Source organism: Heptranchias perlo, chromosome 7 (assembly GCF_035084215.1).
Source record: "Heptranchias perlo isolate sHepPer1 chromosome 7, sHepPer1.hap1, whole genome shotgun sequence".
Classification (NCBI taxonomy): domain Eukaryota; kingdom Metazoa; phylum Chordata; class Chondrichthyes; order Hexanchiformes; family Hexanchidae; genus Heptranchias; species Heptranchias perlo.
The window spans coordinates 8,988,682-9,115,823 of NC_090331.1; the positions used below are offsets into that span (position 1 = coordinate 8,988,682).

Genomic DNA, 127,142 nt, shown 5'->3' on the forward strand with positions numbered 1-127,142 from the left:
AGGGAGGGGGAGGGGCAGGGGCCAGGAACAGCCTAATGGGGAGGGGCCAGGAATAGCCTGAGGGGAGGGGCCAGGAACAGCCAAAGGGGGAGGGGGTAGTGGAGGAGGTGAAGGAGGAAGGAGGGGGGGAGGAAACAGCCAACTGTGGGAGGTGATAAGAACCACTGGGGGAATAGCCAACTGAGGGCAGGAGAGAGGAACAGCTAACCATGATTAGAGGAGAGGAGCATCCAGCTGGGGGGAAGCAGCAAAATAATTAGTGGAGGAAGGAAGAGTTCGAGAGCAGAATAGTTAAGCAGAGGCCATGAGCCAGTGGATGGATGGATGGCGCACAGAGACAGCAGGAAGAGAGAGGGAGGAGGAACAGTCAATGGGTGGAGACGGCAGTGGGAAAGGGAGAAAGAGCCAGAAGGGAACCGGAAAGGGACAGCCATTGCTGATCAAATGTAATCATGCAGAAGCTTAGCGTCAAACTTTGGGTTGTTGGGAAGTTGTCTCTGACATTAATGCATTACCTTCTACTTTGCTGATACTTGGAAGGGGTAATTTCATGCTGGCAGCATTGCCTTGCTGTTGGTGAGCGTGTGTTGGAGGACTGGGCCTATAGTCTTCTTGCTGTATCTCCAGCTTACGCTCTTTTCTAGCGAGGCTCTGTGGGGCACAATAGCCTTGTGCCATTACCCTTTATATTTTTATTGAACCTATATCAACTTAATTCACAAAAAGTTGCACAGTTGTGAAATTATTATTTATATGGTTTCTTCCTAGAAGTAAAGGGAATTATGGGTTATGGGGAGCGGGCAGGAAATTGGACATGAAGCTGAGCTCGGATCGGTCAATGCCCTGTGGGTGGCAGAGAGGGCCCAGGGGCTGAGTGGCCGGGTCCTGCTCCTACTTCTTGTGTTCTTTAGATTTGTGGTTGGGATCAGATCAGCCATGATCTTATTGAATGGCGGAGCAGGCTGGAGGGGCCGATTGGCCTACTCCTATTTCTTATGTTCTTATGTTCCTTCATGGAAAGGTGTTTCTTCAAAAAAAATCCAAGGGTTTTGCCTCCATTATCCTACCCAGAAGTGCAAAACATTTATTAATCACTCTTTGTGTGAAGAAGACTTCAGTCCTAGATCGACTTTTGACATTTTGATCCTGTGTTCCCTTATTTAACTGTCATGGTTTAGTTCGCGGTAGTGTTCTGGATTTGCCTTTTTCATACTGTTTACTATCATGTGCTTCTATGACATCCCCTCATAGTTGTCTTCTTTCAGGCTTGAAAATTCCAAGTTTCTCCAGTCTTTCCTCATAACTCAGTCCTCTCGCGCTAGCAGTCAGCATCATGGCTTTACCCAGCCGTCTGAGGGTGCAGGAATACCCAGCCGTCTGAGGGTGCAGGAATACCCAGCCGTCTGAGGGTGCAGGAATACCCAGCCGTCTGAGGGGGCAGGAATACCCAGCCGTCTGACTGAGGGTGTAGCTTTAGTGAAGCAGAGCTTTTGGTCAGTTCTACTGGTCACCTTGCAAGTAGCTGGGAACACAGTGAACTGTTTAAAATAAATACATCAGGAGTGGGGCTGGGAATTCATTCCCTTGTGCAGATGGCCACACGCGAGCTGCACATCGAGTGCTACCTCTTCTAGCTCATGTATGGCTGTGTCGGCTATCAGCCTAAAGGTCATGAGTTCAAATCCAAGCAGGGCAAGTTATGAATTGAATTCAATACATCATAGAATCGTACAATAATACACTACAGAAAGAAGCCATTTGGCCCATCATGCCTGTTCTGGATCTTTGTGAATGTTCTCCAATTAGTCCTTCCCCTCGCTCTTTCCCCATAGCCCTGCAAATTTTTCCTTTTCAAGTATTTATCCAATTCCCTTTCAGGCAGCGCATTCCAGATCATAACAACTCACTGCGTTAAAAAAATTCTCCTCATCTCCCCCCTGGTTTTTTTTGCCAATTATCTTAAATCTGTGTCCTCTGAACCTCTGCCACTGGAAACAGTTCCTCCTTATTTACTCTATCAAAACCCTTCATGTTTTTGAACACCTCTAACAAATCTCCCCTTAACCTTCACTGCTGTAAGGAGAACAATCCCAGCTTCTCCAGTCTCTGAATCCCTTCATCCCTGGTACTATTCTCGTAAATATGTGGCCTGCCACCAGAAAAAGATGACCACAGTAGGTTGTGGGAGTGGACTTCAGATCAGTCAGCATTCGTAAAGAAAAAAAGACAGACTTAGCGACTCAAGTACGTATACTTCATCGGAACTGAAGACTAAAAGATAGGCAAGCTTGTTAGTAAGGTTGGAACAACAGACATAGAGAAGATGTTTCCATTTGTGGGCGAGTCCAAAACTAGGGGCCATAAATATAAGATAGTCACCAATAAATCCAATAGGGAATTCAGGAGAAACTTCCTTACCCAGAGAGTGGTGAGAATGTGGAACTCGCTAGCACAAGGAGTGGTTGAGGCGAATAGCATGGATGCATTTAAGGTGAAGCTAGATAAACACATGAGGGAGAAAGGAATAGAAGGGTTTGCTGATAGGTTGAGATGAAGAGGGGTGGGAGGAGGCTCGTGTGGAGCATAGACCAGTTGGGCCGAATGGCCAGTTTCTGTTCTGTAAATTCTATGTAGTTCTATGTAACAATAGAGAAAAGGGGAGGGGAGAGAATCAACAGATATGCCAGTCACTAAGTGGGAGTAAATGGGTTAAATGATCCGCAAAGTGCGTAGTAGGAAACTGTTAGGTGGCATCAATCGGGTGGGGATCGGGCGGGAAAGTGGAGTTGAGGTCGAAGGTCAGCCATGATCTGATTAAATGGCGGAGCAGGCTCGAGGGGCTGAATGGCCTACTCCTGCTCCTGTTTCTTATGTTCTTATGTTCAATCAGTGAGATATAAAAAGCACAAAGGAATGTCCAAATAGCGGGGCTGAAAATACACAGGTGGGGGCCACATCAACAAAAGTGTGAGAAAATAAGGGAAAATAGAGAAAGGAAAAAAAAAACAAGCTGCAAATTATAGAGGATCTGAAATTAAAACACAAATGCCAGCGAGACATAAGAACATAAGAAACAGGGGCAGGAGTAGGCCATACGGCCCCTCGAGCCTGCTCCGCCATTCAATAAGATCATGGCTGACCTTCGACCTCAACTCCACTTGCCTGCCCAATCCCCATATCCCTTGATTTCTCCTAGAGTCCAAAAATCTATCGATCTCAGCCTTAAAAATATTCAATGACTCAGCATCCATAGCCCCCTGGGGTAGAGAATTCCAAAGATTCACAACCCACTGAGTGAAGGCACGGTGGATCGCTTGTGATGAGTGAGAAAGATCAGGTCGTCACCACAGGCTTTGGGCACCACCTGGTGCTGTGTTCTAACGAAAGGTCTCCACCTCAAATATCAACCTGCTTCCCCTCTCCCGACAGACTCGCACTACTTCACAAGCACCCTCTGTTGTGAAGTTTCTAAATTGGGGGGCCATTTTGACTTTGGACGCTGGTGTAAAAGGGACAATATCGATTCAGTCACCCATTGCACACTTCTCCCCATTTGCCTTTCAATTGACTTCAAAATTTGGCTGAATTGATATCACCCATTTTACACTATCGCCCCAAGTCAAAATGGCCCTCAACGTTCAGACCAAAGGGTAGCTTAATGGGTAGCAATCTTGCCTCTGAACCAGAAGGTTGTGGGTTTATGTCCCACTCCAGAGACTTGAGCACAAAATCCAGGCTGACAATTCCCAGTGCCAGTACTGAAGGAGTGTCGCACTGTTGGAGGTGCCGTCTTTTGGATGAGACGTTAAACCAAGGCTTCGTCTGCCCTCTCAGGTGAATTAAAAGATCCCACGGCACCATTTCAAAGAAGAGCAGGGGAGTTCACCCCAGTGTCCTGGCCAATATTTATCCCTCAACATCACTAAAAATAAAACAGATTATCTGATCATTATCACTTTGCTGCTTGTGTGCAAATTGGCTGCTGTGTTTCCTACAACAGTGACTACACTTCAAAAGTAGTTCATCGGCTGTAAAGCGCTTTGTGATTTCCTGAGGTTGTGAAAGGTGCTATATAAATGCAGGTTCTTTCTTTCTGATGAGTTGTCATCATCATTCCCTAGATGTACTGCAGAGGGCGCTGGCTGCATTCATTAAAAGTCCGATGGATGAGCTAAACCTGGTATTTAAACAGAAAACATGTAAAAAGACAGCACTTGTAATCAGTTCAGAAACCAGGGCAGCTTAAACATGTTTTTTTTTGCTGAATCTTCCCAAATACTATGTACTTTATTACAGCTTCAAACTTGGGTATTATTTCTGGCAAGCAAAAGGGTGTCATTATAAACTTATTTTTTTTAAACTTATTTCTTGATGACTTTTGAATTATAGCTTTCACTAGCTAGTCAGGGAGACAGAGGGTGAGTGTGTGTAAGATAAAAGCAGCTGCTAAGGCAAATACCATCGTTACATGTGGTATGGAAACACTGAATGCAACTGCAATTTAGTTTCTTTTTTTTATTATTATTGAGAATTATTGAGAAACTTAGTGAAGGTCGAAGGCCCACAGTACGGGACATCCCTAGCTTGAAAAGATTTTGAGATAGGTCAGGAGGTAATGATTAAGTGACGCCAAGCTTAGGTTTTAAAAGTTTGTAGATTGTAGGAGGAAGGGAAGACTAAAGAAAGAAAAACTTGCATTTATATAGCGCCTTTCACGACCTCAGGACATCCCAAAGAGCTTAACGGCCAATGAAGTACTTTTGAAGCGTAGTCAGTGTTGTAATGTAGGAAACGCGGCAGCCAATTTGTGCACAGCAAGCTCCCGCAAACAGCAATTTGACAATGACTAGATAATCTGATTTTTGTGATGTTGGTTCAGGGATAAATATTGGCCAGGACACTGAGGAGAACTCCCCTGCTCTTCTTCGAAACACAGCCATGCGATCTTTTACATCCACCTCAGAGGGCAGATGGGGCCTGGGTTTAACGTCTCATCCGAAAGATGGAACCTCCGACAGTGCAGCGCTCCCTCAGTATTGCGCTGGGAGTGTCAGCCTAGATTTTGTGCTCAAGTCTCTGGAGTGGGATTTAAACCCACAACCTCCTGACTCAGAGGCGAGAGTGCTGCCCACTGATCCAGCCATTTAAAGATTCAATTGAGCATGTTTTGCACCATAACTGACTAAAGAAGCCGTATCCATGCAGCAATCTGTCTGTGCAAACGGGGGCGAAGTTGAAACTATATCCTTCCCGCCCCAACTACAGGCTACCAAATTTCAAAAGGTTGCATTCCAGGGTTATTGAATCAATTTTCCCAGGAGGAGTGATGGGGATTGTTTTTAAAAAAGTGCTGAACTATTTTGGGTATTTATTGCACAGGACAAGAGAACCTTCTTTGGAGCAAGGGCTGACCCAGCATTCACTGCATTAGTGAAAGCCCTCTGTTCAAATTATAAGCCTTGTAGTTTTAACAGGGGGCTTTCATTATTGCAAAGGAGGCTGGGATAGCCTCACCTCCATAACTCCTTTGTTTGAAAGGAAGACAAAACAGAAGCACAACAGCCATGGAAACCAAAAGATTGGACTTGTTCAGGTAAGATCACCTGACTCAGTTACAAAAGCCTTAATGGGCTACTAGATTTGATATCATAGAATCATAGAATTGTGCAGCACAGGAGACTATTTGGCTGGTCGTGCCTGTGCCAGCTCTTTGAAAGAGCTGTCCAATTTAGTCCCACAACCCAGCTTTTTCCCCATAACCCTGCAAATTCATCCTCTTCAAGTACATGTCCAATTGCCTTTTGAAAGTACCTATGGAATCTGCTTCCACCTCCCTTACAGATCGTGCGCTCCAGATCTTAACAACTCTCTGTGTGAAAAATTTTCTCCTCATTTCCCCTCTACTGCTTTTGCCAATTATTTTTAATCTATGAACTCTGGTTACCGACCTACTTGCCAAAGGAAATAGTTTCTCCTTACTTACTCTATAAAAACCCCTCATAATTTTGAATACCTCTATTAGGTTTCCCCCTAAACTTCTCTGCTCTAAGGAGAACAGTCCCAGCTTCTCCAATCTCTCCACATAACTGAAGTCCCTCATCCCTGGTATCACCCTGGTAAACCTCCTCTGTACCCTCTCCAGGGCCTTGACATCCTTCCTAAAGTGTGGTGCCCAGAATTGTACACCATATTTCAGCTGAGGCCCATCCAGTGATTTGTAAAGGTCGAGCATGATTTCCTTGTTTTTTATATTCAATGCCCCAATTTACAAAGCTAAGTATCCCATACGCTTTCTTAACCGCCTTATCAACTTGCCCTGTCACCTTCAAATATTTGTGAATATGTACCCCCAGGTCCCTCTGCTCTTGCACCCCTCTCAGAATAGCACCATTTAGATCATACTGCCTCTCCATGTTGTTCCTCCCAAAGTGCATCATTTCACGTTTAATTAAATTGGTCTGCCACGTGTCTGCCCATTTCACAGTCTGTCTACGTCGTCCTGACGTCTGCTACTATCCCCTTCACTATTTACCTCATTGCCAAGTTTTGTACCATCCTCAAACTTCGAAATTGTACTCCCTATACCCAAGTCCAGGTCATGTTGCGAACTTTTCTGTTTTCTTCCGCACCCCCAATTTTTGACTCACACAGGGTACGGTTTCATCAATGCCAGCATCCAGGACCTCATCCAAATGGCCATTCTTGAATGGGGAACATAAATGGTGGCTGTTGGCAGGATGCACTAAAGCTAAGTCCAATTTTCTCCTCAGCCAAAACCCAAGCACGGGCGGTTTTCAACTGGAGGAAGAGGATGATGGGCCTGAGATGAGGGTGGGGAGAATCACAGATCGAAGAACAGGGAGAGGAAAGATCAGGCATGGGTTGGGAAGAAAAGAAAGAAAGGGAGACATGTATTTATATAGCGCCCATCATGACCTCAGGATGTCCCGAAGTGCTTTACAACCAATGAAGTACTTTTGAAATGTAGTCACTGTTGTAATTTAGAAAACGCGGCAGCCAACTTATGAACAGCAAGGTCCCACAAACAGCAATAAAATAAATGACCAGATGATCTGTTTTAGTGATAAATGTTATCCAGGACACCAAGGAGAACTCTCCTTCAAATAGTGCCTTGGGATCTTTTACATCCACCTGAAAGGGAAGACCAGGCCTCGGTTTAACATCTCATCCGAGAGACAGCACCTCCGACAGGGCAGCACTGAAGTGTCAGCCTAGATTATGTGCTGAAATTTCTGGCATGGGACTTGAACCAACAACCTTCTGACTTGGATGTGAGAGTGTTACCATCAAGCCACAACTGGCACTTAAGGGAAAAGAATACTGGGTCAACACCAATGCTTACTATTTGTCCAATTAATTAAATCCTCAGGTTCAGAGGCTGATTCCATCACAGTCAAAGCGTTCTTCATCCCTTCTCAACACAGAGTAAGACTGTTTCCAGTTTTCTGACTTGGGTAAATAGGGTCCATTCCTAACTCTAAACATGCGGAATTCTCTGTACCTTCATTTAAAGACTCTTAAAACATAGCGATGAAGTTTCTTCATGTGTCAGGTAAAAAGAGCACAACTCAGCCTCTTGATGACACTGTAATGTGCTTGGACCCTGGGATTGGGGCCGTTAAGAAAAAAAACAATGTTGGACAACACCAGCCAATCACTAAAACAAAAGCAAAATACTGCGGAGGCTGGAAATCTGAAATAAAAACAGAAAACGCTGGAAAAGCTCCGCAAGTCAGGCAGCATCTGTGGAGGGAGAAACGGAGTTAACGTTTCAGCTCGGTGAGCTTTAATCAGAACTGGAAGACGTTAGAGATTAAACAGTTTATAAGCAAGTACAGAGTCAGGGAATCGGGGGGGGGGGGCGGTGGGGGGAGAACAAAAGTCGAGGTCTGTGATAGGGAGGAGGGCAGGAGTGAATAAATGATAAAAGGGATGATGGTGCAAGGCAAAAGGGGGGGGTGGTGGTGGTAATGGGACAAGAAAAGAAACAAAAGATGGGCCCAGGATCACTAGTCAATCACTATTAATTTAAGCAGGTGAGACAGACATTTGCTGGAGGCTTGGAAAACTTACTGAGGTCTTGTCTCAATGTGCTGGGAAAAAAAGGTTAAAGTTGAGCCTTACATGGAGAGCAACCAGAGTGACTTCATCTGATTCAGAATGTGCAAAAGGATGAAAAAGGAATGACATCAATAACTATTTAATATCAATATTCCTGCTGTTTCCAACCGTACCACAATATTTTTCTTTTATCATACTTACATTCTTTCCTTCTTCTTAGTTATTTTTCCCACTCTTTATGTTACCCCCACCCTCGCCCCCCACCCCCCCCCCCCAGTCTTGCAGCGTCCATCATTCCCTGCTGAGAGTGGGCTTGCAATGTGACCTTCTCACCGGCGTCTGCCAAGGCTGCTCTGTAACCAGCTGTTAGGGGGTGTGTGCAATAGCTCCTGACTTTTCCTCTCTTGCTGCGCTGTCTCTCCACTGGGCATCTATCTACTGCTCAAGGCAAAGCTGTTGACACTGGACAAATCCTAAGCATGAGATTTTCAGTCCGGAACAGTGGGATTCGTCAGTGTTTTGGTTCATTGGAGGTCAAGAAAGTTATGGAGGCTACATAAAATTACATAGAATCTACAGCACAGAAACAGGCCAATCGGCCCAACTGGTCAATGCCGATGTTTATGCTCCACACGAGCCTCCTCCCACCCCTCTTCATCTAACCTTATCAGCATATCCTTCTATTTTTTTCTCCCTCATATGTTTGTCTAGCTTTCACTTAAATGCATCTATGCTATTCGTCTCAACTACTCCTTGTGGTAGCGAGTTCTACATTCTCACCACTCTTTGGGTAAAGACGTTTCTCCTGAATTCCCTATTGGATTTATTGATGGGCATCTTTTATTTATGACCCCTAATTTTGGTCTCCCCCACAAGTGGAAACATCTTCTCAACATCTACCCTATCAAACCCTTTCATAATTTTAAAGACCTCTTTTAGTTCACTCCTCAGCCTTCTCTTTTCTAGAGAAAAGAGTCCCATACTGTTTAGCCTTTCCTGATAAGTATATCCTCTCAGTTCTGGTATCATCAGATGGGGCTATTGTAGCATCTACAATGCTAGTGAAAGCCTTCCATTAAATCTGTAAGGGCTGTACTTTAAATACAGGGCTTCCACTACGGCAGTGAATGTTGGAATAACCCGACATCTGTAGCGTTCTCTTGCCACACCAGTTTGTACTCGTGTGAGATGACCATAGCGAGGCAAAAGTTTGTGACATGCCAACCTGTAGGCCTAGTTGAATCATTGTGTGTGGTGCCCCTGTTCTAACACTCTGACACAGTGTTCCATTACACTGCCCCATCGGGCCACCATGGAGCGCAATACCTCCTTAGTAGAATTATCTCCATAAATGTAACCTCATCCAAAACTCTGCTGCCTGTATCTTAACTCGCACCAAATCCCGTTCCCCCATCACCCCTGTGCTCGCTGACCTACACTGGCTCCCGGTCCGGCAACACCTTGATTTTAAAATTCTCATCCTTACGTTCAAATCCCTCCATGGCCTCTCCCCCCCCCCTCCCCTATCTCTGTGACCTCGTCCAGCCTTACAACCCTCCGAGATCTCTGCGTTCCCCCGACTCTGGCCTCTTGTGCATCCTCCACTTCCTTCACCCCACCATTGGCGGTCATACCTTCAGCTAGCTAGACCTTATGGTCTGGAATTCCATCCCTAAACCTCTCCACCTCTCTCACCTCCTTTAAGATGCTCCTTGCAATCTTTTTCTTTGACCAATCACCTGTCCTAAAGTCTCCTTCTTTGGCTTGGTGTCAATTTTGTGTCTGATTATGCTCCTGTGAGGCACGTTGGGACATTCTACTACATTAAAGGCGCTATATAAATGCAGGTTGTTGAATTACTGTGTGATGGCTCTGTGTCAAGTCAAACAGAACCCCCCAGTTACATTGGAGTAACAAAAATATGGTCTGCTATTGTCTAGCTGTTAGCACAAATACTGCGGAGTTATTGTGAAACTATTAACATGTTGAATTGGGCTGTCTGATGGCTTAGTTGATAAGTGCGGGGGGGTAGAAGCAGTCCAGGTTCTCACACCTCATCACTATCCAGAAACCGCTGCTAGAAAGTGCATGGGGGGTAATTTTGACTTTGAGCCACTGTGTTAAACATGAGATATCTGATCAGCCTCCCGTTATACATTTGTCCCGAAAATCAGGAGAGATGTACAAAGGGCAGTTGATCCGATATCGCCCATTTTACACAATGACACCAAAGTCAAAATTCCCCCCATGCGCTTGGACAACAGGCAAAGTCAGGATCAGTAGTCATGCCTCCCCCATAGTTGAATGACCTGCTGACGCTCAGCGTTTAAACTCGCACATGAAGAACCCACTTGGGCAAGGTATTATTTCCGGCAGTGTTACCTGGCCAGGGCATTGAGAAGGCTCCCTGCTCTTCTTCAAGTAGCCCCATGGAATCCTTGATGATCACGGTACCGGGCAGGCAGACGAAGCCTTTGTTTAACATCATCAAAAGGACAGCACCTCTGGCAATGCAGCCCTCCCTCTGGAATGTCACCTTAGATTATGGGCTGAAGTCTTGGAGGGAGAAAAAAATATATGGTTAGTGTCAGGATTACAGCAATATCTTTACCACATACAGCACAAATGCCACTTGCAAAAGAAATTGAAGAACTTGTATTTATATGGCACCTTTCACGACCTCAGGACATCCCAAGGCGCTTTACAGCCAATGAAGAACTTTTGAAGTGTAGTCACTGTTATAATGTAGGAAATACGGCAGCCAATTTGCGTCACAGCAATGTGATAATAACCAGATAATCTGTTTTAGTGATGTTGGTTGAGGGATAATTATTGGTCAGGACACCAGGGAGAACTCCCTTGCTGTTCTTCGAAATAGTGTCCTGGGAGTGCCAGCCTGGATTATGTGCTCAAGTCTCTGGACTGGAGCTTGAACCCACAAGCCTTTTGACTCCGAGGCAAGACTGCTACCAACTGAGCCATGGCCGACACTTTCAAATAAACAAGCCCCCTTTTCCTTCTCTTGACTGCTTCTCCCTCAGAGTGAGCTGCCCAGCCCCTCCGAGAAAGCCTTCACTGAACACATTCCACTATGGGGTAAGTTTTCTAGCCCTTTTCCACCAACTCAGCTTCTTCCTAACAAAATAAAACGTCATGCTTTTCACCCTCCAGCCAACTACACTTCCCAAGAAAAACCTAACCAGCTCCAACTTAGGTCACATCTGACTTCTCCCTTTATATATTGTAAACAGTGAACTTCTGGCTCCTCCCACTAAGTTCAAAAGGGCACAAGGCCAGAACAATCGGTTGCCATGGTGAATGCAGTAAAACCTGTCCATTTGTCAGAGACTTCTTTTATCCCGAGGATTGTCTTCTATTGAAGAAGCTAACATGACAATCTCTGGTTAACCCCTTCCTATCCAAAGCAGAATTAAAGTGATAAAACAATGGAGTTTGGAGCAAGGAACTTGAATTGTCTAATAAGGGCACACAGACTAATGGCTTAATGTAGGAAGGGTACCAAGTAACAATGCTCTCCAACAAACTCTTGTGGTCTGGAGGAAGCACTATGCTGAGTTGGCATCTGATCCAAGAGAGATCAATTGGCATGAAGGCTGGCAAATAGGGTAGCCAACTTTGGTTGCATGTATTCCTGGAGGTTTCATCATATGACCTCCTGCCTTTAACTGCCCCGCTCCCACGCTCCCACCATTGGTCGCTCAACACATCCACCCTCGTAGCGCGCTGTCTTCCCACGTTAATGGAAAGCCAATTGGATGTCAGTCGAAACAACCTTTCTCTCATCTTCAATATTTTTATAACTACTAAATGATAGTGTCTAAAAGAAAATTAAAATACACTATTTTTTTAAATGTCCCTATGATTTTTCTCCCTCGGTTTTGCTCATAGAAATGTCTTGGAGGTTAATCTTCAATTCCTGGGGACTCCACGACAATCCTGGAGGGCTGGCAATCGTACTGGCAAAGCCAGTGAAGTGAGCTGTGCAGATAGGAGGCTTCAGAGAACTAGTTTGCTTGGACTCACTGCATCGAGGTGGCAGGCGTGGATGGTACTCATGCTGAATTCCTAAGAGTTACTGTAAGGAGTCATTGAATATATTCAAAGCTGAGATGGATAGATTTTTGGACTCTAGGGGAATCAAGGGATATGGGGATCGGGCGGGAAAGTGGAGTTGAGGTCGAAGATCAGCCATGATCTGATTGAACGGCGGAGCAGGCTCGAGGGGCCATATGGCCTGCTCCTATTTCTTATGTTCTTATGGGCGGGTGGGTAGGGATGCACAGCAATGGTCTGAGAGATCAGTGTGAAGAGTCACAGACTCAGTTTGGAACATCATCTTTTCAGGCTTGGGAATAGAATTCAGTTTGACCAGAGTGCATTTGTGCGTATCTGTCTACAAGAGATGGTCATGGGATGTATTTCAGCTCCGTTAGAGGCTTCATTGTGACCAATGCATGGGGCAAGTCTTGGTTTTTTATGGGACTACTGAATGTTGTAGTTCTTACATTGCATTCTGATTTATGTACTTTTACCCTCTACTCTCGCCACCTCATTCCCTGCCTTTCATTATTTTGAACACGTGTCTTGTCTACCCTCAGTCTGCTTTTGTCCATTGGAAATAAGTTCAGCCTTTCTTCACAACTCAGTCCCCTGAGACCTGGAACCATCCTGGTCAGTCTTCTCTGAAGTCTTTCTAATCCACCTATGTCCTGATGAAGGTAGGGTGACCAAAACAGCAGGTAACACAAGTGGCCTCATTATTGACTTGTACAATGCCACAGATGTATAGATATAAGATAGTCATTAATAAATCCAATAGAGAATTCAGGAGAAACATATTTACGCCAAGAGTAATTAGAATGTGGAACTCTCTACCACGTGGAGTAGTTGAGGTGAATAGCATAAGAACATAAGAAATAGGAGCAGGAGTAGGCCATCCGGCCCCTCGAGCCTGCTCCGCCATTCAACAAGATCATGGCTGATCTTCTACCTCAACGCCATTTTCCTGCACTATCCCCATATCTCTTGATGTCTTTAATATCCAGAAATCTATCGATCTCCACAGCCCTCTGGGGTAGAGAATTCCAAAGATTCACCACTCTCTGAGTGAAGAAATTTCTCCTCATCTCATTCCTAAATGGCCTACCCCTTATTCTGAGACTGTGACCCCTGGTTCTAGACTCCCCAGCCAGGGGAAACATCCTCCCTGCATCTACCCTGTCGAGCCCTGTAAGAATTTTATATGTTTCGATGAGATCACCTCTCATTCTTCTAAACTCTAGAGAATACAGGCCTAGTCTGCTCAACCTCTCCTCATACGACAATCCCGCCATCCCAGGAACCAGTCTGGTGAACCTTCATTGCACTCCCTCTATGGCAAGTATATCCTTTCTTAGATAAGGAGACCAAAATTGTACACAATACTCCAGGTGTGGTCTCACCATGGCCCAATATAATTGCAGTGAGACATCTTTACTCCTATGCTCAAATCCTCTTTTAATAAAGGCGAACATACCATTTGCCTTCCTAATTACTTGCTGTACCTGCATGTTAGCTTTCAGTGCCTCATGTACAAGGACACCCAGGTCCCTTTGAACATCAACATTTCCCAATCTCTCACCATTTTAAAAATACTCTGCATTTCTGTTTTTCCTACCAAAGTGGATAACTTCACATTTTTCCACATTATATTCCATCTACCATGCTCTTGCCCACTCACTTAGCCTGTCTATATCCTCTTGAAGCCTCTTTGCATCCTCCTCACAACTCACATTCCCACCTAGTTTTGTGTCATCAACAAACTTGGCGTACATACATTTAAGGGGAAGCTGGATAAGTACGAGGGAGAAGGGAAAAGAAGTGTATCCTGATAGAGAGATGAAGTAGGGTGGGAGGAGGCTCATGTAGAGCATAAACACTGGCACAGACCAGTTGGGCCGAATGGCCTGTTTCTATGCTGTAAATTCGATGTATAACTTGTTCCATGTATTCCATAAGGCTTTGAACTTGGCGCCTCCTGCACCCCTCATGAGCAAGCTGAAAGCTAGGGGGATGCTTGGATGAATCTTTGATTTTATCCGGGACGTGTACTCCAGCTCCTAGATTGGATGGAAGAGTAGATGAGAGACGAGGGGGAAAGAGGAGGGGAGTGGGACTAATTGGATAGCTCTTTCAAAGAAGAACATCTCAGAGTACTTTAGATAATTTGGGGGATAGCGCCAGGCAGAAGATGGGAATGGTTAAAGGGGCGAGCGGAGTGGGGGAGTGGGGTGGGGTGGGGTGGGGTGCGGAATGGGATCTTGAAATGGTCAAAGAGGTAAGAGCAAGCTTTTCTAATATTAGGATACGTCTCAAGGGTATTTGACTATAAGTTGAAAAAAAACTTGCCCTAACCTTGCGTAAATCACCGGTGAGGCCACAACCAGTTCTGGTCACATCATCTTCCAGAGGATACTGACACGTTGGGAATAGTTCAGAGAAGAACAAGAGCTGTGGTACTCAGGGTTGCACGTTTCGATGAGAGAATTGAACGTTCAATGAAGACTAGGAGGGGATAAGATGGCGAGGGGAAAGGATGTAAGCACTCTACTTGTGTAAAGCTTTGCACACAGAATTAGAGGATACCGGTTTAAAATTAGCAAACCGCAGGTGGAGCTAGATATTGGTGATTATGGTGGCCCAGTGATTATGGTACTGGACTAGGGTTGCCATCTCTATTTGGAGATATTCCTGGAGGTTTGATCACATGATGTTGGACCACATGACGGCTGGTCATATGATAGCTGATCACATCAGAGGGGTGCAAAAAAGATTTACTAGAATGGTTCCAGGGATGAAGGACTCCTCTGTAGTCTGTTACATGGATAGACTGGAGAAGCTGGGGTTTTTCTCCTTAGAGCAGAGAAGGTTGAGAGGAAATTTGATCGAGGTGTTCAAAATCATGAGGGGTCCAGACAGAGTAGATAGAGAGAAACTGTTCCCATTGGCGGAAGGGTCGAGAACCAGAGGACACAGATTTAGGGTGACTGGCAAAAGAACCAATGGCGACATGAGGAAAATCTTTTTTAAGCAGCGAGTGGTTATGATCTGGAATGCACTGCCCGAGGGGCATGGTGGAGGCAGATTCAATCGTGGCTTTCGAAAGGGAATTGGATAAGTACTTGAAGGGAAAAAATTTGCAGGGCTATGGGAATAGGGCAGGGGAGTGGGACTAGCTGGACTGCACTTGCAGAGAGCCGGCATGGGCTCGACGGGCTGAATGGCCTCCTTCTGTGCTGTAACCATTCTATGACTTGCTGAGTATTTCCAGCATTTCCTGTTTTTATTTCTCTCTCTACCTCCTTGGACTCTGGGTCTGTGTGAAGGTGAGGACTCTGGACTGGGAAGCTCATTCAGAGCCGATCTGTGCTTGGACTTCACATGTCAAACCCGGCCGGCACAGACCGACCTGAACCAAACCAAGAGATGGCACAAAGGGCAGCAGTCTCAGTGTTTGGAGCTCTTCTCACAGGGCACATCGTCCTAAAACATTTCTAAACCGCTCCCTGGGCTCAGACTAAATAAAGGAGCATTTTCATGGAATGATCAAAATTATAGCACAGGAGGAGGCCATTCACCCCCTTCCACCCCAGTGATAGCCCTCTCTCCTGTAACCCCATTCTCCCCCAGATCCTTTTATATTCCTCCTTTTCAAACATTTATCCCGATCCCTTTTAAATGATGTTCCAGTCCCTATCTCATTAGCGACTTGTGGTAATGCATCCCACGGTCTAATAGCCCTCAGTTCAAGAACCAATGGCTCGCCCAGTGAGAATTCTCGGTCTCCGTCCCCTTGTTCCCCATTCGCCCACCAGTGGAAACAATCTTTCACTGTTTACCCACGGTATGGTCCCCAGGTTTTACTCACCCCTTTAGACTTTTTAAAAGAGTCAAAAAATTCTAGAGCACAAAATAAAGAAATTTGCGAAGGAAACTGGGGCCTATCACCTACATTACAACTTCAAAAAGTAACTCATTGGATGTAAAGCGCTTTGGGACGTCCTGAGGTCATGAAAAGCATGATATAAATGCAAGTTCTTTCTCTTTTTATTTCTTATTTGGTGGGAAGATGATGGGGTTAACTTAAGCATGTTTAGCGATGTGTTCTAGGCAACTACGGTCTCCTCTGGAGTCTGTTTCATTGCCTCGGGGAAGCTGTGGAGCAATTTTCCAGAAACTGGCCACAGGTTTCTTTGTTTCTTTCGCTCTGTTTATCTGCCTCCCCCGGGAGTTACCACGATCAGCGACTGGGGAGGGTACACGAGTTTGCGCCATGTAATAGGGCGCATATACAACGATGGCCTTTCGCTGCTTTGAAGGTTAAAAAAAAACAGGCCTTCTTTAAAGGACGTCTCAGCGAAGAGGAGCAGCTGGGCTGAGAGGCTGTTCAGCACAGGTGAAAGGCAACCTGTATTCTGAATTCTGTAAAAAAAAACTTTTTTTTCTTCTTGAGGCAATCAGGTTCTGCCTGTTTTTTTTTGTGGTCAGAATTTAATTGAAGTTTTAATGAAATTTAGAGCCCATCAGCCTGGGGGAACAATGTCACAATTGGGTCTATTCATGGGCGATAACGACTTTGTCGGTTGTTAATCATTTGCCTTGTTGTGGGACCTGACTGGGCATTTAAAAAAAAATTAAAGTCATTTATTTATTTGCGGTTGCTGTTAACTCGCTCGGTACTTAGACTAAAATCCGAGTCTTTATAACCAGGTAATGTTTAATAAAGTGTGAAAATAAAATATGCGATTAATACCATCTTTTGGACCATCCCACGTTCTAACTGTTGCTATGTATTCTCAGGTACACTCAATGGAAAATTTTAAAAAAGAAACCAATTATCACATGTGTATCTGTACTTTGCCTCACTGAAGTGTGTCTGCTCTATAAAAACAGAGATTCACCTCCAGTACCTGTCTTTATCTGTATCTCTCTCTTTGTCCACTGTAATGTGGAGATGCCGGTGATGGACTGGGGTGTACAAATGTAAAGAATCTTACAACACCAGGTTATAGTCCAACAGTTTTATTTGAAAATCACAAGCTTTCGGAGGCTTTCTCCTTCGTCAGGTGTGTGTGGGATTATATATGTGGTAACTTTCAAGGAATCCCACACACACCTGACGAAGGAGAAAGCCTCCGAAAGCTTGTGATTTTCAAATAAAACTGTTGGACTATAACCTGGTGTCGTAAGATTCTTTACATTTGTCCACTGTATATTGCTGTCTGTAAACCCTTTCTCCCCATTATCATAGAGTCAAACAGCACAGAAAAAGCCCATCGTGCCTGTGCCAGCTCCTTGAAAGAGCTGTCCAATTAGTCCCACTCCCCTGCTCTTTCCCCATAGCCCTGCAATTTTTCCCTTCAAGTATTTATCCAATTCTCTTTTGAAAGTTACTACTTCCACCACCCTTTCAGGCAGTGCATTCCAGATCATAACAACTCGCTGCATTAAAAAAAATTCTCCTCATCTCCCCTCTGGTTCTTTTGCCAATTACCTTAAATCTGTGTCCTCTGGTTACCGACCCTCCTGCCAGTGGAAACAGTTTCTCCTTATTTACTCTATCAAAACCCCTCATAATTTTGAACACCTTTATTAAATCTCTCTTTAACCTTCTCTGTTCCAAGGAGAACAATCCCAGCTTCTCCAGTCTCTCCACATAACTCAAGTCACTTCCCCCACCTGTCCATTCCTCTCCCCTCCCTCAAGTGTTGATTCATGCTGGGTTCCATATGTACCAGCTACATGCTGGCATCTCACCTGAGCGGCCAGGTGTGGGTGCCCAACGCGCATGAGCTTTACCGCAGGATAGTGTTCAGGAGCAGGAACATAGGAACACAGAAACAGGAATAGGCCATTCAGCCCCTCGAGCCTGTTCTGCCATTCAGTGAGATCATGGCTGATCCGTATCCTAACTCCATCTACCCGCCTTGGCTCCATACCCCTTAATACCCCTGGCTAGCAAAAGTCCATAGGTCTCAGATTTAAAGTGATTAATTGAGCTGGCATCTACTGCTTTCTGTGCGAGAGAATTCCACACTTTGACCACACTTTGTGTGAAGATGTGTTTCCTAACTTCTCTCCTGAATGGCCTGGCTCTGATTTTTAAGGTTATTTCCCCTTGTCCTAGACTCCCCCCCAAGTGGAAAAAGTTTCTCTCTCTCTACCCCATCAATTCCTTTCAAAATCCTAAAAACCTCAATCAAATCACCCTTTAACCTTTTATATTCCAGGGAACACAAGCCTAGTTTGTGTAATCTCTCCTCAATAATCTAACCCTTAGAGCCCTGGTAACATTCTGGTGAATCTGCGCTGCACTCCATCCAAGGCCAATATATCCTTTCTAAGGTGCGGTGCCCAGACTGTACACAATATTCCAGATGTGGTCTAACCAGGGCTTTGTATAGCTATAGCAAAACTTCCTCCCCTTTATATTCTAGCCCTCTAGTTATAAAGGCTAACATTCCTTTAGCCTTTCTGATTATTTTTTTGTGCTTGACCACTACATTTTAGTGATCTGTCCACATGGACCCCTAACACTGGCTTATTCATTCCACCCCCCCCCTCCCCTGCCCAGCAGCACTGAGGCCAATTGTAGCATCCTTACTGCCACAGTGCCTGAGAAGAGCTTAAGAGAAGAGAACCATGACAGGATCTTCCCAATGCTGTTTGTAAATCTAATGTTATGTTTCTTCCTACCCTGCTCTTATTCTGTTCCCTCTCCGTCGCACCACAAATGCCATGCATGGTTCTCTGACTGGCCAGGCAGCTGCCCGCAGTGCCACCCTCACTACCCACTAGCAGGTGACTCTCGCTCCCTTGGATGGGCATCTGGTCTTTTTTTTATTCGTTCATGGGATGTGGGCATCGCTGGCGAGGCCAGCATTTTTTGCCCATCCCTAATTGCCCTTGAGCAGGTGGTTGTGAGCCGCCTTCTTGAACCACTGCAGTCCGTGTGGTGTGTTAGGTAGGGAGTTCCAGGATTTTGACCCAGTGACGATGAAGGAACGGCGATATATTTCCAAGTCGGGATGGTGTGTGACTTGGAGGGGAACGTGCAGGTGGTGTTGTTCCCATGTACCTGCTGCTCTTGTCCTTCTAGATGGTAGAGGTCGCGGGTTAGGGAGGTGCTGTCGAAGAAGCCTTGGCGAGTTGCTGCAGTGCATCCTGTGGATGGTACACACTGCAGCCACTGTGCGCCGGTGGTGAAGGAAGTGAATGTTTAGGGTGGTGGATGGGGTGCCAATCAAGCGGGCTGCTTTGTCCTGGATGGTGTCGAGCTTCTTGAGTGTTGTTGGAGCTGCACTCATCCAGGCAAGTGGAGAGTATTCCATCACACTCCTGACTTGAGCCTTGTAGATGGTGGAAAGGCTTTGAGGAGTCAGGAGGTGAGTCACTCGCCGCAGAATACCCAGCCTCTGACCTGCTCTTGTATCTAGACCCTTCCCAAAGGATGGCTGCGATCAAGAATAGACCAAGGAGAATATATAAGGCCTTTCACACCTCAGGATGTCCCAAACGCTTCACAGCCAACAGAGTACTTTTTGAAGTATAGTCACTGTTGTAATGTAGGGAAACGAGGCAGCCAATTTGCATACGGCAAGGTTCCCCCAAACAGCATTGAGATAATGGCCAGATAATCTGTCCTTTAGTGATGTTGGTTGAGGGATGAATATTGCCCAGGGAAGAATTCCTCTGCTTTTCTTCAAAATAGCGGCCGTGGGATCTTTATTGTCCACCTGAGAGGGCGGACGGGACCTCAGTTTAGCATCTCATCTGATCGACGGCAACTCCGACAGTGCAGCACTCCCTCAGTAGAAAATAGAATCATACAGCACAGTTGGAGGCCATTCAGCCATCATGCGTGTGTTGGCTCTTTGAAAGAGCTATCCAATTAGTCCCAATCCCCCTGCTCTTTCCCCATAGCCCTGCAATTTTTTTCCTTTTCAAGTATTTATCCAATTCCATTTTAAAAGGGATCATGGATTTGAATTGGTGCCTTATCACCAGCTCAAGATCTTGCATTTGTATAGTGCCTTTAACACAGAAAAGATCCCAAGGTGCATCTCAGAGGGGAGAATGATGCTGAGGGGTAATGGAAAATTGAAGGTTCAGGGCCAAATATGTGGTCAGAAAGATAGGCTGTAAGGAAGTTATTAACAACGACAACTTGCATTTATACAGTGCCTTTAACATGGTGAAATGTCCCCAAGCCGCTACACAGGAGCGATTATCAGACAAAATTTGACATCGAACCACATAAGGTGATATTAAGACAGGTGACCAAAAGCTTGGTCGAAGAGGTAGATTTTAAGCAGCCTTAAAGGAGGAGGTAGAGAGGTGGAGAGGTTTAGGGAGGGATTTCCAGAGCTTAGGGCCTAGGCAGCTGAAGGCACGGCCGCCAATAGTGGCACGATTAAAATCGGGGATGCGCAAGAGGCCGGAATTGGAGGAGCGCAGAGATCCCGGAGGGTTGCAGGGCTGGAGGAGGTTACAGAGACAGGGAGGGGCGAGGCCATGGAGGAATTTGAAAACAAGGATGAGAATTTTAATATTGCGGCGTTCGTGGACAGGGAGCCAATGTAGGTCAGCGAGCACAGGGGTGATGGGTGAATGGGACTTTTTTTTATTCGTTCATGGGATGTGGGCGAGGCCGGCATTTATTGCCCATCCCTAATTGCCCTTGAGAAGGTGGTGGTGAGCCGCCTTCTTGAACCGCTGCAGTCCGTGTGGTGAAGGTTCTCCCACAGTGCTGTTAGGTAGGGAGTTCCAGGATTTTGACCCAGCGACGATGAAGGAACGGCGATATATTTCCAAGTCGGGATGGTGTGTGACTTGGAGGGGAACGTGCAGGTGGTGTTGTTCCCATGTGCCTGCTGCCCTTGTCTTTCTAGGTGGTAGAGGTCGCGGGTTTGGGAGGTGCTGTTGAAGAAGCCTTGGCGAGTTGCTGCAGTGCATCCTGTGGATGGTACACACTGCAGCCACAGTGCGCCGGTGGTGAAGGGAGTGAATGTTTAGGGTGGTGGATGGGGTGCCAATCAAGCGGGCTGCTTTGTCCTGGATGGTGTCGAGCTTCTTGAGTGTTGTTGCAGCTGCACTCATCCAGGCAAGTGGAGAGTATTCCATCACACTCCTGACTTGTGCCTTGCAGATGGTGGAAAGGCTTTGGGGAGTTAGGAGGTGAGTCACTCGCCGCAGAATACCCAGCCTCTGACCTGCTCTTGTAGCCATAGTATTTATATGGCTGGTCCAGTTAAGTTTCTGGTCAATGGTGACCCCCAGGATATTGATGGTGGGGGATTCAAGGGGAGGTGGTTACTCTCTTGTTGGAGATGGTCATTGCCTGGCACTTGTCTGATGCAAAAGTTACTTGCCACTTATCAGCCCTAGCCTGGATGTTGTCCAGGTCTTGCTGCATGTGGGCACAGACTGCTTCATTATCTGAGGGGTTGCGAATGGAACTGAACACTGTGCAATCATCAGCGAACATCCCCATTTCTGACCTTATAATGGAGGGAAGGTCATTGATGAAGCAGCTGAAGATGGTTGGGCCCAGGACACTGCCCTGAGGAACTCCTGCAAGAATGTCCTGGGGCTGAGATGATTGGCCTCCAACAACCACTACCATCTTCTTTTGTGCTAGGTATGACTCCAGCCACTGGAGAGTTTTCCCCCTGATTCCCATTGACTTCAATTTTACTGGGGCTCCTTGGTGCCACACTCGGTCAAATGCTGCCTTGATGTCAAGGGCAGTCACTCTCACCTCACCTCTGGAATTCAGCTCTTTTGTCCATGTTTGGACCAAGGCTGTAATGAGGTCTGGAGCCGAGTGGTCCTGGTGGAACCCAAACTGAGCATCGGTGAGCAGGTTATTGGTGAGTAAGTGCCGCTTGATAGCACTTTCGACGACACCTTCCATCACTTTGCTGATGATTGAGAGTATACTGATGGGGCGGTAATTGGCCAGATTGGATTTGTCCTGCTTTTTGTGGACAGGACATACCTGAGCAATTTTCCACATTATCGGGTAGATGCCAGTGTTGTAGCTGTACTGGAACAGCTTGGCTAGAGGCGCAGCTAATCTGGAGCACAAGTCTTCAGCACTACAGCCAGGATGTTGTCGGGCCCATAGCCTTTGCTGTATCCAGTGCACTCAGCCGTTTCTTGATATCACGTGGAGTGAATCGAATTGGCTGAAGACTGGCTTCTGTGATGGTGGGGATATCGGGAGGAGGCCGAGATGGATCATCCACTCGGCACTTCTGGCTGAAGATGGTTGCAAACACTTCAGCCTTGTCTTTTGCACTCACGTGCTGGACTCCGCCACAATTGAGGATGGGGGTGTTTACATGGTGCGAGTTAGGATACGGGCAGCAGAGTTTTGGATGAGCTCAGGTTTTTGGAGGGTGAAAGAGGGGAGGCCGGCCAGGAGAGCATTGGAATAGTCGAGTCGAGAGGTAACGAAGGCAAGGATGAGGGTTTCAGCAACAGATGAGCTGAGGCAGGGGTGGAGTTAAGCGATGTTACGGAGGTGGAAGTAGGCATCTTCGTGGTTGGAAACTCATCCCAGGGTCCAATAGGACACCAAGGCTGTGAACGGTCTGGTTCAGCCTCAGACAATGGCCAGGGAGAGGGATGGAGTTGGTGGCTAGGAGTTTGCGTCCGGGACCAAAGACAATGGATTCAGTCTTCCCAATATTCAGTTGGAGGAAATTTTTGCTCATCTAGTACTGGATGTCGGACAAGCAGCGTGACAAATCAGAGGCAGTGAAGGGGTCAAAGCTGGTAATGAGGATTCAATTATCATCCTGGTCAGTGCATATACTAACTGATGGTCTACAAAGAGGTAAAGCTACCATGTTTCTGATAGGAGGTGAATATAGAAGCTACTCAAAGCAGATGAGGAGATAAATGCACTGATAGAATCATAGACTCATTCGGCACAGAAGGAGGCCATTCGGCCTCTCGAGCCCGTGCCGGCTCTTTGTAAGAGCTGTCCTATTGTTAGTCCCATTCCCCTGCTCTTTCCCCGTAGCCCTGCAAATTTTTTCCCTTCAAGTATTTATCCAATTCCTTTTTGAAAGCCATGACTGAATCTGCTTCCACCATCCTTTCAGGCAGCGCATTGCAGATCATAACCACTCGCTGGGTAAAAAAGTTTTTCTTCATGTCACCTTTGGTTCTTTTGCCAATCACCTTAAATCTGGCTCTCGACCCTTCTGCCAATGAGAATAGTTTCTCTTTATTTACTTTATACTGCACTGGATAAGTACTTGAAACGAAAAAATATGCAGGTTTACGGGGATAGGGCGGGGCAGTGGATTGCTCGTGCATCGAGCCGGCACAGACTTGATGGGCCGAATGGCCTCCTTCTGTGCTGTAACCTTTCTATGATCCTATGATTCTATGATCTAAATCTTTCATGATTTTGAACACGTCTATCAAATCCCCTCTTAACCTTCTCTGCTCCAAGGAGAACAATCCCAGCTTCTCCAGTCTATCCACATAACTGAAGTCCCTCATCCCTGGAACCATTCTAGTAAATCTTTTCTTCACCCTCTCCAAGGCCTTCACATCCTTCCTAAAGTGCGATGCCCAGAACTGGATACAATACTCCAGTTGTGGCCGAACCAGTGTTTTATAAAGGTTCATCATAACTTCCTTGCTTTTGTACTCTACGCCTCTATTTATAAAGCCCAGGATCCCGTATGCTTTTTTAACCACTTTCTCAATCTGTCCAATCCTTCAAAGATTTTTGCACATATACCCCCAGGTCTCTCTATTCCTGCACCCCCTTTAAGAATTGTACCATTTAGTTGACATTGCCTCTCCTCATTCTTCCTGCCAAAATGTATCACTTTGCACTTCTCTGCGTTAAATTTCATCTGCCACATGTCCGCCCATGCCACCAGCCTGTCTATATCCTCCTGAAGTCTATTGCTATCTTCCTCACTGTTCATTACCCTTCCAAGTTTCATGTCATCTGCAAATTTTGAAATTGTGACCTGTACACCCAAGTGCAAACCATTAATATATATCAAGAAAAGCACTGGTCCCAGTAGCAACCCCTGGGGAACACCACTGTACACCTCCCTCCAGTCTGAAAAGCAACCATTCACCACTATTCTGTTTCCTGTCACTGAGCCAATTTTGTATCCATGCTGACACTGCCCCTTTTATTCCATGGGCTTCAATTTTGCTAACAAGCCTATTATATGGCACTTCATCAAACGCCTTTTGAAATTCTACATAAATATCAGCTGCATTGCCCTCATCGACCCTCTCTGTTACCTCATCAGAAAACTCAATCAAATTAGTTAAACACGATTTGCCTTTATTAATCCACACTGAAGAAGCTGATGAATCAGTCCTCCTCCATGTTTTACACCACTTGGAGGAAGCACTGAGGGTAGCAAGGGCACAGAATGTACTCTGGGTGGGGGGCTTCAATGTCCATCATCAAGAGTGGCTCGGTAGCACCATTACTGACCTAGCTGGTCGAGTCCTGAAGGACACAGCTGCCAGACTGGGCCTGCGGCAGGTGGTGAGCGAACCAACACAAGGGAAAAACTTACTTGACCTCGTCCTCACCCAATCTACCTGTCGCAAATGCATCTGTCCATGACAGTATTGCTAGGAGTGACCACCGCACAGTCCTCGTGGAGACGAAGTCCCGTCTTCGCACTGAGGACACCATCCAACGTGTTGTGCGGCACTATCACCGTGCTAAATGGGTTAGATTCAGAACAGATCTAGCAGATCAAAACTGGGCATCCATGAGGCGCTGTGGGCCATCAGCTGCAGCAGAATTGTATTCCAGCACAATCTGTAACCTCATGGCCCGGCATATTCCTCACTCTACCATTACCAACAAGCCAGGGGATCAACCCTGGTTCAATGAGGAGTGCAGAAGAGCATACCAGGAGCAGCACCAGGCGTACCAAAATGAGGTGCCAACCTGGTGAAGCTACAACTCAGGACTACATGCATGCTAAACAGCGGAAGCAACATGCTATAGACAGAGCTAAGTGATTCCACAACCAACGGATCAGATCAAAGCTCTGCAGTCCTGCCACATCCAGTCGTGAATGGTGGTGGGCAATTAAACAACTAACGGGAGGAGGAGGCTCTGTTAACATCCCCATCCTCAATGATGGCGGAGTCCAGCACGTGAGTGCAAAAGACAAGGCTGAAGCATTTGCAACCATCTTCAGCCAGAAGTGCTGAGTGGATGATCCGTCTCGGCCTCCTCCCGATATCCCCACCATCACAGAAGCCAGTCTTTGACCAATTCGATTCACTCCACGTGATATCAAGAAACGGCTGAGTGCACTGGATACAGCAAAGGCTATGGGCCCCGACAACATCCCAGCTATGGTGCTGAAGACTTGTGCTCCAGAACCAGCTGTGCCTCTAGCCAAGCTGTTCCAGTACAGCTACAACACTGGCATCTACCCGACAATGTGGAAAATTGCCCAGGGATGTCCTGTCCACAATAAGCAGGACAAATCCAATCCGGCCAATTACCACCCCATCAGTCTACTTTCAATCATCAGCAAAGTGATGGAAGGTGTAGTCGACAGTGCTATCAAGTGGCACTTACTCACCAATAACCTGCTCACCGATGCTCAGTTTGGGTTCCGCCAGGACCACTCGGCTCCAGACCTCATTACAGCCTTGGTCCAAACATGGACAAAAGAGCTGAATTCCAGAGGTGAGGTGAGAGTGACTGCCCTTGACATCAAGGCAGCATTTGACCGAGTGTGGCACCAAGGAGCCCCAGTAAAATTGAAGTCAATGGGAATCAGGGGGAAAACTCTCCAGTGGCTGGACTCATACCTAGCACAAAGGAAGATGGTAGTGGTTGTTGGAGGCCAATCATCTCAGCCCCAGGACATTCTTGCAGGAGTTCCTCAGGGCAGTGTCCTGGGCCCAACCATCTTCAGCTGCTTCATCAATGACCTTCCCTCCATCATAAGGTCAGAAATGGGGATGTTCGCTGATGATTTCACAGTGTTTAATTCCATTCGCAACCCCTCAGATAATGAAGCAGTGCGTGCCCGCATGCAGCAAGACCTGGACAACATCCAAGCTTGGGCTGATAAGTGGCAAGTAACATTTGCGTCAGACAAGTGCCAGGCAATGACTATCTCCAACAAGAGAGAGTCTAACCACCTCCCCTTGACATTCAACGGCATTACCATTGCTGAATCCCCCACCATCAACATCCTGGGGGTCACCATTGACCAGAAACTTAACTGGACCAGCCACATAAATACTGTGGCTACAAGAGCAGGTCAGAGGCTGGGTATTCTGCAGCGAGTGACTCACCTCCTGACTCCCCAAAACTTTTCCACCATCTACAAGGCACAAGTCAGGACTGTGATGGAATACTCTCCACTTGCCTGGATGAGTGCAGCTGCAACAACACTCAAGAAGCTCGACACCATCCAGGATAAAGCAGCCCGCTTGGTTGGCACCCCATCCACTACCCTAAACATTCACTCCCTTCACCACCGGTGCACAGTGGCTGCAGTGTGTCCCATCCACAGGATGCACTGCAGCAACTCGCCAAGGCTTCGTCGACAGCACCTCCCAAACCCGCGACCTCTACCACCTAGAAGGACAAGAGCAGCAGGCACATGGGAACAACACCACCTGCACGTTCCCCTCCAAGTCACACACCATCCCGACTTGGAAATATATCGCCGTTCCTTCATCGTTGCTGGGTCAAAATCCTGGAACTCCCTTCCTAACAGCACTGTGGGAGAACCTTCACCACACGGACTGCAGCGGTTCAAGAAGGCGGCTCACCACCACCTTCTCAAGGGCAATTAGGGATGGGCAATAAATGCTGGCCTTGCCAGCGACGCCCACATCCCATGAACGAATTTAAAAAAACTTGTTCCAGTGACTTAATTTTGTCCTGGATTATCGTTTCTAAAAGCTTCCCCACCACCAAGGTTAAACTGACTGGCCTGTAGTTGCTGGGTTTATCCTTACACCCTTTTTTGAACAAGGGTGTAACAGTCCTCTGGCAGCACCCCCATATCTCAAGATGTTTGGAAGATTATGGCCAGCACCTCTGCAATTTCCACCCTTACTTCCCTCAGCAACCTAGGATGCATCCCATCCGGGTAACTTATCTACTTTAAGTGCAGCTAGCCTTTCAAGTACCTCCTCTTTTTCTATTTTTAGCCCATCCAGTATCTCAACTACCTCCTCTTTTACTGTGACTTTGGCAGCATCTTCTTCCTTGGTAAAGACAGATGCAAAGTGCTCATTTAGTACCTCGGCCATCCCCTCTGTCGCCATGCGTAGGTCTCCTTTTTGGTCCCTAATTGGTCCCACCCCTCCTTTTACTACCTGTTTACTATTTATTAGCCTATAGAAGTCTTTTGGATTCCTTTTTTTGTAGGTGCCAGTCTAGTCTCATAAGAACATAAGAATATACCAAATAGGAGCAGGATTGGCCGTATGGCCCCTCGAGCCTGCACCGCCATTCAATCAGATCTCTTTGCCCCTTTTGTTTCCTTTTTAATTTCCCCTCTTAACTTTCTATATTCAGCCTGGTTCTCACTTGTGTTATCAATCTGACATCTGTCATACACCTCCACCTTTTATCTTCTTCATCTTACTCTCTATCTCTTTTGTTATCAAGGGAGCTCTGGCTTTAGTTGTCCTACCTTTCCCCCTCGTGGGAATGTACCTAGACTGTACCTGAACCATCTCCTCTTTAAAGGCCGCCCATTGTACAATTGCAGTTTAGCCTGCCAATCTTTGATTCCAATTTACCCGGGCCAGATCCGTTCTCAACCCACTGAAATTGGCCCTCCTCCAATTAAGTATTTTTACTCTAGATTGCTCTGTGTCCTTTTCCATAACTAATCTAAACCTAACGATACTATGATCACTGTTCCCTAAATGTTCCCCCACTGACACTTGCTCCATTTGACCCACCTCATTCCCCAGAACCAGAACCAGCAATGCCTCCTTCCTCATTGGGCCAGAAATGCACTGGCCAAGAAAGTTCTCCTGAACACACTTCAGAAATTCCTCCCCCTCTCTGCCCTTTACACTATTACTATCCCAGTCTATATTAGGATGGTTGAAGTCCCCCATTATCACTACTCTATAGTTCTTGCACCTCTCTGTAATTTCCTTGCAAATTTCCTCCTTTATATCCTTCCCACTAGTTGGTGGCCTTTCGAATACACCCAGTAGTGTAATGGCACCTCTATTGCTTCTTAACTCGAACCAAATAGATTCTGTCCTTGACCCCTCCAGGACATCCTCTCTCTCCAGCACTGCAATATTCTCCTTAATCAATACTGCCAACCCCGCCCCCCCCTCCGCCCTTTCTTTCCTTCCCTATCTTTCCTGAACACCTTGTATCCAGGAATATTTAGTACCCAATCCTGCCCTTTTTTGAGCCAGGTCTCCGTTATCGCCACAACATCATATTCCCATGTGGCTATTTGCGCCTGCAGCTCACCAACCTTATTTACCACGCTTCATGCGTTTACACACATGTATTGTAAACCTCTTTTAGACCTTCTCCTTTTCTCTCTTTGTCTGGTCCCACCTAATACTGTACTGTTACTTGCTCTCGTGCTATCTTTCTCTCCCAATCCTTTGTGCCCCTTGTTTCTCCTTTCTAATGCTACACCCCGGTGCCCACCCCCCTGCCAAATTAGTTTAAACTCTCCCCCCGCAGCACTAGTGAGCCTCCCCGCGAGGACATTGGTCCCGGCTCTGTTGAGGTGCAACCCATCCATCTTGAACAGGTCCCTTCTGCCCCAGATCTGGTCCCAAAGCCCCAAGAATCTGAAGCCCGCCCTCTTGCACCATGCCTCTAGCCACGCATTAACCTGCCTTATCTTCCTATTTCTGTACTCACTAGTGCGTGGCGCTGGGAGTAATCCAGAGATTACCACCTTCCTCCCCAACTCCTGAAACTCTGACCGCAGGACCTCATCCCTTTCTTTTCCTATGTCGTTGTTACCCACATGGACCACGACTTCTGGCTGATCCCCTTCCCCCGCGGTATGTTCTGCACCCTCTCCGTGATGTCCTTTACCCTGGTACCAGGGAGGCAACACACCATGTGGGAGTCAGGTCTCGATGATGGTAAGTGAGCACTAAAATTGGCCTCATTGTTCTTGAGCGATGGATAGAGAAAAAAAATCAGCAAAGGTTAAAGACCCTGATTGGGGGGCCGCGCCCCCTGCTGGTAAATGCATTGTGTGTGTGAATGATGGGTAAACAGAGGGCTGGACTGTCCTGTGAACCCCCCTTTATCAAACTCCCCTGCCTCCCCAAATCAGAAAAAAACAACTTTAGTCGGCAAGGACAACTATCACAATGTAGAAATTGTTTCAATAATAATAACTGTTATTATTGTATCACTTGCAGTGAAAACCAGAACTAGTTACAACCCATTCGGCCCATCGTAGTTACAACCCATTCGGCCCATCGTGCCTAGGAGGAAAGAACAAACTTGCATTTATACAGTGACTCAGGACATCCCAAAACCAATGAATTACTTTTGAAGTGTAGTCACTGTTGCATTGTCGGCAAATGTGACAGTCAGCTGGCGCACAGCAAGCTCCCTCAAAGAGCAACGTGATAAATGACCAGATAATCTGTTTCTTTAGTGATGTTGGTTGAGGGATAAATATTGGCCCAGGACACCGGGGAGAACTCCCCCTGCTCTTCTTCGAATAGTGTCATGAGATCATTTATGTCCAATTGAACGGGTAAACAAGGCCTCGGCTTAGTATCTCAACGGAAAGACGCACCTCTGACAGTGCAGCACTCCTTCAGTACTGCACTGGGGTGTCACCAGATCACAAGATACTTACAGATGAGGGAGGCCATTCGGCCCATCTTAATACATATTCCCAGAACAACCCTGTTGCTGCATCTAATTGTTTGTTAAATGATTCCAGGGTTTTTGCCTCCCCCATTCTGCCCAGAGTCTATTCCCAGTGTTGCTCACTCCCTGTGTGAAGGAGAAAGTCTTGATATCAATCCCAATGTTACCTTTTACTAGTTTGAACCAGTGTCCCCTTGCTCTACTCCCACTGTTTATTTTGAAGTAATACTCTGCACTTAGCTTTGCCGCACTGTTTATTATTTTATATCCCTCTGGAAGATAATCTCTCAGGTGCCTCCTTTCCAGGCTGAAAAACCCAATTTTCTCCAGTCTTTCCTCATAACTCAGACCCCTGACACCAGGGATGAGCCTCGTGGCTCTTCTCTGCACTGCCTGCAGCATTTGAATGTCTCTCTCGTTTCTCAGTGACCAGAACTGCATACAGTTAGATCACGCACTGAAATCCTAGCATTTTGTCATTTTAGACTACGTACTCAAATTCTGGATTAGGATTTGAAATAACAACCTTCTCACCTAACAGTGAGAGCCAAGCTGCCACCTCATCTCGGCTGACACTCTAGTGCTGTATCGAGGGAGTGCTGCATTGCCAGAGGTACCATCCTCTGGATGAGACATTAAACTGGGGCCCCGTCCACCTATCCCAGTGGTTGAGGTGTCAGCCTAGGCTCTGAGTCAGAAGGTTGTGGGTTCAAGTCCCACTCCAGAGATTTGAGCACACAATCTAGGCTGACACTCCCAGTGCCAGTACTGAGGGAGTGCTGCACTGTCAGAGGTGCCATTTTTCAGATGAGATGTTAAACCGAGGCCCTGTCTGCCCTCTTAAGTGTATGTAAAGGATCGCAGGGCACTATTCAAAGAACAGCAGATCTCCTGGTGTCCTGGGCCAATATTTATCCCTCAACCAACATCACTAAAACAGATTATCTGGTCACCATCTAATTGTTGATTGTGGGATCTTGCTGTGCACAAATTGGCTGCTGCATTTCCTACATTACAACAGTGACTACACGTCAAAAGTACTTCACTGGCTGTAAAATGCTTTGGGGCGTCCTGAGGTTGTTAGAGACGCTGTATAAGGTGGGTATTTGAAGAAAGGCAGGGGTTTCTCCCAGGCTCCTAGCTCCTCCCTCAACCAACCCCACCAAAAAAACATTTATGATCATTCATCTGGTTGCTATGTGTGGGATCTTGCTGTGTGCAAAACGGCTCCCGGATTTGCCTACAAAACAACAGTGACTGCATTTCGAACGCAATTCAATGCATTTGAAGCACTTTGAGATCTTTCTGAGAGATGGGATAAGGTGCTACATAAATATAAGTCTATCCTTAACTCCTCAAAGGGCCTGGTTAGTTGTCACTTGCTAATGTTGTCTGGTTTCTGCAAAATAAGTAAGAAAGCTTCTGACTGATTTAGGATGTAAATAAGTTTGGTCAGCAATAGAAAAGCCCCTTATAACTAATGAACATGTCCAGATTTCACAAACCATCAGTTTGGAGAGGATTTAAAAAAAATAAGATCTGTTATCGGGTGGGTGAATAAATGTCAGAGAGCTGCTCTGGTTATGGGGTTTGAGGAGGCTGTAAGTCTGCGAGTGGGCACAGTGGGAGTTACAGACCAGAACACCGGATTTTAATCCAGAGTGGAGCTGGGTCAGAAAATACCGCAGCCCTGATTCAGGTATTAACGGGAGAGAGTATTTTGTTTCCCCCCCCCCAACTTCCTCCAGTTTCCGGCTTATTTCTCCCCAAATATTGAACTTTTATTTACCTTTCTGAGAGTTGCGTTGGGCTGTGCGCAGAGTCCACGGGGCGGCGCTGTCGAGCTAACCTTGACCTCCAAAGGTTGCTGCTCACACCTGGGGGACAAAGTGGGACAGAACAAGGGCGCTTGAAAATCAACAAGCATCTTACTAACAAATCCCAATACACCTGTGATGTACACTTAGGCCGACCCCGTAATTACCTCTTGTAAACATCGATTGTACTTTAAATAAATCAGTCTATAAACGCTGCTGTAGCCCCACCAAAGTCTTCAGGGAATTATAAAGAGCCGATTATTTAAGGGGCAGTGAGCTATTGCAATAAAGAAAGGGAGAGCTAGAGAGTTTCCAAATTGCAGGTCACCAGAAGGATTTAACACCAAATGCAAAATGTTCTCAGTATCCATCTGGCAGTTTTACACCTTCCCTGCTCAAAGCCCTGGTAAACAATTTTACAACACCAAGTTATAGTCCAGCAATTTTATTTTAAATTCACAAGCTTTCGGAGGCTTCCTCCTTCCTCAGGTTAATACTCTTTAAATGTCGATTCCCTTAACCCTTTCTGTATGCTGGTAATGTTTGCACTTTGGAGAGATGAATGTCTCGCTCTGGACGGGATGAGAAGGTATAATCTCGCCAGTTCTCTTTGGTGCGAATATTTCTTTCTGTGGATGTTTTTAGAATGTGTTTCTGTTAACTAATAAATCCAATAAGGGAATTCAGGAGAAACTTGTTGACCCAGAGAGTGGTTAGAATGTGGAACTCGCTCCCACAGGGAATAGTTGTGGCAAAGGGGTGGATGCATTTAAGATGGAGCGAGATAAACACGAGAGAAAGGAATAGAAGGTTATGCTGATAGGGTGAGATGAAGGGTGGGAGGAGGCTCGTGAGGAGCATAAACACCGGCACAGACCTGTTGGGCCGAATGGCCTGTTTCCGTGCTGTAAATTCTATGTAATTATGTAGCTTCGCAGTTAGAAATAGCAAGAACAGTCACCATTAGTTATAGAGTTAGCAAGAACAGTCACCATTAGTTATAGTGTTAGCAAGAACAGTCACCATTAGTTATAGAGTTAACAAGAATAGTCACCATTAGTTATACAGTTAGCAAGAACAGTCAGCATTAGTTATAGTGTTAGCAAGAACAGTCACCATTAGTTATAGAGTTAGCAGGAACTGTCACCATTAGTTATAGAGTTAGCAAGAACAGTCACCATTAGTTACAGAGTTAGCAAGAACAGTCACCATTAGTTATAGAGTTAGCAGGAACTGTCACCATTAGTTATAGAGTTAGCAAGAACAGTCACCATTAGTTATAGAGTTAGCAAGAACAGTCACCATCAGTTATAGAGTTAGCAAGAACAGTCACCATTAGTTATAGAGTTAGCAGGAACTGTCACCATTAGTTATAGAGTTAGCAGGAACAGTCACCGTTAGTTATAGAGTTAGCAGGAACTGTCACCATTAGTTATAGAGTTAGCAGGAACTGTCACCATTAGTTATAGAGTTAGCAGGAACAGTCACCGTTAGTTATAGAGTTAGCAGGAACAGTAACCATTAGTTATAGAGTTGTGAGAATTACCAGGTTTTCTGAGAGTCATAGTTATTACAGTACTGAAGGAGGCCATTTGGCCCATTGTACCTGTGCCAATGCTAACTCTTCAACTGGTGCAGTGAACTCTAATCCTATATTATTGCCTTTTCTCCGGATCCTTTTATATTCTTCCTCCTCAAATATTTGCCGAATTCCCTGTCATATGATGTTGAAGTCTGTGCTTGATTAACCCCTTGATTAGCTCCTCTGAGCAAAACAATTCTTCAACGACCCACTTCATGCTATTTCTGATAACCCTCAGTTTACGCCTCCTTGTTACCAATCTGCCAACCAATGGAAAAAATCTTTCCGCTCAAAACATTATTAATAATTTTGAAGACTTCTATTAGATTGCCCAGATTAATGGTCTCCGTTCCAATGAAAAACGTTCCAATTTCTCAAGCTTTCCTTCACAGCTGTGACCTCGTGATTCACATATTCTCGTGAATCTTCACTGCACCCTTTTCATGCCTGTAATTTTAAAATTTGATTTTAAAATTCTCATCCTTGTTTTCAAATCCCTCCATGGCCTCTCCCCTCCCTATCTCTGTAACCTCCTCCAGCCCTACAACCCTCCGGGATCTCTGCGTTCCTCCAATTCTGGCCTCTTGCGCATCCCCGATTTCCTTCACCCCACCATTGGCGGCCGTGCCTTCAGCTGCCTAGGCCCTAAGCTCTGGAATTCCCTCCCTAAACCTCTCCGCCTCTCTCTCCTCCTTTAAGATGCTCCTTAAAACCCACCTCTTTGACCAAACTTTTGGTCACCTGTCCTAATATCTCCTTATGTGGCTCAGTGTCAAATTTTGTTTGATAATCGCTCCTTGGGACGTTTCACTACGTTAAAGATGCTACATAAATGCTAATTGTTGTTGTTGTTGTTGTTGTTGTTGTTGTGTCCTTCTTACATAGAGTGCCTAGAAAAGAACATAAAAAGGGGAAAACAGGATTTCAGGACTGGGAATTTCTCCGGTGCTGTTCCCACTCCACCTTTCTCCAACCTAGATCTAGCCAACCAAGGTCTTGTACCAATTCTACATCACTTACTTGCTTTTATGTTCAACACTCCTGTGTACAGGACCTAGGCTGTTCCCGCTCGGCCGCCATAACTTTGCTGGAAGTGCGTCGTACATTCCCCCTACACGCGTACATTGGATTGTCCGGTGAAGTTACGGCGGCGGAAAGGGAGCAGCTCCGAGGAAATTCCCGGCTCTAGGAACATTAGGAACAGGAGGAGGCCATTCAGCCCCTCGAGCCTGCTCCGCCATTCAATTAGATCATGGCTGATCATATACCTCAACTCCATTTACCCGCCTTTGCTCCCAATCCCTCGATACCCTTACCCAAAAAAAATCTATCGATCTCAGTCTTGAATGCCCCAATCGTCCCCCAGCATCTATAGCATTTTGGGGGACAGAGTTCCAAATTTCTACTGCCCTTTGTGTGAAAGAATCCCATTTTCCCCTTTCTATATCCTATTTTCTATCTGATCTCCCACCTTTAAAGATCTACGTACCTGCACCACAAGATCTTTTTATTCCTCCAGTCCGTTAAGGACTGTAACTTTATATTCCCTCTCACTCTTTTCCTCCTTAAAATTGTGTTTTTTTCTCTGCACTGAACTGCATTTGCTACCTATTTGCCCAGTCTGCCAACCTCCCTATGTTATCTTCTTCCTCACAGTTTAGTATGCCCCTAAGTTTGATATGTGTCATTGGATTAATGGAGCTGGTCTCTGAAATAAACAGGGGCAGAGGGCAGGGGGAGCCCTGTTTGGACTATTACAGAAACTGGATCTCGGTCTGTAACAACAGAGCTCAGAGCAACTGGTATCTAATTGCAGGTAAAAGAGTGAGAAAGATACATGGGAGTCCCACTCCCTAGGGAAGAACGGTGAACAAAGGCATCGTAAAATCACCTTTAGTGATGTTAATAAGGAGCCTGGTACTGTCTGTGAATCCTTACGTATTTGGGTATATTCACCACCTGTTAGTCAGTTACAGGCTGGGAATAAATTTGTGCTATTCTACCAAGATTGGCAGAAATCCAGAAAGAGACCAAGATTGCTCATATTTGGGGAGCTGATCTAACCCTAGAGCAGGAGTAAGTTCACTTTCATCTATTTCTTTTGTAGCTGTCAGCTTGGCTCATTTGGTAGCTCTCTTGGATCAGAAGGTTGTGGGTTCAAGCCCCACTCCAGGATGTGGGCAATATAATGTGGGCTGACGCTCGAGGGAGTGCTGCATTTTTATGAAGGTGCCGTCTTTAGGATGAGACATTGAACCGAGGTTCCATCTGCCCTGTTTAGGTGGATGTAAAAATCCCAAGAGGAAGCAGTGCAGGGAGGTCTCCTGGTGTCTTGGCCAACATTCTTCCCTCGGCCAATAGCACCAAGAGCAACTGGTCATTCCTCTCCTTTACTGTGTGTGGGATCTTGCTGTGCGCATATTGGCTACAAGACAACAATGACCACACTTCAAAAGTAATTTGTTGATTGTGCAATGCTTTGAGACATCCTGAGCACCAATAAGACAGTATATAAATGGAAGTTCATTCTTTCTCTGCCCTCACCTTCATCTTCTCCTGTTTTTCTCTCCTGTTCATCCACTTTCTGTCTCTTATAGTTTCATTATTCTGCTTATTTTGTCTTTCGCTGTCTGACCCACCACCTAGTACTTCCTTCTCTTTCAGTCTTACATTTTCAATCTGCTTCTTCTAAGTCCCTTTCTCATTTCTTTCTTTCTTTCTTTTTCTCTCCATCTCTAGTCTCTAACTCTCTCTGCTCTCAGGTGAACAACCAAAGTCCTTAACCTCTCTCTCTTACAGTTTCTCTCTCTCATGGTTTTTCTCAGTCTCTCTCATACTATCTCTCTCTCTCACGGTTCTCTCTCTTACAGTCTCTCTCAGTCTCTCTTATTATCTCTCGCTCAGTCTCTCTCTCCCACTTACACACTCTCACTCTTACTATCGTTCTCCCTTAGTCTCTCTCAAAATCTCTTACAGTCTCTCCATCTTTCTCTCTTATAGTCTATCTCTCACAGTCTCTCTGTCGTACAGACTCTCTCTTAGTATTCACCTTATTCTGCCTGTCCGTCTCATTCTTTCACTCTCTTTTCCCCCTCTTTCTCTCTTGCCTTTCTCTCATTCCTCTCCCAATCTCTCTGTCTTCTTTCTATACCTCTTTCCCTTTCGCTGCCCACAAGTTTTATGCTTCTGTCAGCCGTGGCTCAGTGGGCAGCACTCTCATCTCTGAGTCAAAAGGTCATGGGTTTGAGTCTCACTTCAGAGACTGAGCACAAAATCAAGGCTGTCACTCCAATGCAGTACTGAGGGAGCGCTGCACTGATGGAGGTGTCATCTTTCGTATGAGATGTTAAACCGAGGACCTGTCTGCCCTCTCAGGTGGACGGTAAAATATCCCATTGCCACTACGGCACTATTTCGAAGAAGAGCAAGGGAGTTCTCCCTGGTGTCCTGGGCCAATATTTATCCCTCAACCAACATCACTAAAACAGATTATCTGGTCATTATCTTGTTGCTGTTTGTGGGATCTTGCTGTGCAAATTGGTTGCCCCGTTTCCTACATTATAATGGTGACTACACTTCAAAAAGTATTTCATTGGCTGTAAAGCGCTTTGGGACGTCCTGAGGTCGTGAAAGGTGCTATATAAATGCAAGTTCTTTCTTTTCCTTTCTGGCTGTGGGGATGAATGCTGTGATTCCATGCTCTTCATGCAGAGCTTCATACAATGGGAGTGTATGAAGCACGGAGTCACAGCATCGAGAATCTGGGCGCAGAGTTTAATGAGCCCAATTTGTGGGCCATCAATCAGATGAACGCACTCCATGGCCAAATATCCTGTCATGCAAAGTTTTGTGTTAGGAGGGCTGCATTGTAAAAAATCATCTCCAAATAACTTTCTTCTTTTCTCTCCCCTTCCCTCGTTCTATTTATTTTATCTATCTATGTTCCTCATTCTTAATTTCTCTTGCTGTGCTTTACTTTGTCTCTCTCTCTCTCACTAGGGTAGAAATCCCAATTGGTGAAGTTTACGTACGACCAGGTAACGCTCACATTACATTCCTGTGGGCGTTCATTTTTTTCAGGCACTAACCCACTTACGGCTTCATACCTGTGTAAAAACACCTCATGCAGGAGTACAGTACGAGGCTCATTAGTGAACTGTGCCAATCGGATTTTCTACCCTTGTATTTCTCCTTTCTTTAATCTCTTGCATTTTTTCTATCTCTGCCCGTGTTTTCCTTTTTTTTTTATAGAATTACACAGCACAGAAGGAGGCCATTCGGCCCATCGTGCCTATGCTGGCTCCTTTCTCCCATTTCACTCTCTGCCTGTCTTTACTTTCAGGGGAATAATCTGAGCCCCTTATGCCTCTCTTGTTGTTTCTCTCTTTTCACACACTCTCTCTTTCTGACTTGTTGCATCCCTGAGAACCTTTGCCTCACTTTCTTTACTGTTTCTTTTTCACACTCTTTCTCTCTCAGTTTCCCCATTGTCAAGCTCTCCATTTCTCTATCTCGATCAGTTTTTTTCTCTCTTTTACAGTTTCTCTCTCTCTATCTTTGCTCCTGGTGAATAACCCAAGTCCTTTACCTTTCACTTACACTTTCTTTCTTTCTCTCTTTCTCTCTCCATCTCAACCTGTCTGTGCTCTCAGGTGAATAACCAAAGCCCTTTACCTCTCTCTCTTAAGGTTTCTCTTTCTCATGATTTTTCTCACAGTCTCTCTCTTACAGTCTCTCTCTCTCTCGCAGTCTCTCTCTTACAGTCTCTCTCTCTCTCGCAGTCTCTCTCTTACAGTCTCTCTCTCTCTCGCAGTCTCTCTCTCACAGTCTCTCTCTCTCTCGCAGTCTCTCTCTTACAGTCCCGCTCTCACGGTCTCTCTTACTATCAATCTCTCCGGCTCTCTCTCTCTTGCTTACACACTCTGGCTCTCTCTATTACAGTCACTCTCTTTCTCTCTCAATCTCTTTCTTACAGTTTCTCTCTCCTGCAGTCTCTCAGTCTCTTTCTCACAGTCTCTCTCTTACAGTCCCTCTCTCTCTCTTAGACTCTCTCTTACAGTTTGGCTCCCAGGTAAATAACCCGAGCCCTTTACCTCTCTCTCTCTTACATTTTCTCTCTCTCTTACAGTCTCTCTCTCTCTCTCTCTTGAACTCTCCCTTACAGTTTTTCTCTCTCTACCTGGGGTAAAGGGCTCTACAGGTGAGCCCTTTACCCCATTCACCCCCCTCCCTCTCTCCCTGCTGGCTGATTCCATCTCCATTCCTCCCGTGCTTACAGTAAACAGATCCGCCAGCGACCCCGGTCCCCGGCATCATCATCACCTCCTCCTCCTCCTCGCAATGATCAAGCCTCCTCACAGTTTTGACTGACACACAACATTTCTGGCCGGGAGCAACGTCAGCTTGGAGCGTAAGATGAGCGAATGTGTGGGAGAAGAGAGTGATTGTTCCCTCGCTGGCAAAATCCCCAACACTTCAAAACACCAGGACACAGCCGAGTGCCGGTCCCAAAGACCTGCCAATGCCGGGGAGCTGGGGGGGTCTCTGACAACAGCTAACTTTAAGGCAAACCATGGGCTTTCCTTAAAGGGAAAGAACCTCCGCTCTGTGTGTTTAAAAAATCCCTGTTGTGTTTATTCTCTCTCTCTCTCTGTTTTTTTCTTCTTCTTTTACTCGGTGGCTGCTTCTGATCTGCTTTTTTTTCTCCTCTCTCTCTCCCTCCCCTTGCCTGTTCCCAGATTGACTCCCAATCCGCTCTGGGACGTTTGGAACCGGGTGGAAAAGAATTAAAGGAGTCCTCCCGGGGAGAGGAGAGACCCGTCTCCTGGTCTGATCCGTTTTGGAGATTAACATTACTGGGTGATTGAAAGGAGGGGCAGACTCCTGGACTCATACCATTGGAAGGAGAAGGTATTCGACACCAGTTGGAAATGACCCTAAATGGGTCAGAATGAGCGAAGTTCCATCTCGTTTCTATACTTTTTATTCCATTAATTTTCTAACTCGATGTGAGCGGTTTCTCTCTGAACTTGCTCTCAGTTTCTATGAGTCTTTAATCTCCTAGTGAAGCTCCAGCTCTCCCCCCACCCTCCGCCGCAAGTTTTCAATCAGGGGTAGGACTTCCAGAGATCAAGATCCAGGTGAGAAGGTCTCCAAGGTAAGAGAGGGGTCTGCTTACATTCATTCCACTCCTCCCCTCTCTCTACACGATCCTCCCTTTCTAAAGTCTGCCATGTAAAGATCTCGCCCCATCGCCTTCTCTGTCCGGCGCCTGGATCTCGAGAACCTCCTTTTTCTCTGTTGACCGCCTCAAGTTCCTCCACACCCAGTTCCATGTTGCCCAGATCTCCCTTCCCTCCAATGAGAACATCCTCCGAACCTCTCTCCAACCCACCGCGCCCGGACCTCAACTCATCCCCGCTGAGAAGACCCTTGAGTCCTCGGAGTTGTCCCCTCGCCGCCGACAAGGTCCTCCCTCTCCTCCGGGCACCAGTCCCACCGCTGCCCTTCAGTTTCCCAGTTTGCCCGGGACCACCACCCATCACCACCCCAACTTCTCCGCCCTCGATCTAACCCGCCCGGGGGGCGGGGTGGTGGTGGGGGGGGGGGGGGGGGGGCCGTGAGAGGACAGCTCCCCCCGCCAGCCCCTCTCCCCAACCGAAGAGCTCCGTTTGTACCCCGGTGTGTGGAGGTCAGTTTCAGCCCCAAGAGGAGCGACGAGTTCCCGCTTGACCAAAGGATGGAGCCGGTGTCCCGGGTGCAACTCGCCCTGTTCTTCTTCCTCCTGTGTCCTGCCAACATCATCAGCCTTTGGTGGTGAGTAAAACAAAAGAGAATTATTCTTCCTCTGTGTCTTTCTCTCTCTGTCTCTTTGTCTTTCTCTCTTGTCTCTCTGCCTCGCTTGTCTCCCTCTGTATTTCTCTTATCTCTCTGCCTCTCTGGTTTCTTTATCTCTCTCTGTCTGTCTCCTTTCTTTTCTCTTTTCTCTCTTTTCTCTTCTCTCTCTTTGTCTTTCTCTCCTCTGTCTCTTTCCTTTTTCCCTCTTTATCTTTTTCTCTTTCTGTCTCTCTGTTTTTTTTCTCTTCTCTCCCGCAGACTCTTTCTCTCTGTCTCTCTATATAAATGCAAGTCTCCCATTTCTCTCTCTCTGTCTCCTTTTCTCTCTGTCTCGCCCTCTGTATCTCTCTCTCTGTCTCTCGCTCTTTATCTTTCGTCTCTCTGTTGCTTCCTCTGTCTCTCTCTCTGCTCTTTCTCTCTTACTCTGCCTCTCCCCCGTCTCTCTCTATCTCTGCTTGTCTCTTTCTCTCTCTCTGTCTCTTTCTCTCTCTCTGTCTATCACTTTCTCTTTCTCTCTCTCTATCTCTTCCTCTGTCTCTTTCTCTTTCTTTGTCTCTCCCTCTATCTCTCTCTCTGTCTTTCCCTCTGTCTCTCTCTCTCTTTGTCTCTCCCTCTGTCTCTCTCTGTCTCTCCCTCTGATTGTTTCTCTCTCGATCTCCCCCTGTCTCTCTCTCTGCGTCTCTCCTTCTGATTCTTTCTCTCTCTCTCTGTCTCTTCCTCTGTCTCTTTCTCTCTCTCTCTATCTGTCTCTCCCTCTTTCTGGCTTCCCCCAAGCAGCCCTGCTTGCCTAAGGTCTTTCCCCCTTCATCTGACTAGACAGAGTAGAGATAGATGGGTCACCCACATATTAAAGGGCACAGTCTTCATAAAAAAAAGGTGTTATTTTCTGTAGACACATAGCAATGTAAATCACCTTAAAACACATCTTTGCATTACTTGCACGTGTCATTATAGTAACAGGTATAACTGATGGCTTTTTACTCTCCCCCCAAAACAGAGAGGGAATAAATGTTTGCCAGGATACTTTTTCATGATGACAGCATCCTTTAATTTTGTCGGGGGGGGGGGATGCAGATCTATCTCTCTCCCAATTCCCTCAGCCTCCCCACCCAAACGAGAAGCAAGTGACAGTGTACAGAGAACCAGGTCGTGTTTTAAAGCAGAGAGAGAGAGAGAGAGAGACACAGAGAGAGCGATGAGTTCACTCGTTGTTCAAATTTCAGTAAGCCTATAATAAATCTCCCCATCGCCACTTAAGTGTTAATTGTATAGTGTGTTACAGCCAAACATTTCCCCATTCATTCTCACAGCAATCTGTTCAGTGTAGAATATGGGACAGATTCCAAGAGGAGTGTGTGCAGCAGTCCACACTCAAACTGCCTCCTTTCGCCAAGTGTGAAACCGGACTGGGCACAGGATGATGGCTTGACCCCTGATCATCTCTTTGCTGGTGAAGAAAACGAATTGAAAACCTTAATAACCAACGTTCCCACGTCCTTTCTAAGGAAGAACTTTCCGGAGAGCCCGGTGAAAAACCAGACCGTCCGGTCCGAAAACTGGATGGATTGGGGGGGGTTGGGCGGAGTCGCCCATTGATTTTTACCATAACTGATCTAGGAACATAGGAACAGGAGGAGGCCATTCAGCCCCTCGAGCCTATTCCACCATTCAATTAGCTCAGGGCTGACCTGTACCTCAATTCTATTTTCCTGCCTTTTCCCGCTCCCTTACCCAGCAAAATCCCTTGATCCCCTTACCCAACAAAAATCTATCGATCTCAGTCTTGAAATTTTCAATTGGCCCCCAGCCTCCCTCCACAGCTTTTGGGGGAGAGAGTTCCAGATTTTTAATACCCTTTGTGTGAAAAGGTGTCTCTTGATTTCACTCCTAAATGGCCTGATTTTAAGATTATGCCCCCTTGTTCTGGATTCCCCCACCAGAGGAAATAGTTTCTCTGTATCTACTTTATCATCGAATCCCTTTATCATTTTAAACACCTCGATCAGGTCACCCCTCAACCTTCTAAACTCAAGGGAATAGAATCCAAGTTTATGCATCCTGTCCTCATAGTTTAACTCTTTAAGTAATTAAAAACAGAAAATGCTGGAGAAGCTCAGCAAGTCAGGCAGCATCTGTGGAGAAAGGGAACATAGTTAATGTTTCAGGTCGAAGACCTTTCGTCCTTTAAGGCCTGGTATCATTGTGGTGAATGTGTAAGTTGTTCATAACTGAACCATAGACTGTGTGACAACATTTCTCAAAGTACTAATCCCACCTCCCTTCTCTCTCCACCAACCATGAAAAAGTACGGATTGCTCATTTCTTCACTTTAAGTGCGTATTACATTTCAGATCAGTGGTACTTTAGCAGGAGTGTAGTGCGCTGTATCTAAACTTTCTTGATGTGAGATTTTACTCAATGTTATTTAATGCTTTCCCCCACCACGGCACAATTTTCCCCTCCTCCTCTCCTGAAGGCACTCACTCTTGAGGGGGTTCAGTTTCAGGGCATGAGAAGCCTCAGAGAGTCGGCCGCTCTTGAGGCATGAGGGGGGAGCGTTGGCGGCCCGTGCAATGGTGGCGGGCACCATAGCCATGCTCTACTCTCCCCTCACCCAAAATCCACACACGTGAGCATTCCAGCAAGAGGGTCATTGGATGGCAATTGGACCAGGGACCCTGGCTGATTCTTCTTCACCTCACCTCAGAGGGAAGGGAGAAGATTAGTCCAAATACAACGTCTCTACTGCTGCTCTGGAGCAATCAGACTAGGGATTGAACTTGGGGCTTTTTGGTCTCGATGACTCAGCACTTCGCCAGCCAGTGCCTTTAGCTTGTGGGCCAGCAGGGAAAGTTGCAAAGTCAAGGCTATTAAGCTGTTATACGCCTTGGACTAACATTGCCACTGGTAAAGTTTGTTACATAGTTGTCGAAGATTCTGGGGCCCTGCTGTGGTAGCACTCTCTCTCACCTCTGGGTCAGAGGTTGTGGGTTCAAGCCCCACTCCGGAGTCTTGAGCACATAATCTGGGCTGGCACTTCATTATAGCGCTGAGGGAGTGCTGCACTGTCAGAGGTGCCGTCTTTCAAATGAGGCCCCGTCTGCCCTCTTAGGTGGATGTGAACGATCCCACAGCACTACTCGAAGAAGATCAGGGGAGATCTCCTGGTATTCTGGCCGATATTTATCCTTCAACCAACGTCTAAAACGGATGATCTGGTTACTTTTCTCATTGCTGCTTGTGGGACCTTGCTGTGCGCACATTGGCTGCCCTGTTTCCTCCATTACAACAGTGGCTACATTTTGAAAAGTACTTAATTGGCTGTGAAGCACTTTGGAACATCCTGAAGTCATAAAAGGCGCTATATAAATGCAAGTCTTTCTTTCTTATAGGACATTAAGAATCTTTCTGCTTGGAAAAGAGGGAGATTCAAGGTGACCTAACAGAAATTCTCAAAGTGACGAAGGGGATTGATAAAATTGACTGCTTGATTGTGGGGCTCCCAGCGAGGAGCCACATTCACAGGGGGCACTAGTTGGGAGACCACGTGCAGGCAGCCCTTGTTATTACTCAGCCCTACAGTTCACACTGAATGAAGGAGTTCAAAGATTAGGGGCCATCATTTAACAATGAGGAGATTAGGAGTCAGCAAGGAGTTCAGGCAGAACAATTTTACGCACAGGTCTTTGGGGCTGTGAAATAAATTCCCAGGGGCAGTCATTGAATTGAATCATATGAACTGGTTTAAAAGTCAACCAGATGTGTTTCTGGAGAGAAAAGGGGTTGAGGGATATATGGTGAGAAGGTGAGGTTAAGCTTGAAGGGGAAGGCTTGTTGGGCCGGATGGCCTGTTCCTAACATTCTCTAGAAAGTATCAAGGAACAAATTGTTACATGCGTAGTACAATGTTTATTTTCTGCTATCATTGCCAAACACAAGGTCATTGTGGAGGCTGTAAATGTATGGTGTTCTTTGATGCTATATTGATAGGGTTAGATGAAGAGGGGATGGGAGGAGGCCGAATGGCCTGTTTCTGCGCTGTAAATCCTGTGTAATTCTATGTAATTCTATGTATCTCAGGGTCCCATGTGGCTATCGTTTTTGGTATCCTTTCACATGCATCCAGCATTAAATGAACATACCTGTTGCGCAGTTGACGTTATTTTGGATTTAAAAAGTTGTTTAAAAAGCTGTGTGCACTGGATGGCAGGGTTGGTTCAGGGCTGGACTGAGAGACAGCAGGTGCTGGGATCCTGGCAGGGTTCATTCAGATTTTTATCTGACTGATGTGTGTAAAATGAGGATGTGAGGAGAGAACAGGACCCTTCAGGGACGGTGCACACTGCTTCCCATACTGCCATAATTACTGTCCTTGGACATTCCTGACCGTCGACTGTAGAAACATTGAGCGTTGCCTCACGCTACCATCTGGTGGTGGCAAGATAAGTCTCTTAAAAAGTTATAGACAATGTAGTTTATTTATAAAAGTTATCAGATGTGTCTGCACATTGCAGACGTCACATTTTGTTTGAAACACCAACAGTTCACAACTGAACAATCTTAAAATAAGTGTATGGAAAGAGTGAGAAAGCCAATCATTGCCTGCTGTTTTCTTTTCTGACCTTGAGATAAGTTTTGTCTCTCTCTCTCTCCCCCAAGAGGGAGGAGATAAGCAGGTGCCAATCTAGAGAAGGTTCCAACAGTGACATTAATTAACCTCAAGATGGGTTCATGGCATGCCCAAAGAGTTAGGAAGGCATTTTGAAGGTGGGGTGAGATTTAACAGAGCCAAGGGGTTTAGTGGGGTGAATTCGAGAGTGGGGGTGAGATGGCAGAAGGCTTAGGTGTCAGCTGTGGCTCAGTGGGTAGCTCTCTCCCCTCTGAGTTAGTGGGTTCAACTCCCACTCCAGAGACTTGAGCACAAGATGTAGACTGACATTTCAGTGCAGTTCTGAGGGAGTGCTGCACTGTCAGAGGTGCTGTCTTTCAGATGAGACATTAAACCGAGGCCCGTCTGCCTTCTCGTAAAAGATCCCATGACATTTTTTAAAGAAGAGCAGGGGAGTTCTCCCTGGTGTCCTGGCCAACAATTATCCCTCAACCAACATCACTAAAACAGATTTTCTGGTCATTATCTAATTGCTGTTTGTGGGACCCTGCTGTGCGCAAATTGGCTGCTACACTTGAAAAAGTATTTCATTTGCTGTAAATTGCTTTGGGACGTCCTGAGGTCGTGAAAGGCGCTATATAAATGCACAATCTTCCCTTTCTTTGTGCGACTGATGGTAAAGTGGGGGAAGAGGGAGGAATGCACAATGGAGGATATTTGGAAGTGTAGAGGAACACAAGGCTGAATGAAATTACAGAGGTAGGATGAGTGAGGCCATGGAGGGGTTTGTAGATGAGGGCGACGATTTTGAACTCGATGCATTGAGGGACAGAGCAGGGCGATAGGTGAAGTGAGACCTAGTGCAGGTCAGGATGCAGAGTTCTGGATGCGTTGGATTTTCTGAGATCAGGAAGAACAAATTGGAGGGGTCAAGTCTGGAGGTGGTGAAAGTGTGGACGGGGCTCTCAGTGGTAGTGGTGATGAGGTATTGATGGAGATATGCAATATTTCAGAGGTTGAAGCAGTTGGGCTTAATGATGGAGTAGATGTGGGGTTTGAAGCTCAGCTCGGGGTATAATAGGATACCAAAGATGTGGGTTGAACCTGATCGAGCATCCAGGTATGGGGATGGATTCAGGGATATGGTATGAGTTTGTGGCAGGATAAATGCCTGAGGTTTTAGGATTGTAATTCAATCTTTAGCAGCTCTGCTCATATACTTGCTTAGAACTACTCCATTTAATTGTGATTCCTACCATCCATCTTATGTGTAATTATAATGTCCTTTTTTTCATTGAGAGAAGGGATGGATGGATAGATAGACTGAAAGAAAGAAAGAAGTCACAGGTTTCTTGATTGATAACTTGCATTTCCTTATGCGAGCACATGACCAGTCACTTTTTTTGTATCTCAAAGGTTGCAAATCAATGTAGAATAGCTTTCATTCAAAGAGCTTAGTGATCAATTTTGAGAGGAAAAATTATTGCATTGTAATATATGTGTGTGTATGGCATGTGACCGTATCTGTGTGTGTGACAATGTGAGCCTAAGGCAGTTAGACAAATCTCTTGTGGATTTATGAGGTCTCTAGAACTTCTCATTGGCCACTTTTAGCCACCTTTTGCTCGTTCGTGCCCCTTTAAGATAGACTGTTGAGTGCCACCAGTTTTATTCTGCAATTCGATCGTTTTTCACCAGTTTTCTCCCCTCCTCTCCAAAGGCATTGACTCATGCTAGTGTACACTCATGGGCGCTGGCTGCCCTCCAGTACCTAGCCCAGTGTCCACTCTTCATGTCTGAGCCTAGTGTTGGCTTGCCAATCAATGGGAGGGAGTGTCATAGCTGAGCCTGATCTTGCCCTCCACCAGTGTCCACTCTTAAGCACTGGATGGTGGTGAGGAGGGAGAACCCTGACTGATTTTGCTTTCTGTAGCCCAAGAGAGATGGGGCCAATTGTAGCGACCCCATCACTGCCCTGGCTGAGATCAACTAAATCAGCAAAGACCAGGGACGGATCTGCGACCTTCAGCACCACACCAGGCAGTGTATTTACCCAATGAGCCACTGGGGGATCTTACCAGCATATTCTAAGTAACACTTTATAATGTTATTAAGTGAACAGTGTCATTGCCACAAACCCGGCACTAGATACTACACGTTCCGGCTCAGTGTTATTTTAATACTGACGATAAACCACCGTGTTACTGTCAGCTGTAAAGAAGAAAAGAACTTACATTTATGTAGAACCTTTCATGTCCTCAGGGTGTCCCAAAGCGCTTCACAGTCAATGAATTACTTTTGAAATTCAGTCACTCTTGTTATGTAGGCAAACATGGCAGCCAAATTGCGTACAGCAAGGCCCCACAATATATATATATATATATATATCCTGTGGCATTGCTCATCATAAGTGAGATGATATGTTCTTTTATTTTGAGAATAGCATTCTAGCATATAATGCACAATGCAGCCCTCGTGCAGCAGTCCTGGTGTGTCCAGACCATGCATGCACCTGTTCCCAAATGAGCTAACCTCGCCAACTCTTTAGTATAATTTTCTGGCACTCCAAGGGCATTGCTCATGACATGCTAGGATTGAAATGTCAGACAGCAGCAGCCAGTAAAGGGCTGCTGGCTACTTGTTGTCTGCTGGGTGATTTTTCCAGCATTGAGTGGGAGGGTGGAAGTCAGGGTGAGTGGTTATGGAGGAGAGGGCACCTGCAAAGGACAGGGGTGCAGGGTATAGGGGTGACAGGGGGCACCAGGTAGGGAATTTTTTTTGTTGTAATGAATTCACTACTTCACCATCCATTCCACAAAAATCTCCAATGTATTATTTCCCTGCTAGATCGGAGTTGTGTTTCAGTGGCCTATCCCTCCAAGGCCACAAAGTCTAATTCGTGTAAATAAACTGCCTGAGGTCAGTCAGAGTTCAATTGCTGCATGGTGAAGGCAGTTTGCAGATTGGCAGGTGCTTGTACTTTCTGGTTCTAGGAATTAGGAGAAAAAAAAACAGCCTGAAATGTCTTTCTTTTCCTCATTTTTAATACTTCTGACACTTTGAAATGCGTTGTGTGAACTATGACGGATGTATATATTATAGATAATAAACCAAACACATATACTAGGAATTTGAGGGCACGATAGACATTAGTGAGAGATTTACTGAGGAATAATGAAGTAAGTGATTGGCTCAGATCACCAGGGAACGAATCAGGATAAGTGGACAGTGATCAAGTGTTTTTTTTTGTTGGCTTAGATTTCAATCAGAAATGTGTTTTTTGTGCTAGGGACACAGTTAGGAAGTGATATGCCGTATACACAGGACAGGAATATATACACGAGGTAGCTGGCAGCTAGTTATAAGGCTGTAATCCAAACAGGCCGTCCTGATGCAATGCTTGAGTGGTTTACGAATGTTAGCAGGAAGATTGAATTACAGCTTTCAGCTCAGTGTCAGCTATTTGATATTTGTGCATAACGTGCTTTAATTTCAAAACAGTTTGTTTTCATTCTTTTATTACTAAGTGTTTGGCACAGCGAATGTGTTTGCAGAGGCAGAGCTGGGATAAAAAAGATAATAAAACTGACACACAACTGAGGGTTTACGTGTCACATGTCTGGTAATGTAGTACGTTTCTGGGAGTGAGTTAAACATTGCAAGCTAATCGAGGGATTATATATAAAATAATGGATACCTGAGAGTGAGTTACAGGCTGGAATCTAATCGAGGGGTTCAGATGGTTTATATATAGAATAATGGATACCTGGGAGTGAGTTACAGGCTGGAATCTAATCGAGGGGTTCAGATGGTTTATATATAGAATAATGGATATGTGGGAGTGAGTTACAGGCTGGAATCTAATCGAGGGGTTCAGATGGTTTATATATAGAATAATGGATATGTGGGAGTGAGTTACAGGCTGGAATCTAATCGAGGGGTTCAGATGGTTTATATATAGAATAATGGATACCCGGGAGTGAGTTACAGGCTGGAATCTAATCGAGGGGTTCAGATGGTTTATATATAGAATAATGGATACCTGGGAGTGAGTTACAGGCTGGAATCTAATCGAGGGGTTCAGATGGTTTATATATAGAATAATGGATACCTGGGAGTGAGTTACAGGCTGGAATCTAATCGAGGGGTTCAGATGGTTTATATATAGAATAATGGATACCCGGGAGCGAGATAACCAATTAGGGAGCAAAAAACATACTGACGTGTAATCAGTGTGAAAGAAGCATATTGCCGACACTACTAACACAAAAAATATAAAGGTTCACTGTGGAGTTCCTGAGTGGTTTTTGTTAATTTCTGGTTGATTCTTTTGCTGGTCGCAGACGTCATTGATGTTCACACTGAAAGGTTAATGATGGCGAAGCAACTACTTCAGGTTTATTGAGTGATGAAATAACACAGGGCAGCATATAGTATAAAATGTTCTGCGGGTATATCAGCAGTAGCTGCCTGATACAGTGAAATAATAAAAATGATCACTTTCTTTGTTATCAGTTTATGATCCAAATCTGGGATGAGTGAGTAGGAGTTGTGATTTATAAAACATAACCTATTGCGTAATGTTATCTCAAGTTTTTTCAGTGTTACTGGCAGAGCTCCTGTGCTGTTACTTCTGGTGAGTTAGGGGTTGCACTGTAGTTGGTTAGATTTCCTCCCTTCTCCCTCCCTCTTCACTAACTAGAACCCAGTGATTTTGAGTGTCCTGGGCCAATATTTATCCCTCAACCAACATCACTAAAAACAGATTATCTGGTCATTATCTCATTGCTGTGTGTGGGATCTTGCTGTGCGCAAATTGGCTGCCGTGTTTCCTACATTACAACAAATGATTACATTTTTTAAAAAGTACTTTGTTGGCTGTGATGTGCTTTGGGACGTCCTGAGGTCATGAAAGGCACTATATAAATGCAAGTTATTACTTTAGAATCTAGTGATTTTGAGGTGTTTGGAGTGGTAAATATTAAAAACAATTTATTATATATTGGGGCCTCTATCAGCCATATCTTGAACAGTGTTGTTAATAATCTGTTCTGACTTGTATTACAGATAGGTTGAATCACGGCGGCCCCATTACTGTGTGAGGGAGAGGGCATGAATGCGAGATAAAAACTTGCATTCCTGGTATGAGCTCAGCTGCCACAACTCAATGGTTGGATCACTATCTATCTACTAATGGCTATAATTAATCTTTTAGCTTGCATTATGCTGGGATTAGAAGTAGAGAGACGATTAAAGTACGAGGCATAGATCTCTCTTCATTATTTTAGTGCAAAAGACACTGAATTGCTCATTATAGCAGTTTTTTTTTGCTTGAAGGTGCAGGGTGGCACAGTGCCTGAAGAACACTGCTGCTTCCAGGGTTCCAATCCGGTCAAGTCTGATAGGGTCTCTGGAGTGAGTTTGGGCCGGTGTCAATCCATTTCCTGTTGGGTGTGGACCCAGAGCACAAAAGTGCCTCCAATTTGACACTAATTGGCACTAAAGTGAGATTCCACAGAGTGGCTAATGCTGATGTAGTTAGGAGGTCCCAGACCAATGGTCTGTATCTAAGTGACATTGCTGGATTGGACACACTGTCCCTATGTCTCCATAAGTGAACATCTTTTATAGACGAGTGCCTAGTGGATTAAGGGCCTGAAGATTCAACAATGCAACTGTGACTAGATTGATGGATTAAGAGAAGTCAACGACAACAACAGCTTGCATTTATATAGCGCCTTTAACATAATAAAACGCCCCAAGGCGACACCGAGCTACATAGGGAGATATTAGGACAGGTGACCACAAGCTTGGTCAAAGAGGTTGGTTTTGAGGAGCGACTTAAAGGAGGAGAGAGAGGCAGCGAGGTGGAGAGGTTGAGGGAGGGAATTCCACAGCTTAGGGCCTAGGCAGCTGAAGGCACGGCCGCCAATGGCGGGGCGAAGGGAATCGGTGATGCGCAAGAGGCCAGATTTGGAGGAGCGCAGAGATGCCGGACTGGGATCCAATACAGGTCAGCAAGCACAGGGGTGAACGGGACTTGATGCGAGTTAGACAGCAAGGTTTTGGATGAGCTCAAGTTTACAGACTTGAGTGTAAGATGTGGTACGTACAATGGAAAAATATGACCAAGACGTGAATGCTGTTCTCTTATAGAAAGACCCCTTTAGTTCCTCTCTCACACTCTTGAGTAGAATACAAGAGAAAGCTTGTCATCTGATCCTTCTGGTCTCTAGTCTCTCTCTTTCTGTTGTAACTTTTCTTGACTCTCTTTTATTGGTACCAGTTTGATCATTGCTTCTCTGAATTTCCTTCTCATGTTCCTCCTAAGCTTCAAATATGCCATCCTCCATGTCCTTCCTCTTCAATGTGTTGAAATCAAGACTTTTGATACTATCCCCATCTCTAACTCCCCTCCCATGAAACTCCTATAATCTGCAGGCTGTTTAAAACCCCAACTTACATTACAACAGTGACTACACTTCAAAATTACTTCACTGGCTGTAAAGCTTGGGATGTCCTGAGGTTGTGAAAGGCGATTTAAAAATGCAAATCTATCTTTCTTTCTTTCTCCCACTCTATTCAACCTTGACATCCTGTGGGTATTGTCCTTTCACTTAGGTTTCTCAATATTTATTTCCCATTACCGGTGTTTGTTTAATGTAGAACAGTGACGACAGTTATTGTACAGGGATTCTGGATTCCAATTCTTGAATGAAAATTTTCACATATTGAGATAAAAAAAAATCTTCTTTAATACAATGAAAATATTGACACTTGTCTCCATTTTTACTGCTTAACTGATATAAGTGCATTATACTGATTTACCATATCTCTTGAACACGTGCAATGGAGTTTTCTTTATTCGTTCATGGGATGTGGGCGTTGCTGGCGAGGCCGGCATTTATTGCCCATCCCTAATTGCCCTTGAGAAGGAGGTGGTGAGCCGCCTTCTTGAACCGCTGCAGTCCATGTGGTGAAGGTTCTCCCACAGTGCTGAATCATAGAATCATAGAAGTTACAACATGGAAACAGGCCCTTCGGCCCAACATGTCCATGTCACCCAGTTTATACCACTAAGCTAGTCCCAATTGCCTGCACTTGGCCCATATCCCTCTATACCCATCTTACCCATGTAACTGTCCAAATGCTTTTTAAAAGACAAAATTGTACCCGCCTCTACTACTGCCTCTGGCAGCTCGTTCCAGACACTCACCACCCTTTGAGTGAAAAAATTGCCCTTCGGAACCCTTTTGTATCTCTCCCCTCTCACCTTAAATCTATGTCCCCTCGTTATAGACTCCCCTACCTTTGGGAAAAGATTTTGACTATCTACCTTATTTATGCCCCTCATTATTTTATAGACTTCTATAAGATCACCCCTTAACCTCCTACTCTCCAGGGAAAAAAGTCCCAGTCTATCCAACCTCTCTCTATAAGTCAAACCATCAAGTCCCGGTAGCATCCTAGTAAATCTTTTCTGCACTCTTTCTAGTTTAATAATATCCTTTCTATAATAGGGTGACCAGAACTGTACACAGTATTCCAAGTGTGGCCTTACTAATGTCCTGTACAACTTCAACAAGACATCCCAACTCCTGTATTCAATGTTCTGACCAATGCTGTTAGGAAGGCAGTTCCAGGATTTTGATCCAGTGACGATGAAGGAACGGCGATATATTTCCAAGTCGGGATGGTGTGTGACTTGTAGGGGAACGTGCAGATGGTGTTGTTCCCATGTGCTTGTCCTTCTAGGTGGTAGAGGTCGTGGGTTTGGGAGGTGCTGTCCAAGAAGCCTAGGCGAGTTGCTGCAGTGCATCCTATGGATGGTACACACTGCATCCACGGTGCGCCAGTGGTGAAGGGAGTGAATGTTTTTTAGGGTGCTGGATGAGGTGCCAATCAAGTGGGCTGCTTTTTCCTGGATGGTGTCGAGCTTCTTGAGTGTTGTTGGAGCTGCACTCATCCAGGCAAGTGGAGAGTATTCCATCACACTCCTGACTTGTGCCTTGCAGATGGTGGAAAGGCTTTGGGGAGTCAGGAGGTGAGTCACTCGCCACAGAATGCACAGCCTCTGACCTGCTCTTGTAGCCACAGTATTTATATGGCTGGTCCAGTTAGGTTTCTGCTCAATGGTGACCCCCAGGATGTTGATGGTGGGGGATTCGGTGATGGTAATGCCGTTGAATGTCAATGGGAGGTGGTTAGACTCTCTCTTGTTGGAGATAGTCATTGTCCGGCACTTGTCTGGGGCGAATGTTACTTGCCACTAATCAGCCCAAGCCTGGATGTTGTCCAGGTCTTGCTGCATGCGGGCACGGACTGCTTCATTATCTGAGGGGCGGCGAATGGAACTGAACACTGTGCAATCATCAGTTGGTTCACTGACTGTAAATATTACATTACACTAGCAGCCAAGGGATACACGTTCCCCCATACCCACTGTAGTCCCAGACCTTCCTAACCCCAAACCCACCAAATCCCAGACTCTCCTAACCTCAAATCACCAAATCCCAGACCTTCCTCTCCCCAAACCCAACAAATCCCAGACCTTCCTAACCCCAAACCCACCAAATCCCAGACCCTCCTCTCCCAAAACCCACTAAATCCCAGACCTTCCTCTCCCCAAACCACCAAATCCCAGACCTTCCTAACCCCAAACCCACCAAATCCCAGACCCTCCTCTCCCCAAACCCACCAAATCCCAGACCTTCCTAACCCCAAACCCACCAAATCCCAGACCTTCCTAACCTCAAATCACCAAATCCCAGACCCCCCTCGCCCAAAACCCACCAAATCCCAGACCTTCCTCTCCCCAAACCCACCAAATCCCAGACCTTCCTCTCCCCAAACCCACCAAATCCCAGACCTTCCTCTCCCCAAACCCACCAAATCCCAGACCCTCCTCTCCCCAAACCCACCAAATCCCAGACCTTCCTAACCCCAAACCCACCAAATCCCAGACCTTCCTAACCACAAATCACCAAATCCCAGACCCCCCTCGCCCAAAACCCACCAAATCCCAGACCTTCCTCTCCCCAAACCCACCAAATCCCAGACCTTCCTCTCCCCAAACCCACCAAATCCCAGACCTTCCTAACCCCAAACCCACCAAATCCCAGACCTCCCTCTCCCCAAACCCACCAAATCCCAGACCTCCCTCTCCCCAAACCCACCAAATCCCAGACCTTTCTAACCCCAAACCCACCAAATCCCAGACCTTCCTCTCCCCAAACCCACCAAATACCAGACCTTCCTAATCCCAAACCCACCAAATCCCAGACCTTCCTCTCCCCAAACCCACCAAATACCAGACCTTCCTAATCCCAAACCCACCAAATCCCAGACCTTCCTCTCCCCAAACCCACTAAATCCCAGACCTTCCTAACCCCAAACCCACCAAATCCCAGACCTTTCCTAATCCCAAACCTACCAAATCCCAGACCTTTCCTAATCCCAAACCTACCAAACCCCAAATCTTCCTAACCCCAAACCCACCAAATCCCAGACCTTCCAAATCCCAAACCCACCAAATCCCAGACCTTCCTCTCCCCAAACCCACCAAATCCCAGACCTTCCTACTCCCAAACCCACCAAATCCCAGACCTTCCTCTCCCCAAACCCACCAAATCCCAGACCTTCCTACTCCCAAACCTACCAAATCCCAGACCTTCCTCTCCCCAAACCCACCAAATCCCAGACCTTCCTAATCCCAAACCCACCAAATCCCAGACCTTCCTCTCCCCAAACCCACCAAATCCCAGACCTTCCTAATCCCAAACCCACCAAATCCCAGACCTTCCTAATCCCAAACCCACCAAATCCCAGACCTTCCTAATCCCAAACCCACCAAATCCCAGACCTTCCTAATCCCAAACCCACCAAATCCCAGACCTTCCTAACCCCAAACCCACCAAACTCCAAATCTTCCTAATCCCAAACCTTCCTCACCCCAATCTTTCCTAATCCCAAATATTTCTAATTCCAAACCGAACAAACCCCAAACCTTCCTAATCCCAAATCGTGTCGACAGTTTTGAAAAGGAGGGCAACAATGCATAAGCGGAGATTCATTTACAATGTCAGCTGGCATGGGAGCTAGGAAGGTAAGTTGGGTGGGCAACAGTTTTTTGGGAATGCAGTCAAGGAAACTGGAGGTGGGCCTCATAGACTGGATGAATTCGGAGACAGCATGACGGAAGATGGGAGAGAAACAAGGGAGAGATGCGGGTTCAGGGCTGGGGAGAGGAGAGGCAGCTGAGAAGTTTAGCTTGGTGGGCAAGGGGAAAGGGGAAGCAGCAGAGGCAACAGAATGGATGGTCGCAATCTTAGTGACAAAGAAGTCCATGAGCTCTTCGCACTTGTTGTTGGAGGTGAGAGTGGAGGGGGCAGGGAAGAGGGGCTTATGGAGATGATTGGAAGTGGAGGAACGAAGCCAGGGGTCACCTTTGCTGTCCGGGATGATCATGGACTTTTTGGCAGAGGGTGACAAAACAGATAGTAAGAGGTACAAAAAGGGAGTATGAAAAGAAACTTGAAAGGCATATCAAAATCAACACAAAATTTTTTTACAATTAAATTAGGAAAAAGAAAGTGGTGAAGAGCAATGTGGGACCTTAAAAACTGATAACGGTGATATTGTAAATGAAAATAAGGAAATGGCGGACATGTTAAATAATTACTTTGCGTGAGTATTTACAGTAGAGGAAGAGGATAGCATGCCAGACATCCCAGGGAAACTAATTTTGAAGCAGGGATGGGGACTCACCATAATTAATGTAAGCAAATTAACAGTAATGAAGAAAATAATGACACTAGAGAGTGACAAATCCCCAGGACCAGATGGTTTCCATCCCAAGATTTTAAAGGAAGTAGGTGAGAACACTGCTGATGCCCTAACTATAATCTTCCAAAGTTCTTTTGATTCAGGAACCGTTCCTTTAGATTGGAAAATTGCGCATGTCACTCCGCTATTTAAGATAACAGAGAGGGAAACGAGGGAATTATAGGCCAGTTAGCCTAACATCTGTTGTTGGGAAATTACTAGAGTCTATAATTAAGGATAGAGTGACTGAACACCATGAAAATTTTCAGCTGATCAGAGAGAGCCAGCATGGATTTGTAAAGGGTAGGTCTTGCCTGACGAACCTGATTGAATTTTTTGAAGAGGTGACTAAATTAATGGATAGGAGAATGTCTATGGATGTTGTTTATATGGACTTCCAGAAGGCATTTGATAAAGTCCCTCTTAAGAGACTGTCAGCTAAAGTTGAAGCTCATGGAATTAAGGGCAAATTATTGACCTGGTTAGGAAATTGGCTGAGCGGCAGGAGACAGAGAGTAGGGATAACGGGCAGGTACTCAAATTAGCAGGATGTGACTAGTGGTATCCCACAGAGATCTGAGTTGGGGCCTCAACTATTCACTGTATTTATCAGATGACGGGATAGAGAGCCACATATCCAAGTTTGCCGATGACACAAAGATAGGCAGCATTGTATGCAGTGTAGATGGAAGCATAAAATTACAGAGAGATATTAATATTAAGTTAATGGGCAAAACTGTGGCAAATGGATTTCAATGTAGGCAAGTGTGAGGTTTTCCACTTTGGACCTATAAAGGATAGATCAGAGTACTTTCTAAATGGCGAACAGTTTGAAACAGTGGAGGTCCAAAGAGACTTAGGGGTCCATGTATATAGATCATTAAAATGTCATGGACAGGTACAGAAAATAATCAAGGTGATTAAAATTTAGATAACCCCCATTGTGTTATATATATATATATAGTCTTTCATCTACTGCAGGTGTTGTCCGTCACACTTCAGTGTCACACAATTAGTGCTTCGCATTCAATATACAAATATCTTTGTCACATTTGCACCTGATGATTAAAACAACAAAAAATCATGGCAGAGCAGATAAGGAATGTACCAATTGAAAAGGGGGAAGTGGGTACGTAAACTTCCAATGGAAAACTGCGAAGGATGTCTGATAACAACCATCAAAAGCTGGCAATGAAAACCGGGGAAAAGGAAACAATAAAATTGTATGTAAATATATTTTGAAAATCGATCTGGCCACCATGTTAGATTAAGTTGAGAAACAGTGCTGCAAATAAGATTTGTAACATAATAAAGAAATAACAAAATTTACAACCCGTATCGTAGTATTTAGAACGTTTAAATTGTTACTAACAATGTTTTCCCTCGGAGTCCTGTGCTTTTCTCAGAAGCCTAGACTTTAGCAGAGCCTTTGATAAGACACTGCAGGAAATTACAAAGTATAAAAGCATGCAATAGGAGGGAAGCTAACTAGTTGGATAAGAGGATGTAAAGAGGAGTTATTAAGGGAGTAATGTCTCTGGAAAGAGGCGACTACCGGGTACTGCAAGAATCAGTTCTGAGGCTAATGTAATTTTTTTTAAAATTCATTGGTGGGATGTGGGCAGTGCTGGCATTTATTGCCCATCCCTAGTTGCCCAGAGAAGATGGTGGTGGGTGTTCTTCTTGAACCTCTGCAAGCAGTTTGATACAACTGAGTGGCTTGCTAGGCCACTTCAGAGAGCAGGTAAGAGTCAATCACGTTGGTGTGGGACTGGAGTCACATATAGGCCAGACTGGGTAAAGACAGCAGGTTTCCTTCCCTAGAGGACATTAGTGAACCAACTGGGTTTTTACGACAATCCTACAGTTTTACGGTCACTTTCATTGATACCAGCTTTTTATTTCCAGCTTTCTTAAACAGGAATCAAATTCTCGAACTGACATGGGTGGGATTTGAACTCGCGTTCTACTGGATTATTGGTCCAGGTCTGTCAATTACAGGTCTAGTAATATAATCAATACCATAGCATGCCCTGATTTCTGTTAATGAGTTGGAAGAAGGGATGCTAACCAAGTTCACTAAGTTTGCTGATGATGCCAAATTGGGACGGGCCGTAGATTGTGGGATCAGGTGGACCGTTTGTGGAAGGATTTGAACAAGTTGGGGGAATTTGCCAAGAACTGGGAGATGTCATTCAACATATAGAAATGCAACCATGAAGCTAGGGAAGGGATATAGGCATGGGAGCACAAAAATAATTGGGAACAGGTGAAGAAAGCACACAGAAGAGGAATCTGGGGGTTTTATCATGGTATCATAGTAGCTACAGCAAGGAGGAGGCCATTCGGCCCATGTGCTTGTGCCGGCTCTTTGAAAGGGCTATCCAATTAGTGCCATTTCCCCTGCTCTTTCCCCATTGCCCTGCACATTTTTTCCCTTCAAGTATATATCTAATTCCCTTTTGAAAGTTACTATTGAATCAGGCAGTGGAACTTGATCACACAATATCCACCAATGGTGAAAATAGGATCTTTAGGGCATTATACAAAGGATATTGAGGCACTGGGAAAGGTGCAAAATAGATTCACTAGGATGATAACAAAACTGGGAGGTTATACCTATCAGGAAAGATTGAACAGGCTGGAGCTCTTTTCTCTAGAAAAGAGAAGGCTGAGGGGCGACCTGATAGAGGTCTTTAAGATTATGGAAGTATTTGATAGGGTATTTGACGTAGAGAAAATGTTTCCACTTGTGGGGGTGTCCAAATTCAGGGGCCATAAATATAAGATAGTCACTAATAAATCCAATAGGGAATTCAGGAGAGACTTCTTTACCCAGAGAGTGGTTAGAATGTGGAACTCGCTACCACAAGGAATAGTTGAGGCGAATAGCATGGATGCATTTAAGGGGAAGCTCGATATACACATGAGGGAGAAAGGAATAGAAGGATAGGCTGATAGGGTGAGATGAAGAGGGGTGGGCGGAGGCTCATGTGAAGCATAAAGACCTGCATGGACCAGTTGGGCCGAATGGCCCGTTTTGTGCTGTACATTCTATATAATATGTAAGGGCCCATGGCTCGAGAGAAAGAATCATAATAACTACAGAACAGAAGGAGGCCATCTATCTCTATCTATCTACTCTCATCCCACTTCCTTGCTCTTTCACTGTAATCCTTTATATTTCAATTAGTCATCGAATCCCCTTTTAAATGATGCTGTAGTCTCAGCCAAAATAGCCACTTGTGGTAAAGTATTTAATGTTCTAATAACTCTCTAGTGTTAATCCTGAGCCTATGCCTCCTTGTGACCGATTCACCAACCAATGGAAACAACCTTTCACTATTCACCCTCTTAAAACCTTTCATAATTTTGTCAACCTCAGTTAAATTCCCCTTAAATTTCTGTCTTCCAGTTTTTAAAAATAAGCTCCAATATTTTTAGTCTTTTTTTTAATAACTGTTATCTCTTAATCCTGATGCCATTCTAGTGAATCTTCACTGTCCCCTTTCCAAAACTCTAATAACCTGCCTAAAATGGGATGCCCAGAACTACGTGCAATACTTGAAGGGTGGCCTAATGGGTGTCAGCCATGGCTCAGTGAGTAACACTCTTGCTTTTTGAGCTGGAAAGTTGTGGGTTCAAGTACCACTTCAGAGATTTGAGTACATAATCCAGGTTGATATTCCCAGTGCAGCACTTTCGGAGGTGCTGTCTTTCAGATGAGACGTTAAACTGAGGCTCTGTCTGCCCTCTCAGATGTACGTAAAAGATCCCATGGCACTATTTGAAGAAGAGCAGGGGAGTTCTTTCTGGTGTCCTGGCTAATATTTATCCCTCAACATCACTGAAACAGATGATCTGGTCATTATTACATTGCTGTTCATGGGAGCTTGCTGTGCGCAAATTGGCTGCTGTGTTTCCTACATTAGTGACTACACTTCAAAAGCACTTCATTGGCTGTAAAGCGCTTTGGGATGTTCGGAGGTCGTAAAAGGCGCTATATAAATGCAAGTTCTTTCTTTTTCTTAATGCTGTGTACAAATTTAACATCACTTCCTTGCTTTTGTATCCAATGTTCCAATGTATAAAATCCAGAATTCCATTTGCCTTTTTGATGGTGTTTTTCTACCTGCACTTCCACCTTTAAAGGTCTCCGTATCTGCACCTCAATCGGGATCCCGACTTAGGGTTACCAACTCTGGCTGGACATATTCCTGGAGGTTTCATCACACAACCTCCTGCCTCCATCTGCCCCACCCAGTAAAACAGCCTTTTACCCTATGTCCAATATTTTTATAACTAATAAATGAAACTGTTCAAAGAAATTGAAAAAAACTCATAGCTCATGATTTTTCTCTGGGGTTTTGCTCGCAGCAGTGTCCTGGAGATTAATTTCCTGGGCAATCCTGGAGGGTTGGCAAACCCTAACCCGACTGTCTATCCCCTGACTGCTGCCAGTAAATCACCACTAGAGCCCATAATACAGGATGGCGTTAGTGAGGGGTGCGATAGTGTAATGGTTATGGTACTGGACTAGTAACCCAGAGATTTGAGTTCCAATTCCGCCATTGATATAGCAATGAAATTGACTTCAATAACCTGGTCAATTGTGGACTCGCCCCAGAAAAAATAATTCACCATGAAAACTGTTGGCTTGTTGTAAAAACCCAAACTGAGTCACTAATGTCTTTCAGGAGGGGGAACCTACCACCCCTGTCTGGTGTGTGACTTTAGCCCCACAATATATGATTGACTCGATGCACTCTAAAGTGGCCCATTGCCCCTGGGACTCCAGAATTCAACAGGAAGAAGGGGTGTAGTGATGACCGAGAAGAGGCGGGACTGGGTGGGGTGACATCATTTGCTGGAAACCCCTCCTCTTTTGCCCCCAATACAAGTGTGCCATGCGTAATGCACACGTACGTTCACTGCTAGGATATAATTCTGGTTGACCTACGGTGGTGGTTTCTCCAATATAAGCAGAATCTTGGGGTTTTTATGAAGGTCAATGTGCATCAGAAACTGGCTTGTAACCCTCAAGGCCGAGTACTGTCAAAACCATCATTTCATTTTTTAGGATTTTTTTTACCCTTTTGTCGGAATGGTTAACCTGTACCTGCCCATCCCCCCAACCTCCAACCCCCACCCTCAACCCCCGATGGGGTAGCAAGGTGCTGTAAGAGTTTTGGTCGCCTGCTCCCTGTGATTGACCTCGTCCCTGGGCATTTGTGATGGAGCCAACACTGGGCCAGAGTGATGGGTGGAGGTCCTAACCTGGAGCACTTCCGATGGTGCAACGGCCCCAAGGAATTCCAGGGCTCTATGCTTGCACGCGTGCACACACTCACACACACACGTATTTTCACATACACACACGTATTCATACACACGCGTATTTATTCACACATATTTATACAAAGATGTATTTATACACACGCATATTTATACACACATATTCATACACACGCGTATTTATACAGGCGTATTTATACACACACATGTATTTATACACACACATTTATACACACACGTATTCATACACACGTATTCATACACACGTATTCATACACATGTATTTATACACACGTATTCATACACACGTATTCATACACATGTATTTATACACACGTATTCATACACATGTATTTATACACACGTATTCATACACATGTATTTATACACACGTATTCATACACATGTATTTATACACACGTATTCATACACATGTATTTATACACACGTATTCATACACACGTATTCATACACACGTAGTCATACACACACATATTTATAAACATGTATTTATACACATGTATTCATACACATGTATTTATACACACGTATTCATACACACGTATTCATACACACGCATATTTATACACACATATTTATATGCACACATATTTATAAACACATTTATACACACATGTATTTATACACACATATTCATACACACACGTATTCATACACACGTATTCATACACACACGTATTCATACACGTATTTATACACACGTATTTATACACACGTATTCATACACATACATATTTATACACACACATATTCATACACATGTATTCATACACACGTATTCATACACACGTATTTATACACACGTGTTCATACACACGTATTTATACACACGTATTCATACACATACATATTTATACACACACATATTCATACACATGTATTCATACACACATATTCATACACACGTATTTATACACACGTGTTCATACACACGTATTTATACACACGTATTCATACACACACATATTCATACACATGTATTTATACACACGTGTTCATACACACGTATTTATACACACGTATTCATACACATACATATTTATACACACACATATTCATACACACGTATTCATACACACATATTTATACACACACGTATTTACACACACACACGTATTCATATACACATATTTACACACAAGTATTTACACACACACACGTATTCATACACGTATTCATACACACACATATTTATACACACGTATTCATACACACATGTATTTACACACATGCGTATTCATACACACACATATTCATACACATGTATTTATACACACGTATTCATACACATACACACACGTAGTCATATACACGTATTTACATACACACGTATTTACACACACATATTTATACACACGTATTCATACACACACGTATTTATACACACGTATTTATACACACGTATTCATACACACACGTATTTATACACACCTATTTACACACACGTATTTACATACACACATATTTACACACACGTATTTACACACACGTATTTACACACACGTATTTATACACACGTATTCATACACACGTATTTATACACACACGTATTTATACACACCTATTTACACACACGTATTTACATACACACATATTTATACACACGTATTTATACACACGTATTCATACACACACGTATTTATACACACGTATTCATACACACATATTTATACACACGTATTTATACACACGTATTTACACACACGTATTTACACACACATATTTATACACACGTATTCATACACACACGTATTTATACACGTATTTATACACACGTATTCATACACACACGTATTTATACACACCTATTTACACACACGTATTTACATACACACATATTTATACACATGTATTTACACACACGTATTTACACACACGTATTCATACACACACGTATTTATACACACGTATTTATACACACGTATTCATACACACGTATTTATACACACACGTATTTATACACACCTATTTACACACACGTATTTACATACACACATATTTACACACACGTATTTACACACACGTATTTACACACACAAGTATTTATACACACGCATATTTATACACACCTATTTATACACACGCATATTTATACACACGTGTTGATACACACGTATTCATACACACACATATTCATACACACGTATTCATACACACACATATTTATACACACCTATTTATACCCACGTATTTACACACACACATTTATACACACGTATTTATACACACACATGTATTTATTCACACTTATTTATACACATGGGGAATTAGGGATGGGCAATAAATGCTGGCCTCGCCAGCGACGCCCACATTGCATGAAAGAATAAAAAGAAACACACGTATTTATACACAGGCACATGTATTTGCATAGAAACACATGCACATGTACATGCACACACATGCACATACGTATTTATACACACACACGTACACATATATTTATACACACACACACACGTAGACGCAAATACTTCCCCTTTGTCCCTTTGTTCTGCAGCTCCCGATGAGGACTTGGGCGAGATAGGGAACTCGCCACTTGGAGGTGTAGACATGTGCCTGACTACTCCTGGGTATCATGCAAATACACCAATGCACCACAGCAACAGGGGCACCCACTTTTGATAAGAAAAAACGAACAGCACCTCTCGCACAGATCTCCGATATGCCTCTCCCTCTCCAGTTTACTTCAACACAAAAGATATTCCCTTCACATTGGTACGGGGAACTTAATTACAGGTCAGAGGATCGGGAGGATCTGGCACAGTTTGCTTATGCCGCTGTCTTTTTGCAGAGCAGTTAAAGACTCCACGGAGGCACAAGCAAAGGGATTAAACTTTGATTTAAGACAGAGCTGCTGATCATGTGGCTGCATGTTTGATGGTTTTTTCCCTTTGTGTGCATGTTGTAAATGAAATGAGGCGAACACCCACCCAGTAAGCAGCACGTTAAAACATTTCTCACCTGGCCGGTATTTTTCTGGTCATAGTCCCCAACACTTCAGGTGCGTTAAAACGCTTAATCGATTTTTTTTTTTGTGTGTGTGTGTGTGGGGCCGCAGGGCGGTGGGCAGCCCCTTGGTGATGGACCCGAACAGCATCTGCCGGAAAACCAAGCGCCTGGCAGGGAAGCAGGCTGAGCTGTGCCAGACCGAGCCGGAGATCGTGAGCGAGGTGGCGAAAGGAGCCAGGCTGGGGGTGCGGGAGTGCCAGTTCCAGTTCCGAAGCCGCAGGTGGAACTGCACCATCCATAATAAATACTTCGGGAAAATCCTGCAGCAAGGTATGAGCTGAATGAGATCATGTATCAGAACTCTCGGGCAAGGTGGGGTGGGGGTGGTCAAAGGACGTGTTCATCCGTCAGTTCGTATTAAGCCTGGAATATTCATTCTAATCCCATTGACTACTCACCCAAAGGGTTATTGATTTAGTGCTGCGTGTCACTGCATCACCTTGAGCTGGTTAATTCCGCACTACTTCAATCTCAAATCTTGTGACGGCAGGTGTGCAGTTTAACCCTTTAAATCCAACCCTTACCCCCTCCCTCCCTCCCCACCACCCCACCGTGAATTAAAACGTCTCGAACCCTCCCAACCTCCCAACGTGGATAATTCCCCTGATCTCCACGTGTTTCTGTTGGAGGAGTTCCAATCCTCAAAGCTTGAAATTCCCAAGGATCCGAAAGACGGTCACGAGTTTCCGCTAGGCCGTCCTGTGGGAATGGTCGCGGGCCTTGAGATTCCGCTTGGGTACAAATTGGGCAATCGTGGGTGACGGAGGATTGAGCTGGAGGGTTTCAGCGCTCCTGGCAGCTCAGTGGGTAAAGGCACCAACTGGTGAGGCACACGGGCGGGTCCCAGGGTTCCACCCCTGGTATCTGCTGCACGAGATCTCAGCCGACAGCCGCGCTATGACTGGGCTCCACGGCCCTCGAGGGAGGGGAGAAGAAATCAGGCAGGGTCCTTCCACCTGATTGCTATCCAGCGACATGGGCATGTGTGCACATCAGTAGGCTATTTGACCATGGGGGTACCCCGCATTACATCGAGTTACTTCGAGTGTGCAGCACAGAAACAGGCCATTTGGCCCAACTGGTCTACGCTCCACACGAGCCTTCTCCCTCCTGACTTTATCTCACCCTATCACCATTTCCCTTCTATTCCTTTCTTCCTCGTGTCCTTATCTAGCTTCCTCTTAAATGTATTGCTTCACCCAAGTGACCCTTCTTCAGACATAAACCTAGACATTGAGTATGGGGAGGCTATTCCACCATGTGTGCGCATCACAGGCAAGCCCGAACTTCTCCTCACTCAAACATCCGAACGTGCTCCCTCCGGAGCAGGATAACGATCAGGAGAGGAGGGGTTGATCAGGATCAGCTGCGATAACACCTTACAGTTCAATATCCTTCAGACGCTCACTGTTGGCTGGGTCACAGATGAAGAATGGACAGTTTGGTTGAAGTGCCGGTCGATGGCCAGGCAGAACTGGACTCCAACAAGAGTCAATTTGGAGAAACCTTGAAGGCTGGGAGGGGAATCAACTGACTACTTTCTCGTTGTGGCTTGTTCATGACGACAGCTTAATGGAGGACATTAATTATCAATAATAAGTCATTCACAGGGAATACCCAAGACAGCCCACCGTTATCTCTCCTTCACGGACACCATAACATATTCAAATTGCTTTCAACTTTCTGACTTATGATTTATTTTTTTTGCTTGCCCGAACTTTGCCCCCCCCGCCCACTTCAAAGCTAACATCTTGGTGCAGTTTTTTGAAATAATTATTTATTAAGACGCCCAGATGAAGGGCCCAAGGCCCAAACTGCAGGAGGCCAACTAGGTTGAAAAGAGCAGGAGAGAAGAAGAGGTAAAATCAGGGAGAGTGGTTCCAAGCATGAGGCAAATGGGGCAGATAGGGGAGGGAGGAGAGTTGGCAGCCATCCATGTTTTGGCTGGGCACTGGGGGCGAAATTGGCCTTGGGACGTTGGTGCAAAATGGGCGATGGCGAATCGACAGCTTGTTTTACACCCTGTAGTGGAAAAGGAAATCGGGCGGGGTGTAAAAGGGGCTGTCGATTCGCTACCGCCCTTTTTGCGCAATACGCCAAGGCCATTTTCACCGCCGGTGATTTTTTCCAGCACAGTCTGATTTTTTAAGTAGTTGATCTTCTGTGGCAATGCCCAGAGGGAGACAAGATTAAGTGTAGCCTTCAGCGGTAGCAGTGTTAGAAGACAGGGAAATGCAGACTTTTCTCTTTTCAAGTCGTACATTCTGTCCTTATTCTTCTAAATCACTTTGATTTTATATTGCTACTTATAGTTAAGCAGCAAAACTTATGGTAATTTGGAAGTCAGATCCGTAGAGTTAGTCAGAGCATTGGAGTTTCCCTGAGCTACAGGCTGAGGAGTTGGGAGATGCAAGAGCTCAGGCACTGCAGTGCCACCATTGGCTGGAGGGTGTAATTACAGTGTGACAGGTTTACATAGCCAGTTCCCATTATAAATCTGGACAAAGGTCATGGGAAAAAAGTTGACACGAAAGTGTGACAAAAAAGTGATAACAGGAAGTAAAGTTTTTGGACAGGAAGTGTGTGCAGACGCAAGATTATTAAATAAATATATAAGCCAGACAACAAAAAGTCTGTTCTTCGAATGTGTGGCCTGGTATTCACCCAGCTACTCTTGGTTCACTTGGCTCCCATTTTTCCCCTCTCAAATCTGGCAATCACACCCTTCAGACACGGTCACATGATGATGCAGGTATCTTTTATAATCCAACAATTTCTTCACTTGACTTAAAGTTTGTAAATTATGTTTTACTCAATTGACAGATGTGTCATCCTTCTCTTTTTGAGTTATACAATGCACTTCAGGAGCTGAGGGTGGGGGGGTGGGGGTGGGGGGGATAATAAACCATCAGGACTTTTTATGATTGACAGCAAGACCGGCCACTGGCAGAACGTGCAGGATTTCCTGCTCATTAACCTCGTTTCTTGTTCTCATTCGAATTTTGCAGAAGGCGGCAGCCGCCTCAGGATGTGGGACTCAAGAGCGGAGAACAATCTTGGCCACTCAAAGCATTTCTATCTTGAGGCCTCCTCACAGAGTATCAATCCCTCTTGGACCCTTCATCTCTTTATTAAGTGACCATCCCCCTAGGACCCTTGGTCTCCTCATTAAGTGACCATTCTTCTAGGACCCTTGGTCTCCTCATTAAGTGACCATCCTTCTAGGACCCTTGGTCTCCTCATTAAGTGACCATTCTTCTAGGACCCTTGGTTGCCTCATTAAGTGACCATCCCTCTTGGACCCTTGGTCTCCTCGTTTAGTGACCATCTCTCTCGGACTTGTGGTCTCTTTATTGAGTTACCAACCCTCTTGGACCCTTGGTCTCCTCATCAAGTGACCATCCCTCTAGCACCCTTAGTCTACTCATCAAGTGACCATCCCTCTTGGACCCTTGGTCTTATTTAGTGACCATCTCTCTCAGACCCTTGGTCTCCTCTGACTGACCATCCCTCTCAGACTCTCGGTCTCCTTTTTCAGTGACCATCCTTCTCAGATTCTTGGCCTCCTGATAGAGCATCTATTCCTCTAGCATCCTTGGCCTTCTCATTGATTGACCATATCTCTCGGACCCCTGTCCTCCCCACAGAGAGACCTTCTGTCTTGTTCAGATGGACGTTGGAGATGCCGTGTCACTATTCGAAGAAGAGGATGGAGCTCTCCTGGCCAACAATTTCTCTTTTGACCATTACCAACAAAATCAGAGGAATTGGCCACTTATTACCTGGCTGTTTGATGAGCTGTTGCTGTGTAAATATTGATTGCTGTGTTTGACAACACTGACTGGACTTCATAGTTATTCATTTGTTGTGAAGCGCCTTGAGACGTATCTGAAACTCGTACTAAGGCATTAAATTAATTCAAGGCCTTTCCTTCGTCATTTCTGTGTTGCATCGCCAAAAAAACTGCTCCCAAAATGACAGATCCCTTGCACACATGCTCGGGAGAAAGTGGCTTGTGGTTGAATTTGTTTTGGCGAATACATGTTGGATTTTGATCAAAATTATTTAGAACGCACGTCATGAGGTACTAATTAAACCCTCGACCAGGCTGAAAGCAATGTTCCAAAAGGAACATATGTAAACTTCACATTGGCATGGAGAAAGAGTGGGAGTGGGGGCAATATTCTCATCCTGCGTATGCAGGTAATTCACCATCCCTTCACCCGCTGTCCCCCCCATTCTACAACTCAGTACCCTTCGTATGAAGAGAGGCCCCTGCGCTGGAGGAGGGAAGCCCGCCTCAGACATAAGGTTCTCCCTCTGTCAGCGGCATTTCAATGTGAATGTAGGGCGCCACACATAAGTGGGCCTACAAACCTGAGGGCCTGCTGTTGTCACAAAGTTAGAGCAGGGAGCCGCCCCTCTTTCTGCATTTCTATATTATGAAGCAGAACCAGAGAGCAAAACAAAGGGAACCACACACAGAGGTCAAACTCCCAAGGTGGGAACAATTTTTAAGATAAATGTAGAAGTACCTTAAATGTTCCTCTTGACCTCCTTCTTTCCTAATCTTGTGTCCACTCGATTCTTCAAATACTCCTCAGAGCCTCCCCTTAGCCGACCTCTACAATCTCCTCCACCCTTCTATCCCCTCCCAGACCCTGCACCCCTTCTGCCTGTGACCTTTTACGCATCCCTTCCTATCCTCGTCCCACTACCCTCTATTGGTGGCAAAGTCTGTGGCCGCCCATCCCCACTCTCTGCACCTCTCGGCCTAAACCCCTTTTCCTCTCCACATCTCCCTCCGCCTTTAAGAACCATCTCAAAAAGCCCCTCCATTCGACCAAGCTTCGGGTCAACCCCCTGCTAACTCTCGCCCGATGCCTCGACACTCGCCCCTTTCATTTTCCAACCCCCCATCCGTCCTTCGCTCCGCAAAGCTCCTTGGGACGTTTTGCATATCGAGGGCGCTATGTAGGAATGTAGGAAAATAGGAACAGGAGTAGGCCATTCAGTCCCTCTAGCCTGTTCCGCCATTCAGTGAGAGCATGGCTGATCTGTATCTTGGCTCCATTTCCCTTAATACCCTTGGCTAGCAAAAATCTATCAATCTCAGATTTGAAATTAACAATTGAGTTAGCACCAACTGTCATTTGTGGGAGGGAGTTCCAAACTTCTACCACCCTTTGTGTGAAGAAGTGTTTCCTAACTTCACTCCTGAATGGCCGGGCTCTGATTTTAAGGTCATGTCCCCCAGTCCTAGACTCCCCCACCAACGGAAAAAAGGTTTCTCTCTCTCTACCCTATCAATTCCTTTCAAAATCTCAAAATCCTTCAATCAAATCACCCCTTAACCTTCTATATTCCAGGGAATACAGGCCTAGTTTACGTAATCTCTCCTCAATAATCTAACCCTTGGAGCCCATGTAAATTGCAAGTCGTTGAACCCTTCATCACGATGAGCAGTTAGCCTGGGTTGGCTTTTGACGACTTCCTTGACAATCCTGAAAACGTCAATTAGGTGACCTTGAAATCGTCGCTTTCCCAAAAAAAAAACCAGGCCTGCTTTGCGGTTACCAGAGATTTTTCACGCGAATGGCGGTGGACCCATCCCGCAGATCAGTTTGGACCTGTACATATTAATAAAGAGATGTTTTGTCAGCTCTGCATGTGCTTCTTATACCTTTCAACATTTTGCAAAGCTTCCTTTCATCGTGCTGTTTCTGATACTCTGTTTAAAATGACATCTCTTTTTATAAAGTGGAGGTGTCGATGAGTCCTTTCTGGATCCTGCTTGTGTGGTTTGCAGTTAGACATGTAAACATACAAGAAATTAAAGCCACAAAAAGGGATATTGTTTCTTTAACCGTGTTCTCCTGGGGCATAGCCCGGCATTAAAGAAACAGGATCCCACTTTACTCAGAAAGACCTGTCAGACTCGCATTTGTTCTGAACCTAGATTTCTGGCTAACAGTTTGCGTATCAGTCTTGGACTAGGATTCCAACTCTAAACCTTTCCGGCGCTCCCATAGCCTGCCTTCCTCGGCCTGTCTAGAGTTGTCACCCGTGGCTCAGTGGGTAGCACTCTCACCTCTTGGGTTAGAAGGTTGTGGGTTTCAAGCCCCACTCCAGAAACTTGAGCACAAAATCCAGGCTGATACTCCAGCGCAGTACTGAGGGAGTGCTGCACTGTCGGAGGTGCTGTCTTTCAGATGAGATGTTAAACTGAGGCCCCTGTCCGCCCTCTCAGGTAGATGTAAAAGATCCCATTGTACCGTTTCGAAGATCAGCAGGGGTGTTGTCCTGGCCAAAAATTTATCCCTCAACCAACATCACTAAAATAGATTATCTGTTCATTATCTTATTGGTGTTTGTGGGATCTTGCTGTGCCCAAATTGGCTGCTGCGTTTCCCTACAATACAACAGTGACTACACTTCAAAAAGTACTTCATTGGCTGTAAAGCGCTTTGGGACGTCTTGAGGTCATAAAAGGCGCGATTGAAATGCAAGTCTTTCGTTCATCCACGCAGCCCGCAAACCATTCAATACTCGTCCGTCATCTCTGCCCATCGGCTCCCCAGCTCTCAAAACATTGGCATCAAAATTCTCACCCTTCTTTACAAATCCCTCCTTGGCCTTGCCCCCCCCCACCCCCTTCCCTCCACGATCTCCTTCAATCCTCCGTTCCAGATCACGCCCTGTTCTCTGCTGACTCTGGTCCTCCTCCCTACTTTCCTCACTGTCAGCGGTAAAGCCTTCAGCCATCATGACCTACATCAGGAATCCTCCTCCCAACTGCTCTGCCTTCCTGCACCTCTCCCCGCATCTATAACGCCTCCTCCAAACCCAGCCTCGGCCTACGCTCCCGGTCACCTCCCCTAACTCTCCTCCGAACTCCTGTTCTGTGTTCATTTTCCCCCTTTGTGAAGCACTGTGGGACATTTGCTACTTTAAAGGTACTAAATAAGTGCAAATTGTTGTTGTTGTATTAGTAATAGTAATAGTACTAAAGAGTTCAGTTATTGATTAGTTTGGTAATTTGGGGGGAGAGAATTAGGAAAATAGGAGGAGGCCATTCAGCCCCTTAAGCCTGTTCTGCTTAGATCATGGCTGATCTGTATCTCAACTCCATTTACCCACCATAGTTCGATAACCTTTAATACCCTTACCTAACAAAAATCTAACAATCTCAGTTTTGAAATTTTCAATTGACCCTCCAGCCTCAACAGCTTTTTGGGGGAGAGAGTTCCAGATTTCCACTCCCCTTTGTGTGAAGAAGTGCTTCCTGACATCACCCCTGAACGGCCTGGCTCTATTGTTAAGTTTTATGCCCCCCTTGTTCTGGACTCCCCCAACCAGAGGAAATAGTTTCCCTCTATCTACCCTATCAAATCCTTTGATCATCTTAAACACCTCAATTAATCTTCTATATTCAAGGGAATACAAGCCTAGTCTATGCAACCTGGCCTCATAATTTAACCCTTTTAGTGCCAGTATCATTCTGGTGAATCTACATCCCTCGAAGGCCAATATTTCTTTCCTGAGGCGCGGTGCCCAGAATTGAACGTAGTCTCCAGATGGGGTCTAACCAGAGCTTTGTACAGCTGTAATATAACTTCCACCCCTTTGTATTCCAGTTCCCTTGAGATAAAGGCCAACATTCCATTGGCCTTCTAAATAATTTTTTGTATCTGTCCACTATATTTTAGTGATTTCTGTACTTGGACCCCTAAATCTCTCCGCTCATCCACAGTTCCCAGCTTCTCACCATTTAGAAAATACCCTGATCTATCTTTCTTAGGTCCAAAGTGGATGACCTCACACTTTCCCACAATGAACTCCATAGAAACATAGAAAAATTTACGGCACAGAAGGAGGCCATTCGGGACCCATCGTGTTTGTGCCGGTCGAAAAAGAACTACCCAGCCTAATCCCACTTTCCAGCACTTGGTCCGTAGCCTTGTAGGTTACGGCACTTCAAGTGCATATCCAAGTACTTTTTAAATGAGTTGAGGGTTTCTGCCTCTCCCACCCTTTCAGACAGTGAGTTCCAAACCTGCACTTGCACAGGGTGAAAAAATTTCTCCTCAGCTCCCCTCTAATCCTTCCACCAATTACTTTAAATCTATGCCCCCTAGTTATTACCTCTCTGCTAAGGGAAATAGGTCCTTCCTATCTACTTTATCTGGGCCTCTCATAATTTTATACACCTCAATTAAATCATCCCTCAGCCACCTTTCTTTTCCAATGTTCTTGAACATGTTGTTGCCTCCCAAATTCGTGCCCATCTTTCCCTCAACTCTATGCATGAATCTCTAGAATTAGGTTTCCAGCCCTGCCCCAGCACTGAAACAGCCCTAATCATAGTCACAGATGATATTCTCAGTGACTGTGACCATGCTGAACAATCCTTCCTTGTCCCCCTAGACCTGCCTGCAGCCTCTGGCTCAGTCGACCACTCCATCCTTCTCCAAAGTCTCTCCTCCGTTGTCCAGCTCAGTGGGACTGCCCCCTGTTTGGTTCCACCCGTACCAATCCGATCTTAGCTAGAGCATCTCCCACATGGCTTCTCTTTCCGCTCCCACACCATTGCCTCAGGAGTCCCCCAAAGATCTATTATTGGCCCCTTCCTCTTCCTCATCTTCATGCTGCTCCTTAGCGACATCATCCGAAGATACGGAGTCAGCTTCCACATGTATGCTGACGACACCCAGCTTTACCTGTCCGCCACCCCTCTCGACATCTCCACCAACTGTGTTGTCAGATGGTTGGTTCAACATCCATCTTGGATGAGCTGCAATTTGCCCCAGTTGAACATTGGGAAGACTGAAGCCATCGTCTTCGGTCCCCGCCACAAACTCCGCTCCCTCGCCACTGATTCCACCCCTCTCCCTGGCAACTGTCTCAGATTGAACCAGGCTGTTCGCAACCTCAGCATCCTATTCAACCTCAAGCGGAGCTTGCAGTCCCATATCTACTCCACCACAAAGACCGCCCACCTTCACCTGACCTCCTCCCTCCGTCCCTGTCTCAGCCCATCTACTGCCTCATCCATGCCTTTGTAACTTCCAGACTCGACTATCCCAATGCTCTCCTGGCCGGCCTCTCATCCTTCACTCGCCATGAACTTCAGCTTATCCAAAACTCTGCTGCCTGCGTCCTAACTCGCACCAAGTCCTGTTCATCCATCACCCCTGTACTCGCTGACCTACATTGGCTTCCGGTCCACCAAAATTCTCATCCTTGTGTTCAAATCCCTCCGCGGCCTCGCCCCCTCACTATCTCTGTAACCTCCTCCAGCCCTACAACCCTCCAAGATCTCTCTGTAACCTCCTCCAGCCCTACAACCATCCGAGATCTCTGCGCCCTTCCAATTCTGGCCTCTTGCGCATCCCCACTTCCTTTGCCCCACCATTGGCGGCCGTGCCTTCAGCTGCCTGGGCCCTAAGCTCTGGAATTCCCTCCCTAAACCTCTCCGCCTCTCTACCTCTCTCTCCTCCTTTAAGATGCTGCTTAAAACCGACCTCTTTGGCCAAACATTTGGTCACCTGTCCGAACATCTCCTCCTTTGGCTTGGTGCCAATTTTTGTTTGATAATCGCTCCTGTGAAGCGCCTTGGGACGTTTTCCTATGTTAAGGGTGCTGTATAAATGCAAGTTGTTCTTGTTATAGTTCCAGAATAGCAACCCTACTGTCTTTCCAGTACAGCGTCCAGCTTTTCTTTAAGTAAGTCCAGTGTTCTGGCCTCAATCATTCAATCTGGCAATCTGTTCCATCACCCTCTATATAAATTGTACCCTTGCCCACTGTCACCTACCCTGACGCAGGTTAACCAATCAGACTGGCAGATAGACTAAGGCCAGTTGGTCTGCCCAATTTCTCAACGAGGTGGGATGTGGTGTGACATGTAACGGGATCAGGGAGAGCGGGAAGAGGCCCTGATCATAAACAGTAAAAAAAAACAATAACAGAACAGAAAATTTCCTCTTGAATGTTTCTGTGGTAAAATAGCTCGACAAAACGTATAAAAATTTGTATCTCTGGGAGACACGGTGTAAGGGCTGATATTATACTACTTCCATCTGTACTTTATTAGAAAGCATGGGATTTCAGTAAATTTACACCAGTGTTGAATAATTCAGAGGGAGTGGACAATGCAGGGGAAACAGCTGAAGAAACATTTAAATCAGTCCAGGATGCATTGACATCCAGATTTCTTGGTTGGCAGAATTCGGAAAAATTATACAGTTGGCTGCAGGTACGTATGGATATCTGTACTGCACCTCATCCCAAAGTGGAATTCCATAGTATCCGATCGCTTCCCATATTCCTGTGTTGGTGATTGAGGGATGGATCTTAAAGGGGGAACTCCCATCTGGTAACGTGTTTTGCTGCTTGAGGGTTCTGATCAGCGAGGTGTGCGACTCTGTGGCTGGTGATTTCAGTGTCCCAACAGCCCCCATGAGGAGTAAAATTGCTTTTCACCCCCTTTTTTCTTTAAAAGAGGGCATCCCTTGGCACTATTTCGAAGAAGAGCAGGAGAGTTCTCCCCAGGTGTTCTGGCCAACAACCAACACATCACTAAAAAGAAACAGATTATCTGGTCATTTATCTCATTACTTTGGCTCAGAGTTGTTGAGCTGGAGTCCGAGGTGCAGACATTGCGATGCATCATGGAGGGGGGAGAGTCACCTGGACGCTTTGACCCAGGAGGCAGTCACACCCCTTAGGTTAGGTAGTGGTTCAGATTGGTTCATGGTCAGGGACAGGAGGATGTGACTGCGAGACAGGCAGGTAAGGGGACCCCAGATGCAGTGATGGAGGAGCCTCAGCCTTTGACCTTGTCCAACAGGTACGAGGTACTTGCTACCTGTGTGGATGAGAACAAAGACTGCAGGGAGGATGGGCAAACTGACCACAGCACCGTGGTACAGGAGGCCATTCAAGTGGGGGGAGTAAAAAGGAATGTGGTAGTGTTAGGGGATAGTGTTGTCAGGGGGATTGATACTGTTCTCTGCAGCCGCGACCGGGCATCCTGAAGGCTGTGTTGCCTGCTGGTGCCAGGGTTAAGGACATCTCCTCGTGGCTGGAGAAGAACTTGAATAAGGAGAGGGAGGATCCAGTTGTCGTGGTCCACGTAGAAACCAACAACATAGGTAGAATTAGGAATGAGGTTCTGCTGAGGGAGTTTGAGGAGCTAGGATCCAAATTAAAAAGCAGAACCTCAAAGGTGATAATCTCTGGATTACTATCTGAGCCACTTGCAAATTGGCACAGGGACAGACAGATTAGATGGTTAAATGCTTGGCTGAAAGAGTGGTGTGGGGAGCAGGGGTTTCAATTCATGGGGCACTGGCACCAGTACTGGGGAAAGAGGGAGCTGTTCCATTGGGACGGGCTCTTAAACCGGGCTGGGACCAGTGACCTGGCAAATTGAATAACTGGGATGGTAGATGGGGCTTTAAACTAATAAGAGGGAGGGAGGGTTCAGGTAAGGGTAAATTTACGAGTCTAAAGAGAAAAGTCAAGGTTGTAGAGCAGATTAACGATATGGGTAAAAACAAGCAGAGTGTGTCAGGACGGGACAGAGAATTTAACAAAGGTAATAGGGATTGGTCACATCAGGGAAAAATAGTAAAAGTTAAAATTAAAGGTGCTACATCTGAATGCATGAAGCATTCGTAACAAGATAAATGAATGAATGGCACAAATAGAGATAAATGGGTTTGATCTAGTAGCCGTTACTAAGACGTGGTTTCAAGGTGACCAAGGTTGGGAACTAAATATTCCAGGGTACTTGACTTTGAGAAAAGAGAGGCAAATTGGAGAAGGAGGGGGGATAGCCCTGATAATAAAAGATGAGATAAAGACAGAGGTGAGAAAGGATCTTAGCTCAGAAAATCAAGATGTAGAATCAGTATGGGTGGAGCTAAGAAATAACAAGGGGCAGAAAACACTGGTGGGAGTAGTTTATAGGCCCCCTAACAGTAGTTCATAGTGGTTGGACAGAGTATAAATCAGGAAATTAGAGGAGTGTAATGCAATAATCATGGGGGACTTTAATCTTCTTATAGACTGGGCAAACCAAAAGTAGTTTGGAGGACGAGTTCATAGAATGCATTCGAGACAATTTTCTAGAACAATATTTCGAGGAACCAACTAGGGAACAGGTTATTTTAGATCTAGCATTGTGTAATGAAGACAGGGTTAATTTGTAATCTTATAGTTAAGGATCCTCTGGGGCAGAGTGATCATAACATGATAGAATTTCATATTGAGTTTGAGAGTGATGTATTTAAGTCCGAAACTAGGGTCTTAAATTTAAACAACACCAATTTTGTAGGTATGAGGGGTGAGTTGGCAAAGGGAGATTGGGAAATTAGATTAAAAGATATGATGGTAGATAAGCAATGGCGAACATTTAAAGAAATAATTCATAATTCCCAATGAATATACATTCCCTTGAGAAATAAAAACTCCACAGGAAAGTGATCCAATTGTGGCTAACTATGGAGGTTAAGGATAGTATTAGATTAAAAGAAGAGGCTTATAATTTTGGCAAAAAGAGTAGTAAGTCTGAGGATTGGAAGGGTTTTAAAGGATGACAAAGAAATTGATGGACGGAGATAATTGAATATGAGAGTAAACTAGCAAGAAACATAAAAACAGATTGTAAGAGCTTCTACAAATATGTAAAAAGGAAGAGATTACTGAAAGTAAACGTGGGTCCCTTAGAGGCAGAGACAGGAGAAATTATAATGGAGAATAAGGAAATGGCAGAGACATTAAACCAATATTTTGTATCTGTCTTCTCAGTAGAAGACACAAAAAACATTGTGGAAATATTGGGGAACCAAAGGTCTAATGAGAGCGAGGAACTTAAAGTAATTAATATCAGTGAAGAAAAAGTACTGGAGAAATTAATAGGACTAAAAGCTGACAAATCCCTTGATGGCCGACATCCTAGGGTTTTAGAAGAGGTGGCTGCAGAGATAGTGGATGCATTGGTTTTGATCTTCCAAAATTTGCTAGATTCTAGAATGATCCCCTTGGATTGGAAGGTAGCAAATGTAACTCTGCTATTCAAGAAAGGAGGGAGAGAGAAAACAGGGAACTACAGGCCAGTTAGCCTGAAATCAGTAGTAGGGAAAATATCAGAATCTATTATTAAGGATGTAGTAACAGGGCACTTAGAAAATGATAATATGATTAGGCAGAGTCAACATGGTTTTATGAAAGGGAAATCGTGTTTGACAAATCTATTAGAGTTTTTTGAGGGTGTATCGAGCAGGGTAGTTAAGGGGGAACCAGTGATGTAGTATATTTGGATTCTCAAAAGGCATTCGATAAGGTGCCACACAAGGGGTTGTTATACAAGGTTAGGGCTCATGGGATTGGGGGTAATATATTAGCACGGATTGAAAATTGGTTAACGGACAGAAAACAGAGACTAGGATTAAATGGGTCATTTTCAGGTTGGCAGGCTGTAACTAGTGGGGTGCCGCAAGGATCGGTGCTTGGGCCTCAGCTATTTACAATATAAATCAATGGCTTAGACGAGGGGACCAAGTGTAATGTATCCAAGTTTGCTGACGATACAAAGCTAGGTGGGAAAGTAAGCCATGAGGAGGATGCAAAGAGGCTGCAAAGGGATATAGACAGGCTAAGTGAGTGGGCGAGAAGGTGGCAGATGGAGTATAATGTGGGGAAATTTGAATTTATCCACTTTGGTATGAAAAATAGAAAAGCAGAATATTTTTTAAAAGGTGAGGGACTGAAAAATGTTGGTGTTCAGATGGATTTGGGTGTCCTTGCACACGAATCACAGAAAGGTAACATGCAGGTACAACAAGGAATTAGGAAGACAAATGGTACGTTAGCCTTTATTGCAAGGGGGTTGGAGTATAAGAGTAAGGTGGTCTTGCTGCAATTATATAGAGCTCTGGTGAGACCACACCTGGAGTACTGTGTACAGTTTTGGTCTCCTTCCCTAAGGAAGGATATACTTGCCTTAGAGGGGGTGCAACGAAGGTTCAATAGATTGATTCCTGGGATGAGGGGGTTGTCCTATGAGGACAGATTGAGAAGAATGGTCCTATATTCTCCGGAGTTTAGAAGAATGAGAGGTGATCGCATTGAAATGTATAAAATTCTTAGAGGGCTTGACAGGGTAGATGCTGAGAGGCTGTTTCCCCTGGCTGGAGAGTCTAGAACTAGGGTTATAGTCTCAAGATAAGGGGTCGGCCATTTTGGACTGAGATGAGAAAACATTTTTTCACTCTGTGAATCTTTGGAATTCTCTACCCCAGAGGGCTGTGGATGCTCAGTCGTTGAGTATATTCAAGGCTGAGATCGATAGATTTTTGGACTCGAGGGGAATCAAGGGATATGGCGATCGGGCAGGTAAGTGGAGTTGAGGTCGAAGATCAGCCATGATCTGATTGAATGGTGGAGCAGGCTCGAGGGGCTGAATGGCCTACTCCTGCTCTTATATTCTTATTGCTGATTGTGGGACGTTGTTGTGCGCAAATTGGCTGCCACATTTCCCTACATTACAACGGTGACTGCACTTCAAAAAAGTACTTTATTGGCTGTAAAGCACTTTGGGGCATCCTGAGGTTGTGAAAGACGCTATATAAATGCACGTTCTTTCTTTCTAATGGGGTAGATTTTACCCTTTAGAGGCCATCTCCCATTCTGGTAGTGAAGAGGCCAGAGCCATTTTGAGGCCTGGTCCCCCTTTAAATAGAACCGGCGAGCTACCCGCCCGATACAGGCTTCCCGAAGCAGCTCGCCAGGTTTGGGCTTGTGCAAGGCAGGTCCTGTGGGGTGGGATGGGGTGGTGGTGGGGGGGGGGCGAGGAGGGTGGGATGGGGGGGCCATGATGACGGAGGGTGACGGTCCTGGGATGGCAGCGGCCCAGATTATATTTGTGTGTTGGCCTGGAGGAGCACTCCTGCTCCAACTGGCCTGAAAAAATAATTTAAAGCTTACGCTTCTTACACACAAAGGGTAGTGGAAATCTGGAACTCTTTCCACCGAAAAGCTGTTGAGGCTGGGGGTCAATTGAACATTTCAAGACGGAGATTGATAGATTTTTATTAAGCAATAGTATTAAGGCATACGGAACCCAAGCGGGTAAATGGTGTTGAGGTACAGACAAGCCATTGAATGGCGATACAGGCTCAAGGAGTTGAATGGCCTACTCCTATTCCTATGTTCTTATGTTCCTATTTGTATGTTCCTATGTTTCTATTCCTATCTTCCTATGATCCTATGTTCCTATTCCTATGTTCCTGTGTTTCTAGTCCTATGTTCCTATGTTCCTATGTTCCTATTCCTATGTTCCTATGTTTCTATTCCTATGTTCCTATGTTCCTATTCCTATGTTCCTATGTTCCTATGTTCCTATGTTTCTAGTCCTATGTTCCTATGTTCCTATGTTCCTATTCCTATGTTCCTATGTTCCTATGTTTCTATTCCTATGTTCCTATGTTCCTATTCCTATGTTCCTATGTTCCTATGTTTCTATTCCTATCTTCATATGTTCCTATTCCTATGTTCCTATTCCTATGTTCCTATTCCTATGTTCCTATGTTCCTATTCCTATGTTCCTATGTTCCTATTCCTATGTTCCTATGTTTCTATTCCTATGTTCCTATGTTCCTATTCCTATGTTCCTATGTTTCTATTCCTATGTTCCTATGTTCCTATTCCTATGTTCCTATGTTCCTATGTTCCTATTCCTATGTTCCTATGTTTCTATTCCTATGTTCCTATGTTTCTATTCCTATCTTCCTATGTTCCTATTCCTATGTTCCTATGTTTCTATTCCTATGTTCCTATGTTCCTATTCCTATGTTCCTATGTTCCTATTCCTATGTTCCTATGTTCCTATCTTCCTATGTTCCTATTCCTATGTTCCTATTCCTATGTTCCTATTCCTATGTTCCTATGTTCCTATTCCTATGTTCCTATGTTCCTATCTTCCTATGTTCCTATGTTCCTATTCCTATGTTCCTATTCCTATGTTCCTATGTTCCTATTCCTATGTTCCTATGTTCCTATTCCTATGTTCATATTCCTATGTTCCTATTCCTATGTTCCTATGTTCCTATTCCTATGTTCCTATGTTCCTATGTTCCTATGTTTCTAGTCCTATGTTCCTATGTTCCTATGTTCCTATTCCTATGTTCCTATGTTCCTATGTTCCTATTCCTATGTTCCTATTCCTATGTTCCTATTCCTATGTTCCTATGTTCCTATGTTCCTATTCCTATGTTCCTATTCCTATGTTCCTATGTTTCTATTCCTATGTTCCTATGTTCCTATGTTCCTATTCCTATGTTCCTATGTTTCTATTCCTATGTTCCTATTCCTATGTTCCTATGTTTCTATTCCTATGTTCCTATGTTCCTATGTTCCTATTCCTATGTTCCTATGTTCCTATGTTCCTATTCCTATGTTCCTATTCCTATGTTCCTATGTTCCTATGTTTCTATTCCTATGTTTCTATTCCTATGTTCCTATGTTCCTATTCCTATGTTCCTATGTTTCTATTCCTATCTTCCTATGTTCCTATGTTCCTATTCCTATGTTCCTATGTTTCTATTCCTATGTTTCTATTCCTATGTTCCTATGTTCCTATTCCTATGTTCCTATGTTTCTATTCCTATCTTCCTATGTTCCTATGTTCCTATTCCTATGTTCCTATGTTTCTATTCCTATGTTTCTATTCCTATGTTCCTATGTTCCTATTCCTATGTTCCTATGTTTCTATTCCTATGTTCCTATGTTCCTATGTTCCTATTCCTATGTTCCTATGTTTCTATTCCTATGTTCCTATTTTTCTATTCCTATCTTCCTATGTTCCTATGTTCCTATTCCTATGTTCCTATGTTTCTATTCCTATCTTCCTATCTTCCTATGTTTCTATTCCTATGTTCCTATGTTTCTATTCCTATGTTCCTATGTTCCTATGTTCCTATTCCTATGTTCCTATTCCTATGTTCCTATGTTCCTATTCCTATGTTCCTATGTTCCTATTCCTATGTTCCTATGTTTCTATTCCTATCTTCCTATGTTCCTATGTTCCTATTCCTCCCTATGTTCCTATTCCTATGTCCCTATGTTCCTATTCCTATGTTCCTATGTTTCTATTCCTATATTCCTATGTTCCTATTCCTATGTTCCTATGTTCCTATTCCTATGTTCCTATGTTCCTATTCATATGTTCCTATGTTCCTATTCCTATGTTCCTATCTTCCTATGTTCCTATTCCTATGTTCCTATGTTCCTATTCCTATGTTCCTATGTTTCTATTCGTATGTTCCTATCTTCCTATGTTCCTATTCCTATGTTCCTATGTTCCTATTCCTATGTTCCTATGTTCCTATTCCTATGTTCCTATGTTTCTATTCCTATGTTCCTATTCCTATGTTCCTATGTTTCTATTCCTATGTTCCTATGTTCCTATGTTCCTATTCCTATGTTCCTATGTTCCTATGTTCCTATTCCTATGTTCCTATTCCTATGTTCCTATGTTCCTATGTTCCTATTCCTATGTTCCTATGTTCCTATGTTTCTATTCCTATGTTTCTATTCCTATGTTCCTATGTTCCTATTCCTATGTTCCTATGTTTCTATTCCTATCTTCCTATGTTCCTATGTTCCTATTCCTATGTTCCTATGTTTCTATTCCTATGTTTCTATTCCTATGTTCCTATGTTCCTATTCCTATGTTCCTATGTTTCTATTCCTATCTTCCTATGTTCCTATGTTCCTATTCCTATGTTCCTATGTTTCTATTCCTATGTTTCTATTCCTATGTTCCTATGTTCCTATTCCTATGTTCCTATGTTTCTATTCCTATCTTCCTATGTTCCTATGTTCCTATTCCTATGTTCCTATGTTTCTATTCCTATGTTCCTATTTTTCTATTCCTATCTTCCTATGTTCCTATGTTCCTATTCCTATGTTCCTATGTTTCTATTCCTATCTTCCTATCTTCCTATGTTTCTATTCCTATGTTCCTATGTTTCTATTCCTATGTTCCTATGTTCCTATGTTCCTATTCCTATGTTCCTATTCCTATGTTCGTATGTTCCTATTCCTATGTTCCTATGTTCCTATTCCTATGTTCCTATGTTTCTATTCCTATCTTCCTATGTTCCTATGTTCCTATTCCTATGTTCCTATGTTCCTATTCCTATGTCCCTATGTTCCTATTCCTATGTTCCTATGTTTCTATTCCTATATTCCTATGTTCCTATTCCTATGTTCCTATGTTCCTATTCCTATGTTCCTATGTTCCTATTCCTATGTTCCTATGTTCCTATTCCTATGTTCCTATCTTCCTATGTTCCTATTCCTATGTTCCTATGTTCCTATTCCTATGTTCCTATGTTTCTATTCGTATGTTCCTATCTTCCTATGTTCCTATTCCTATGTTCCTATGTTCCTATTCCTATGTTCCTATGTTCCTATTCCTATGTTCCTATGTTCCTATTCCTATGTTCCTATGTTCCTATTCCTATGTTCCTATGTTTCTATTCCTATCTTCCTATCTTCCTATGTTTCTATTCCTATCTTCCTATGTTCCTATGTTCCTATGTTCCTATTCCTATGTTCCTATTCCTATGTTCCTATGTTCCTATTCCTATGTTCCTATGTTCCTATGTTCCTATGTTTCTATTCCTATCTTCCTATGTTCCTATGTTCCTATTCCTATGTTCCTATTCCTATGGTCCTATGTTCCTATTCCTATGTTCCTATGTTCCTATTCCTATGTTCCTATGTTCCTATTCCTATGTTCCTATGTTCCTATTCCTATGTTCCTATGTTTCTATTCCTATCTTCCTATGTTCCTATTCCTATGTTCCTATGTTTCTATTCCTATCTTCCTATGTTCCTATTCCTATGTTCCTATGTTCCTATTCCTATGTTCCTATGTTCCTATTCCTATGTTCCTATGTTTCTATTCCTATCTTCCTATGTTCCTATGTTCCTATGTTCCTATTCCTATGTTCCTATGTTCCTATTCCTATGTTCCTATGTTCCTATTCCTATGTTCCTATGTTCCTATTCCTATGTTCCTATGTTCCTACCTTACGGGGCCTATTCGGCTGCATTGCCAGCAAAACTGGTTGGAGAGTGTGCATCATGGGACTCCGATTTACATATTAAAAGGGGCCTACCACTTAAAACAGGCGGGTGCTTCTGTCACCTAGGGTTAGACCCTTGCAAAAATGGAGGATCATTGTCATTAAGGGGGGTGCTAATTGTGCCAACCCCATTTTGAGGCCGTTACCATCCCGTTAACGTTGAGTTTGGCACGTTAAAATCGGCCCCAGTGAAGGCGTCGGGAGGGCCACGCCTTGCAGGTTTGGTCATGTCCTGGATGGGTCAAGGACAGAATCTATTTGGTTAGAGCTAAGGAACAATAGAGGTGCCAATACATTACTGGGTGTATTCTATAGGCCACCAACTAATGGGAAGGATATAGAGGAGCAAATTTGCAGGGAAATTACAGAGAGGTGCAAGAACCATAGAGTAGTGATAACTGGGGACTTCAACTATCCTAATATAGACTGGGATAGTAATAATATAAAGGAGCAAAGAGAGGGAGGAATTTTTGAAGTGTGTTCAGGAGAACTTTCTTGACCAATATGTTTCCAGCCCAATGAGAAAGGAGGCATTGCTCAACTTGGATCTGGGGAATGAGGCGGGCCAAGTGGAGCAAGTGTCAGTAGGGGAACATTTAGGGAACAGTGATCATGGTATCATAAGGTTTAGAATAGCTATGGAAAAGGACATGGACCACTCTAAAGTAGAAATACTCAATTGGAGGAGGGCCAATTTCAATGGGATGGGAACAGATCTGGCCCGGGTAAATTGGAATCAAAGATTGGCAGGCAAAACTGTAATTGAACAATGGATGGCCTTTAAGGAGGAGATGGTTCAGGTACAGTCTAGGTAAATTCCCACGAGGGGGAAAGGTAGGGCAACTAAAGCCAGAGCTCCCTGGATGACAAAAGAGATAGAGAGTAAGATGAAGCAGAAAAGTGGCGTATGACAGATGTCAGGTTGATAATTCCGGTGAGAACCAGGCTGAATGTAGAAAGTTCAGATGGGAAGTGAAAAAGGAAATGAGAGGGCCAAAGAGAGAGTATGAGAATAGACTGGCAGCCAATATAAAAGGGAATCCAAAAGTCTTCTATAGGCATGTAACCAGTAAACAAGTAGTAAGAGGATGGTGGGGCCGATCAGAGACCATAAAGGAGATCTACTCATGGAGGCAGAGGACATGGCCAAGATGCTAAATGAAGACTTTGCATCTGTCTTTAACAAGGAAGAAGATGCTGCCAGAGTCTCAGTAAAGGAAGATATGGTTGAGTTATTGGATGGGCTAAAACTTGATAAAGAGGAGGTACTAGAAAGGCCAGCTGAACTTAAAGTAGGTAACTCACCTGGTCCAGATGGGATGCACCCTAGGTTGCTGAGGGAAGTAAGGGTGGAAATTGCGGAGGTACTGGCTATAAACTTCCAAACATCCTTAGATACTGGGGTGGTGCCAGAGGACTGGAGAACTGCAAATGTTACACCCTTGTTCAAAAAAAGGTATAAGGATAAACCCAGCAAAAAAACTACTGGCCAGTCAGTTTAACCTCGGTGGTGGGGAAACTTTTTTAGAAATAATAATCCGGGACAGAATTAGCTGTCACTTGGACAAGTGTGGATTGATTAGGGAAAGCCAGCACGGATTTGTTGAGGACAAATTGTGTTTAACTAACTTGATAGAGTTTTTTGATGAGGTAACAGAGAGGGTAGATGAGGGCAAAGCAGTTGGTGTGTATATGGACTTTCAAAAGGCGTCTGATAAAGTGCTGTTAAATAGGCTCGTCATCAAGATTGAAGCCCATGGAATAAAAAGGGCAGTAGCACCATGAATACAGAAAATTGGCTAAGTATATGGAAGCAGAGAATAGTGGTGAATGGTTGTTTTTCGGACTGGAGGGAGGTGTACAGTGGTGTTCCCCAGAGGTCAGTGCTGGGACCACTGCTTTCTTGATACATATTAATGACTTAGACTTGGGTGTACAGGGCACAATTTCAAAATTTGCAGATGACACAAAATTTGGAAGTGTAGTGAACAGTAATGAGGAAAGTGATAGACTTCAAGAGGATATAGACAGGCTGGTTGAATGGGCGGAAACTAGCAGATGAAATTTAAAGCAGAAAAATGCGAAGCCCTACATTTCGGTAGGAAGAACGAGGAGAGGCAATATAAACTAGAGGGCACAATTCTAAAAAGGGTACAGGAACAGAGAGATCTGGGGGTATACGTGCACAAATTGTTGAAGGCGGTAGGGCAGATTGAGATAGCGGTTAAAAAAGCATACGGGATCCTGGGCTTTGTAAATAGAGGCATAGAGTAAAAAAAAGCAAGGGAGTCATGATGAACCTTTATAAAACACTGGTTCGGCTACAACTGGAGTATTGTGACCAGTTCTGGGCACTGCACTTTAGGAAAGACGTGAAGGCCTTAGAGAGGGTGCAGAAGAGATTTACTAGAATGGTTCCAGGGATGAGGACTTTAGTTACTTGCATAGACTGGAGAAGCTGGGTTTGTTCTCCTTGGAACAGGGAGGGTTGAGAGGAGATTTGATAGAGGTATTCAAAATCATGAAGGGTCTAGACAGAGTAGATAGAGAGGAACTGTTCCCATTGGCGGAAGGGTCAAGGACCAGAGGACATAGATTTAAGATGATTGGCAAAAGAACCAAAGGCGACATGAGGAAAAACTTTTTTACACAGCGAGTGGTTATGATCTGGAATGCGCTGCCCGAGGGGGTGGTGGAGGCAGATTCAATCATGGCCTTCAAAAGGGAACTGGATAAGTACTTGAAAGGAAAAAAATTGCAGGGCTACGGTGATAGGGCGGGGGAGTGGGACTAGCTGGATTGCTCTTGCATAGAGCCGGCACGGACTCGATGGGCCCGAACGGCCTCCTTTCATGCTCTAACCTGTCTATGATTGTATGATTCTATGATTCATCATACTACAGCAAGGATACCCAGGCACTGGTGGGTATCAGGCTCCTCCAGGAACTTGTCCAGCTACCTTTTGAATGTTCGCAGTGAATCTGAATCCACTGCACGAGCTGGCAACCTGTTCCAAAGGTCAATGACCCTCATGGTAAAAGAAGGACCCCCGACATCTAACCAAGTTATACGCTTAAGTAGCTTGTATACATGTCTCCTCATTCTCCCTAACTTAACTAATTCAAATAATCTGCCCACAAGGACATAGTCCAGGCCCTCCATTATTTTAAATACATCATTCAAGTCTCCCCGAAGTCTACACATTTCTAGAGTGAAAAGACCCAGTACCCAGTACCTGTGGTAACTAGGTACTCTTCTCTGATCCATTTCCAGGGCGTCTATGTTATCCATCATGTGAGCGGACCAAAACTGGAAACCATATTCTAGATGGGCCTAACCATGGTCTTACACAGAATTACATAGAATGTACAGCACAGGAACAGGCCATTTGGCCCAACTGGTCCATGCTGGTGTTTATGCTCCACATGAGCCTCCTCCCACCTTACTTCATCTCAGCCTATCAAAATATCCTTCTATTCCTTTCTCCCTCATGTACTTATCTAGCTTCCCCTTGAATGCATCAATGCTATTCGCTTCAACCACTCCATGTCTTTATCAAGGATAATCTGGTTCTCTTCATTTTGTTCGTCCTTGCTATACATCCTGATAACCTATTTGCTTTCTCTACAGCCTCTCGGCACTGGTCGTGGACCTTTAGAGACTCATGCATGCCATCACCCGCGAGTTCAGAGCCCAGTATTGGCCCTACCCACATGCACCACGCTACATTTATCAACATTGAATGCCATCTGCCAAATACGGCCCCATTCACCCCCATTGTAACTAAATCAGATTGTAATCTTTCCTCCTCCTCAAGGGTCTGACACCAGCACAGATCTTAGTGTCGTCTGTGAACTCATGGACAGTATCCCCTACACCTTCATCCAGATCAGTGATCTATAAAAAGAAAGAACCTGCATTTATATAGCGTCTTTCATGACCTCAGGACGTTCCAAAGCGCTTTACAGCCAATGAAGTACATTTGAAGTGCAGTCACTGTTGTAATGTAGGAAACGCGGCAGCCAATTTGCGCACAGCAAGGTCCCACAAACAGCAATGTGATAATGACCAGATAATCTGTTTTAGCTGTTGGTTGAGGGATAAATATTGGCCGGGACACCGGGTAGAACTCCCCTGCTCTTCTTCGAAATAGTGCCATGGGATCTTTTACATCTACCTGAGAGAGCAGGCGGGACCTTGGTTTAACGTCTCACCCGAAAGATGGCACCTCCCAACGGTGCAGTACTCCCCTGGGAGTGTCAGCCCAGATTCTGTGCTCAATTCTCTTTTGGTCACCTGTGCTACTACCTCCTTATGTGGCTCGGTGTCAAATTTTGTTTGATAATCGCTCCTGTGAAGAGCCTTGGGAACTTTTACTACATTAAAGACGCTATATAAATGCAAGTTGTTGTTGTTGTCGGCATCAGCACATCATTCCTGATGACTGGAGGGAACCTCATGTACCAATATTCAACAAGGGCAATAAGTCAGATCTAGGAAGTTATAGGCCCATAAGCATGTTGTCAATTGTAGGAAAGTTGCTAGAAGGGATCATAAGGGATGCTCTATATGACCACCTTGACAAAGAAGGGGTTATTAGGGACACACAATATGGCTTCTGGCAAAGAAGGTCATATCTTACCAACCTGGTGGAGTTTTTCGAAGAGGTCACCAGGTTGATGGAGGAAGGTAGACATTTGATGAGGTGTCTCACAATAGGCTACTATATTAAATAGAGTCCTGTGGGATTGGAGGGTAGATCCCGGATTGGATAGGGAATTGGTTACGATAGGGTTGTTATTAATGGTAGCAGCTCCACATGGAGACTGGTTACAAGTGGAGACCCAGAGGGATTGGTGCTAGGGCCGTTACGCTTCATGAGGTCATGGGTTCAAAGAGGTAGGTTTTAAGGGAGCGTCTTAAAGGAGGAGAGAGTGGTAGAGAGGCGGAGAGGTTTAGGGAGGGAATTCCAGAGCTTAAAGCTTAGGTGACTGAAGGCATGGCCGCCAATGGTGGAGCGATTAAAATCGGGGATGCGCAAGAGGCAAGAATTGGAGGAGCGCAGAGATCTCGGCAGGTTGTAGGGTTAGAGGAGGTTACAGAGATAGGGAGGGGCGAGGCCATGGAGGGATTTGAAAACAAGGATGAGAATTTTTAAATCGAGGCGTTCCCGGTCCGGGAGCCAATGTAGGTCAACGAGCACAGGGATTTAGTGCAAGTTAGGATACGGCAGCAGAGTTTTAGATGAGCTCAAGTTTATGGAGGGTGGAAGATGGATCAGGAGAGCATTGGAATAGTCCATTCTGGAGGTAACAAAGGCACGGATGAGGGTTTCAGCAGCAAATGAGCTGAGGCAGGGGCGGAGATGGACGACGTTATAGAGGTGGAAGTAGGCGGTCTTGGTGATGGAGCGGATATGTGGTCGGAAGCTCATCTCTGGGTCAAATAGGACGCCAAGGTTGTGAACAGTCTGAATATATGAACAAGGGGCTCAGTGGGTAGCACTCTTGCGTGTGAGTCAGATTGTGGGTTTAGGCCTCACTCTGGAACTAGGCTGTCATTCCAGTGCCAGTACTGAGGGAGTGCTGCACTGTCGGAGGTGCCATCTTTTGGATGAGATGTTAAACAGAGGCCCCGTCTGCCTTCCCAGGTGGAAAAGATCCCACGGCACTATTTCGAAGACGAGCAGGGGAGTTCTTCTGCTTAACAATTAGCCCTCAAACAACATCACTAAAAATCATTATCTAGTCATTTATCTCATTTGCTGTTTGTGGGACCTTGCTGTGCACAAATTGGCTGCTGTGTTTCCAATATTAGAGCAGTGACTTCAAAAGTACTTAGTTGGCTGTAAGGCGCTTTGGGACATACCAGGGATGTGAAAGGCGCTATAGAAATGCAAGTTTTTTTTCTTTCTATCCATCTGATAAAAGGCCTACACCTGAAATTTTAACCCGTCTTAGTGCCCTTCAGATGCTGTGTATGTCCTGAAATTTTTGCTTTTAATTAAGTCTGATACTTCTGGGGAGGAGTGAGGTCTCTAAGTCCTTAATGCTCCTAGAATCATAGAATCTTACAGCGCAGAAGGAGGCCATACAGCCCATCGTGCCTGTGCCGGCTCTTTGAAAGAGCTATCCAATTAGTCCCACTCCCCTGCTCTTTCCCCAAAGCTTGCAATTATTTCCCGTTCAAGTTAGCTAAAATTAAAGTTCATGGAATTGAAGGCAAATTATTGACCTGGTTAGGCGGTAGAAGACAGAGAGTAGGGATAATGGGTATGGACTCGAATTGGAAGGAAGTGACCAGTGGTGTCCCACAAGGGTCTGTGCTGGAGCCTCAGCTATTCACTATATTTATTAATGACTTAGATAACACAATAGAGAGCCGTATATTCAAGTTTGCCGATGTCACAAAGATTGGTGGCATAGTAAGTAGTGTAGACGGGAGCATAAAATTACAAAGAGACATTGATAGATTAAGTGAGTGGGCAAAACTGTGGCAGATGGATTTCAACGCAGGTAAGTGTGAGGTCATCCATTTTGGACCAAAAAAGGATCAATCCGAGTATTTTTTAAACGGTGAAAAGCTCGGAACAGTGGAGGTCCAAAGAGTTTTAGGGGTCCGTATACACCGATCACTAAAATATAGTAGTCAAGTACAAAAAATAATCATAAAGGTTAATGGAATGTTAGCCTTTATAACGAGAGCTAGAATATAAAGGGGAGGATGTTTTGCTACAGCTGTACAAAGCCCTGGTTAGACCACATCTGGAGTACAGTTCTGAACACCGCACCTTAGAAAGGATATATTGGCCTTGGATGGAGTGCAGCGCAGATTCACCAGAATGTTACCAGGGCTCCGAGGGTTAGATTATGAGGAGGGATTACATAAACTAGGCTTGTATTCCCTGGAATATAGAAGGTTAAGGGATGATTTGATTGAAGGATTTTGAGATTTTGAAAGGAATTGATAGGGTAGAGAGAGAGAAACTTTATCTGCTGGTGGGTGCATCAAGGTTATTCGCCTCAACTACTCCTTGTGGTAGCGAGTTCCACATTCTAACCACTCTCTGGGTAAAGAAGTTTCTCCTGAATTCCCTATTGGATTTATTAGATTATCTTATATTTATGGCCCCTAGTTTTGCACACCCCCACAAGCAGAAACATCTTCTCTACGTCTACCCTCTCAAACCCCTTCATAATTTTAAAGACTTCCATCAAGTCACCCCTCAGCCTTCTCTTTTCTAGAGAAAAGAGCCCCAGCCTGTTCAGTCTTTCCTGATAAGGATAAGCTCTCAGTTTGGGTATCAGCCTTGTAAATCTTTCTTGCACCTTCTCCGGTGCCTCTATATCCTTTTTTTGGAATATGGAGACCAGAATAATGGCTTAGTGAGTAGGTGCACAGAATGGTGGAGTACTGAGTGTCCCAGGTAAAAACGCCCCCCGCCCTCCCGAGCTTCGATTCCCAGATCGGCACTGAATGTGTCAATCTCGAGTCAGGCGGCAGTAGGAGTTGCTAAGTTTCTCTTAGCATTCCTGAACTAGGCAGGGAACACAAAAAAAAAGCGAGCAAGGATCTAGGATGTTGACTGAGGGCAGGGTCGACCTCGGCTGTGAAGCTTTCCTCCCAAAGATCCAATAGCTCACCAGCACTTGCCGTCTAGGCACACAACAACAACAACAACAACAACTCACATCTTTAGAACGCCTTTAATGTAGTAAAAATGTCCGAAGGAGCGTAAATCAGACCAAACTTGACACCTAGCCACATGAGATATTAGGACAGGCTTGGTCAAGGAGGTTGGTTTTAAGGAGCATCTTAAAGGAGGAGAGAGAAGCGAAGAGGTTTAGGGAAGGAATTCCAGAGTTTAGGGCCTCGACGGCTGAAGGCACGGCCGCCAATGGTGGGGCGAAGGAAGTGGAGGGTGCGCAAGAGGCCAGAGTTGGAGGAAAGCGGAGTTCTCGGAGGGCTGGGCCACGAGGGGAAGATGGGGGGGGAGAGGGAGAGATATTGGGTAAAACTTGACCCACATTTAACGTTTCCTCCAATCATCCCTGTTCTCTTCATACACATGGCTGTTGAAAATTCCCAGATCCTTGACTAATGAGTCCCATTATCTGTGTGAGAGTTATTCCTTCCGGTTTCGTCAGGCAGAAAGAAATGATATTGGAGCGAAGTGCCCAGCGCCCTATCGCTGGCAGAGCGAGGGGACCAGACGGGCTGTGGTCCAGTGAGCTTCACGTCACCCTCTCCTTGCTCGCTGTCTTAAAAAAAAGATCAAAATTTTTTTTTTTTTGTTGAAATCCTAATGCAACTGGAAACCCTGAGCCAGACATAACAATCCTAAGGAGAAAACCAGTTCGGAATTTGGCAGGATTCAGCTGGAGAACGAGTTGTGGGCAAATGCCTTCTCCCTCTATTCAACCTCCAGCTAAATACCACGCTGTCAAGTGTAGATTACCTAACCAGACACAAGCCAACACTTAACTTCTGTGCTGTCCTTGCTGCAAGACACAGCGCCCTGTGCAATACATACGCAGATACGTAATGATCGAGTTACCAGTTACCTTATGGAGATAAAAACACACACACAGGCCAATCTCTCTCCATTGCTCCTGACCGATTGTGCAATGCGAGAGTTGTGTGTGTTTTTTTCTGTTTAAACAGGGATTTATATATAAATATAGGAAGAAATGAAAAAAAAAGATCACTTCAATGTCCTCTCCTGGCACTTGGCTGCAAGTGTCTGGCAGGTTCAGACAGAGGCTCGCAGGTAAAATTTGTTCGGAATTCATGTCCTGAAGGAAAGAGGTGAACTCATCAACATTTAGTATTAAGACAGCCTCCCGCCCCCCTCTCACACAAGCATGCCTTATTGTCAGCATCGCTGTGCCACTGCAACATGCCATTTTTCGTATTAAAAAAAAGTGCATTCTTATGTGTTTACTTAAGCAGATTAACCCCTTCCTCGCCCTGCTTTTATGATGCGTAGACTGGATTATTTTAGCAGTCCCTTGGTGCTTTTTGCAAGTACAGACACAACCGTGCATGGTGTGCCGAGTGATTTTTTTGACTCGTACGTTTTCTTCCAGGGTGCATCTTTTAGATTGAACATACTTTAAGAAAGAAGGAGCTTGTATTTATGGGGCGCCTTTCATGACCTCAGGATGTCCCAAAACGCCTTACAGCCAATGAAGTACTTTTGAGGTGTAGTCACTGTCGTAATGTTGGAGGGAAACGCAGCAGGCAATTTGCGCACAGCAAGGTCCCAAAAAACAGCAATGAGATTATTGAGCAGATAATGTTTTTTTAGTGATGTTGATTGAGGGATAAATTTTGGTCCAGGACACTGGGCAGAACTCACCTGCTCTTCTTCAAATAGTAACATGGGATCTTTTACATCCACCTGAGATAGTATACAGGTTCTCATCCGAAAGACGGCACCTTTGACAGTACAGCACTTCCTCAGTACTGCACTGGAGTGTCAGCCTAGATTGTGTGCTCAATTCTCAGGAGTGGGGTTGGAAACCACGACCTGCTGACTCATTTTTACCTGATTATATCTTTTTTTATCCCCTCATAGTGTCAGCCTTGGCTCAGAGGTAGCACTCTTGCCTCTGAGTCAGAAGGCCATAGGCTCAAGCCCTGTTCCAAGACAGTACTGATGGAGTGCTGCACTGTCGGAGGTGCCGTCTTTTGGATGAGATGTTAACTGAGGCCCCGTCTGCCTTCTCAGGTGGACGTAAAAGATCCAATGGCACTATTGGAAGAAAAGTAGGATATTCTCCTGGTGTCCTGGCCAATATTTATCCCTCAACTAAACACCAACAAAACAATCTAGAAATAAAAAGCTAGTATCAATGAAAGTGACCATTAACCTGTCGGATTGTCATTAAGTCCAATTGGCTCACTAATGTCTTTCAGGGAAGGAAACCTGCCGTCCTTCCCCGGTCTGACCTTATATGTGACTCTGGCCCCACACCAACGTGGTTGACTCTTAACTGCCCCCTGGAGTGGCCTAGCAAGCCCCTCAGCTGTATTAGGATAACAAGTAATAGTCAAAAAATACTAGCCTTACCAGTGACGCCCACACCTCGCGAATGAGTGATAAAAATAAATGATCTGGTCATTTATCTCAGCGCTGTTTTTGGGACCTTGCTGTGTGCAAAATGAGTGCCGTGTTTCCCTACATTACAACAGTGACGACACTTCAAAAGTACTTTATTGGCTGCAAAGCGCTTTGGGATGTCCTGAGGTTGTGAAAGGTGTGCTATAAATGCAAGTTCTTTTGAGTAGAGAAGATTAAGGGGTGTTATAATTAAGGTGTTTAAGATGATTAAAGGATTTGATGGGGTAGAGAGAGAGAAACTATTTCCTCTGGTGGGGGGAGTCCAGAACAAGGAGACATACCTTAAAATTAGAGCTTCGGGGGGTGATGTCAGGAAGCAACTTCTTCACACAAAGGGCAGTGGAAATCTGAACTCTCTCCCCTAAAAAGCTGTGGCTGCTGGGGGTCAATTGAATATTTCAAAACAGAGATTGATAGATTATTATTGGGTAAGGGAATCAAGGGATATGGAACGAAGGCAGGTAAATGGAGTTACGATACAGATCAGCCATGATCTAATTGAATGGCGGAACAGGCTCGAGGGGCTGAATGGCCTCCTCCTGTTCCTATGTTCCTAATTCCTATTTCTTCTTTAATTGATTGCAGTTGAGGATCTTTGAGATGCTGAGAGAAGTGATAATGTTCTATATAAATGCAAGGCCATATTTTTCCACGGTCCCTTATAAGTCAGCGGCCTGTACAAATCTCCCTCTCTCCATCTACTCCCCTGGAGGTGCTGTTTCACACAGGGGTACAGACCCCTTCTGACTAGCCTATATTACGGGGCGGGTTTCGACTGCCACTCGACCCGCGTGTAAACGGGCACTCGGTGGCGAGGGGCGAGCGGCGAGCTGCGGTCGGAGGCGCCGCTGCTGCCATGTTTGTCTTCGAGCTGTGCTGCCGGTGGCGCAGTCCCAACCAGCAGCAAAGGTAAAAGGGTGGGGGGGGGTGGCGTGGGGACAATCCTGAAGTGCTCAAACTCCAGACAGTCTGGCTCCCGTCAACTAATCACTCACTCACACCGACTTCCCAGGTGCTACTTAAAAGGGTTCCACTGTACTTAAGTCGCCTTATCAATATACCAGAGTTAATGACATGGGCGCACCAGCGGCTATCCTCATGTGTCCAGTTCAGGAGGAATTGGCATATCCTGCTCGCCGACCCTTGACCTATCCATTTCTCACATCTTGAAAAAAATGTGTGTTTAGGGCTAAAGAAACAAGTTTGCACCCGCTCCTCCCCCATCGCCGCGAGTTACCGGGCTCCTGTTACAAAAAAAAAGGGGGGGATAGGTATCGGCATCTGTTAGTTCGTAGCGTAGCCTTTTATCCACAGGCCTGGATAAGACACGTTTCAGGCAGGGCCTACTTGTGGCCAAGAACCAGTAACGCATTGCATTAAAACGGATGTGACAGCTGGTTTGGGCTGTTTTCCCCCTCCCCTCTCCCCCCCTCCCCTCGCTCCCCCCCCCAGCCGCCCCGCCCCGCCCAACACATTCTAAACCCAGGCGATGGACGCTTAAACTCAATGTGGTTGAGGGGACGGGGAGGATTCTGGGATGGGCACAAGCTCTGATGCGTCCTCGCGGTTGGGGAATAAATGGCGATTTTTTTTAAGATTTGAGACGTGGGTCAGTATTCCCAAGTGTGAAGAGCAGGCAGCATCATGTACTTTTCTGGAGATCTGACAGTGCACAGAGTCTTAGGGCAAACGTACTGTCTAGACCAAGGGTTCAAGTCAAGGTCAGGTCAGTGAGGCTGATGTTAGCCTGGGGAACAATGTGGCTGAGAGTAAAGAAATCTCACAAGGTACCTTTACACTAAAGGAGAGTCACCCACGGAGGCGAGCGAGGTCATTTAGGGAACTGATAGTATTCAGTTGTGTACAGCCTTGATTAAACCCCATCTGGAGTACTGCGATCAGCTCTGGGCACCACACCTCAGGGATGATATATTGTCCTTGGAAGGGGTGCAGCGCAGATTCACCAGAATTATTCCAGGGCTTAGAGGGTTAAATTATGAGGACAGGTTGCATATACCTTGAATTCCCTTGAATATAGAAGATTGAGGGGTGATCTGATTGAGGTGTACAAAATGTTAAAAGGATTTGATAGGATAGATACAGAGAAACTATTTCCTCTGGTGGGGGAATCAGAACAAAGGGGCATGAACATAAAATTAGAGCTCGGCCGTTCAGGAGTGAAATCAGGAAGTACTTTTTCACACAAAGGACAGTGGAAAGCTGGAATTCTCTCCACCAAAAGGCTGTGGATGCCGGGGGACAATTGGAGCTTTCAAGGCTGAGATAGACAGATTTTTGTTGGGTAAGGGGATCAAGGGATTTGGAGCAAAGCCGGGTAAATGGAGTTAAGATGCAGATCAGCCATGATCTACAACAACAACAACTTGCATTTATATAGCACCTTTAACATAGTAAAACGTCCCAAGGTGCTTCACAGGAGCGATTATCAGACAAAATTTGACCCCGAGCCACATAGGGAGATATTAGGACAGGTGAGAGGTAGGTTTTAAGGAGCGTCTTAAAGGAGGAGAGAGAGGTCGAGAGGCGGAGAGGTTTAGGGAGGGAATTCCAGAGTTTAGGGCTCAGGTGACTGAAGGCACGGCCGCCAATGGTGGGGCGATTAAAATCGGGGACGCACCAGAGGCCAGAATTGGTGGAGCGCAGAGATCTCGGAGGGTTGTAGGGCTAGAGGCCATAGGAACATAAAAACATAAGAAATAGGAGCAGGAGTAGGTCACACGGCCCCTCGAGCCTGCTCCGCCATTCAGTAAGATCATGGCTGATCTTTGACCTCAACTCCACTTTCCTGCCCAATCCCCATATCCCTTGATTCCCCTAGAGTCCAAAAACCTATCGATCTCAGTCTTGAATATATTCAACGACTCAGCATCCACGGTTGCGCACCTCCAAACAAGTAATTGGGTCAAGGCTGCCTGTTCTTGCAGAGTAAGTGAAGGGGATCCCATCCCCTGTATTTGCACTCCTTAGTGGGATTTTGCATTGTACATTGGAGTCTGGTAGCATTACTCAGACCAGATTGGTGCCTAATGAAATGCCTAGAAGGAAAAAAAACAACCTGAAGTGACAGGATACAACTATCAGCAAAGATTGAACAGGCTGAGGCTCTTTTCTCTGGAGAAGGGAGAACTAAGAGGAGACCTGAGAGAGTTCTTTAAAACGGTGAAGGGGTTCGACAGGGCGAATGTGATGAAACTGATTCCACTGGTGGGTGAGTCCAGAACACGAGGGGGCATAGATATAAGATAGTCACTAACAGGTCAATTCAAGAATTCAGGAGCAATTTCTTTACACAGAGAGTGGTGAGAATGTGGAACTCGCTGCCACATGGAGTGGTGGGTAAATAATGTTGATGCGTTTAAGGGGAGGCTTGATGCATACATGGGGGATAAGGGAATAGAGGGATACGGGGGAAGGGTGGGAAGAGGGAATTAAAAATGGGAGGAGGCTCATGTGGAGAACAAACACCAGTATAGACCAGTCGGGCCGAATGGACTTTTTCTGCGCTGTAGACTCAGTAGTGCATGGAGTTCAGTTTCCCTGGAGAGGAATGGTGTCATTAGAGAGATGCCCCGAGATACACCATGACCTTGGGATGTAAGCTGCATGGCTCAAAGCTCCCTCTGTGTGAGTAAACCTGGGAGACACCCGCTCTCTGCGCCCTCCTCTGATGCATTTACGGCACTGCTCCCATCCACAGCCGTGACTCCGCCAGCAGCACTGCAAAGTAACTAAATTCTCATCCTTGTTTTCAAATCCCTCCATGACCTCCCTACCTCTGTAACCTCCTGCAGCCCTACGACCCTCTGAGATCTCTGCGCTCCTCCAATTCTGGCCTCTTCCGCATCCCCGGTTTTCATCGCTCCACCATTGGCGGCCGTGCCTTCAGCTGCCTAGGCCCTGAGCTCTGGAATTCCCTCCCTAAACCTCTCCATCTCTCTACCTCTCTCCTCATTTAAGACACCCCTTTAACCTTATCTCTTTGACCAATCTTTTGATTACCTGTCCTAATATCGCCTTATATGGCTTGGTGTCAGATTTTGTCTGATAATGCCTCTGTGAAGCGGAACGTTTTTACTACGTTAAAGGCACTACATGAATGCAAGTTGTTGTATCTAGTAACTCTTTATGCTCTGTTTGTTCCTCCCTCTCCCCCTTCACAGATATCCGGGAGACGGCCTTCGTGTACGCCATTACCTCGGCCGGCGTGACGCACGCCGTGACTCAGGCGTGCAGCATGGGCGAGCTGCTGCAGTGCGGCTGCGACCGGTCGCGGAGCCGGTCCCCGCCTCTGCCCGCCGCGGGAGCCGGGGCCGAGGGCACGGCCTGGGAGTGGGGAGGGTGCGGGGACGACGTGGACTTCGGCTACGAGAAATCCAAGCAGTTCATGGACGCGAAGAGGAAGAAGGGTAAGAGTGACATCAGGACGCTGGTCGACTTGCACAACAACGAGGCGGGGAGGCTGGTGAGTTTCCCGGCGAGCTTTTTTTGGCTGCTTCTCCTTTGGGGGAACGTTGGCTTTGTGATGTCTGGGACAGGAGATGCATTTATAGTGACCCAGCGCATTGGACTGCCAATGCACAGCGCCACAGTGTAGTGAGATGTGGGCGCAATTACCCAAGTGACCCAGTCCCTGATTCCAGCCTCTACTTGAGGCTTCAGCTGGCTGCTTGACCACATGGAAGCAAAGGTGGGTGGATGGGGTTAAGATGCAGGTCAGCCAGCATCCAAGTGAATGGCGGAACAGGCTCGAGGAGCTGAACGGCATACTCCTGTTCCCATGAAAGATAAAAGCTAAACTATTCCCTGAGTGGCTCTCCCACATTCCTCCCATCAGTTTGTTTCGGAGCAGCACTTGGGGTAGGCCATTCATCCTCTCTTTCACCCACTGATGGTACAGGGCGTAGGCAAGTCAAGTAGGCCAATGATAGCATCCTTAACTGACACCTGGCTGAGATCAGTTAACTCAGCACAGGCCAGGGAATCACACGGGGACATTATCTCCATAAGAACATAAGAACTAGGAGCAGGAGTAGGACATACGGCCCGTCGAGCCTGCTCCGCCATTCAATCAGATCATGGCTGATCTTCGACCTCAACTCCACTTTCCCGCCCGATCCCCATGTCCCTTGATTCCCTTAGAGTCCAAAAATCTATCGATCTCAGCCTTGAATATACTCAACGACTGAGCATCCACAGCCCTCCGGGGTAGAGAATTCCAAAGATTCATAAGTCTCTCAGTGAAGAAATTCCTCCTCATCTCAGTCCAGTGTAATGTGGTGACAAAATAGTAATTTTCTCCTTTACAAAGAGGCTGTGTTATTCTTTGTTACACATATAGAGGTTTTAACAACTGTATTTTCCTATGATATGTATGAGTAGAGAGCTGGCACAGACATGATGGGCTGAATGGTCTCCTTCTGTGCTGTATGACTCTATGATACACAGGGCCTTCTTTCTTATAATCACATACAGGGCAGGTAGGGGGGTTTATACATTTCACCTTCATTGATTGGGTGGTAATCTAGTGGAACAGATTACCTGCTCATTGTAGAACCCACACGATTTTCGTCGCGTTGCTATCAAAGGGCGGGAGTCTGGCGAAGCAGATCAGGCGGGTTGTACAACGGGCGAGTTCTACAACGGGCGGGTGATCTGCTTCGCCAGATTACCGCCCAGGCAGTGAAGGTGAAGATGACCCTATAATAAACGGGTCTATAATAATTATACGGCAGTATAATAAACACAGGGTAGACTACTTTCGACAATATCTACACATAAAGAAGGTAGGAAAGGAGGTAAAACCACTTGCTATACTGATCTTGTTCCTCTCACAGACCGTGTACAATTTGCATTATTGTGGACTCTACTCATTATTTAATCCCCTGAAGGGAAGGCGACTTTGCTGCAGCTAAACCTTACAAGAAGATAGAACTATATGAACTTACTCCCTGGGCCCTGAAGGTAATCCAGCAAAACTCCCAAGATATTAATCTAACATTACAACCTACATTATTCAATGCTGACCAGCCGCATTCCACAGATGACATTACCACGGCCCCATCATGTTCCACACAATGTTTGATCATTTCTGTCAACTCTTATACTCATCAATCCTGTCCTTAATCAGTTTTCCGTCCTTCCTTCTGTTTCACATTTATGTGGAAAGAATATATATTCTCTAATCTCTTGTCTCATTCTAGGCTTGTTCATTTTACAGTTGTGTTCTCTGGTTCTCTCATCGCGGCTTAGGTTCAATAAGATTGCCTACAGCCACAGTGTCTGTGCCTATCAGTAACAGTGGCTCAGTTGGTAGCACTCTCGCCTCTGAGTTAGACGGTCATGGGTTCAAGTTCCACTCCAGAGACTTGAGAACAAATTCTAGGCTGACATTCAGACTGCAGGACTGAGGGAGTGCCGCACTGTCGTAGGCGCTGTCTTTCGGATGAGATGGTAAACCAAGGCCCTGTCTGCTCTCTCAGTAAAAGATCCCACGGCACTATTTCGAAGAAGAGCAGCAGGGTTCTTCCCGGTGTCCTAGCCAATGTTTATTCCTCAACCTACATCACTAAAAAAACAGGTTATCAAGTCATTATCCCATTGCTATTTGTGGGAGCTTGCTGTGTGCAAATTTGCTGCTGTGTTTCCTACAATACAACAGTATCTGCACTTCAAAATAATACTTCATTGGTTGTAAAGCACTTTGGGATGTCCAGAGGTTGTGAAAGGTGCTATATAAATGCAAGTCTTTCTTTACCTATTTATCCTTATCTAACAGAACTAGAGATATTGGATAGGATAAAAATAGATAGAAAGGAGGTGCTAAATAGGTTGGCATCACTCAAAGTTAACGAGTCACCCGGTCCAGATGGGAAGCATCCTAGGTTGCTGAGGGAAGCAAGGGTGGAGATAGCAGAAGCTCTGACCACAATCTTTCAACCCTCCTTGGATATGGGAGTGGTGCCAGAGGACTGGAGGATTGCAAATGTTAAACCCCTGTTCAAAAAAGGGGAGAGGGATAAACCTGGTAACTACAGGCCAGTCAGTCTAACGTCAGTCATGGGAAAACTACTAGTGACTATTGTCAAGGACAAAATTAATTCTCACTTGAAGAAGCATGGGTTAATAAGGGACAGCCAGCATGGATTTATTAAAGGTAAATCATGTCTGATTAACCTGAGTGAGTTCATTGATGAAGTAACAGAGAGGGTTGTTTTTTATTATTCGTTCATGGGATGTGGGCGTCGCTGGCAAGGCCAGCATTTATTGCCCATCCCTAATTGCCCTTGAGAAGGTGGTGGTGAGCCGCCTTCTTGAACCACTGCAGTCCGTGTGGTGAAGGTTCTCCCACAATGCTGTTAGGTAGAGAGTTCCAGAATTTTGACCCAGCGATGATGAAGCAACGGCGATATATTTCCAAGTCGGGATGGTGTGTGACTTGGAGGGGAGCATGCAGGTGGTGTTGTTCCCATGTGCCTGCTGCTCCTGTCCTTCTAGGTGGTAGAGGTCGCGGGTTTGGGAGGTGCTGTCGAAGAAACCTTGGCGAGTTGCTGCAGTGCATCCTGTGGATGGTACACACTGCAGCCACTGTGCGCCGGTGGTGAAGGGAGTGAATGTTTAGGGTGGTGGATGGGGTGCCAATCAAGCGGGCTGCTTTGTCCTGGATGGTGTCGAGCTTCTTGAGTGTTGTTGGAGCTGCACTCATTCAGGCAAGTGGAGAGTATTCCATCACACTCCTGACTTGTGCCTTGTAGATGGTGGAAAGGCTTTGGGGAGCAGGAGGTGAGTCACTCGCTGCAGAATACCCAGCCTCTGACCTGCCCTTGTAGCCACAGTATTTATGTGGCTGGTCCAGTTAAGTTTCTGATCAGTGGTGACCCCCAGGATGTTGATGGTGGGGGATTTGGCAATGGTAATGCCGTTGAATGTCAAGGGGAGGTGGTTAGAGCTGGAGATGGTCATTGCCTGGCACTTGTCTGGCACGAATGTTACTTGCCACTTATCAGCCCAAGCCTGGATATTATCCAGGTCTTGCTGCATGCGGGCACAGACTAATTCATTATCTGAGGGGTTGCGAATGGAACTGAACACTGTGCAATCATCAGCGAACATCCCCACTTCTGACCTTATGATGGAGGGAAGGTCGTTGATGAAGCAGCTGAAGATGGTTGGGCCTAGGACACTGCCCTGAGGAACTCCTGCAGCAATGTCCTGGAGCTGAGTTGAAGGTGGTGTAGTAGATGTTGTAAAGATGGATTTTCAAAAGGCATTTGATAAAGTACCACATAACAGACTTATTTGGAAAATAGAAGCACATGGGATTAAAGGGACGGTGATAATTTGGGTATGTATTTGGCTAAGGGATAGGAGGCAGAGAGTAGTGGTGAACTGATGTTTTTCTGACTGGAGAGAAGTTTGCAGTGGGGTCCCCCAGAGGTCGGTATGAGGACCATTGCTTCTCTTGTTGTATATAAATAACCTGGACTTGGGTATAGGGAGTACAATTTCAAAGTTTGGGAATGATACAAAACTTGGCAACGTAGTAAATAATGAGGAGGATAGTAGCAGATGTCAGGAGGACATAGACGGACTGGTGAAACGGGCAGACACATGGCAGATTCAATTTAATGTGGATAAGTGTGAAGTGATGCACTTTGGGAGGAACAACATAGAGAGGCAGTATAGTCTGAATGGTATTATTTTGTGGGGGGTGCGAAAGCAGAGGGACCTTTGGCTGCAAATCTTTGAAGATGACAGGGCAAGTTGATAAGGTGGTTAAGAAAGTGTATGAGATACTTGGCTTTGTAAATTGGGGCATTGAATACAAAAGCAAGGAAGTCATGTTAAACCTTTACAAATCACTGGTTAGGCCTCAGCTGGAGTATGGTGTAAAATTCTGGGCATCACACTTTAGGAAGGATTTCAAGGCCCTGGAGAGGGTACGGAGGAGGTTTACCAGGATGATACCAGGGATGAGGGAGTTCAGTTATGTGGAGAGATTGGAGAAGCTGGGATTGTTCTCCTTAGAGCAGAGAAGGTTAAGGGGAGACCTAAAAGAGGTATTCAAAATTATGAGAGGTATTGATAGAGCAAGTAAGGAGAAACTGTTTCCCTTGGCAGGTGGGTCAGTAACAGAGGACACAGATTAAAAATAATCGGCAAAAGAGCTAGAGGGGAAATGAGGAGAATTTTTTTCACACAGAGGGTTGTTAAGATCTGGAACACACGATCTGTAAATGTGGTGGAAGCAGATTCCATAGGAACTTTCTAAAGGCAATTGGACATGTACTTGAAGAAAAGTAATTTGGAGGGTTGTGGGGAAAAAGCTAGGGTGTGGAGCTAAATTGGACAGCTCTTTCAAAGAGCCGGCACAGGCTCGACAGACCGAATGGCCTCCTTCTGTGCTGTAAGATTCTATGATTCTAACCTATCTATCTCTGTCTATCTATCTATCTATCTATCTATCTCTGTCTGTCTGTCTATCATCTAAGGCGATGTCTGTGATTGATAGATAAATAGACACAGACAGTTAAATGATAGATAGATAACTAGATAGATTGATAATTGGATAGAGAGATGGATAGATAGATAGAAAGAAGCCTCTTCCTTCGAATTTATTATCCGTAAAAAAGAAAAGATGCCAGAATAAAAACTTACCTTCTGTGGAGTTTTGGGCGATCTTCTCACCTGGTTGGAAGGGGAATGAGGGAGAACATGTGCGCTCCCCCAACATTCTTTGGTATTGTTATGTCCCCTCTCCCCCTGCTTCAAATCCCAGAGTCCCAATGTCTCACTCAAATCTTCACACGTGGTGCACACTGGCCAATCGATCAGCACCATCACCATTCTGTCGCTAGACCAATTTTGAGTCCAATGAATTATCTTGCCTTTAATTCTCAGCGCCTTTCAATCTCGCTTAGATGTAAAGCTTAATCAAGCAGCTTCTGAAAATGATTACCGCTGGATAGCCCTCATCTGTTTATCTGCCATGGCTTCAGAGAATTCCAGTGGGTTTGTGAGGCGTGACCCATTGCTTCATGCAGGCTATGTCTAATGGTCTCTACGCTCTTTAGATAAACACTGATAGGGTCCAGGACCTGGGACCCAGTAAAGTGCTGTCAAGCATATTCCCCCGTTATGGATGATAAATAAACTGGACTAGAAGCCCACAGCTGCTGCCTAGCTTCATGTTTGAATATTGAGATTAGATTCAGGGGCGGATTAACGTACGAGCGTATGGGGCCTGTGCCCAGGAACCTATCCAAATATGGGGCTCCCTGGTAGAACTCACCATAACACAGGAAAAACTGCACACAACCGCTGGCTCTGTTTCATACTGTATCGTGATATAATTTGTAATGTTACAACAGTGACAACTCTTCAAAAGTACTTAATTGGCTGTGAAACGCTTTGGGATGTCCTGGGGTCATGAAAGCCGCTAAATAAATGCAAGTCCTTTCATTCTTTTTATTATTAATGCAGTGTGTAAACATTTTTGGAGCCAATTTCTTCCTGCATTTTGCTACACATTGATGTTTTAATGGATCGGGGGGAGGTCTGCGAGGGGGTGCCCATGGCCCCAAGAATTATTAATCCGGCTCTGATTTCACTCCCTACCCTCCAAGTCCCATCGAACTCTTACGGATATTAACCAGAGCCTCACTTAATTCCTCTCTCATTTCCTTCAGGATTCTAAGATGCATTTAGTCTGGTTCGAGATGCCTGTAGGCATAGAATTCTCTTCATAACAGACACTTTACTGCACTCTCCACTCACTGTAGATTCCATAGATAATTTGATTTAGAAATTGTCCACAATCTTAATTTATGAAGACAGGTTTGAAGGATTCATTTAAAATGATTACTGGTTCTTTGATTCTCTATAATATTTCTACTGAATCTTCTTAAAGCATCCACGTGATCTTTCTCCCCACTAACTTTGCGACCTCTTTCTTTCCCCAGCCCCTTCTCCTGAAGGTGCCTGCTCTTTCTAGTACTAATGGGGGTTGGGGGGTGGGTGGTGATGGAGGTATTGTCAGAGGTGCCATCCTTCAGATGACACAAGATACCATGGGATGCCCTGAAGTCATGAGAGGCACTTAAATAAAGTCTTTCTTTCAGAAGAAAGGATGTTAAACTTAGTCCAAATTCTTTTCATGGTATAAATACATTATGAAAAGGGTCCTAATCGCAAGGCATTCAAAATGTTCCCCATAGTAAGACTCTCTGTTTACAAAGAGGACCTGTTAGCGACTCTTTGTCCTTAAGAGTAATTGATGGTGGGACTTTCTCAATAACAGGGTCCTGATGCTAATACTTCCTCATTGAAAGGGGTCTTGAGAGTGAAACTCCTTCATTAACAGAGGCTCTGATGGTAAAACTTTCTCCTTAAAAGGCGTCCTGATGGTGAAACTTCCTCAATAATCGCGTCCTATTGGTCAGACAAAAGGGGAAATGATGATGTATCTTTTACAAATCACTGATTAGGCCCCAGTTGGGGTATTGTGGCCAATTCTGGGCAACACACTTTAGGAAGGAAGTCAAGACCTTGGAGAGGGTGCAGAAGAGATTTACTAGAATGAGACCAGGGATGAGGGACTTCAGTTACGTGGAGAGACTGGAGAAACTGGAGTTGTTCTCCTTAGAGCAGAGAAGGTTAAGGGGAGATTTGATAGCGATGTTCAAAATAATGAAGGGTTTTGATAGAGTAAATAAGGAGAAACTGTTTCAGTGGCAGAAGGGTTGGTAATCAGAGGTCACAGATTTAAGGTATTTGGCAAAAGAACCAGAGGCGACATGAGGAAAAAAAATCTACGCAGCGAGTTTTTACGATCTGGAATGCACTGCCTGAAAGGGCGGAGGAAGCAGATTCAATAATAACTTTCAGAAGGGAATTTAATAAATTCTTGAAGGGAGATAATTTGCAGGGCTATGGGGAAAGAGTGGGGGAGTGAGACCAATTGGATAGCACTTTCAAAGAGCCAGCAAAGGCACTTTGGGCCGAATGGCCTCCTTCTGTGCTGTATCATTCTGTGATTCTATGTGACTCCCTTATAGAGTGGCATCTTAATGGAAAGATACTGTTGGAGAACATTTGAGGAGATACCAGCCCTGAGGGAGCTCAATGAACAGACACACAAACGACTGCACCGTCAACTTGGATCAGCTAACAGCACAATCTGGGGGATTGAATCTTGAACCTGAGATATTCAAGTATGGCACAATCCCACATTGGGTGATGAATCTACTCACCGAGTCATCAGGAACTCCCCCACCTCCTACCTTCGCTCTTCCCTTTGTTAAAAGGCAAACTATCACCAATTCTCAGAATGCCTACTCGTTCCGGAATAATGTCCTATCTGTCTGTGAAATATTCAGACTTTTTAATTGAATGACGTGGATGTAAATAGGTTATTTAGCTCTGATTGTGAGCACAACATTAAAAGACATGAGTATTAAAATTAATAAATCTTGGACGTACTTCCCTCCCCACCCTCTCAAGTGGTTACAATGTGAACAGACTCCGCCCAGTCAATGGCACGTTAGCTTACATCTTTAGTAAAGATCTTGGTGAATGCTTGGCCTGACATGGGATGACATGATCTATTTGGTAGGGTCTTCATTCTTTGAATGATCTTCCACCTCCACACATTGTAGGGGTGCAGCCTGGCTTGCTGGGTTTTGGATGCCCTCAGAACATGGTTTCCCCAGAAACCTATCAAGCCATGAAGATGCCGTCATGACGCTGCAGATAGGTTGTACCACAAGTAGTGGGCCATTCCCACCCCATATCAAACCTGTGCCTTTGAGCCAGTTCATTCTGATGTGAAGTTCAACACTGACCCCCTATGACAATAACCCTGCAGGGCCTGAGGGAATGCAATGGTATGTAGAGGATTCATGTTATGTGATGAATGAAGGAGACCTCGCAAAGGTAGCTGGTCTTCTGTATTCTGCAAACGCCACACACGCGCATAGGAGCACAAGAGCTGCTGTCAGGACCAATCTGACAAAGGCGCTGTTGTGTGCTAGAGCTAGATAGTAATGCTGAGTAAATGTACGATGATTACAGCACCTTGCAGCCTTGATATGCAATCAGAGGCAGCCTAGTGATGCCCCTAGTCTGATGCTGGGACGTGATTAGAGGGGAGCAGGGTTGCGGGGTGGAGGTAGGTGGAAGAAAGACTTGTCAAGCACCCCCATTGGAATTTATGCCGGAGGGCAAATGGGGTAGGAACGCAGTGTGTGCAGGCTCTACCCCAGAATCCTGTCCCCTCCTGCCCCCTGTGGGCAATCTGCTCGAGTTGCACCCTCCCACACCCCAGGCATTTTGGAAACTTTGTGCCCAGCTTTTGCCGATGAGACATGAGCTCATTCAAAACTCTGCTGCCCGTATCCGAACTCGCACCAAGTCCCGTTCACCCATCACCCCCTGTGCTCGCTGACCTCCATTGGCTCCCGGTCCGGCAACACCTTGATTTTAAAATTCTCATCCTCATGTTCAAATCCCTCCATGGCCTCTCCCCTCCCCTGTAACCTCCTCCAGCCCTCTGAGATCTCTGCCCTCCACCAATTCTGGCTTCTTGCACATCCCCCACTTCCTTCGCCCTGCCATTGGCGGTCGTGCCTTCAGCTGCCTAGGCCCTAAGCTCTGGAATTCCCTCCCTAAACCTCTCCACCTCCCTCTCCTCTTTTAAGACGCTCCTCAAAGCCTACCTCTGTGACCAAGCTTTTGGTCACCTGTCCTAATATCTCCTTATGTGACTAAGTATCAAATTTTGTTTGATAATCGCTCCCGTGAAGCGCCTTGTGACGTTTTACGACATTAAAGGCGCTATATAAATGCAAATTGTTGTTGTTTGACATGAGATACAAAGAACTTCTCGCTACTGGGAGGGAGTGGGTGGGGGAGAGAAGGGAAAACAAACTGACATAATGACAGTGATCTCAGGGGGTGGGGTTTAGGAGATCATGTGCATCATCACCTTTCAGCAATGTCACGATGTACGTAGTTCGGTCAGAATCTGCCAAGACAGGGGACCCTGAATCAATGCAACAGATGTGGACTGAGAAAGGAGAAGGCTTATACGTACAGATAGGGATAGAAAAAGAAATAACCTGCATTTATTTAGCATCTTTCACTGTGTTGAGCCTACCCATTTGGGCCGGTGATGTAGCTCTCTGCTTTACATAAGGACTTGCATATCTACAGCACCTTTCAAGATATCGCAAAGCATTTTACATTGAATGAAGTACTTGTAGGAAACACAGCAGCCAATTTGCACGCAGCAAATGTCCCACAAACAGCAATGAGATAATGACCAGATGATCTGTTTTTAGGGATAAATGTTGGCCCAAGACACCAGGGAGAACTCCCCTGCTCTTCTTAAGAATAGTGCTATGGGATCTTTTACATTCAGCTGGGAGGGCAGGCAGGTCTTTGGTTTAACATCTTATCTGAAAGACAGCACCTTTTCCAACAATGCAGCACTCCCTCAGTACTGCCCTGGGAACATCAGCCTAGATTTTATATTCAAGTTTCTGGAGTGGGATTTGAACCTACAACCTTCTGACACAGAGGCAAGAGTGCTACCCACTGAGCCACAGCTGAAACTATCAAAGTACCATACCAGGGAACATAGGAACAGGAGTAGGCCATTCAGCCCCTCGTGCCTGCTCTGCCATTTGATAAGATCATGACTGATCTGTGATCTAACTCCATATACCTGCCTTTGGTCCATATCCCTTAATACCTTTGGTTGCCAAAAAGCTATCTATCTCAGATTTAAATTTAGCAATTGAGCTCGCATCAATTGCCGTTTGTGGAAGAGAGTTCCAAACTTCTACAACCCTTTGTGTGTAGAAATGTTTTCTAATCTCACTCCTGAAAGGTCTGGCTCTAATTTTTAGACTGTGCCCCCTACTCCTAGAATCCCCAACCAGTGGAAATAGTTTCTCTCTATCCACCCTATCTGTTCCCCTTAATTAAGTTAACTGATGTTGCGTATAGATTGTATCATACAAGATTAGACAAATATTCTGCAGTTTTACTTGATTTGAAGGGGTGGACAGAGTCTATGATTGGGGGCTGGGGTGGAGTGAGCTTTCTGTGGGCGGAAAGGCCTTCTAACCCTTCTTGCTTTTTTCTGGCCCCATTTTCTCCCACCCTCTCCTGAATGGCGTTGACTCTTGATGATATATTGTTCTCCATGCACCAGCACCTCACTCATTCTTAATCCATCAGCCCAAATCACGCAAGCGAGGGCAGGATATTCAACTGTGAGGTCCTTCGCAGCTGAGCCTGACCACCCCCCAACCCCCCCCCCTTCACTTGTTGTCCACACTGTGCGCACACCCCAGCGATTATCACTGGATGCCAATCACCATAAATAGAAGAAAGTCACTAATAAATCCAATAGGGAATTCAGGAGAAACTTCTTTACCCAGAGAGTGGTGAGGATGTGGAACTCGCTCCCACAAGGAGTAGTTGAGGTAAATAGCAAAGATGCATTTAAGGAGAAGCTCGATAAACACATGAGGGAGAAAGGAATAGAAGGAGATGTTATTAGGGTGAGATGAAATAAGGTGGGAGGAGGCTTGTGCGGAGCATAGATTTGTTGGGCTGAATGGCCTGTTTCAGTGCTGTAAAATTCTATGTAATCACTGGTCTATTTTTCTCTCGCTCTCTCTGTCCTTAGCCCAGAGAGTGCTGAGTGCGGTGTACCCCCCCCCTCAAACTAACGCCCTGGCTGAGATCAGCTGACACAGCCCAGAGTAGGAATAGAACCTGGTCCAAAATGGACCACATGATCCATGGTGACCAGGGTTTTTTGTGTAACAGGTTAAGGAGCATTGTAGGTCTTCATGTAACCAATGCAAACAGGAATGTTTGACTGTCAGGTCTGAACTGGAATTCGGTTGGTAAGCCTTGAGGGAGTTGAGGGGGAGGAGGGGCTGGGGGGAGTGGAGGGGGTAATGGGGGAGGGTGATTGGGGGAACTGAATCTCTAAAGTTGCTGACCCACTCAGCCCTCCCTTTGATTCTAATCTCCAAGACCTCATTGGAGTCTTAGATAATCAGAGCTGGAGAAGGATCAAAAGTTCACAGAACCCGTCTCGTTCCTGTTGGAACCGAGCCCACTGGTCGTGCGGGATCCCAAGATGTCCCTTCCATGGCTTTTAATCCAGGCGGCTATCTTAATAAAAGTACATTAAAACTTTGTGGGGAGCTGCTTGATACATTAATCATGATTTAATTATAATAGGTATGTACGGAGGTGAGGTTCCTGCTGAAATTGCCTGACAATCCTTTGCCTGTAGCTATTAGAATGAATTCGTCAGAGAGTCTGGCTTTATCTTGCCAATCTATCTGTCGTTTCTTTTCTTTCTCTCTCGAACTACAGGCTGTGAAGAATTACATGAGAACCGAATGCAAATGTCACGGGCTTTCTGGCTCTTGCACACTCCGAACGTGTTGGAGGAAAATGCCCAATCTCCGGGAGGTGGGCGACAGACTCCTGGACCGTTTTAACGGAGCCTTCAAGGTGATGGGAGGCAACGACGGGAAGACCCTCATCCCCGTGGGCCAGAACATCAAGCCCCCGGACCGGCACGACCTGGTCTACTCTGCCGACTCACCCGACTTCTGCCTGCCCAACCGCAAGACCGGCTCGCCGGGCACCAGGGGCAGGGCCTGCAACAGCACGGCGCTGGACGTGAGCGGGTGCGACTTGCTCTGCTGCGGGAGGGGCTTCAAGGACCAGACGGTGGTCTTTGAGGAGAACTGCCTATGCCGCTTCCACTGGTGCTGCGTGGTGCAGTGCAAGAAGTGCATCGTGCGCAATCAGTTGAGCCTTTGCTTGTGACCGGGGGTAGGGTGGGGTGGGTGGGCTGGGGGGGAAGGGGAGCCTGAGAAGCAGGCTTGCCAACTATGCTTGGACGTATTCCTGGAGGTTTCATCTCACCACCTCCTGCCTCCCACCCACATCACATGCTCCCACCATCGGTCGCCCAACACATCCAGTTTTGCGGCGCCCCACGGCCAATCAGAAAGTGAACAGACTCTCCCTTACCCAATCCGACGATTCCCGACTGTCAGTCAAACAGCCTTTTTTTTCCCCCATCTACAATATTTTTATAACAAACAAGCGAAAGTGTTCAAAGGAAGTGAAATAAAACCACACTTTACTTTAAAGCCCCCATAATTTTTGCTCGCACCGGTTGCCCTGGCGATTAATCTTCAATTCCTGCAGACTCCCCAATCCTGGAGGGTTGGCAACTCCTACTGAGAAGGGAATAGCCGCGATCCCAACCCTGCTCAAATACTTCACGGAGATTACTGCAAGATGGGGGGTTGGGGAGAGGGAGCTGAAGAAGAGACCACCGTAAACGAGATACCCTGATATGACTTAACAACAACGGAACAGTGGAGAAAATATTATCAGAGAAAAGGACTGTGTCTATTTGAGAACGAGAAGCATAGTGGAAATGCATAATGGTGGCGATAGGGAAACGATTTAAATGCTAGAACTGATGTGAGCAGAGTTGGGGGGGGGGATTTAAATTAAAGGTGGGGTTTCACTGCCTGTGCGTGATACACAAGAGCCTCCCTGAAACTGGACCTCCAGCACTTTTTCGTCTCTTTGCTGAGTGAGCAGCTTAAATATTAACCCATGATCTCGAAAGCAGAAAGAGGAGTGATACCTTTAATACTGGGATAAGGCCATAACAGAAATTGTAAATGGTACGCAAAACACATTAATTGTAAAAAAAAGACATTTGCTTTTATTTCTTGTGTGCGTGTGCCTGTGTCTCTTGTGTGTCTATGTCTGTGTGTCTGTTTGCCTGTGGGTGTTTGTGCGATTGCGTGCGTGTGCATGCGTGTGAGAGTGTGCTTGTGCCTGTGTGTGCGCGTGTCTCTTTGTGTGTGTCTGTGAGGTGTGTGTCTGTCTGTGTGTGTGGTGCACGCGTGTGTGTGGGTGTGCGCATGTGTGCGTGTCTGTGTGTGCGTGTCCATGTCTCTGTTTGTCTGTGTCTGTGTGTGGGTCTGTGCACGTGTGTGTGTGTGTATGTGTGTCTGTGGGTGTGCATGTGTGTGCGCGCGGGTGTGTGTGGGTGTGGGTGTGTGTGGAGGTGCGCGTGTGCGCGTATCTGTGAATGCGTGTCCGTGTCTCTGTGTGTGGGTCTGTGCACGTGTGTGTGTGTATGTGTGTCTGTGGGTGTGCATGTGTGCGCGCGCGAGTGTGTGTGTTTGTGTGAGTGTTTGATGGTGTGCGTCTGTGTGCACGTGTGTGGATGTGCACGTGTGTGCGTGTCTGTGTATGCGTGTCCGTGTTTATGACCGTGTGTGTGTGTGAGAGAGAGTGTGTGAGAGTGTGTTGGGGGAGAGTGAGGGGGAAGGGGGGGGGGGGTCGGTGAAAGGAATTGCCTGTGATATCTTGCTGGCAAACAACGATGCCAGGAATGCATCTTCCTTAGAAACGACCGAATTGCTGAAGCGATTTTTTTTCACCATGTGCAATCACAGTTACAAAAAGAAATCTGTATCACATCTGTGGCAATTCTCCAACTGCATCTTAATCCCAGATCAATTCCTTTTAATTCCCTTGCCTGTAGTCCCTCTCTGTAATATGTTATATGTACAACTTGTCATTAAATACATGAGGTTCTATTTAAGGAAAAAGAATTCTTTCCTAAACATTCTGCTAACTCAGACCAGACAAGATATGTATGTATATATATATATATTTTCCACTCCTCCCTTCATGGTTTTGCAAATAAACTGTACAATGTGTAAGGCGTCGGTTTTCAAACTTTTCTTTGGGGAACTCTTTGGAAATGTTGACACACTCCTGGGGACCCCCTGTAAATACTGACACACTCTCGGGGACCCCCTGTAAATACTGACACACTCCTGGGGACCCCCTGTAAATACTGACACACTCTCGGGGACCCCCTGTAAATACTGACACACTCCCGGGGACCCCCTGTAAATACTGACACACTCCCGGGGACCCCCTGTAAATACTGACACACTCCTGGGGACCCCCTGTAAATACTGACACACTCCCGGCGACCCCCTGTAAATACTGACACACTCTCGGGGACCCCCTGTAAATACTGACACACTCTCGGGGACCCCCTGTAAATACTGACACACTCCCAGGGACCCCCTGTAAATACTGACACACTCTCGGGGACCCCCTGTAAATACTGACACACTCCCAGGGACCCCCTGTAAATACTGACACACTTCCGGGGACCTCCTGTAAATACTGACACACTTCTGGGGACCCCCTGTAAATACAGACACACTTCCGGGGACCCCCTGAAAATACTCCCGGGAACCCCCTGAAAATACTGACACACTCCCGGGGACCCCCTGTAAATACTGACACGCTTACGGGAACCCCCTGTAATACTGACACACTCCCGGGGACCCCCGGTAAATACTGACACACTCCCGGGGACCCCCTGTAAATACTGATACACTCCCGGGGACCCTCTGCAAATATTGACACATTCTATGGGACCCCTGTAAATACTGACACAATCACGGTGACCCCCTATAAATACCGACACACTCCCGAGTGCCCACAATAAATACTGACACACTCCCGGAGACACCCTGTAAATACTGACACACTCCCGAGGGCCCACTATAAATACTGACACACTCCCGGGGACCCCCTGTAAATACTGACACACTCCCGAGGGCCCGCTATAAATACTGACACACTCCCGGGGACCCCCTGTAAATACCGACACACTCCCGAGGGCCCCCTATAAATACGACCCACTCCCTGGGACCCGCTGTAAATACTGACACACTCCCGAGGGCCCCCTATAAATACTGACACACTCCCGGGGACCCCCTGTAAATACTGACACACTTAGGGGAACCCCCTGTAAATACCGACACACTCCCGGGGACCCCCTGTAAATACCGACACACTCCCGGGACCCCCTGTAAATACCAACACACCCCCAGGGACCCCCTGTAAATGCTAACAGTATCCTGGGGACCCCCTATAAATACTGACACACTCCCGGGGGCCCCCTGTAAATACTGACACACTCCCGGGGACCCCGGGTAAAGACTGACACACACCCGGGGACCCCCTGTAAACACTGACACACTCCCGGGGACCCCCTGTAAATACTGACACTCGGGGACCCCCTGTAAATACTGACACACTCCCGGGGTCCCCTTCTAAATATTGACACACTCCCGGGGACCCCCTGTAATAACTGACACACTCTCGGGGACACCCTGTAATAACTGACGCACTCCCAGGGACCCCCTGTAATAACTGACGCACTCTCGGGGACCCCCTGTAATAACTGACACACTCCCAGGGACCCCCTGTAATAACTGACGCACTCTCGGGGACACCCTGTAATAACTGACGCACTCTCGGGGACACCCTGTAATAACTGACGCACTCTCGGGGACCCCCTGTAATAACTGACACACTCTCGGGGACCCCCTGTAAACACCTACACACTCCATGGGACCCCTGTAATAACTGACACACTCCTGGGGACCACCTGTAAATACTGACACAATCCCAGGGACCTCCTATAAATACTGACACACTCCCGAGGGCCCCCTATAAATATGACCCACTCCCTGGGACCCGCTGTAAATACTGACACACTCCCGAGGGCCCCCTATAAATACTGACACACTCCCGGGGATCCCCCGTAAATACTAACACACTCTCGGTGACCCCCTATAAATACTGACACACTCCCGGGGACCCCCTGTAAATGCTGACACACTCCCGGGGACCCCCTGTAAATACTGAGACTTGGGGACCCACTGTAAACACTGACACACCCCAGGGACACCTTGTAAACACAGACACATTCTGGGGACCCCCAGTAAACACCAACACATTCCATGGGACCCCTGTAAACACTGACACACTCTCGGGACCCCCTGTAAACACCAACACACTCCTGGGGACCCCATTTAAACACCAACACACTCCATGGGACCCCTGTAAACACTGACACACTCTCGGGACCCCCTGTAAACACCGACACACTCCTGGGGACCACCTGTAAATACTGACACAATCCCGGGGACCCCCTGTATATACTGATACACTCCATGGGATCCTTGTAAATACTGACACACTCCCGGGGACCCCCTATGAATACTGACACATTCCCGGGGACCCCTGTAAATACCAACACACTCCTGGGGACCCCCTGTAAACACTGACACACTCCCAGGGACCCCCTGTAAATACCGACACACTCCTGGGGACCCCCTGTAAATACTGACACACTCCTGAGGACCCTCTGTAAATGCTGAACACACTCCCAGGGACCCCCTGTAAATACTGACACACTCCCGGGGACCCCCTGTAAATACTGACACACTCCCGGGGTCCCCTTCTAAATATTGACACACTCTCGGGGACCCCCTGTAAACACCAACACACTCCATGGGACCCCTGCAATAACTGACACACTCTCGGGACCCCTGTAAACACCTGCACAATCCATGGGACCCCTGTAATAACTGACACACTCTGGGGACCCCCTGTAAACACAGAAACACTCTCGGGACCCCCTGTAAACACTGACACACTCCTGGGGACCCCCTGTAAACACCGACACTCTCCTGGGGACCACCTGTTAATACTGACACACGCCCGGGGACCCCCTGTAATTGCTGACACACTCCCGGGGAGCCACTGTAAATACTGACACACTCCTGGGGACCCCCTGTAATTGCTGACACACTCCCGGGGAACCCCTGTAAATACTGACACACTCCTGGGGACCCCCTGTAATTGCTGACACACGCCCGGGGACCCCCTGTAAATACTGATACATTCCATGGGACCCCTGTAAATACTGATACACTCTCGGGGACCCCCTGTAAATAGTGACACACTCCCGGGGACCCCCTGTAAATATTGACACATTCAATGGGACCCCTGTAAATACTGACACAATCACGGTGACCCCCTATAAATACTGACACACTCCCGGGGACCCCCTGTAAATACCAACACACTCCCGGGGACCCCCTATAAATATGACCCACTCCCTGGGACCCGCTGTAAATACTGACACACTCCCGAGGGCCCCCTATAAATACTGACACACTCCCGGGGACCCCCTGTAAATACTGACTCACTCCCGATGATCCCCTGTAAATACTAACACACTCCCGGTGACTCCCTATAAATACTGACTCACTCCCGGGGACCCCCTGTAAATACTGAGACTTGGGGACCCACTGTAAACACTGACACACCCCGGGGACACCTTGTAAACACAGACACACTCTGGGGACCCCCAGTAAACACCAACACACTCCACGGGACCCCTGTAAACACTGACACACTCTCGGGACCCCCTGTGAACACCGACACACTCCTGGGGATCACCTGTAAATACTGACACACTCTCGGGGACCCCCTGTATATACTGATACACTCCATGGGGCCCTTGTAAATACTGACACACTCCCGGGGACCCCCTGTAAATACTGACACATTCCCGGGAACCCCTGTAAATACCAACACACTCCTGGGGACCCCCTGTAAACACTGACACACTCCCAGGGACCCCCTGTAAATACCGACACTCTCCCGGGGACCCCCTGTAAATGCTGACACACTCCCGGGGACCCCCTGTAAATACTGACACACTCCCGGGGACCCCCTGTAAATACTGACACACTCCTGGGGACCCCCTGTAAATGCTGACACTATCCCGGGGACCCCCTGTAAATACTGACACACTCCCGGGGTCCCCTTCTAAATATTGACACACTCCCGGGGACCCCCTGTAATAACTGACGCACTCTCGGGGACACCCTGTAATAACTGACACACTCTCGGGGACCCCCTGTAAACACCTACACACTCCATGGGACCCCTGTAATAACTGACACGCTCTCGGGGACCACCTGTAAACACTGACACACTCTGGGGACCCCCAGTAAACACTGACACACTCCTGGGGACCACCTGTAAATACTGACACAATCCCAGGGACCTCCTATAAATACTGACACACTCTCGGGGACCCCCTGTAAATACTGATACACTCCATGGGACCCCTTCTAAATGTTGACACACACCCGGGGACCCCCTGTAAATAATGACACACGGTGGGGACCCCCTGTAAATACTGACACACTCCCGGGGACCCCTGTAAATACCAAACACTCCTGGGCCCCCCTGTAAACACTGACACACTCCCGGGGTCCCCCTGTAAATACTGACACACTCCCGGGGTCCCCCTGTAAATACTGACACATTCCCAGGGACACATTCTGGAACAGTGTTGTCCAATACAATAGTCACTATCCACATGTGGCTAATTGGGAATGCAGATGTGGCTAATTGCATTTCTGATTAGTGACTAAAATATGAGTAACAGACAAAGTCATTCGGCTGGTGATCCCAATACTGATATTCGCATGGCGTATTCATGTGAACTTTAAACCTTTTGAGTGTTTGTTGGTAAAATTATATTGGGTCCGCGGGACTGCACCAGTATAAAGAGGGGGTCCCCGGGAGTGTGTCGGTATAAACAGGGGGTCCCTGGGAGTGTGTCGGCATTTATATAGGGTCCCTGGGAGTGTGTCAGTATTTACAGGGGGTCCCTGGGAGCGTGTCGGTATTTACAGGGGGTCCCCAGGAGTGTGTCAGTATTTACAGGGTGCCCCCGGGAGTGTGTCAGTATTCACATGGGTTCCCCTGGAGTTTGTCTGTCTTTACAGGGGGTCCCTGGGAGTGTGTCAGTATTTACAGGGGGTCCCCGGGAGTGTGTCAGTATTTACAGGGGGTCCCCGGGAGTGTGTCAGTATTTACAGGGGGTCCCTGGGAGTGTGTCAGTATTTACAGGGTGCCCCGGGGAGTGTGTCAGTATTCACATGGGTTCCCCTGGAGTTTGTCTGTCTTTACAGGGGGTCCCTGGGAGTGTGTCAGTATTTACAGGGGGTCCCTGGGAGTGTGTCAGTATTTACAGGGGGTCCCTGGGAGTGTGTCAGTAATCACAGGGGGTCCCCGGGAGTGTGTCAGTATTTACAGGGGGTCCCTGGGAGTGTGTCAGTATTTACAGGGGGTCCCTGGGAGTGTGTCAGTATTTACAGGGGGTCCCCGGGAGTGTGTCAGTATTTACAGGGGGTCCCCGGGAGTGTGTCAGTATTTACAGGGGGTCCCTGGGAGTGTGTCAGTATTTACAGGGGGTCCCCGGGAGTGTGTCAGTATTTACAGGGGGTCCCCGGGAGTGTGTCAGTATTTACAGGGGGTCCCCGGGAGTGTGTCAGTATTTACAGGGGGTCCCCGGGAGTGTGTCAGTATTTACAGGGGGTCCCTGGGAGTGTGTCAGTATTTACAGGGGGTCCCCGGGAGTGTGTCAGTATTTACAGGGGGTCCCCGGGAGTGTGTCAGTATTTACAGGGGGTCCCTGGGAGTGTGTCAGTATTTACAGGGGGTCCCCGGGAGTGTGTCAGTATTTACAGGGGGTCCCTGGGAGTGTGTCAGTATTTACAGGGGGTCCCCGGGAGTGTGTCAGTATTTACAGGGGGTCCCCGGGAGTGTGTCTGTACTTACAGGGGGTCCCCGGGAGTGTGTCAGTATTTACAGGGGGTCCCCGGGAGTGTGTCAGTATTCACATGGGTTCCCCTGGAGTTTGTCTGTATTTACAGGGGGTCCCCGGGAGTGTGTCAGTATTTACAGGGGGTCCCCGGGAGTGTGTCAGTATTTACAGGGGGTCCCTGGGAGTGTGTCAGTATTTACAGGGGGTCCCCGGGAGTGTGTCAGTATTTACAGGGGGTCCCCGGGAGTGTGTCAGTATTTACAGGGGGTCCCCGGGAGTGTGTCAGTATTTACAGGGGGTCCCCGGGAGTGTGTCAGTATTTACAGGGGGTCCCTGGGAGTGTGTCAGTATTTACAGGGGGTCCCCGGGAGTGTGTCAGTATTTACAGGGGGTCCCCGGGAGTTTGTCAGTATTTACAGGGGGTCCCCGGGAGTGTGTCTGTACTTACAGGGGGTCCCCGGGAGTGTGTCTGTATTTACAGGGGGTCCCCGGGAGCAGAGAGTGTGAGTGTTTTTTTGATCGTTGTGAGTGCTTTAGCTCCCTGGTTACAGAATGGTAGTAGATGTTTGTTAAGTAAATATACTCGTGTGAAGTCCATTTACCTGGATTGTGTGTAAGGCGTTTTCTACTAAAATTATTGCATGTGGCTCAATCGGTGTTGCTGTATTCATGCCTGTGGCGAATCAGCGATTTTAAAAAGACAATACTGGACTAGGGAAGTGTGCATGAATACCAGGAACCTCCCAGGAGCCCCTGTGAGTACTAACACACTCCCCAGTACCCCACTGCAAACATTAATACATTCCTGAGGCAATTACAGCAAACCCCTGGAGACCCCTCATATATAGTCACATACTTTTGGTAGCCCCTGTGAATACTGACACACTCCTGGGGATCTCATGTGAGTACAGACACACTCCCAGGGATCCCCTATGAATATTGACACACTCCCGGGAATCCCCTGCGAATACTGACACACTCCTGGGGATCCCCTGCGAATACTGACACACTCCTGGGGATCCCCTGCGAATACTGACAAACTCCTGGGGATCCCCTGTGAATACTGACACACTCCCGGGAATCCCCTGCGAATACTGACACACTCCCAGGGGATCCCCTGCGAATACTGACACACTCCCAGGGGATCCCCTGCGAATACTGACACACTCCCAGGGGATCCCCTGCGAATACTGACACACTCCCGGGGATCCCCTGTGAATACTGACACACTCCCGGGAATCCCCTGCGAATACTGACACACTCCCAGGGGATCCCCTGCGAATACTGACACACTCCCGGGGATCCCCTGTGAATACTGACACACTCCCGGGGATCCCCTGTGAATACTGACACACTCCCGGGAATCCCCTGCGAATACTGACACACTCCCAGGGGATCCCCTGCGAATACTGACACACTCCCGGGGATCCCCTGTGAATACTGACACACTCCCGGGGATCCCCTGTGAATACTGACACACTCCCGGGGATCCCCTGTGAATACTGACACACTCCCAGGGGATCCCCTGCGAATACTGACACACTCCCAGGGATCCCCTGTGAATACTGACACACTCCCGGGGATCCCCTGTGAATACTGACACACTCCCAGCGAATCCCCTGTGAATACTGACACACTCCCGGGGATCCCCTGTGAATACTGACACACTCCTGGGGATCCCCTGTGAATACTGACACACTACCGGGGATCCCCTGTGAATACTGACACACTCCCGGGAACCCCTGTGAATACTGACACACTCCTGGGGATCCTCTGTGAATACTGACACACTCCCAGGGATCCCCTGCGAATACTGACACACTCCCGGGATCCCCTGTGAATACTGACACACTCCTGGGGATCCCCTGCGAATACTGACACACTCCCGGGGATCCCCTGTGAATACTGACACACTCCCGGGGATCCCCTGTGAATACTGACACACTCCCAGGGAATCCCCTGTGAATACTGACACACTCCTGGGGATCCCCTGTGAATACTGACACACTCCCAGGGATCCCCTGCGAATACTGACACACTCCTGGGGATCCCCTGTGAATACTGACACACTCCTGGGGATCCCCTGTGAATACTGACACACTCCTGGGGATCCCCTGTGAATACTGACACACTCCCAGGGATCCCCTGCGAATACTGACACACTCCTGGGGATCCCCTGTGAATACTGACACACTCCTGGGGATCCCCTGTGAATACTGACACACTCCTGGGGATCCCCTGTGAATACTGACACACTCCTGGGGATCCCCTGTGAATACTGACACACTCCCAGGAATCCCCTGTGAATACTGACACATGCCCAGGAACCCCCTGCGAATACTGACACACTCCCGGGGATCCCCTGTGAGTACTGACAAACTCCCGGGGAATCAGTGCTGGGGCCTCAGCTATTTACAATCTATATTAATGACTTAGATGAAGGGACCAAGTGTAATGTATCCAAGTTTGCTGATGTTACAAAGGTAGGTGGGAAAGTAATGAGGAGGACAAAAAGAGTCTGCAAAGGGATATAGATAGGTTAAGTGAGTGAGCAAGAAGGTGGAAGATGGAGTATAAAGTGGGGAAATGTGAGGTTATTCACTTTGGTAGGAAGAATAGAAAAGCAGAATATTTTTTAAATGGTGAGAAACTATTAAATGTTTGTGTTCAAACAGATCTGGGTGTCCTCGTACAAGAAACACAGAAAGCATGCAGGTACAGCAAGCAATTAGGAAGGCAAATAACATGCTGGTCTTTATTTCAAGGGGGTTGGAGTACAAGAGTAAGGAAGTCTTACTACAATATTCAGGTCTTTGGTGAGACCTCACCTAGAGTACTGTGTACAGCTTTGGTCTCCTTATCTAAGAAAGGATATACTTGCCTTGGAGGCGGTAGAACGAAGGTTCACTAGATTGATTCCTGGGCTGAGAGGGTTGTCCTATGAGGAGAGATTGAGTAGAACGGGCCTATACTCTCTGGAGTTTAGAAGAATGAGAGGTGATCTCATCTCAGGTGATCTCAGGAGGGGACCGAGTGTAACATATCAAAGTTTGCAGATGATACAAAGATGGGAGGGAAAGTAGAGAGTGAGGAGGACATAAAAAACCTACAAGGGGATATAGACAGGCTGGGTGAGTGGGCGGCGATTTGGCAGATGCAATACAATATTGGAAAATGTGAGGTTATGCACTTTGGCAGGAAAAATCAGAGAGCAAGTTATTATCTTAATGGCGAGAAACTGGAAAGTACTGCAGTACAAAGGGATCTGGGGGTCCTAGTGCAAGAAAATCAAAAGGTTAGTATGCAGGTGCAGCAGGTGATCAAGAAGGCCAACAGAATATTGGCTTTTATTGCTAGGGGTATAGAATATAAAAACAGGGAGGTATTGCTGCAGTTATATAAGGTATTGGTGAGACTACACCTGGAATACTGCATACAGTTTTGGTGTCCATACTTAAGAAAAGACATACTTGCTCTCGAGGCAGTACAAAGAAGGTTCACTCGGTTAATCCCGGGGATGAGGGGGTGGACATATGAGGAGAGGTTGAGTAGATTGGGACTCTACTCATTGGAGTTCAGAAGAATGAGAGGCGATCTTATTGAAACATATAAGATTGTGAAGGGGCTTGATCGGGTGGATGCGGTAAGGATGTTCCCAAGCATGGGTGAAACTAGAACGAGGGGGCATAATCTTAGAATAAGGGGCTGCTCTTTCAAAACTCAGATGAGGAGAAACTTCTTCACTCAGAGGGTAGTAGGTCTGTGGAATTTGCTGCCCCAGGAAGCTGTGGAAGCTACATCATTAAATAAATTTAAAACAGAAATAGACAGTTTCCTAGAAGTAAAGGGAATTAGGGGTTACGGGGAGCAGGCAGGAAATTGGACATGAATTTAGATTTGAGGTTAGGATCAGATCAGCCATGAACTTATTGAATGGCGGAGCAGGCTCGAGGGGCCGATTGGCCTACTCCTGCTCCTATTTCTTATGTTCTTATGATCTCATTGAAACATATAAGATTCTGAGGGGGCCTGACAGGAAAGATACTGAGAGGTTGTTTTCCCCTGGCTGGAGAGTCTAGAACCACGGAGCATAGTCTCAGGATAATGGGTCGGCCATTTAAGACTGAGATGAGGAGGAATTTCTTCACTCAGAGGGTGTGAATCTTTGGAATTCTCTACCCCAGAGGGCTGTAGATGCTGAGTCATTGAATATTTTACAAGATGGAGATGGATAGATTTTTGGACTCAGGGGGAATCAAGGGATATGGGGATGGGGTGGGAAAGCGGAGATGAGGCCAAAGATCAGCCAGGATCTTATTGAATGATGGAGCAGGATCTAGGGGCCATATGGCCTACTCTAGCTCCTATTTCTTATGTTCTTAATCCCCTGTGAATACTGACACACTCCCGGGAAATCACCTGTGAACTCAGACACACACCCGGGAATCCCCTGTGAATACTGACACACTCCTGGGAATCCCCTGAGAATACTGACACACTCCTGGGAATCCCCTGTGAATACATTCCCGGGGATCCCATATGAATTCAGACATACAGCTGAGGAGCACCTGTGTATACTGACATACTCTCGGGGAATCCCTGCAAATTGCGACACACTCCCGGGGAATCCCCTGAAAATACTGACACACTCCTGGGAATCACGTGATATTGACATACTCCCAGGAATTCCTTGTGAATACTGACACACTCCTGGGGATCCCCTGTGAATGCATTCCCGGGAATCCCATGTAAATTCAGACACACAGGTGGCGAACACCTGTGAATGCTGACATTCTCCCGGGGAATCTCTGCAAATACTGACACACTTCCAGGGAATCCCCTGAGAATGGTGACAAACTTCTGGGGAATCCCCTGTGAATACTGACAAGCTCCCCGGGAATCCCCTGTGAATATACTGACACACTCCCAGGAATCCCCTGTGAATCCTGACATATTCCCAGGGAATCCCTTGTGAATACTGACACACTCCCAGGGAATCCCTTGGGAATAGTGACACATTTCGGAGAATCCTCTGTGCATACTGACACACTCCCGGGGAATCCCCCGTGAATACTGACACACTCCCGGGGAATCCCCTGTGAATACTGACATACTCCCAGGGAATCCCCCGTGAATACTGACACACTCCCGGGGAATCCCTTGTGACTAGTGACACATTTCAGAGAATCCTCTGAGAATACTGACAAACTTCTGGGGAATCTCCTGAGAATACTGACATACTCTCAGGGAATCCCTGTGAATAGTGACACATTTCAGAGAAACCTCTGTGAATACTGACACACTCCCGGGGAATCCCCTGTGAATACTGACACACTCCCGGGGAATCCCCTGTGAATAGTGACACATTTCAGAGAAACCTCTGTGAATACTGACACACTCCCGGGGAATCCCCTGTGAATACTGACACACTCCCAGGGAATCCCTGTGAATACTGACACACTCCTGGGGAATCCCTTGTGAATACTGACACAATTCCTGGGATCTCACATGAATACTGATGCACTCCTGGGGAATCCCTTGTGAATACTGACACACTTCGGGGAATCCTCTGTGAATACTGACACACTCCCGGGGAATCCCTTGTGAATAGTGACACATTTCAGAGAATCCTCTGTGAATACTGACACACTCCGGGGAATCCCCTGTGAATACTGACACACTCCCGGGGAATCCCCTGTGAATAGTGACACATTTCAGAGAATCCTCTGTGAATACTGACACACTCCCGGGGAATCCCCTGTGAATACTGACACACTCCCGGGGAATCCCCTGTGAATACTGACACACTCCCGGGGAATCTCCTGTGAATACTGACACACTCCCGGGGAATCCCTTGTGAATACTGACACACTCCTGGGGAATCCCCTGTGAATACTGACACACTCCTGGGGAATCCCCTGTGAATATTGACACACTCCCGGGGAATCCCTTGTGAATACTGACACACTCCTGGGGAATCCTCTGTGAATACTGACACACTCCTGGGGAATCCCCTGTGAATACTGACACACTCCCGGGGAATCCCCTGTGAATACTGACACACTCCCGGGGAATCCCTTGTGAATACTGACACACTCCTGGGGAATCCCCTGTGAATACTGACACACTCCTGGGGAATCCCCTGTGAATATTGACACACTCCCGGGGAATCCCTTGTGAATACTGACACACTCCTGGGGAATCCTCTGTGAATACTGACACACTCCTGGGGAATCCCCTGTGAATACTGACATACCCCTGGGGAATCCCTTGTGAATATTGACACACTCCCGGGGAATCCCTTGTGAATACTGACACACTCCTGAATCCTCTGTGAATACTGACACACTCCTGGGGAATCCCCTGTGAATACTGACATACTCCTGGGGAATCCCTTGTGAATAGTGACACACTTCCCGGGAATCCCCTGTGAATACTGATACACTCCCGGGGAATCCCCTGTGAATACTGACACACTCCCGGGGAATCCCCTGTGATTACTGACATACTCCCGGGGAATCCCCTGTGAATACTGACACACTCCCGGGGAATCCCCAGTGAATACTGACACACTCCCGGGGAATCCCCAGTGAATGCTGACACACACTCATGGGGATTCCCTGCAAGTACCGACACACTACTGGGGACTGCTAGTTTTTAAAAGTGTATCAAAATCCCAAAGGAAATAATGCTATCATTGCAGAAGTGTTTTTATTATTAGTATAACACATCAGGAATAATGTGCCAGTGAGTCAACAAGTACAGAAATTTGGTGACCCCAGGCTGGGCTCTGATGACGTTACGAAGGCTGGGATCCTCCTGTAGAATGGGGTTCCCAGTTTTAAAACCTATCGCATAACAGTAGTAACTATTATAAAGTGATCTAATGTCACACAATGAGGAGAGGCATGTTAAACTACTGTGCATGTACCACTGTCTTTGTACTGTCTAATTCACCTTTAATGTACTGTGTGATGATTTATGTGATTGATGAAAGGTGTCTTGACAAAAGGAGTGTGTGAGCACTGAGGTGATCATTGGAACTCCTGTCAATAAAGGGCCGGATAAAGAGAAGGGGAGATGGGAGAACATGTGAGAGATAAGGAGTGTGTGGAAGGCAGGGACAGAGTACATGTGTGTAAGAGAGAGTGAGAGAGAGAGGGGCAGATATATAAAACTCCATTCCCCCTTCCCCCTCCCAATCCCACTTCCTTCTGTGTCCTCCCCTGGAAAAAACTCTCCCCCAGGTCACTTACAACCGCACTTTCAGATTCCCAACTGTCTAGCCTTTGACCCTCCATTCCCCACAACTTTTCTGCAGCTCAATCTATTCAATCACACCCTCACCCCCACCTTTGATGCCCTCGTCCCCTTTAAAACCATTACTCTCTCACCCCGGTCGTTTCCCCTGGTACTACCCTCATCTCTACTCCCTTAAGTCCAACAGACGCAGACTAGAACATTTATGGCAGACAACTGGTTTAGCCATCCGTCGCCAGATCTGGCTGGACCACATAAAGCACTATCAGGTCCTGCTCTCCTCTGCCAAAACCGCTCACTATTCCAGGATCACCCTGGAATGCAATGATGACCCCCGGCTTCTCTTCTCCACTACAAACCATCTTCTTAAACCCCTCCCCCTGCCTCCTTCACCCTCACCTCCAACAACAAATGCGAGGAGCTCGTGGACTACTTTGTCACTAAGATTGAGACCATCCGTTCAGCTGCCTCTGTCACTTCTCTCCCTTCCCCGAGCCCACCGAGACAAACCTCCCATACAGTTCCCCTAGCCATGAGCTAACATCTTTCTCTAGTTTCTCTCCTATCTCCCCTCATGCCCTCGCCGAGCTCACCTTGACCATGAGACCCACCTCCCTTGACCCTATTCCCAATAAACTGCTGACCACCCAACTTCCCTTCCTGGCCCCCCATGTTAGCTGATATTGTTAACTGTTCCCGCTCCTCAGGTACTGTCCCCCTCCCCTTCAAATCTGCCGACATCACCCCCCCCCTCAAAAAACCCACCCTTGACCCCTCTGTCCTTGCAAACTACCACCCCATCTCCAACTCCCTTTCCTCACCAAAATCCTTGAACGTGTTGTCGCCTCCCAAATCCACGCCCATCTTTCCCGCAACTCCATGTTTGAATCCCTCCAATCTGGTTTCTGCCCCTGTCACAGTACTGAAATGGCCCTTATCAAAGTCACAAATGACATCCTATGTGACTGTGACCGTGGTAAACTATCCCTCCTCATCCTTCTCGACCCGTCTGCATCCTTTGACACGATTGACCACACCATCCTCCTCCAACGCCTCTTCTCCGCCCTCCAGCCGGGTGGGACTGCCCTCGCCTGGTTCTAATCTTATGTATGCAGTTGTAGTCAGAGAATTACCTGCAATGGCTTCTCTTCCCGCAGCTGCACCGTTACCTCTGGAGTCCCCCAAGGATCTATCCTTGGCCCCCTCCTATTTCTCATCTACATACTGCCCCTCGGCGACATCATCCCAAAACACGGATGTTTTTCATCCGATGTATTCAGATTCCACATGTACGCTGACGACACCCAGCTCTACCTCACCACCACCTCCCTCGACTCCTCCACTGTCTCTCATTTGTCACATTGCTTGTCCGACATCCAGTACTGGATGAGCAAAAATTTCCTCCAACTATGTATCGGGAAGACTGAAACCATTGTCTTCGGTCCCCGCCACAAACTCCGTTCCCTGGACACCGACTCCATCCCTCTCCCTGGCCACTGTCTGAAGCTGAACCAGACTATTCGCAACCTGGGTGTCCTATTTGACCCTGAGATGAGCTTCCGACCACACATCCGCTCCATCACCAAGACCGCCTACTTCCACCTCCGTAACATCGCCCGTCTCCACCCCTGCCTCAGCTCATCTGCTGCTGAAAACCTTATCCATGCCTATGTTGCCTCTGGACTGGACTATTCCAATGGTCTCCTGGCCGGCCTCCCATCTTCCACCCTCCATAAACTTGACCTCATCTAAAACTCTGCTGCCCGTATCCTAACTCGCACCAAGTCCCGGTCATCCATCACCCCTGTGCTCGCTGACCTACATTGGCTACCAACGTACATGAGTCTGGGAATACCTCAGTTTTAAAATTCTCATCTTTGTTTTCAAATCCCTCCATGGCCTCGCCCCTCCCAATCTCTGTAACCTCCTCCAGCCCTACAACCCTCCGAGATCTCTGCCCTTCTCCAATTCTTGTCTCGTGTGCATCCATG

The 127,142-nt window shown here is 46.1% G+C and overlaps 1 protein-coding gene across 1 annotated transcript; it reads left to right on the plus strand.

The window, feature by feature from the left end:
* The first annotated feature begins 39,158 nt into the window (after positions 1 to 39,158).
* On the plus strand, positions 39,159 to 110,180 carry LOC137323259 (protein Wnt-6-like). Its single transcript, XM_067986752.1, has 4 exons — positions 39,159 to 40,231; positions 64,060 to 64,280; positions 97,481 to 97,782; positions 109,719 to 110,180. The coding sequence occupies exons 1-4, from the start codon at positions 40,155 to 40,157 to the stop codon at positions 110,178 to 110,180; spliced, it is 1,062 nt and encodes a 353-aa protein (XP_067842853.1). The 5' UTR covers positions 39,159 to 40,154.
* The last annotated feature ends 16,962 nt before the right edge of the window (positions 110,181 to 127,142 follow it).

Coding starts and splice junctions, on each gene's coding strand:
- LOC137323259 (XM_067986752.1), top strand. CDS start 40,155: ATGGAGCCGGTGTCCCGGGTGCAACTCGCCCTGTTCTTCTTCCTCCTG. Junction 40,232..64,059: donor AACATCATCAGCCTTTGGTG/GTGAGTAAAACA, acceptor GTGGGGCCGCAG/GGCGGTGGGCAGCCCCTTGG. Junction 97,783..109,718: donor ACAACGAGGCGGGGAGGCTG/GTGAGTTTCCCG, acceptor CTCGAACTACAG/GCTGTGAAGAATTACATGAG.